Consider the following 144,179-nt stretch of genomic DNA (forward strand, 5'->3'; position numbering starts at 1 on the left):
ATACAGTAGCTGATTGCGTAACGTGGCTGTGTTCCAGACAGAGCTGCCGCTCTCTCTCGGTGTGTGTGTGTGTGTGTGTGTGTGTGTGTGTGTGTGTGTGTGTGTGTGTGTGTGTGTGTGTGTGTGTGTGTGTGTGTGTGTGTGTGTGTGTGTGTGTGTGTGTGTCTACATATTTGTTTTCCTACCTTATCAGGACCTCAATGTCATAACAATTCACCCAAATGTCCTAACGAGGTAGTACAGTACGTGTCAACTTTTTAGAAAAGTTTATGTCCTGAAATTGTTCAAATGCTATTTTAAACCTAATGTTTTGGCGTTTGAGTTGAGGTTTTAGGGGTTAGGGTTTGGGAAAATACATATTTTTCTTCTCCTGAAAGTTCACAAAAATAAAGCTGCGGGGGGGGGGGGGGGTGGGGGGGAGCCCTGGTTGACAGGACCTGTCAGTGCCATTTTGACACCGGAGACAAAATAAACGGTAAATAATGGAATCCACCAACATTTCACCCAGTGTGGTGGAACAGAGCTACAAAACCCAGCCAGATGGCAGGTCACTGTGATATTACAGCAGTACAACTATTCTACGCCAGCGGTAGGAGCTCTCTGTTCTCACAGAAACATGCCAACCGAAGACAATATCATGCCTTTATCCAAAGGGACACGTTCTTCTAATCTACTGTATGTGTGTAGATTTTAGTATGTGTATGTGATCGCTGGGGGAATTGAACCTACAGCCCTGGCATTGCCAGCACCACACCGGAAAAACCTCATGATGTCCAGTTGTTGTCTACGCTCCTCGTTCGACACGTAGCTGCCTGCTATCATCAGTCTGTCCCTGTGGTTGCTCTTCCCACAATTCGACCAACCTCTCTGAAGAAGACGAGTGAAGGCCCTCCTGCTCCACAGGGCACCAGTGCGTCGTGGGGGTTTCCCTTCAGCCGTCAGCACGTGCTACTGTTTAATCGGGCCAGCATCAGCACCGAGACCCCTCACACACTCCAGGGTACCCTTCACACACTTCTCCCGTCCTTCCCTCCACGCTCACACCAGCCCTTCCCCTCACACTCTTCAGCCGCGGAGAGGAACAACCGCAGGAGGAAATGAAACGAAACACGGACTGATCAGTGATGGTATGTGGTTTCGAGGTGGTGCTCAAGGAATGTTCTACTGTAGTCCGGGCACCAGTCTGTTAAGCTAACATGCCACTCCCTTGTACTCCGTGTCGTGTTTAGCTGGACAGGAGTGGCAAGGAGTGTAATGAAATCTCACCAGACTGGTAACCAGACGAGTTCTACGTAGGAGCTGGGTTGAGGTTGGAGTTGTTAGCTTTCTGTCAGGCTCGTTGTCTGTCTTTTTTTGTTGTTGTTTTTTGTCCCGGTTATCACCTTGCTTCTCAGGCATCGCGTCGGGCTGAGTAGTCCGATAACCACACACAGCTAACCCACATCAGACAGACAGCCTACAGTTTATAGTAGTCACGCCTACTCTGCGGTGCGTCTCTGTAGCAATTAGATTCTTCTCTTGGGAGTCAATGTGCCGTAACCATTGGTCATGTATGGCTGATGTCCTAATTGATATGGCCAGTAACTCACTGCTGTTACTGTCCCAGAGAAATGGCACCGTAAGTAAGACCATATCAAAGCCCAAAATCTATTTTAATCTGCTTCCGTTGGAAACACACAAGTTTAGTAGAGGCCTTCACTCTGAGACCGTTGTTGGCCTCATGCATATAGAAACACTACTTCTCTCGTTCTCTCTGTCTCTCTCTCTCTCTCTCAGCTCTGTTTTCTCTATTTTCCAGAACTGAAACTATGAGAGAGAAAACATGCTTTTAGCTTAGTCCATGAGAATGTAATCGTCAGTCTGCTCCAGTCCCCCTGAGCTACACAGGCAGTCAATGATGAATTAACGATAAACCTTCTCCTAATGTTGTTGTGTGTCTGACTTGGGGTGCGTTCCAAATGGCACCTTATTCACTTGGGCTCTGATCAAAATGGTGCATTAGGTAGGGAATAGGGTGCCATTTGGGATGCAGACTAGGCTTGGACTTGTTCGGACCGGGTGTGTGGAGACATGGAGGAATCTTTTTGCATTGCTGTTTTGTTCGTTCATTTCTCTGTTTGGTTTCCCCTTAATGTGGATCCGAATGCTGTGTGTGCAGGAATAGAAGAACGACTTGTTCTTTCCCAGCAGTCCTCTGTTTGAAAGGCTTAGTGTGCATGCAGGCAGACAGACAGGTTGGGGTTTGAAACGGCTTAATGTGCAGACAGACAGGTTGGGGTTTGAAAAGGCTTAGTGTGCAGACAGACAGGTTGGGATTTGAAACGGCTTAGTGTGCAGACAGACAGGTTGGGGTTTGGAGTGTTTGAGCGTCACGTCCTCAGGTGACCTGGAGGAGAGGAGATCCATTGGCTCTCAGCTTTCAAGACAACACTATTCATAGTAACAGCAATCTTTGGCAAAATGTCCCGGACTGAGAGGGACTGTGGGTAAGATCCATTCATGTGACTAGAGGATTATTAAGGTCAAATGTTTACGGTAGTAATCGCTAACGACCTTTTTCCCCCCGTTTGAATTCATATCAACGACGGGAGGCTCTGGCCTACCTAGACAGTTCTACCGACGCATAGCTAGTGCCCATATTAAGATGCTCTCTCTCTCTCTCTGTGGTATTTCTCTCTCGTGATAATTGGCTTCCTGGAAAACCCCCAAGGAGACACTCTGTTGTTTATAGACAATATATTTAATGGAGCTTAATTAGAATGAAGCCGTGTTGCAGAGCAGCTGTGTACACACCGAGGGAATCTGCGAGGGGAAACCATTCAACACAATGGCAGACTTAAGAGCGAGAAATGCAGTGAGAACGACGAATCTGACTCTATAATGGCCGATTGAGGCGGAATGTCTCCAGTGTTGGAGCGCAATGTTTTTTGTTTTTTTTAACTCAGATGTACTTCGTTATACTGTGTGTGTGTCTCGTTCACAGACAGAATATTACCATTTGGCTCTGGGTTCTGAGATAAGTATGTGTGTTGGACTGGGACCACGAGGCCCTCACTGATCAACAGGCTCTACATTGATGATCCAACAACCCATGGAGGTTTGGTGACTTGAGCCCATCTAGCCTGGTACTACGCTCATTGCTTGACAATAACAACAGCCATAGGAGATGGCAAGACAGCACAAACACAGCTGGGAGCACCAGGCTAAGCTACACATCACAATCACAACGAATAGGATTATAGCCACTTAGCGCCTGTTTGGGGGGGGAACCAACTCACCAGTCACCACTGCCTTCCTCGTCACTACCGAGAAGGCTTACCACACCCTTGACAGTCAGGCGGTAAAAATATGATTTGTGTGATGATTAATGTGGGTCTATCCCACCTTGTTTGGTCTGTGGGGTGGTACCAATGATGATTGGGTGGTACGGAGGTTGGCTGGCTGACTGGGTAATGATGAAGTGAAAGATGTGACAGAAATCGGTTGCCATTTGTAGTTTGGTTCATCATTGTATCTCTACATCTCTTACTTTTTACAATGTTCGCCAGCAAAGGAGCCCTCCTTTTGCCAAACAAATGACTGTCAGGTTGAAAGTGTGCACATTCGGGTAAATGAAGAGCAATATTGTGATGAGTCCTACTTTCGTCTCTCTCCAGGTCTGGTGGAGATTCTGCTGATGCACCCTCTAGATGTGGTGAAGACCAGGTACGTCGCCCTATAAAACACACACACTTTTAACCTAAATCCAATGGCTGGATGGCGGCATTCGCACAAAACTGAAAGCGCGATCCACCGCATTTAACCATGGAAAGAGTTCTGGAAATATGGCTGAATATAAACAGTGTAGTTATTCCCTCCGCAAGGCAATAAAACAAGCGAAATCCCAGTACAGGGACAAGGTGGAGTCGCAATTCAACGGCTAAGACACGAGACGTATCTGGCAGGGTCTACAAGAAATCCCTACAAAAAGAAAACCAGTCACGTCACGGACACCGACGTCACGCTTCCAGACAAACTAAACACCTTCTTTGCCCGCATTGACGATAATACAGTGCCACCATCGCGGCTCACTAACAAAGACTGCGCCCCCCCCCCCTCCTCTTCTCCGTGGCCGACGGAGTAAAATATTTAAACGTGTTTACCCTCGCAAGGCTGCTGGCCCAGACGGCATCCCTAGCCGTGTCCTCAGAGCATGCGCAGACCAGCTGGCTGGTGTATTTACGGATATATTTAATCGCTCACTATCCCAGTCTGTTGTCCCCACATACTTCAAGATGGCCACCATTGTTCCTGTACCCAAGAAGGCAAAGATAACTAAATCACTACCACCCCGTAGCACTCACTTCTGTCACCATGAAGTGCTTTGAGAGGCTAGTTAAGGATTAAATCACCTCAACCTTACCTGTTACCCTAGACCCACTTCAATTTGCTTACCGTCCCAATAGATCCACAGACAATGCAATCACACTGCACACTGCCCTGTCCCATCTGGAAAAAAGCTATGTAAGAATGCTGTTCATTGACTACAGCTCAGCATTCAACACCATAGTACCCTCCAAGCTCATCATCAAGCTAGAGGCCCTGGGTCTGAACCCTGCACTGTGCAACTGGGTCCTGGACTTTCTGACGGGCCGCCCCCAGGTGGCGAAGGTAGGAAACAACATCTCCACTCCGCTGATCCTCAACACTGGGGCCCTACAAGGGTGCGTTCTCAGCCCCCTCCTGTACTCCCTGTTCACCCACGACTGCCAGGCCAAGCACGCCTCCAACTCAATCATCAAGTTTGCAGACGACACAACAGTAGTAGGCTTGATTACCAACGATGACGAGGCAGCCTACAGGGAGGAAGTGAGGACCCTGGGAGTATTGTGTCAGGAAAATAACCTCTCACCCAATGTCAACAAAACAAAGAAGATGATCGTGGACTTCAGGAAACAGCAGAGGGAGCAGCCTCCCATCCACATAGACGGGACAGCAGTGGAGAAGGTTGAAAGTTTTAAGTTCCTGGGCGTACACATCACAGCCAAACTGAAATGGTCCACCCACACAGACAGTGTGGTGAAGAAGGCGCAACAGCGCCTCTTCAACCTCAGGAGGCTGAAGTAATTTGGCTTGTCACCCAAAACCCTGACAAAGTTCTACAGATGCACAATCGAGAGCCTCCTGTCGGACTGTATCACCGCCTGGTACGGCAACTGCTCCGCCCACAACCGTAAGGCTCTCCAGAGGGTGGTGCGGTCTGCACAACGCATAACCGGGGGCAAACTACCTGCCCTCCAGGACACCTACAGCACCCGATGTCACAGGAAGGCCAAAAAGATCATCAAGGACAACAACCACCCGAGCCACTGCCTGTTCACCTCGCTATCATCCAGAAGGCGAAGTCAATACAGGTGCATTGAAGCTGGGACCGAGAGACTGAAAAACAGCTTCTATCTTAAGGCCATCAGACTGCTAAATAGCAATCACTAACTCAGAGAGGCTGCCGCCTACACTGAGACCCAATCACAGGCCACTTTAATCAATAGATCACTAGTCACTTTATACAATGCCACTTTAAATAATGCCACTTTAATAATGTTTACATATCTTACATTACTCATCTCATATGTATATACTGTATCTTATATCATCTATTGCATCTTGCCTATGCCGCTCGGCCATCGCTCATCCATATATTTATATGTACATATTCTTATTCCATCCCTTTAGATTTGTGTGTATTAGGTATTTCGTTTTTGGGGAATTGTTAGAATACTTGTTAGATATTACTGCACTGTCGGAACTAGAAGCACAAGCATTTCGCTACACTCGCATTAACATCTGCTAACCAGGTGTATGTGACCAATACAGTTTGATTTGATGACAGGGTGACATTTTTTTGGTTGAATTCACGTTAGTTGACTACTTCAACCAAATGTCAATAAAAACTAGACGTTGAAGTGATGTCTGCGCCCAGTGGGTTGGGCCTATATTCTGGAGTGTTTCTCATACCAGGGCTTTCCCCCCGCTGCTTAGCTCAGTGGGGCTGGATCTGGCCCGCACTGTATTCTCCCAGTGGTGGGCAGCATCCCATGCCAAAGCCCTAAACCATTTTGTGGAAAATGAAATGCATCATTTACCCATTCCACCCCACAATGTTTAAGTAATACGTTTTTATGTTTTGCAAATCGCTTAAATTTTTTACCTCATTATTTAATTTGATCCCATCCTTTTTTTCATGGCCTCTGGGTCGCTGCTGAAAAAGAACCAAACAGAGAAAATAAATCTGAGTGCAGAGTTTTGGGGTTGTTGTTTTTTTCCCTCCCTCCCTCCCTCCCTCCCTCCCTCCCTCCCTCCCTCCCTCCCTCCCTCTCTCCACCCCCTCCCTCCCTCCCTCCCTCCCTCCCTCCCTCCCTCCCTCCCTCCCTCCCTCCCTCTCTCCCTCCCTCTCTCTCTCTCTCTCTCCACCCCCTCCCTCCCTCCCTCCCTCCCTCTCTCTTTCTCTCTTTCTCCCTCCCTCCCTCTCTCTTTCTCTCTCTCTCTTTCTCCCTCCCTCCCTATCTCTTTCTCCCTCTCTCTTTCTCCCTCCCTCACTCTCTCTTTCTTTCTCCCTCCCTCTCTCTTTCTTTCTCCCTCCCTCTCTCTTTCTCCCTCCCTCTCTCTCTCTCTCTCTCTCTCTCTCTCTCTCTCTCTCTCTCTCTCTCTCTCTCTCTCTCTCTCTCTCTCTCTTTTTCTCCCCTCTCTTTCTCCCTTCTCTCTCTTTTTCCCTCCCTTCTCTCTTTTTCTCCCTTCTCTTTCTCTCTTTTTCTCCCTTCTCTTTCTCTCTTTTTCTCCCTTCTCTTTCTCCCTTCTCTCTCTTTCTCCCCTCTCTTTCTCCCTTCTCTTTCTCTCTGCCTCTCTCTCTTGTTCTCTCTCCCTCTCTCTCTTTTTCTCTCTCTTTCTTTCCTGTCCCCCCTCTCCCTCTCATGTAACGGTGGCAGTGCTGTGAGGGTAGAGGGGTAGGAGGGTGATCAGGACCCTCACACCACAGCCACTCAGCCATCCATCCATAAACAGGTCGTGGGCTGCTACTTACGCTTTATAGTCTTTCACAGGCCCAGCAAGACCGCTGGCAAGGCCTCAACCCCCCCTGCCCTACCCCTCCACCCTTCCCTCTGCCCTTTTCTCTCCTCCCCTCCACACCCCAGCGCCTTCCCCTCCACCCGTCCCCTCTGCTGCCGCCCTCCAAAACCCTCCCCTCCACCCGCCCTCTGTAAATTCTGCTGCTTCTCTGTCATTTACAGCAGTAGTTTCTTGGTAAATAAACTTTCGAAGGCTTGCCTTTTAAAAAGTGAAGGTGGAATGGAGGCCACGACCAGAGGAGAAGAGCGAGGAGGAGTGGAAAGGCAGGAGGGATAAAAGGAGAAGGTTGTTGGAGGAATACACTCAGACACACAAACACCTCACAGACACACGGAGACTGGCCGGGCAGTGTCGTATTAGTAGATATCTGATACTCTCAAGCCTGTTGTGTGATTTACAGCCCTGTGTAGAGGTTATAGAGGGTTTATTACAGGTAAGGGCTGACCACAGCCTGTCTGTCCTCACACACAGGGGTCAGGGTTAAAAGTGCAAGAGCTATTTTCTTTGTAATGCCCTTCTTTAAAGAGCGCTAAAAGCACCCGTAAAAAACGACAGCTTTATTGAGATGTTATTGATCTGTTTTGCGCCTGTGTGTGTCCCTGTCTCTGCCTGGCCCATCAATGGGGGGGGGTGTGTGTGTGTGTGTCTCTGCCTGCCCAATCAATCAGTAGCTCTTTGGGGATCCATGTATCCATCTATGTGTTTGTCTTGTTTTCAAAGGGATTTCCCTTTTTGTCATCAGGACATTGCACTCGATGTCCCACTCGATGTCCTTATTCCAGAGGTCTCTGAATGCAGTCTTCTTTAACAGATGGAATAAACAGACAACTCTTTCTATTTTGGAACTGGAACTCCGAGCCAAGGCCAGAAATATGGAAAGTTTATTGAATCTGCCTCTTTAAACTTCAAGAGGTTTCTGGCTGCTGAAGGACAAGCTACACACACACACACACACATACACACACACCCACACACACACATGCTTATACACTCACACTCTCAGTTTCTCTCTTTCCCTCTCTGTTTCACACACACATTCAGAACATCTACACATTAGATTATACACACAGCAGAATGTACACACACACACTAGCTAGCTAATTGGGACCGAGAAGCAGGAGCTGAAAGCTATTAGCAGGTGGGAGGCTTGGAGCTGGCCAGGCTGACTGGTAGCTGATGAGGCCTTCAGACACACACACCTCCACTGGGTCGGTCTCTTTCTTTCTTTCTCTCTCTCTCTCTCTCTCTCTCTCGTCAGCTCGCTCGCACTCTCAGCTCTCAATCTCTCTCAGCTCACTCTCTCAGCTCGCTCTCTCTCAGCTCGCTCTCTCTCTCTCAGCTCGCTCTCTCTCAGCTCGCACTCTCTCAGCTCTCTCTCTCTCAGCTCTCTCTCTCTCAGCTCGCTCTCTCTCAGCTCGCTCTCTCTCAGCTCGCTCTCTCTCAGCTCGCTCTCTCTCAGCTCGCTCTCTCTCAGCTCTCTCTCTCTCAGCTCGCTCTCTCTCAGCTCTCTCTCTCTCAGCTCGCTCTCTCTCAGCTCGCTCTCTCTCAGCTCTCTCTCTCTCAGCTCTCTCTCTCTCAGCTCGCTCTCTCTCAGCTCGCTCTCTCAGCTCGCTCTATTTTCTTTCTTGCTCTCTCTCTCAGCTCGCTCTCTCTCAGCTCGCTCTCACTCAGCTCGCTCTCTCTCAGCTCGCTCTCTCTCAGCTCGCTCTCTCTCAGCTCGCTCTCTCTCAGCTCGCTCTCTCTCAGCTCGCTCTCACTCAGCTCGCTCTCTCTCAGCTCGCTCTCTCTCAGCTCGCTCTCTCTCAGCTCGCACTCTCTCAGCTCGCTCTCTCTCAGCTCGCTCTCTCTCAGCTCTCTCTCTCTCAGCTCGCTCTCTCTCAGCTCGCTCTCTCTCAGCTCGCACTCTCTCAGCTCGCTCTCTCTCAGCTCGCTCTCTCTCAGCTCGCACTCTCTCAGCTCGCACTCTCTCAGCTCGCACTCTCTCAGCTCGCTCTCTCTCAGCTCGCTCTCTCTCAGCTCGCTCTCTCAGCTCGCTCTCTCTCAGCTCGCTCTCTCTCTCTCAGCTCGCTCTCTCTCAGCTCGCTCTCTCTCTCTCAGCTCGCTCTCTCTCAGCTCGCTCTCTCTCAGCTCGCACTCTCTCAGCTCGCTCTCTCTCAGCTCGCTCTCTCTCAGCTCGCTCTCTCTCAGCTCGCTCTATTTTCTTTCTTGCTCTCTCTCTCAGCCAGGCCAGGCATGGCTCTTATTAGGGCCTGGCTGGTTAGCTCCTGCTCCTGTCTTTAATGTCCACTGGCCCAAATTGGACTTCAGGCGACTGGAGTAAATTAAGTTTTTTCCACCGAGCCGCCAAACATGAAAAATCAAAGGGATTTTTAATGGACTTTCTCTTCTGAAGGGGGGAAACCTGACTAAATATGTACCTGAAAATTCATGTTTACTCATTTTCCCAAAATGAGGGCCCACTCCCATCTAGTTTGAAAGCAGAGGGAGAATGAAGTAGAGCGGGGGGGTTGAATCTTGAGCAGTAGCAAAGTTGAGACTAGTTTGCGTCCCAAGTGGAACCCTTTCCCCTATATGTCAGATATTTGATTAATTATCATTTTAGAATTTTTTAGGATTGAATAATGAACACTCTTATGATGACACAAGTACTAAGTGTCTGGTATATGACCATATATCTTTAACATGCACAGTGACTCAAATAATAGGCCTTTCTGTCTCCCGTAGACAAGCCTTTCCCATTCAACAAGATTTGAGCAATGAGCTTTTCAGGACAGAAATTAAGTAGTGATCACTCAGTCAGAATAATTTATTTATTTTTATCTATTTATTTTCCCTTCGATAAAGAAAGATAAGAGATGAGAGCAATGTGTTGTGGAACTCAAGGCTGGCTGTTAGCAGATGCTGCTGCCTGTGTCCTGTGTTGTTTTAGTTGGACTCCCTGGGGTTTTTACTGGCTAGCCCTAGTTCTGACCCCTGTTACACACACACGCTCTCTCTCTTTCTTGCTCAGCTCTCTCTCTGCTCTTTCTCAGCTCTTTGTCTCAGCTCTTTCTCTCAGCTCTTTATCAGCTCTCTCTCTCTCTCTCTCTCTCTCTCTCTCTCTCTCTCTCTCTCTCTCAGCTCTCTCTCTCTCTCAGCTCTCTCTCTCGCTCTCTCTCAGCTCTCTCTCTCTCTCTCTCTCAGTTCGCTCTCTCTCAGCTCTCTCTCTCAGCTCTCGCTCTCTCAGCTCTATCTCTTCTCTCTCTCTGCTCTCTCAGCTCTCTTTTTCTCTCTCAGCTCTCTCTCAGCTCTTTCTCTCAGCTCTCTTTTTCTCTCTCAGCTCTCTCTCAGCTCTTTCTCTCAGCTCTCTCTCTTTCTCTCTCAGCTCTCGCTCTCAGCTCTCTTGTTCTCTCTCAGCTCTTTCTCAGCTTTTTCTCTCAGCTCTCTCTCAGCTCTCTCTAGCTCTGACCCTCGTATTACTCACTTCCAGTAATTACCGTCTACGTGTCTCACATCTGAGTGAGTGTTGCAGTTGCACAGATAGTAAACTGTGGATTACCCCTGTCCCGAACCCTCCCGCCACTCCTCCTGAACTCAGTATCCGTAGGACGAGGAATGTGGCCATTGTCGGCGTGTTCGTGTGTATGGGCATACGCCACAGAGACAGTGGTTGTGCCGTTACAGCCCCCCATTAACCTGGAAAGCACCTAGTTACATGGTTCATGGGCTGGTCTCAGCTCACTTGGAGGTAACAAAGGGTGTCGGGCGGCGCTCTGGGCAGGGGGGGGGGGGTTTGGGGGGTGCAGTGTGCTCCGGGGCTGGGCCATCTGACTCTGATCAGGCAGGTCGCTAGGCTGGCCGGCCCGACGCTGGGACCCTGGGCCGCTGCTCCCTCATTAGAGAGGACTAAACACATACACACAGAGGGAGAGAGACACGCATGTATGTACACACTCACACAAGCACATTAGAGAGGACTAAAGAGCCGACAGCTCCCTTCATGTTAGGATCCTGTTGCATTGTAGGTCCCACCCTCTGCATACACACTACCAGTCAAAAGTTTGGACACCTACTCATTCAAGGGGTTTTCTTTATATTTTACTATTTTCTACATTGTAGAATAATAGTGAAGACATCAATAATAGTGAAGACATCAAAGAGATCAATAATATCAAAGACATCAATAATAGTGATGTTAGTCTGGGGATGTTGGCCATCATTGAGTTCCCACATATGCTGAGCACTTGTTGGCTGCTTTTCCTTCACTCTGCAGTCCAACTCATCTCAAACCATCTCAATTGGGTTGAGGTCGGGTGATTGTGGAGGCCAGGTCATCTGATGCAGCACTATATCACTCTCCTTCTTGGTCAAATAGCCCATACACAACCTGGAGGTGTGTTGGGTCATTGTCCTGTTGAAAAACAAATGATAGTCCCACTAAGCGCAAACCAGATGGGATGGCGTATCGCTGCAGAATGCCGTGGTAACCATGCTGGTTAAGTGTAACTTGAATTCTAAATAAATCACTGACAGTGTCACCATCAAAGCACCCCCACACCATCACACCTCCTCCTCCATGCTTCACGGTGGGAACCACACATGCGGAGATCATCCGGTCACCTACTCTGTGTCTCACAAAGACACGACGGTTGGAATCAAAAATCTCACATTTTTACTCATCAGACGGAAGGACAGATTTCCACCGGTCTAATGTCGATTGCTTGTGTTTCTTGGCCCAAGCAAGTCTCTTCTTCTTATTGGTGTCCTTTAGTAGTGGTTTCTTTGCAGCAATTTGACCGTGAAGGCCTGATTCACACAGTCTCCTCTGAACATGTCACGCCCTGACCTTAGTTATCTTTGTTTTCTTTATTATTTTGGTTAGGTCAGGGTGTGACGAGGGTGGTTAGTTTAGTTTTTGTATTGTCTAGGGGTTTTTGTATTGTCTAGGGGTTTTTGTAAGTCTAGGTGTTTATATGTCTATGGTTGCCTAGATTGGTTCTCAATCAGAGGCAGCTGTTTATCGTTGTCTCTGATTGGGGACCATATTTAGGTAGCCATATTCCTTGGGTAGTTTGTGGGTTCTTATTCTATGTTTAGTTGCCTGTCTGCACTTCTCATATATGCTTCACGGTTCGTCCTTATATACCCCTCTCCCTGTTTATATACCCCTCTCCCTGTCCTTATATACAGGGGCAGCAGGTAGCCTAGTGGTTAGAGCGTTGGGCCAGTAACCAAAAGGTTGCTAGATCAAATCCCCGAACTGACAAGGTAAAAATCTGTCGTTCTGCCCCTGAACATGGCAGGGGCACTGGTCCTAGGCCGTCATTGTAAATAAGAATTTGCTATTGACTTGCTTAGTAAAATAAAGGTTAAAGAAAAAATATATATACCCCTGTGACATAAGTATGGAAGTAAAAACCCTCTAAGTATATCTTTCTTAGATTCTTAGGAGTCTGGATAGTTACGCTTCACTCACCATGAGTAACAAATACACACACACACACTCTCTCACCAGTCCAGCAGAGACACAACTCTGGTCCCTGATTAGAAAAACCTGGGGTTACCCCTTGCCTCACGACGGTATCCATGACAACTCAGCCTCCATTTGATCCCAGCATGGATGCAAGTATGTCTCTGCTAGAAGGCTAGTGGATAACAATCTTTGACGAGGGCCTTTGACAGATGACGTCCTGTCCTGTAAGTAACGTGTGTGTGTCTGCACGTATATAGACACAGCCTGGGGCTTATTCTCTCCTCCCCCTCTCACCCCCGACTGCTGTGTGAACCCTGCTGCCCTCCTGGAGGAATCCCTGACACGGTGCTCAAACAACAGGCCACAAAAGCTCTGAGGGGCCGATAGCTGATCCTTCCTTGTAAAGGAACACGCAGGTCAGCAGCAGTCAAGTCTCCTCCTAAACCTCTATACCCTGAAAGACTCCTCAAAGAGAGTCCCCTCTGACGGTGTGGAAAACTCCGTCTCGAGCCCCCTTCACCCACGTCGTGGAGTCAATACGGACCATATAGAGTAGGGAGAAGGCGTTGCTACTTACAGTATCTTATCCTTTGTGTGTGTGTGTGTGTGTGTGTGTGTGTGTGTGTGTGTGTGTGTGTGTGTGTGTGTGTGTGTGTGTGTGTGTGTGTGTGTGTGTGTGTGTGTGTGTGTGTGTGTGTGTGTGTGTGTGTGTGAGAAATGTACTTCCTCTCTCCTCGTGTTCAATGCCCCTGCACTGCGACTCATCCCTGCCTCTGCCACTCTTCCCCTCCTAACCCAACGGACCGCCCAGTAAGCTCACTACATAACACCTGCCTCTTCCTCCATCTGTGGACCATATCCACTCTTGTCTGGCGTGATCTGATCATATATCCGACCTGTTATTTCAAGAGAATCGCCGGTTGCATTTCTTACTTGCGTCCTAGTTGGATTGACTGTCTTTGCCTATGAAGTAGCATCCACTAGGCCTATGTTTAAGGAAGGTAACTGGATGGATAGCTACTGTCATCCTCATCCGATCCTCTCCTTGCTGCAGCACTGCAGGCCAGTCCTGTCTCTCCCATGGATCTCCCACTAGCTCTACTTACTTCCCTGTTGCTGCTCCTGCCACTACACATGATGACACGGGTGTTTAACAGGACCGCTACCTAGGAGGTGTCAGAGTTACAAACACCGCAACGCATTATGTTACAAAGATTGAATTGTTTAAATACTACAACTGCGTCTGAAATGAGCCGTTTTAGAGAGGCAGTACGGGACTTGATGAAAACTCATTTGTTCCAGCGTCTCGGGGACACCTGGTGGCATCTGGAACCTTCTTCACATTTCTCCTCTCTCTCTCTCTCTCTCTCTCTCTCACACACTCACACTCACACAAAGCGCTGGGCCTTGGGAGGCAGGGGAGCGAGGAGGAGAGGAGAAGAAGGGATAGTCATCGGCAGTAATATAGAGGCTCGGGTTTCGCCAAGGACCAAGGAAACGCGTAGGAAAGTTGTCTTCTTTTCCGGAGAGCGTGTGCGTCTGTGTGCGCGGGCGTGCGTGCGTTCTAGCCAAGTCACCCCCACTGTCGGAGAAGTCTCCAAAACCACGCAACGTTTCCTCACTTCAAAGTGGTGCTTACTTTCCTGTCCTTTGAGCTGGGGCTAGTATGTACTGTGCTATCTCTAGAGATCCTGGCTTGTGCTCGGCACTTATTCTCTTGCTTTGATCTCCTCTCGCTCAACCTGTACCTTCCACATATTTTCAAGAAGTTCAGTACTTACTATGACTGTGATATGTGGTTAAGATAGCTAGGTGGTTGTCTCACTCACGTAGCTATCTTAAGTGCGACTTAAATGTGAGTCGCCCCTGGATAAGAGCGTCTGCTGAATGGTTAGAATGTAAATGTCAAATGTTCAGCATGGTAGGCGAATCATCATCAGCATGGTGGGTTTTGAGCTCGGATATTCGTTTTCTGCTCTTTCTGTTGACATTGGTTCAAAAAGGGATGTTCACGGACACCACTGAAGCTCTTTATTGTCCTATTCCTCTACTACTACTAGTTGACCCTTCTATCACCCATCTTCGGGTCTTTCGTCAGCTAGTTTTATGCCGTACTTCCTGCCCAGAAGTCTGATCACCACAGTGTGATCCAAGGGCCGAGGGGTCACAGTACATGAGGAGAAGACATCTGGGTCCCAGGGAGAGAGAGAGAGAGGTAGCTTCACCAGCCTGATCACTAGAAGTAGACTTCGATTTAGGACGTTTGGAAAAGGTCAACGCAACGTCGATATATGCCTTCCTCGGCACTCACAAAAACAAAGAGAAACGGTTGCCCAGGACTGGGCGTGAACACTGTGATGCCCGGAGCACGCAGACTAGGCCACTGCGCCACCACAGTTCACAATTATCTAGCAAGCCGTAACAATACCTGATGATAGTAGACGGAAACAACGCTTTGTTTTTAATTATTTTGTTTTAAGCCTTCACCAAACCATAGCCTGAAACTTCACCACTCAGAATGAATGACTAAACTGTTAAACATTTGAGTTGTTTCTGTTTCAACCCTGTGACCACGAGGAATGAATGCGTCTCGAAAAGATGTTTATCCAAAATACGTTGAATTTCGAAGGGAAATGATGAGATCATGTTGAGCTTGCCGGTGAAGAACCACAGGAGTCATGTTTATCTGAACTCACACACACACATTCACACACACATACAGTATATATACACACACACACACACACACACACACACACACACACACACACACACACACACACACACACACTCACAGTATATGAGTAGACATCTGGGTCCCAGCCATGGACTGAGGTAGCATCTCAGTGGGGATCCAGACCAGTCAAGTTTATCTGTGTGAGAAGTAAAGAGAAGAAGCCCCAGTACGAGACAGGGTTAGGGCCAGTAAGAGACAGGGTTAGGGCCAGTAGGAGACAGGGTTAGGGCCAGTAGGAGACAGGGTTAGGGCCAGTAGGAGACAGGGCCAGTAGGAGACAGGGCCAGTAGGAGACAGGGTTAGGGCCAGTAGGAGACAGGGCCAGTAGGAGACAGGGCCAGTAGGAGACAGGGCCAGTAGGAGACAGGGTTAGGGCCAGTAGGAGACAGGGTTAGGGCCAGTAGGAGACAGGGCCAGTAGGAGACAGGGCCAGTAGGAGACAGGGCCAGTAGGAGACAGGGCCAGTAGGAGACAGGGCCAGTAGGAGACAGGGCCAGTAGGAGACAGGGTTAGGGCCAGTAGGAGACAGGGTTAGTAGGAGACAGGGTTAGTAGGAGACAGGGTTAGGGCCAGTAGGAGACAGGGTTAGGGCCAGTAGGAGACAGGGCCAGTAGGAGACAGGGCCAGTAGGAGACAGGGCCAGTAGGAGACAGGGTTAGGGCCAGTAGGAGACAGGGTTAGGGCCAGTAGGAGACAGGGTTAGTAGGAGACAGGGTTAAGGCCAGTAGGAGACAGGGCCAGTAGGAGACAGGGTTAGTAGGAGACAGGGTTAGGGCCAGTAGGAGACAGGGTTAGGGCCAGTAGGAGACAGGGTTAAGGCCAGTAGGAGACAGGGTTAAGGCCAGTATGAGACAGGGTTAGGGCCAGTAGGAGACAGGGTTAGGGCCAGTAGGAGACAGGGTTAAGGCCAGTAGGAGACAGGGTTAGGGCCAGTAGGAGACAGGGTTAGGGCCAGTAGGAGACAGGGTTAGGGCCAGTAGGAGACAGGGTTAAGGCCAGTAGGAGACAGGGTTAAGGCCAGTAGGAGACAGGGTTAGTAGGAGACAGGGTTAAGGCCAGTAGGAGACAGGGTTAGGGCCAGTAGGAGACAGGGTTAGGGCCAGTAGGAGACAGGGTTAGGGCCAGTAGGAGACAGGGTTAAGGCCAGTAGGAGACAGGGTTAGGGCCAGTAGGAGACAGGGTTAGGGCCAGTAGGAGACAGGGTTAAGGCCAGTAGGAGACAGGGTTAAGGCCAGTAGGAGACAGGGTTAGGGCCAGTAGGAGACAGGGTTAGGGCCAGTAGGAGACAGGGCCAGTAGGAGACAGGGCCAGTAGGAGACAGGGCCAGTAGGAGACAGGGTTAGTAGGAGACAGGGTTAGGGCCAGTAGGAGACAGGGTTAGTAGGAGACAGGGCCAGTAGGAGACAGGGTTAGTAGGAGACAGGGTTAGGGCCAGTAGGAGACAGGGCCAGTAGGAGACAGGGCCAGTAGGAGACAGGGCCAGTAGGAGACAGGGTTAGTAGGAGACAGGGTTAGGGCCAGTAGGAGACAGGGTTAGTAGGAGACAGGGTTAAGGCCAGTAGGAGACAGGGCCAGTAGGAGACAGGGCCAGTAGGAGACAGGGTTAGTAGGAGACAGGGTTAGGGCCAGTAGGAGACAGGGCCAGTAGGAGACAGGGTTAGTAGGAGACAGGGTTAGGGCCAGTAGGAGACAGGGTTAGTAGGAGACAGGGTTAGGGCCAGTAGGAGACAGGGTTAGGGCCAGTAGGAGACAGGGTTAGGGCCAGTAGGAGACAGGGTTAGGGCCAGTGGGAGACAGGGTTAGTAGGAGACAGGGTTAGGGCCAGTAGGAGACAGGGTTAGGGCCAGTAGGAGACAGGGTTAGGGCCAGTAGGAGACAGGGTTAGGGCCAGTAGGAGACAGGGGCAGTAGGAGACAGGGTTAGGGGCAGTAGGAGACAGGGTTAGTAGGAGACAGGGTTAGTAGGAGACAGGGCCAGTAGGAGACAGGGTTAGGGGCAGTAGGAGACAGGGTTAGTAGGAGACAGGGTTAGTAGGAGACAGGGCCAGTAGGAGACAGGGTTAGGGGCAGTAGGAGACAGGGTTAGTAGGAGACAGGGTTAGTAGGAGACAGGGTTAGTAGGAGACAGGGTTAGTAGGAGACAGGGTTAGGGCCAGTAGGAGACAGGGTTAGGGCCAGTAGGAGACAGGGTTAGGGCCAATAGGAGACAGGGTTAGTAGGAGACAGGGTTAGGGCCAGTAGGAGACAGGGTTAGGGCCAGTAGGAGACAGGGCCAGTAGGAGACAGGGTTAATAGGAGACAGGGTTAGTAGGAGACAGGGTTAGGGCCAGTAGGAGACAGGGCCAGTAGGAGACAGGGTTAGTAGGAGACAGGGTTAGTAGGAGACAGGGTTAGGGCCAGTAGGAGACAGGGTTAGGGCCAATAGGAGACAGGGTTAGTAGGAGACAGGGTTAGGGCCAGTAGGAGACAGGGCCAGTAGGAGACAGGGTTAGGGCCAGTAGGAGACAGGGTTAGGGCCAGTAGGAGACAGGGTTAGGGCCAGTAGGAGACAGGGTTAGTAGGAGACAGGGTTAGGGCCAGTAGGAGACAGGGTTAGGGCCAATAGGAGACAGGGTTAGGGCCAGTAGGAGACAGGGTTAGGGCCAGTAGGAGACAGGGTTAGGGCCAGTAGGAGACAGGGTTAGGGCCAGTAGGAGACAGGGTTAGGGCCAGTAGGAGACAGGGTTAGGGCCAGTAGGAGACAGGGCCAGTAGGAGACAGGGCCAGTAGGAGACAGGGTTAGGGCCAGTAGGAGACAGGGTTAGGGCCAGTAGGAGACAGGGTTAGGGCCAGTAGGAGACAGGGTTAGGGCCAGTAGGAGACAGGGTTAGGGCCAGTAGGAGACAGGGTTAGTAGGAGACAGGGTTAAGGCCAGTAGGAGACAGGGCCAGTAGGAGACAGGGTTAAGGCCAGTAGGAGACAGGGCCAGTAGGAGACAGGGCCAGTAGGAGACAGGGCCAGTAGGAGACAGGGCCAGTAGGAGACAGGGCCAGTAGGAGACAGGGTTAGGGCCAGTAGGAGACAGGGTTAGGGCCAGTAGGAGACAGGGTTAGGGCCAGTAGGAGACAGGGTTAGGGCCAGTAGGAGACAGTGTAAAGGCTTTAGCATGCTTACGTTCAGTTAGCTGAAGTTGTCTAGGCAAACCAAACGAGTGTGCTCACATACTCCCTTAAAAGACCTTCGCTTGACAAACAAGCAAACAGTGGCAATTGTACTGTTTGTCCATTTGAGACACTGTATACACTTCCTCAAAAAGATAATCTGTCATAAATATTTACATTTTTGCCTAGGATTTCTCATTGAGAACATGTCCATGAATACGAGTCGTCTGTCGTTAAATGACAACAAAGACTTTATTGAAGAATCCCTACTGTTGACCAATCACCGACGAAGGGGCGTAGACTTCGGCTTGCCGCAAGACATTTTTTGTGTGCCCGAACAACGGAGAGAGAAAAACTTACCGAAGTCTTAAATGAACTAAAACGTCACAAAATGACGTCGTAATATATGCACAAACTCTTCGGAACGGTTTCGGCTGGGAAGCACGCGGACACCTTTAGTAGGAAAAAGGGTTAGGGTTAGGGGCAGTGGGAGGCAGCGGTAGTAGTCATGTCATGGAGATGTCATGGCTGTGAATATGTGAACAACTGTAACAGCCACCCTCCCTACCTCCCGTATAACGTGGACGCCAACATGACCTGGGTTACGTCCACACACGTGGTCACGCATGTAGGCTCGCACACGTACAATATACGCTTTCTGTCTGCGACACACTCTCTCTCTCTCTTTCTCTCTTACCTCTCTCTCTCTCTCTCTCTCTCTCTACCTTTCTCTCTACCTCTCTACCTCTCTCTCTCTCTCTCTCTACCTCTCTTACCTCTCTTACCTCTCTCTCTCTCTACCTCTCTCTACCTCTCTCTCTCTCTCTCTCTCTCCCTACCTTTCTCTCTACCTCTCTAGTCTCTCTCTCTCTCTCTACCTTTCTCTCTACCTCTCTACCTCTCTCTCTATATATATATCTCTCTCGCTCTCTCGCTCTCTCTCTCTCTCTCGCTCTCTGGTCCAGTGGGCCTGTGGTGCAGGTGAAACCCAACCTGGTCCAGACAAAACCCTGGAGTCCGGCCGGGGTCACAAGTGCCATGACTTTATCACTTCCTTTCTCTTCTCTTCTCTCCTCTCCTACTCTCATCTCTCATCTTCCCCCTCTTCTTCTTTATCTCTTTCCCACCAAAGGATCGGCTTTATTGGCCTCCTCTTTCTTTACCCCCCCCCCCCCTCTTCCTCTCTCTCTCTCTCTCTCCACTAGCAGTTTGTCAAGGAAATAACGACTTTTATTCCCGAATGGGATTTACAGTAGTCTTATTACTTTTCCTTGTTGTTGACTTTTTAAAATCTATCACTTTAAAGTGTGCACGTCTCCTGGAATTATCATCTAACTTTATGAGCACTGTGAAGAAGATAAGGCCGTAATCCATTGCTATATAGCGGACATCCTGTAAAGATGTCACTATATCTGCATGTATTCACGTCGTTAACTAGCTCTACACTAAGCAATTTGGTCAGTACAGTAACATCGTGATTTATCCAGGCAATCTCTCAGCGGATGTTAGAGGAACCATTTTGTTTTGGTCTCTCCCTTCCTGCTCTGACGAGCGATTGGTCCTCCCTACCCGGGGCTCTGATTGGATGCTGCCCCACCCTCTGTGTTCCATGTTGTATCATTTTAGGTTAGAAAGCTGATCTGCCCTTAACCTCATGTACCGATGCTATGGACTTGTGCCGTCTTTATGATCTCCCTCATTAAAATTAACTGTCTGGCTGTAAAAAAATGATTTCCTTTTAATGCTGCCTTCTGGATTCTCTTATGCACTTCAGATCTCAGATGATGGATAACCAACAGTGACTCTCTTTGGGTCTCTGTCTTCTCTCTCTCTCGCCCTCTCTTTCTCTCTCTCTCTCTCGCCCTCTCTTTCTCTCTCTCTCTCTCTCCCTCTCTTTCTGCCTCTCTCTCCCTCTCTCTCTCTCTGCCTCTCTCTCTCTCTCTCTCTCTCTCTCTCTCTCTGCCTCTCTCTCTTTCTGACTCTCTCTTTCTGCCTCTCTTTCTCTCTCTGCCTCTCTCTCTCTCTCCCTCTCTTTCTCTCTCTGCCTCTCTCTCTCTCTCTCTCTCTCTGCCTCTCTCTTTCTGCCTCTCTCTCTTTCTGCCTCTCTTTCTCTCTCTGCCTCTCTCTCTCTCCCTCTCTTTCTCTCTCTGCCTCTCTCTCTCTCTCCCTCTCTTTCTCTCTCTGCCTCTCTCTCTCTCTCTCTCTCTCTCTCTGCCTCTCTCTTTCTGCCTCTCTCTCTCTCTCTGACTTTCTCTCTCTTTCTGCCTCTCTCTCTCTTTCTGCCTCTCTCTCTCACCCAATTTTTCTCCACCACTCATTTACTCTTTACACTCTGTCGTGCACGAAGGTGTAAGCTAACAGACCAGGAATGGGACTCTGGGACTGGCTCTATAGCGAACTGTCCACATAGATACCAACAAACAACGACGCTAAGCTATTAAAACATTTACGATGGAGAACATGACGTATTTTCTAATCTTAGATGTAATAAATATAGGGCTCTGGAACTATTTACATCATAAAACCATCGTATTTATTATTTTCAATGAATATTTTGGATAGAAGGGTTTTGAAGTGCTAAATGTCATTTATGGGAGAGACTGAGAGCCCCCTCTCCTCCTCCCCTCCTCTCCTCCTCTCCTCCCCTCCTCTCCTCCTCCCCTCCTCTCCTCCCCTCCTCCCCTCCTCTCCTCCTCTCCTCCCCTCCTCTTCCCCTCCTCTCCTCCTCTCCTCCTCTCCTCCCCTCCTCTCCTCCTCTCATCCCCTCCTCTCCTCCTCTCCTCCCCTCCTCTCCTCTCGCCCCTCCCCTCCCCTCCTCTCCTCCCCTCCTCCCCTCCTCTCCTCCTCTCCTCCCCTCCTCTCCTCCTCTCATCCCCTCCTCTCCTCCTCTCATCCCCTCCTCTCCTCCTCTCCTCCCCTCCTCTCCTCTCGACCCTCCCCTCCTCTCCACTCTCCTCCCCTCCTCTCCTCTCTCCTCACCTCCTCTCTCCTCACCTCCTCTCTTCTATCCTCCCCTCCTCTCCTCTCTCCTCCCCTCCTCTCCTCTCTACTCACCTATCCTCCCCTCCTCTCCTCTCTCCTCCCCTCCTCTCCTCTCTCCTCTCCTTCTCTCCTCACCTCCTCTCTCCTCACCTATCCTCACCTCCTCTCCTCTCTCCTCACCTCCTCTCCTCTCACCTCACCTCCTCTCCTCTCACCTCCTCTCCTATCTCCTCACCTATCCTCCCCTTCTCTCCTCTCCTCTCTCCTCATCTCCTCTCCTCTCTCCTCACCTATCCTCACCTCCTCTCTCCTCACCTATCCTCCCCTCCTCTCTCCTCACCTATCCTCCCCTCCTCTCCTCTCTCTTCCCCTCCTCTCCTCACCTCCTCTCCTTCTCTCCTCACCTCCTCTCCTCCTCTCCTCTCTCCTCACCTATCCTCCCCTCCTCTCTCCTCACCTATCCTCCCCTCCTCTCTCCTCACCTATCCTCCCCTCCTCTCCTCTCTCCTCACCTATCCTCCCCTCCTCTCCTCACCTCCTCTCCTTCTCTCCTCACCTCCTCTCCTCCTCTCCTCTCTCCTCACCTATCCTCCCCTCCTCTCCTCTCTCCTCACCTATCCCCCCTCCTCTCCTCTCTCCTCACCTATCCTCCCCTCCTCTCCTCACCTATCCTCCCCTCCTCTCCTCACCTATCCTCCCCTCCTCTCCTCACCTATCCTCTCCTCACCTCCTCTCCTCCTCACCTCCTCACCTCCTCTCCTCTCTCCTCACCTATCCTACCCTCCTCACCTCCTCTCCTCCTCTCCTCTCTCCTCACCTATCCTCCCCTCCTCTCCTCTCCTCACCTATCCTCCACCCCCTCTCCTCTCTCCTCTCCTCTCTCCTCACCTATCCTCCCTCCTCCCCTCCCCTCCTCTCCTCTCTCCTCACCTCCTCTCCTCTCTCCTCACCTATCCTACCCTCCTCACCTCCTCTCCTCCTCTCCTCTCTCCTCACCTATCCTCCCCTCCTCTCCTCTCTCCTCACCTATCCTCCCCTCCTCTCCTCTCCTCACCTATCCTCCACCCCCTCTCCTCCCTCCTCTCCTCTCTCCTCACCTATCCTCCCTCCTCCCCTCCCCTCCTCTCCTCTCTCCTCACCGCCTCACCTATCCTCCTCTCCTCTCTCCTCACCTCCTCTCCTCACCTATCCTACCCTCCTCTCACCTCCTCTCCTCTCTCCTCACCTATCCTCCCCTCCTCTCTCCTCACATATCCTCCCCTCCTCTCCTCTCTCCTCATCTATCCTCACCTATCCTCCTCTCTCCTCACCTATCCTCCCCTCTTCTCCTCTCTCCTCACCTCCTCTCCTCTCTCCTCACCTATCCTCCCCTCCTCTCCTCACCTATCCTCCCCTCCTCTCCTCTTTCCTCACCTATCCTCTCCTCTCCTCTCTCCTCACCTATCCTCCCCTCCTCTCCTCTCTCCTCACCTATCCTCTCCTTCTCTCTACCTGACTCCTCATCTAATCTCCTCTCTCCTCACCTATCCTCCCCTCCTCTCCTCTCTCCTCACCTATCCTCCTCTCCTCACCTATCCACCCCTTCTCTCTACCTGACTCCTCATCTAATCTCCTCTCTCCTCACCTATCCTCTCATCTAATCTCCTCTCTCCTCACCTATCCTCTCATCTAATCTCCTCTCTCCTCACCTATCCTCCCCTCCTCTCCTCTCTCCTCACCTATCCTCCTCTCCTCACCTATCTTCCCCTTCTCTCTACCTGACTCCTCATCTAAACTCCTCTCCTCTCTCCTCACATATCCTCTCCTCTCTCCTCACCTATCCTCCCCTCCTCTCCTCTCTCCTCACCTATCCTCCTCTCCTCTCTCCTCACCTATCCACCCCTTCTCTCTACCTGACTCCTCATCTAAACTCCTCTCCTCTCTCCTCACCTATCCTCTTCTCCTCTCTCCTCACCTATCCTCTTCTCCTCTCTCCTCACCTATCCTCTCCTTCTCTCTACCCGACTCCTCATCTAAACTCCTCTCCTCTCTCCTCACCTATCCTCTCCTTCTCTCTACCCGACTCCTCATCTAAACTCCTCTCCTCTCTCCTCACCTATCCTCTCCTTCTCTCTACCCGACTCCTCATCTAAACTCCTCTCCTCTCTCCTCACCTATCCTCTCCTTCTCTCTACCCGACTCCTCATCTAAACTCCTCTCCTCTCTCCTCACCTATCCTCTCCTTCTCTCTACCCGACTCCTCATCTAAACTCCTCTCCTCTCTCCTCACCTATCCTCTCCTTCTCTCTGCCCGACTCCTCATCTAAACTCCTCTCCTCTCTCCTCACCTATCCTCTTCAAGCCTTGACCCTGGACTCATATGCCTTTAATTAAGCTCGATCCTCTCCTCTCTCCTCATCTATCCTCCCCACCTCTCCTCTCTCCTCACCTATCCTCCTCTCCTCTCTCCTCACCTATCCTCACCTCCTCACCTATCCTCCCCTCCTCACCTATCCTCCCCTCCTCACCTATCCTCCCCTCCTCTCACCTCCTTTCTCCTCACCTATCCTCCCCTCCTCTCCTCTCCTCACCTATCCTCCTCTCCTCTTTCCTCACCTATCCTCTCCTCCTCTCCTCTCCTCTCTCCTCACCTATCCTCCCCTCCTCTCCTCTCCTCACCTATCCTCCTCTCCTCTCTCCTCACCTAGCCTCTCCTTCTCTCTACCTGACTCCTCATCTAATCTCCTCTCTCCTCACCTATCCTCTCATCTAATCTCCTCTCTCCTCACCTATCCTCCCCTCTTCTCCTCTCTCCTCACCTATCCTCTCCTCTCTCCTCACCTATCCTCTCCTTCTCTCTACCCGACTCCTCATCTAAACTCCTCTCCTCTCTCCTCACCTATCCTCTCCTTCTCTCTACCCGACTCCTCATCTAAACTCCTCTCCTCTCTCCTCACCTATCCTCTCCTTCTCTCTACCCGACTCCTCATCTAAACTCCTCTCCTCTCTCCTCACCTATCCTCTCCTTCTCTCTACCCGACTCCTCATCTAAACTCCTCTCCTCTCTCCTCACCTATCCTCTTCAAGCCTTGACCCTGGACTCATATGCCTTTAATTAAGCTCGATCCTCTCCTCTCTCCTCATCTATCCTCCCCACCTCTCCTCTCTCCTCACCTATCCTCCTCTCCTCTCTCCTCACCTATCCTCACCTCCTCACCTATCCTCCCCTCCTCACCTATCCTCCCCTCCTCACCTATCCTTCCCTCCTCTCCTCTCTCCTCACCTCCTTTCTCCTCACCTATCCTCCCCTCCTCTCCTCTCCTCACCTATCCTCCTCTCCTCTTTCCTCACCTATCCTCTCCTCCTCTCCTCTCCTCTCTCCTCACCTATCCTCCCCTCCTCTCCTCTCCTCACCTATCCTCCTCTCCTCTCTCCTCACCTAGCCTCTCCTTCTCTCTACCTGACTCCTCATCTAATCTCCTATCTCCTCACCAATCCTCTCCTTCTCTCTACCTGACTCCTCATCTAAACTCCTCTCCTCTCTCCTCACCTCCTATCCTCCCCTCCTCTCTCCTCTCCTCACCTATCCTCCCCTCCTTTCTCCTCACCTATCCTCCCCTCCTCTCCTCTCTCCTCACCTATCCTCTCCTCCTCTCCTCTCTCCTCACCTATCCTCCCCTCCTCTCCTCTCTCCTCACCTATCCTCTCCTTCTCTCTACCTGACTCCTCATCTAATCTCCTCTCTCCTCACCTATCCTCTCATCTAATCTCCTCTCTCTTCACCTATCCTCCCCTCCTCTCCTCTCTCCTCACCTATCCTCTCCTTCTCTCTACCTGACTCCTCATCTAATCTCCTCTCTCCTCACCTATCCTCTCATCTAATCTCCTCTCTCCTCACCTATCCTCCCCTCCTCTCTCCTCACCTATCCTCCCCTTCTCTCTACCTGACTCCTCATCTAAACTCCTCTCCTCTCTCCTCACCTATCCTCCCCTCCTCTCCTCTCTCCTCACCTATCCACCCCTTCTCTCTACCTGACTCCTCATCTAATCTCCTCTCTCCTCACCTATCCTCTCATCTAATCTCCTCTCTCCTCACCTATCCTCCCTTCCTCTCCTCTCTCCTCACCTTTCCTCCTCTCCTCACCTATCCTCCCCTTCTCTCTACCTGACTCCTCATCTAAACTCCTCTCCTCTCTCCTCACATATCCTCTCCTCTCTCCTCACCTATCCACCCCTTCTCTCTACCTGACTCCTCATCTAAACTCCTCTCCTCTCTCCTCACCTATCCTCCTCTCTCCTCACCTATCCTCTCCTTCTCTCTACCCGACTCCTCATCTAATCTTCTCCCCTCTCTTGTTCCCTACCCCCCCTTCCCTCTCCTCTTCTCTCGTCCCCTACTCCCCCCTCCCCTCTCCTCTCCTCCCCACCCCTTTCTCCTCTCCTCTCGCATAGGGAATACCCAACACAATTTAACAAGGCCAAATTTAAAAGACTCATTTTAAAAGAGCGGCCTGCCCTTTTAAAATCAGGCCCATCAAACCTCTTGCCTTTTGATCAACCCAATAACCCCTGCCCCTTCCCATCGGCAGTTATTTTAAATCATTATGTGTGTGTGTGTGTGTGTGTGTGTGTGTGCTTGCTTGCGTGCGTGTGCTTGCTTGCTTGCGTGTGTGTGTTTGCTTGCGTGTGTGTGTTTTTGCTTGCGTGTGTGTGTGTGTGCTTGCGCGTGTGTGTGCTTGCGCGTGTGTGTGTGTGTGTGTGCTTGGATTTCTGATGCGATGTATGCCAATGAGAGGCTTTGTAGCCACCGGTCGGCCATATTGGCACTCCTCAGAAGAAGCAATCCGCCACAGGAATGAATGGAATTCTACAGTATTTCAATAAAATATTTCAAGGACAAAATGACACGTGTCTAAGTAGTTTTGTTGTTGTAGTGGGGACAGTAACATTAGAACTTATACAATAAGAATTTTTTGGGTTATTTTTTGTTTTGTTTGTTTAGCATAATACAATTTAAAAGTATGCAGGTGTCTGCAATAGAATAAATGTGGCAAAAACAAATGTAGACATTAATAAATGCATTTTTATAGCTTCTAAAATCTTTTTTAGAATGGTGGGGGAGTGTCAAGATGGAAGTGCAGTGACTTCAAAACAGCGGCACCTGTCAGTCATCTAGTGTATATATAAATTAATTGGTTGGTCCCCAAGCCCCGGTTTCCCATTACCTCTGGGGTATGTTGGGGGACACGGCCCCTGGTCCATGTTGCCCTGTTTGGCCCTGAAACACTGCTGCTTCTGCCTATATAGGCCCCGATGGGCTCTGGTCAAAACTAGTGCACTGTAAAGGGACTAGGGTGACAAATGAGACGCAGCCTAGGATCTGTGTCTTTTATAGGGAGGTTGGGGTCAGGTGGTTGGGGTGGAGAGGTGACGGGGTGGAGGATTATTTAACCCTGAATGCTATTCTCCAGTCTATAGGCTCACAGAAGCACCAATCTGCCCTGGCCTTCACCCCCTTACCCCCTCAACCTGGCCAGTCTCATGGTGAAGCTCCCAGAGCTTGTAAAACTGGGCCAGAAAGAGTGGAGAGGGTAGTAGGGGAGAGGAGGGGAGTAGAGAGGGGAAGTGACTGTTGATGAACTCCCACATCTCATCACCTCTGAGTACATCTCGTCCGGTTCTGGCCCGGGAAGAGAGGGAGGGAGAGAGGGACGCTGGGAGTGTGATGTTTTAAAGAAGCCCCTGGGCTTTCCTCTGGTTCCTGTTCTGTCTGTCTGTCTGTCTGCTGAGTTTACGACGCCAAGACGGCTGCTCCTGGCTCCAAGGATCCAAGGCCGAGAGGATCCGCCAGAGCAGAGTCACTCACTGACGCCAGCTTATCTCTCTCTTTACCAGTCAACCAAGCCACTCAGCGCTCAGCGTTTCGTCTGGCTCACATTAACACTGGAAGCTCCTTGTCTACTTCAGAAAGCTGCTTATCTACTCTGCAGAACCCGTGCCTTGTCAAACTCGATATTCTCCTGCAGGGCAAATGACGATCGTCATGATCAGTGTTAGTCATTTCAGCACTTCTTCACATTGATTGTGAAAGGCAAGGCAACGCTAGTAGTCACACCCTCCCACACGAAGACCACTGAGGCCTGAGGTTGCCTATTCCTCCGGGCCCACAGGCCTCCTCTCCTCTGGTTCCTATTTCTGTGGTCCTCCCCATTATCTCTCCTCCTCTCTACTCGAGGCTTCTTTCTCCTCCAGGGCCATGGCCTCCTCTCTCTGGTCATCCTCCCCATTATCTCTCCTACTTCCTCTCCTATTGAGGCTTGTAGCTTCCTCCCCATTATCTCTCCCTCCCTGAGCCTAGCTCTTTGGTCCTGGTTTTATGGCAGGGTAGAGAAGGGCCATGAGGAAATGAGCTGACCCCAGGGTCAGGTGTGGAGTCAGGGGGCTGAGACCGGACCATGGCCCTACCACCTCCACCTCTACTCTGCTCTCTCCATCTCTGTCTCCGATCCACCTCTGTGTCTCTCTCTCTCAGTCCACCTCTCCCCCAACCCCCCCGACCCGAACCCCCCGACCCGAACTGGCCCTGAGAGAGAGATAGGAGAGAGCGAGGCAAGAGGGATCGGGGGTTACTAAGGGACAGGACCCCTTCAAGCCTTGACCCTGGACTCATATGCCTTTAATTAAGCTCGATTTGAATTTGTTTACAAGCCCCACTGGTCTTAAATCTTCTGGGTATGCCCCCACCCTACGGCACCCCAATTCCCCCGTACACCCCTCCAACACCGCCATCCTTTCTTCCATAGTTCCCCTTTTCTTCCACTCCTTTTCTTCTTATCTTTAATATGGTGTTGGACGTCTCTTTATTACTGTGTTTTAACCTAGGCTCAGCCACGGGTTACAAGCTATTGGGGAATCCACCAAATAGGATTTTGGGGACACTCCCTGTAAGAGTGTGGCGATATGAGGTCTGCTCACCCCACTAAACCTCACCCGTCCTCCCTCTTCTCCAACCTCCTCTTCCTCCCCTGCCCCGTCCCTCCCCTGTCATCGCCCCTACTCCTCTCCCTCTCCTCCCCCCTCCTCCTCCCCCCTTCTCTCCTCTGCCCCTATTTACTCTTTTCCCCCTCCTCACCCATCCTCCCCTGTTAGGACCCGTGGCCCTTTATGGCTCCATCAGGCACCCGCCTGGACGACTTACTGCTGACCTCATGACCTACCATTGAGGGCCGTACGAGGAGAGGATCTTTCTCTCCTTCCTCCCAGACTCCTCTCCACTATGTCTCCGTCACTGAGCCCTTTTCTGTCTCTCGTTGTCTTTCTCTCCTTCCTCCCAGACTCCTCTCCACTATGTCTCCGTCACTGAGCCCTCTTCTGTCTCTCGCTGTCTTTCTCTCCTTCCTCCCAGACTCCTCTCCACTATGTCTCCGTCACTGAGCCCTCTTCTGTCTCTCGTTGTCTTTCTCTCCTTCCTCCCAGACTCCTCTCCACTATGTCTCCGTCACTGAGCCCTCTTCTGTCTCTCGCTGTCTTTCTCTCCTTCCTCCCAGACTCCTCTCCACTATGTCTCCGTCACTGAGCCCTCTTCTGTCTCTCGCTGTCTTTCTCTCCTTCCTCCCAGACTCCTCTCCACTATGTCTCCGTCACTGAGCCCTCTTCTGTCTCTCGCTGTCTTTCTCTCCTTCCTCCCAGACTCCTCTCCACTATGTCTCCGTCACTGAGCCCTCTTCTGTCTCTCGCTGTCTTTCTCTCCTTCCTCCCAGACTCCTCTCCACTATGTCTCCGTCACTGAGCCCTCTTCTGTCTCTCGCTGTCTTTCTCTCCTTCCTCCCAGACTCCTCTCCACTATGTCTCCGTCACTGAGCCCTCTTCTGTCTCTCGCTGTCTTTCTCTCCTTCCTCCCAGACTCCTCTCCACTATGTCTCTGTCACTGAGCCCTCTTCTGTCTCTCGCTGTCTTTCTCTCCTTCCTCCCAGACTCCTCTCCACTATGTCTCCGTCACTGAGCCCTCTTCTGTCTCTCGCTGTCTTTCTCTCCTTCCTCCCAGACTCCTCTCCACTATGTCTCCGTCACTGAGCCCTCTTCTGTCTCTCGCTGTCTTTCTCTCCTTCCTCCCAGACTCCTCTCCACTATGTCTCCGTCACTGAGCCCTCTTCTGTCTCTCGCTGTCTTTCTCTCCTTCCTCCCAGACTCCTCTCCACTATGTCTCCGTCACTGAGCCCTCTTCTGTCTCTCGCTGTCTTTCTCTCCTTCCTCCCAGACTCCTCTCCACTATGTCTCTGTCACTGAGCCCTCTTCTGTCTCTCGTTGTCTTTCTCTCCCTCCTCCCAGACTCCTCTCCACTATGTCTCTGTCACTGAGCCCTCTTCTGTCTCTCGTTGTCTTTCTCTCTCTCTGTCTTCCAGTTGTTTGTCATGACAATTGTAATGTTCAGGGGGTGCTTTTGTGACGTCAATGTGCTGATTTGTGATTCTGTTCGCTGTGCCATCCTTTCATTGGTCGAGGAGTCGTGTCCAGAGAGCCAAAGGGCCTTCAGCAGTGAAAAGAAAATCATTTCAAGGCATCCCAACCTTCTCTTCCCCAAATATATAACGTATAACCCTTCCTAACCATCCTCTTAACAATACCCCAGCCTTGATGGCCTCCAACCTACCCCTGTTTACAGCTCTCACGCCCCCAGTCTCGCCAATGCTCTGCAGCCCTCAGCCATCCCCTCACCATCCCCTCACCAAAACCCCAGCCCTACCGCCCACCTCTCTGTATCCCCGCACTTCCAGCGGTTGTATCATGTAAAAGATTTACACGGAGCTCAGACGTCTTTATTAGGGGGTTTAGCAGCATGTTTAGTACAACACAAAATCCCATCGACTGCTTCTATCATATTAAAACGTTTACACGTAACCCAGGAGCTGTTACAATGCTTCTTACTAGCGTGTTAGCAGAATTCAGCGCTAGCTACGTAAAGGTTGGTCCCGGTCCTGAGGAGTTGAGGGGCTAATTGGATATAGGCTGGGTTAAGTAAATGTTTGACTTCTCCTCTGGGCTGCAGGGACCTGTGGTTAGGAGTGGAGGGAGGGGAGGGAGGAGAGTAAATGGATAAGTGTGGACATTTACATGATAATTCGGACGATGATGTCCCTTTGAAATCAATCTATGACACGCACGTAATCAATATTCCAAGATGAGAGTTTCTCAAAGAACAGCCCCTCTCACGTATCCAACTAAGCTGTTCCCGATATTGGCTGTACTCGGTGCGTATTGCATTTGTTCTGATGCGATGTCGTTCCGTCAGGTTTCAGATCCAGAGAGGCACCAGTGATCCACACAACTACAAGAGCCTCGTCGACTGCTTCAGAACCATCTTCCACAACGAAGGGTAAGTGTACTGGCAGCCAGTAGACATGCTGGCCTTGTTTTAACCTTAATCGCACACGGTACAGCTACTCTTCCTGTACCTCGGCACAGTTGAGGCATTCAATGAATACCCTCATGTTTCCCTCTAAAAACAGGTGTGTGTTCCCATGTTATTTAGTGTGTAGACAAATAACATGGCAAGATGCACCTGGTAGGAGTTTAACTGAAACGATGGTGACCTCTACTATAAATGATCGTTATTGTTTTTTTTGGGCTGTTTTTTTGTCTGTATTTCCCTGTTCATTAGCAGGTTAGCATTTTTCGCCATGAATGTTGTTCTGGAGGCAGCTCTGCAGAGTGGTCACTAGCTGGCACAGCCACAAAGTCATACCATCTGGTTTTAAAACTAACCTTAACCACACTGCTAACCGTAATGCCTAACCCTAACCTTGAATACATTTTAGTTTTCATGATTTTTTTCAATATAGACAATGTTGACTTTGCAGCTGGCCATCAGTGCATTCGGAAAGTATTCAGACCCCTTGACTTTTTCCACATTTTGTTACGTTACAGCCTTATTCTAAAATTGATCGAATTGTTTTTTTCACTCATTAATCTACACACAATACCCCATAATGACAAAGCAAAAACTGTTTTTTAGAAATGTTTGCAAAAAAAAGATTTAAAAATACTACTTAAATTTCACATTTTATGTAAGTATTCAGACCCTTTACTCAGTACTTTGTTGAAGCACCTTTGGCAGCGATTACAGCCTCGAGTCTTCTTGGGTATGACACTACAAGCTTGGCACACCTGTATTTGGGGAGTTTCTCCCATTCTTCTCTGCAGATCCTCTCAAGCTCTGTCAGGTTGGATGGGGAGCGTCGCTGCACAGCTATTTTCAGGTCTCTCCAGAGATGGTCGATCGGGTTCAAGTCCGGGCTCTGGCTTGGCCAGTCAAGGACATTCAGAGACTTGTCCCGAAGCCACTCCTGCGTTGTCTTGGCTGTGTGCTCAGGGTCGTTGTCCTGTTGGAAGGTAAACCTTCGCCCCAGTCTGAGGTCCTGAGCGCTCTGGAGCAAGTTTTCATCATGGATCTCTCATCAGACCAGAGAATCTTGTTTCTCATGGTCTGAGAGTCCTTTAGGTGCCTTTTGGCAAATTCCAAGCGGGCTGTAATGTGCCTTTTACTGAGGAGTGGCTTCCTTATGGCCGCTCTACAATAAAGCCCTGATTGGTGGAGTGCTGCAGAGATGGTCGCACCTGAGCTCAATTTCAAGTCTCATAGCAAAGGGTCTGAATACTTATGTAAATAAGGTATTTCTGTTATTATTTGTAATACATTTGCAAAAATGTCTAAACCTGTTTTCACTTGGTCGTTATGGGGTATTGTGTGTAGATTGCTGACGAAAACAAGTGATTGAATCAATTTTAGAATAAGTGTAACAGGGTTTTATTGGTGATTCCCCTTGCCACTTTATTGTTAAGCCAATGGGTTTTTGGTTTTAGTTTTGTCTTGCCGTCACCTACTCAACATGGCATCTTATTGGCTGGTTTGCGTAGCTTGCTTACGAGGGAGGATGTTTCATTAGAATCGTCCCAGTGAACAAGCACCAAACCAGCGGTAAGTTGTTGGTTGCAAAGCACTGTACATCAAAAGTGATTTTTATACTCCCAAGTGATGATTTAAGTGTACAATTTATATACATTTGTTTGTAAATGTTATTCGAACATCACACATAAGATGCAATGTTTTTTGGAGAATATTGGTTGTGCATTTTGGTTGTAAAGAATTCCCGCCAGTACTAGCTAGCAACTTACTGTGTCTGGTGGGGGGGGTTCATATATTTTGTACAGTGCGTGAGTGCAGAGTTGGATGGTGAGCCGTGCATTGCATGACGTGCAATTTTGTGCTGTTCCTACCAGGTACATTGTTAAAGATATTATATTGTATATTGTAATTGTATTATTTTGGTAACTACATGGCCCAGTGAACAAGCACCAAACCAGCGTGCGTGAGTGCAGAGTTGGATGGTGAGCCGTGCATTGCATGACGTGCAATTTTGTGCTGTTCCTACCAGGTACATTGTTAAAGAATAAATCTCCATGACTGGTGCTACATGTTGGAATTCGTCTCGAGGATTGATTGTACACAACGCAAGAAGAGTACTGTTACAGTGGTGCCGTGACCGTTCTTCTGGATCGGATCATCCTTCGCTGGATTTCCATCTCAGAACTTCGCCGTGGTTGCCGTTGAAGAACCAGATAAGACGTTGCTGGTGCAGTATAGTGCGATATCGCATTTCGCCACAAGAGGGCGCCATCAACGTTTTATTATCGAAATTGATGATTTCTCTGGCTGAGACACTTCACAGATAAACGATATAACTTTTGTGTTACTTGTTTATTTGCAATTCTAATGTATATCTGATATAAGTAGGGTGAGTTTTACCTGTGTACTAGATATAGGTTCGATTTTGACGTGACGTTAAAGAAAGAAATATATATATGCATTTTTTTGCTAGTTACATTTTTATTAGTGTGTTGATTTCCCATTGTTAAAATGGAAGGTGTTGGGAGAGGTAGGGGTTTCCTGTCATTTAATCTGTCACCATCTGTTGGTAGGGGTTCAGGCAAAATTCCAGTTGCTTCTACACCTATGCCTAAACTGGAGGGTTTTGGGAGTTTTGATGATAGTGTACCCATGGAAACGCCCAAGGATGTGTATGACAGAGTTTTGCCAAATACAGGGAGTGGGGAGGTCTCCATGGATTTCATAGCAGACATAGTACAGCAGATTGGTCATTCCATTGGGGAGAACATTGCCTCCTGTTTGGAGTCAAAGGCAATTGTTGGACATGTTGGGGACAATGTTATGGGGAATGCATGCAGCTCTAGGGGTTTGGATGTGTCGGGCCTGAACCTGGTATTGAAGTCTGATATCAGGGAACCGGTGTACTTTCGGGGGGATGGCTCTGAAAAGTGCACAGTGCATGAGTGGGAGGATATGGTCATGGTTTACATGCGTAAGAGGGATGTATCTGTGATGGACCAAGCTGTTGAGGTTATGGGTAGGCTTATGGGAAGGGCCCGCGATGTTGTTAAAGTTGGCATACGCAGCAATCCCTCCGTTGATTTATCTAAAGGCCCGAGTCCCATCTTTGACATACTGAAACAACATTTTAGTGACACTGCTTTTTCAAGCATGCCCCTCGCTGACTTTTATGCCACATTACCTCTGACTGATGAACAACCATTTGAATATTGGCTCAGACTGAACAGGGCTATGGAGGTTGCTGAAGATTGTCTAAAGAGACAGAAAAAGAGTGTTGAAGACCCATCTCGTGAGCTCACAGTCATGTTCATCAGACATTGCCCTAACGCTGAACTGTCCCTTATCTTTAAGTGCAAGCCATTACAGCAGTGGACTGCTGCAGATGTTCATGAGAGGCTGGATGAATACAGGAGGGAGCAGAGGTACTCTCACTTATCTAAGGTGACCCCAGCCATCACAACAATGAAGCAGGAAGTTGGTGCTGTCATGCCGATCACCATGCCTGCTGTGAGGCCCCACATGGAAGTACCCAATACGTTGCCTTACCCAGCCCAGACAATTCAGGGCTCAGCTGAGCCGATGGAACGTATCCTTGCAATGCTGGAGCGTGTGCTGGAGCAGAGACCACAACAGTCTGACCATAGGTTCCAGAAAGGGAATAGGAGCAAAGTGAAGTCTAATGGGCCATGTAACGTGTGCGGGGATGCTGGACATGATACTTACTTTCACTGCAGGGCCAATCACCTCTGCTTTCTTTGTCATGTAGCTGGCCACGCACGCTCTCAGTGCCCCAAGGCCGCAGCTCTGAGCACAGCTGGTGGAGTCCCTACAGTAACCACTGCTCAGCTCCCGGAAAACTAGTAGGCCTGCATGTAGAAGGGGAGAGTGTTGGGCCTTTTGTAGAGTCCCCATCGGTGAGAGCTGTTGATTTGGAGTCTGTATATAAAAGTGTTTGTGACGAAATGGAGACTGAGAAGAGTATCATAATGCAGAACACACAGAGGCTTTCCGCACATGATGATTTATTTTATGCCAAGGTGTTAATAGGAGGAGAAGTGGAAATGAGAGCTATGCTTGACAGTGGATCCATGGCTTGTACCTTGAGCTCTAGGGTCTTACCTGAACTGTTGCGTGCAGGAGTGTTGAAAAGTCCATCATTGAGTCCTACAGAGGTAGTCTTGGTTGGTTGTGGTGGGTTGAAGACGAAGCCTTTGGGAGTATGTGAGCTGGAGATGGAGGTGTACGGATGTGTAGTTGCCGTGCCTACACTGGTGGTTGAAGGCCAGAGTGATGACCTCATCTTGGGCAGCAATCTCCTAAAGCACTTGATTCGCCACCTGAAGACGGATGGAGATCTCTGGAAGAGGGCTTATACTCCTGGGTGTGACGGGGGTGAGGAGAGCAAGCTAATCAATATGATGGCTAATGTGGAGAGATGGAGAGACAGTGAAGTACCTGACAAAGTTGGAACTGTGAGACTAAAAGGGGCGGTGACTCTAGAGCCTATGCAGGAGCACTTAGTCTGGGGCAGACTACGAAACACTCAGAATCTATCAGCGGGCAGTGCTGTTCTCATTGAGCCCAGCAGTTCAAGGTCAACACCAAGGTCAATACTAGTAGGGAGGACAGTAGCTCTATTGCGGGGGGATGGGTGGCTCCCTGTTAGAGTGATAAACCCTTCTCAGAAGACCGTGACATTGAGACGAAACGCCACTCTAGCCGATGTCTTTCCTTGCATGGCTCTAGAGGACTTTGACTGTTCGTGTGTGAATGATGATTCATCAGCAGCTTTGCAGCAGCAAGTGCAGAGAACGGCTGATATACTCACTGACTGCCAAGATGACTTGACACTGACTGATGACGGTTCCAGCCAACTTCACGATACTGACGGACCTGACAGTTCAAGCGAACCTGAGGTCTTACGTGACTTAGGTTTGACTGATATTGATGTCAACTCCTGTCAAGCGTCTCCTGCTGGTAAGAAGAAACTCATCCAGCTCATAGCTGAGTACCAGTCTATTTTTTCCAGGCACAAGTTGGATTGTGGAAAAGCTTCCGGATGTCTTCACCGCATTCAACTGAGTGATGAGAAACCCTTTCGGATGCCCTACCGACGCCTTTCACCAAATCATTATGAGAAACTCAAACAAGCATTGAATGAGATGGAAGAACGTGAAATCATAAGGAAGTCTAGTAGTGAGTTCGCCTCTCCCCTTGTCCTTGTATGGAAGAAGTCTGGAGACCTGAGACTCTGTACTGATTTTCGTTTGCTCAATGCTCGCACCATCAAAGACGCCCACCCACTCCCTCACCAGGCTGACGCACTGGCTGCTTTAGGTGGAAATGCCTTTTTCTCGACAATGGACCTTACCTCTGGCTACTACAATGTGGAAGTGCATGAGGATGACCGGAGATTCACAGCTTTTACGTCGCCATTTGGATTGTACGAATACAATCGTATGCCACAGGGGTTATGTAATAGTCCTGCAACCTTTATGAGGATGATGCTAAACATCTTTGGAGATCAGAACTTTCTTAGCCTGCTGTGTTACCTTGACGATGTCTTGGTCTATGCGCCCACTGAAGATCTGGCTTTACAGCGCCTGGAAATGGTTTTTGAGCGTCTCAAGGCTCACAACCTGAAGTTGGCGCCAAAAAAATGTAACTTTCTGCAGAGGTCTGTGAAGTTTCTGGGGCATATCATTAGTGCGGATGGTGTAGCTACAGACCCTGAGAAGGTGAGGGCCATTACAGGAGTAACAGAAGCTGATCTAATGGAAGATGGCACTGACATTCCATCTCAGAAGAAATTGAGGTCATTCCTTGGGATGGTGGTGTATTATCAACAGTTCATTGAAGGTTGCTCGACCATTGCAAAGCCTCTCTTTGGATTGACTACTGGACACAAGGCTCCACGCTGGAAAAAGAAGCGACGCTCACCTGTCAGGAAGTTGACGGCTGCCGACTGGACAACAGAATGCAGACAGGCCTTATTCCAGCTAAAGCAAGCCTTACTGGACCAGGTTTTGTTGGCCCACCCCAACTTCGAAAAACCCTTTCTACTCTCGGTGGATGCGTCCAGCAATGGCTTAGGTGCTGTGCTGTCCCAGGTGCAGGAACAGGGAGCTACAGCGAGACCTATAGCCTTCGCGAGCAAGTCCCTCAGTTATGCGCAGTCGAGGTATCCTGCACACAGGCTCGAGTTCTTTGCCATGAAATGGGCTATCTGTGACAAGTTCCACCACTGGCTACGGGGACAGCAGTTCACGGTATGGACAGATAATAATCCCTTGACATACATTCTGACCAAAGCAAAGCTTGATGCTTGTGAACAGAGATGGGTCGCCAAGCTGGCACCGTACGAGTTTGACATCAAGTACATCCCTGGAAAAATAAATGTTGTTGCAGATGCTTTGAGCAGAGAGCCCTTCGTACGACCCAGTGCACTCCATCGCCTGACAAGGGTCCCGTACGAGACCTTACTAGCTGAAGCCGACGCTGTGCGCACAGACAGAGTGCAAGATGTGTTTCGCTGGTCCAGCCACCCCTTTGACAAAGCCTCTGACTCCAACGAAGTGGTCATTAGCTGTCAGGCTACTGTTGACCCATCTGGTGCTTTATCAAGACATGAAGTTGCAGCTGTTCTTCATTCACACAGGTGCTGGGGGGATGAAGTGGGCTCACATGCACTGCTGTTGCCACAGCTTCCACAGGCTGTTATGCCATCAGAGCAGACCGATGTCGATGTTCTGCCACACGACCGACTGATGAGTAAGCAGCGTGATGACAACGTGATCAGCAGAGTGATCTTCTTTGTGGAGAGGGGGAGAAGACCATCCCGGAGAGAGCGTTCCCATGAGACTGTTGAGGTTTTGTGTCTTCTCAGAAGTTGGGACAAGTTGACCATGAAGATGGGTGTACTGTATCGTGTTTCAAGGAATGTGGTTACAAAGAGGAAAACGTATCTGTATGTGGTTCCAGCCTCCATGAAAGCAATGGTGTTGAAGGGTGTCCATGATGAAGCTGGTCACCAGGGCCAACAGAGAACAGTCTACCTGACAAGACAGAGGTTCTTCTGGCATGGCCTGGAGAGGGAGGTAAAAGCATATGTGAAGTGCTGCAGGAGATGCGTCGTGAGCAAGACTCCTGAACCGGAAGCGAGAGCTCCTCTTGAGAGCATAATAACAACTGAGCCTCTTGAACTAGTGTGCATAGACTTCTGGTCTGCAGAAGATTCTTCAAACAAGTCCTTGGATGTGCTCGTTGTTACTGACCACTTTACCAAATTGGCTCATGCCTTCTTGTGTCCGAACCAGTCTGCTAAGTCAGTAGCTCATCAGTTGTGGAACAACTATTTCTGTGTCTACGGGATGCCTCGCCGTATACATTCAGACCAGGGAGCCAACTTCGAGAGCGCTTTAATAGCCGAACTGTTGAGTGTTGCAGGTGTTCAGAAGTCTCACACCACGCCGTACCATCCGATGGGGAACGGGTCCTGCGAAAGGATGAATAGGACGTTGGGAAACATGATCCGGGCCCTGCCAAAGAGAGCAAAGCACAGATGGCCTCAGGCGCTGAAGTCCATCACGTTTGCGTACAATTGTACAATCCACGAGACCACAGGCTTTGCCCCTTTCCTGCTAATGTTTGGGAGGACGCCAAGACTGCCTGTTGACATAGTCTTTGGCTCAGTCATAGAGAACCCAGAAGTTGTCGACTATGACCAGTTTGTTCAGTCTTTGAGGAGAGATCTGAAAGAAGCCATGAATACAGCACAGGCATCTGCAGCGAAGCAGTTGAAGAGGCATGCTGACCTTTATGACAGAAGAGTCAGAGGAGCACCAGTGGAGATTGGTGATCGAGTGTTGCTGGCTAACAAGGTGGAGCGGGGAAAGCGGAAGCTCGCTGACCGTTGGGAGGATACTGTCTACCTTGTCACTGGGTTGAATGCTGACAGCCACACTTTTAAGATTCAGAACAGCTCCACTGGACGGGAGAAGACGGTACATCGCAACCTGATAATGCCAGTCAACTTCCTTCCTCTTCCCCATGCTGCCGTTGATGAGGGAACAGACATGTCTGGATTAACAGAGTCTGAGGGCATGAATGACAGCCTTATGGTCTCAGCTGCCATGGACACTGCAGTGGATGATGATGCTGAGTACAGAACGAGAGTGTGGGTGTCAGAATTGCCTTCTGAAGGAACAGGTGACACAAGCCTGGAGGGTGATGTGCGATCCTTGGATGCTCAGGATATTCCACCTTTGGATTCTGTGGAAGATATACTGCAGCTGGAAGTTCTGCCTCGGTCAGAGAGTCTTCAAGAATCTGACCGAGACCGTAACAGTGTAGTGAGTGAGCTAATTGACCAGTCTACTTACGATATCCGTACTGACCTACCAAACTCGGACCATTCCTTACCTGATCAGTTACAGACGGACTGTGTTGACAGTCCCACTATTGCAACAGTACACAACACTGTTACCCCTTATGCAGTTGAAGGTAGTCGGGGTCGTATTAGGTCAAGGGCAGGAAGACTATTTAAACCAGTGTCAAGACTGATTGAGATTATGAATCAGCAGACAGTTAGCTCTTGAAGGTTTAATATGTGAATAGAGGGTCAATGGTATTGGCATCTTTTATTTGTTTTGCTTTTACATCATTGTGACCATGATTAGAGGTTGCAAGATGGTAATGTGACGGATATGATCAACTCTCTTATGGTAGTTTATTTTATTACTTGGATGTTTTAAAGTCACTGAGTGTACTTAACATGTAACAGGCATGTTTACCTATGAGGGCTAAGGGGATTGATCAACCGCTTTTCACTCTAATTCTCAAGGAGAATAGTCTAATGACTGGAATATTTAGTGACTGATTTAAAGCAGGGTCTGCATCCTTGATATACACAGCTTTACCTTTTAGTTTCTCTATTAGGTAGTATAAAAATATATCAAATTTTTTTTCCTCTGAGTTATTCTGTACATATGTTGAGTGTCTCTGTATCTGGTATGTTTGCACAGTGCCGTTTTGTATTTTTTTATTTTTTTTCTTTGCAAGTGGAATTCAGTAGGGGGGAGTGTAACAGGGTTTTATTGGTGATTCCCCTTGCCACTTTATTGTTAAGCCAATGGGTTTTTGGTTTTAGTTTTGTCTTGCCGTCACCTACTCAACATGGCATCTTATTGGCTGGTTTGCGTAGCTTGCTTACGAGGGAGGATGTTTCATTAGAATCGTCCCAGTGAACAAGCACCAAACCAGCGGTAAGTTGTTGGTTGCAAAGCACTGTACATCAAAAGTGATTTTTATACTCCCAAGTGATGATTTAAGTGTACAATTTATATACATTTGTTTGTAAATGTTATTCGAACATCACACATAAGATGCAATGTTTTTTGGAGAATATTGGTTGTGCATTTTGGTTGTAAAGAATTCCCGCCAGTACTAGCTAGCAACTTACTGTGTCTGGTGGGGGGGGTTCATATATTTTGTACAGTGCGTGAGTGCAGAGTTGGATGGTGAGCCGTGCATTGCATGACGTGCAATTTTGTGCTGTTCCTACCAGGTACATTGTTAAAGATATTATATTGTATATTGTAATTGTATTATTTTGGTAACTACATGGCCCAGTGAACAAGCACCAAACCAGCGTGCGTGAGTGCAGAGTTGGATGGTGAGCCGTGCATTGCATGACGTGCAATTTTGTGCTGTTCCTACCAGGTACATTGTTAAAGAATAAATCTCCATGACTGGTGCTACATGTTGGAATTCGTGTCGAGGATTGATTGTACACAACGCAAGAAGAGTACTGTTACATAAGGCTGTAACGTAACAAAATGTGGAAAAAGTCAAGGGGTCTGAATCCTTTCAGAAGGCACTGTATCTAAGGGGAAATCCCTCAGTTCTGCCTCCGGGACAAGACTCGTGGCAATAAATGCCAACCTGCTGTTCATTAGGGAAGTTATCCAACAATTAGCTCAATTTCTAACGGAGAGATAAGTCCATGCTCGGTATCGAGTGCCATTTTGCTACATTTTCAGTAGGAGGAACTCACTCAATCTAGCTGAAGAGAAATAGTACAACACATGGGGCCTTCCTTCTTCCTCTCACTCGCCATCCCTCTGGTAAAAGTGTCTCTCTCGCTCTTTCTCTCTTTCTCTGGTGAAAGTGTTTTTCTCCCTCCCCTCTGTTCCTGTGACAGGGCAGTGAGACAGAGACAGTGTACAGAGCCAGGTGAAAGTGTGTGCCACTCAGCCTGTTTATGGACAGACGACAGCTTTATAGTGGATATAAAATTGATGTGTGAGCGTGTGTGTGCTGAGCGGCTGCCTGGTGACAGTTGGGGAACTTCTTTGCTGGATAACAGCCCACAAACCCTGCTACTGTTGGTTTGTGTGTGTGTGTGTGTGTGTGTGTCAAATCAAATAAATTTGAATCAAATTGTATTTGTCACATGCGCCAAATACAACAGGTGTAGACCTGACAATGAAATGTTTACTTACGAGCCCTTAACCAACAGTGCAATTTTAAGAAAAATAAGAGTTAAGAAAATATTAGCTAAATATACTCAAGTTTAAAAAGTAACACAATAAAATAACATTAACGAGGCTATATACAGGGGGTACCGAGTCAATGTGCGGGGTTACAGGTTAGTTGAGGTAATTGAGGTGATATGTACACAGACGTACGGGAGAAGTGACTGTGCATAGATAATAAACAGCAAGTAGCGGCAGTCAATACAAAATAGTCCGGGTTTAGTCCCAGGCTCTTTAGCTTAGTGATGAGCTTTGAGGCCACTCTGGTGTGTGCGCTCGCGCTCGTGTGCCTGCATGTGTGTGGGTGAATTTGTCTGAGTATGTGTCTGTATTACTATTTATTTATACCTCTCACTTTATCTACTTGTAAATAACCATTTGATGACATAGCACAGTACATAGTACATACCGTTACTGCTAGTTTTACTCCTACTTTTAAATATGTGTTTACCACTTACCTTATTGTGTTACTGTTGTTACTTGTGTGCTCTGTGTTTTGATATTTCACTGTTGAGAGGTCGCTTGCAGGTAGGCATGTCATTATATTCCACCATTTACACCCCCACTGTATCCTGTGTCGAGGTTTTATGAACTTGGATTAGATGTCATTTTGATTTGATTTGATTTTACAGTAAGGATGCTTGGCATCTCAGGAGACGCGGGTGTAAAAAGGGAATGCACCAGGGCTATGTCTCCGGATATACTCAGCCAGGAGGGCTGTACTGTTCAGAAATGGCACCCCAGCAAGCAGGGCACATCTGCTGGGCAACAGGGGATACAGTTCAGCCTTTACAGGAAAAAGGCCCATCAAGTTGGTGGTTGAAAATATTACTGGTATGCTGGGTATTTGGTGGCATTGATGCAGAGAGAATCTGCCTCTCAGGCAGCTAGGGGTGACGCTAAAAAACATACAATTAAGATGACTTTCTGCCAGCATCCAGTCCACACCCCTACCCCGTCAGTCAGCCTGCTGTCCTCCGCTCCTGTACATGCTACTCCACCACGTGGGCCTCTGTCCTCCCCACCTGTGGTCTGATGTCCCTCAGTCACCCTGCTGTCCTCTGCTCCTTACAGGCTTGGCATTCTGGGTCTATTCTGATGGAACCAGAGATCAGTCTATCTGCATTTTCAGCTAATTACAGTTGAAGTCGGAAGTTTACATACACCTTAGCCAAATACATTTAAACTCAGTTTTTCCACAATTCCTGACATTTAATCCTTGTAAGAATTCCCTGTCTTAGGTCAGTTAGGATCACCACTTTATTTTAAGAATGTGACATGTCAGAATAATAGTAGAGAGAATTATTTATTTCAGCTTTAATTTCTTTCATCACATTCCCAGTGGGTCAGAAGTTTACATACACTCAATTAGTATTTGGTAGCATTGCCTTTAAATTGTTTAACTTGGGTCAAATGTTTCGGGTAGCCTTCCACAAGCTCCCCACAATAAGTTGGGTGAATTTTGGCCCATTCCTCCTGACAGAGCTGGTGTAACTGAGTCAGGTTTGTAGACCTCCTTGTTGACTCAGTTACACCAACTCTGTCAGGAGGAATGGGCCAAAATTCACCCAACTTATTGTGGGAAGCTTGTGGAAGGCTACCCGAAACGTTTGACCCAAGTTAAACAATTTAAAGGCCCTCCTGCAGCAAAGCACCCCCACAATATGATGCTGCACCCCTGTGCTTCACGGTTGGGATGGTGTTCTTAGGCTTGCAAGCCTCCCCCTTTTTCCTCCAAACATAACGATGGTCATTATGGCCAAACAGTTCTATTTTTGTTTCACCAGACCAGAGGACATTTCTCCAAAAAGTACGATCTTTGTCCCCTTGTGCAGTTTCAAACCGTAGTCTGGCTTTTATATGGCGGTTTTGGAGCAGTGGCTTCTTGCTTGCTGAGCGGCCTTTCAGGTTATGTCGATATAACACTCATTTTACTGTGGATATAGATACTTTTGTACCTGTTTCCTCCAGCATCTTCACAAGGTCCTTTGCTGTTGTTCTGGGATTGATTTGCACTTTTCGCACCAAAGTACGTTCATCTCTAGGAGACAGAATGCGTCTCCTTCCTGAGCGGTTTGATGACTGCATGGTCTCATGGTGTTTATACTTGCATACTATTGTTTGTACAGATGAACGTGGTACCTTCAGGCGTTTGGAAATTGCTCCCAAGGATAAATCAGACTTGTGGAGGTCTACAATTCTTTGGCTGATTTCTTTTGATTGTCCCATGATGTCAAGCAAAGAGTCAGTGAGTTTGAAGGTAGGCCTTGAAATACATCCACAGGTACACCTCTAATTGACTCAAATGATGTCAATTAGCCTAACAGAAGCTTCTAAAGCCATGACGTAATTTTCTGGAATTTTCCAAGGTGTTTAAAGGCACAGTCAACTTAGTGTATGTAAACTTCTGACCCACTGGAATTGTGATACAGTGAATTATAAGTGAAATAATCTCTCTGTAAACAATTGTTGGAAAAATAACCTGTGTCATGCACAAAGTAGATGTCCTGTATCTATGAGGAAATTTGTGGAGTGGTTGAAAAACGAGTTTTAATGACTCCAACCTAATGTAAACTTCCGACTTCAACTGTATATATAATTGTAATTATTTGTGTTTAATTGTTTCTCCCTCTGTGGTGTTTAACTGTATTACTCTTTTTCAAGCTTATACAGCCTCATTTTTCATTGACCGCAGTAGCGGTGTGCGTGTGTAAAATCACTGGGGAAGCCAAGCCTGAAAAAAGATTCCATATTACAACCTATGTGTTGTGATAATTGCGTTGTTTGTTTTATAACATGTTAGTTCATATGCCTTGACACTGTGATATATAGGCCTAACACCGTACACAAGCCGTCCGCACGCCATCATGCGCAAATTGATATTGTCCCCCCACACCAAATGTGATCACGACACGCAGGTTAATATATCAAAACAAACTGAACCAATTCTATTAATTTCTGGACAGGTCGAAAGTATTAAACATTTATGGCAATTTAGCTAGCTAACTTGCAGTTGCTAGCTAATTTGTCCTATTTAGCTAGCTTGCTGTTGCTAGCTAATTTGTCCTGGGATATAAACGTTGAGTTGTTATTTTACCTGAAATACACAAGGTCCTCTACTCCGACAATTAATCCACACATAAAACGGTCAACCGAACCGTTTCTAGTCATTTCTCCTCCTTCCAGGCTTTTTCTTCTTTGGACTTTAAATGGCGATTGGCATCTAACTTTCATAGTTACCATGACGACCGACCAAACTCAGTTCATATTTCAATCACCAACATGGGTATAACCAATGAGGAGATGGCACGTGGGTATCTGCTTCTATAAACCAATGAGGAGATGCAGGACTTGCATCGTGTTCAGAGTCACAAATAGGAGTGACTTCTATTTTAGCCCTTGGCAACGCAGATGCTCATTGGCGCACGCGAGCAGTGTGGGTGCAATAATTGAATAACATGTATGTTTAAATTTATTTTGCAACGCTCGCATTGTGGTCAGCAGGGAAGGCAGAATAAATTCAACCACACCTTTATTTCATCACTAAAAGATACCAAAAACGATTTAGTCCAATCAACGTGAACTAAATATGTGGCTGTCCATGGTACTGATTTCTGTAGGTGGGTGCAAGTATAAAAAACATGTTGACTCACCCTGCTTGTAGAGAAATGCCAATGCCATCCTGCTCTCTTTCATGTTGAGGAAACGGTCTATGACTCTGTCATACACGCTTTTAGTTTTTGTTGTCCTGGGCTACTTGGCTAAAATGCTTGCTCGCTAGCCTAACTTCCTTTTATGGGCAACGATGCACCAGGCCAGCTAGATAAATTTAGCCTTCTACATCTAGCTACTTATTGAACTTCCATCCTCTCAGGCCAGTATGAATTTATGATTGGATCATAATCGCCGTTATAATCATTTACTAAGAATTAAGTAAAACCACAAGCTAACTAGCCACCGGAGGACAACGACACAACAATGACGTTTGGCTTCTAAGGTGATGTGATTGGTGTGAAGCCAAATCCAAACTGGCTTCCCTTGACACTTTTTTTTATTGGTGCACCAGGACCAATGTTACCTCAAATTGTTTTCGGCACTGAGCAAATTTCAGGTCTGCTGAGCGCAAACTTGAACGTGCAACTTTCAGCGCACGTTTACTGTGAACACTGAGGCTGTACCCACTTTAAGTTACAGTTTTAACATTGGCAAAGTAGGCTACTGTGGCTATTTGATCCTAATGTAGGCCTACTAGAGTGGCCTACCATTAAAAACAATGGAGAAAATGCGTCCCATAACATTTTAACATGGAAATAGCTGTTCTGTCATTCCGCCTACAGTAGCAGCCAATGTGTGCTGTTCAATGTAGAACTACATTCCATGAGACTTAAAAAAAAAAACATGCAGGTCTTGACATTAACCTGTTTATCCACTTGTCCTTCAGACAAGGAGGTGACTGAAAATGTTGTGTTGTTTGATGCAAGAGACCACTTTACAAAATAAAATGCATTATTATTCCAATACCATTACTACAGAGAATCAGACAAATTATGCTACTCTCTGCCTATTGGCTACTTAGCTTATTCAAGCCTGTCTTAAAATACAACACTGCCCCTTTAAGACAAAAAAAAGCTCTTTACCTGACTCGTTTTTAAAATATGTCTAGAAATGTACACGTTTTGTGCTCTTGTAGGAAGCAGTCACTCCCCCATTACTGACTACAAATTATCTATAACTGGGCTAACAACTCACTAACTAGCAAAGGATATGAACAAAAATGTGCAAACGTGGCTACATGCAGCTCTCACTTTGATCTCAAAACAAACGCATCTACTCACAACCACTCATGCTGTTAACACAGTCCAGTTCAAAGTAAACGGCACAGATCCAAATGGTCTATTTGCATATAGGCCTACTGCATCTCTGATTGTTGCACCTGTCTGTACATTTTCTGAGTCAAGATCACTTTCTGAGTCAAAATGCAAAATTTACCGATCACATTTTTTTTTTCACTCGACTTAAAAAATGTAAAGTCTATGCAACATTAACCTATTAAAAACAGTTCTGTATCTATGAGGTTTATGCAGTAAGCCCAAATTTTACTGAGCTGCGCCTGATGGTTAGTCTCAGGGAGGGAGAGAGCAGCAGACTGAGGGTCCACCTCTCAACATCCCTCCGCTGAGGGGCCGCCTGTCAAAATCCCTCCACTCTCCCTTTCCTCCACTAATACTGACCAAAAAGGGACACTGTCTTCCAGCTGATGCACAAATTCATGTTGTTACTCCTATGAACAGAGAAAGTGTAAAGACCCAAGCCTCTAATGATAACAACGCAAGCCTATAGATACACTTTCCTACTCATTCATTACTGCTGCAAAAGTGTTGAATACAAAGTGTTGACAGTGCTGAGTAAGAACTTAAACATGAACTCACTCATAAAACCAGCATCTCTTTGCTGTATTCTTTGACAGTCTCTCCCTATTCATGGTTGTAAACGTTTAGAAATCTCACAGTATCAACTTGGCTGCAGCTCCCTTTTATGCCTGTTTACTGCAGACACGGTAATCTTAGCCATCCGATTGGCCAGCGGTAGGCCTATAGTGCACTTGATTTCCTCTTCGGGTCCACCGGGAAGGCAGAGTTTGTACCTTCAGACACATGAAATGGTTCCAAATGGCAACAGTTTGCCGACCCGGCGCGCAGGGTTTCTGAATCAGCTCCCGTCAACAGCCCGAGATGAATAAAAAAACAGGAACACATGGCTTTATGGGTTGGGTTTATTACAGAAATGTTTGACGATCAACTAGGAATGCCTTGGATGTCGACCAGTCGCTTGCGATCGACCAGTTGGTGACCACTGCTCTAGAAATTCAATCTCGTGCTTCTCTCTGTGGGCTGATATTTCTTCTGCATGTCAGTCCCAGGGAGCTGCATGGGGGGAGCTGCACGGTAGTATCGGCTACCGCACGTGTGCAGTTTAGAGGGAACATTGGCCAGGACCATTCACAGCTGATCTCGCTCACTTCAGTTCAACGCTGATTTGGGTATTATTTTATCAATTTTATCAAGAGAAGCCAAATGCTCGCGGGCTTTCCTTGCATTCAATGCTACAGGAAGCAACAATGTCATACTCTTTTTAACCAGACAGCGTAGATGGGCTACACATACAGAGACAGGGGGGCGCTGTTTCGTTCGCTTGGATGCTTTCTCCGGTGAGATACATTCAGCCTCTTGTGAATTGAAAGACATTTATGAAACACTGCGAGACAAAATATATTCATTATTTTGTATGTTTTTTTTTTCTTGGTCATTATTTGGGGAAGCCTGGCTTCCCTTGGCAACCATGAATACATGCCACTGGATGTATGCTATTAGTCAAGAGTATTCTTCCCTTCCTCTTAATTCACTCTGAGTACAAAAACCCTTAGCTGAATGCTCTAAGTACATTTTGATGAAATTTATGTCAGTATTTGAATGCTCCCTTGTATAAACTATTTTGTTTTCATGTGTCCTGTGTGTATATTTAAAATTCGTGTTGGGTCCACTGATTTCAAACAGTTGGAGTATATTTCTGGTTCTTCCTCCAATTCTCTGTCTTCTTAGCTAACGTTACTGTTTCAATTTAAACCTGATCTTATATCAATAGATTAAGCCCTTCCTCTTAATTGGGACAAACAAAAATGTAACTCCTGTGGTGTATTGGTTCACACATTTACCCTTCTAAGTTTAAATCCTGACATGGGTGAGGGGTTTGACAAAAAGAGACAGGTTTTTATATTAAAAGTGATGGGTGATGATGACAGATTTACAGGGTGAGAGGAGTGAGGGTAGTCGGAAGAAGCCTGATGGTTTTCTGCGATCAGATTTTGACGGTAAAAACATTTGAAGCTAAATACAGCAGCCCGTGTCATGATTGGATGTCGGCGAGTCTGACATTTTTGGTAGAAAATGACCCCCCGAGTTCTCTACAATTATGAATTATCGGTTGCGCAACCTCGACCGATGAGCTATAGCTTTAGCCTAGTGGTTAGCGCTTTGGGCCAGTAACCCGAAAGGTCGCTAGGTCGAATCCCCGAGCCGGCAAGGTGAAAAATCTGCCCACGTGCCCTTGAGCATGGCACTTACCCATAATTGCTCTAGGGTCGCAATTGATAATAACAGACCCTAGCCGTGAACACACTCTCCACACTCTACCTCAGGGAGATATGCAACAACAAAAACATTTCCAATTCATACGTGTATTAATACACTTGTGCATGTGTGAAATAGGATAAATATAAGCACCAACCAAATGATTATCTCTTTTTTTGGGGCCTCCTTTTTCTCTTTTCTTTGACAGCAGCTTTTCTCTCTTCTCTATGGGAAATTAGTCTGTGGGGTCTTCAATAAAACTCTGTAATTGTTATAGTATTTCTAAACGGTATATTACAGTATTTCATGTGCTTATCTTCAGCAGCCGCATATTATCCCCACGGAAAGCAGCTCTTCTCCCTCTTCTCTATAGACCAATTATCAGTGTTAGTATATGTTAGCTGAGTCTGTAATCACTCTCCAGTAGCTAGTACCAAGATCACCTCCAGGCCTAACCACTTAGTTATAATTTATACAAATACTACCAGGGCTCCACTGTTGTGGAATTATTATTAAAAATAAACGTCTCTTGTCGGTTCAGGCCAGGACTGAGCTAACACCGAGTTAACACTCTGTCTCTCTGTCTGTCGGTCTCAGGCCGTGGAGGAGTAACTTGAAACCCTCAGCACCAGCTTGGCAATTAAGCTAAAAGGGAAAGCAAAGAAATGAAAATCTTCCCATCTGTAACTCAGTTCCTAAAACACTTCCTTGGTTTTGATAATGGAGGAATAAAGGATGTTGTGCAGAGAAAGGGGAAGTCGCACGTTACAGGTATTACTTTTAGCATAGAAATACTGTATCTACATTTACTAAATGATTACTGTGTTAAATATGTAAAAATGATGAAGTGATAGTCCGTTTCCGTAAAAATGTTTATCTGTTCCCTGTGAGTGTGTGTGTATCTGTATATGCAAGTGGTTGTGACTTGTACGGCTGTGTGAAATGCCTCAGCGGCACTCATCTTGCTGCGTTGTGTGGCGCCACGTCGTTCGGCTGAGTGCGGGAGCAGGGAGCATGCTTCATTCATCTGCTAAGTGGTTGTGTCTGGAGCCGAACAACAAAAAAACCCAGCCAGTATATTTTCAGCCTTCACATTATAACAGCCTCTCTCTCTCTCTCGGACAGTATATTCTCAGCCTTCCGATTCAAACAGCCTTTCAACCAGCCAGCCAGTATATTCTCAGCCCGCCCCTCTCTCCGTTAGCCACTATATTATCAGCCCTCAGCTAGATTCATGGCTGTGTCACCCTGCATGAGGGGCTTTTTAAAGTCCTGTGGGTTAACCACCTCCAGAAGCTCTGATATCCTTCTCCTACTCACTCCCCTCAGGTTGCCCGGCAGTACCAAATCACCTTCCTGCTTCTCTGTTCTACTTCCTCCTCTTCTTCATTTACTTTAGTTGGGCTTGATTGAGCTCGCCTGGCGCAATCAACCCCCCAAAATATTCCCACATTTATTTAATTTTTTATTTCACCTTTATTTAACCAGGTAGGCAAGTTGAGAACAAGTTCTCATTTACAATTGCGACCTGGCCAAGGTAAAGCAAAGCAGTTCAACACAATACAACAACACAGAGTTACACATGGAGTAAAACAAACATACAGTCAATAATACAGTAGAAAAATAAGTCTATATACAATGTGAGCAAATGAGGTGAGATATGGGAGGTAAATGCAAAAAAAAAGCCATGGTGGCGAAATAAATACAATATAGCAAGTAAAAACACTGGAATGGTAGATTTGCAGTGGAAGAATGTGCAAAGTAGAAATGGAAATAATGGGGTGCAAAGGAGCAAAATAAATAAATACAGTAGGGGAAGAGGTAGTTGTTTGGGCTAAATCATGTAAACCGCACGCATCTGGGGCACTCCAGGCAGTCTCAAACCAAACACTCCAAACCAAACAGTATTTGTAAGATCTCAAATAGTATTTGAACCCAGGTCTATGCAATTCAGTGGTTTCATATGAACAGTTGGTGGGTTTATTGGTTGTGTCCGATTTTAGTTGTTGATGACCTCTAGAAGAACCGTGTTTTTGTGATGTAACCTGACCAGTGTGCCTCGAGTCCTATTTGTGCTCCCTTGGGTTTCTCTTCCAGGCAATGTCAAGGTTAAAACGGTCACTGGGGAAACAGCAATATTTTGCAGATGAAGCATGCAGGTTGTTTACTGGTTGTTGAAGAGGGAGAGAATGTCTTGCTTGTGACCCTTCCTATTTCTCATGGTACAGCAGGTGTGAGACCGAACCAGGGCAACATTAGCCTATTCAACACATTATTCAAGGGCTTCTCAACCACAAATACTGGTCGTTGTCGACAAGATTTATCGCATTGCCACAATTTATTAGCACTCTTGTCATCTTACAAGCTCCATTACCTGATTTGACTTGTTTCTCGCTTTGCGTTGTCATTTTGAACATTTAAAAACAGACGGATGCTATGAGTTTAGGAAGGTTAAGTTTTATGAAAATCTAAGACAAACCACTGACTATGTACGCTCTCTGTCACACACACACACACACACTGGCCAGCTGGGCCCACAGTAGCCGCCGTAGCCGTGGGAGAGAATTTGTTTAGGGAAGCCAAAAAGGGACTTAGTGTGTATTTTACATTTAAAATCAAATCAGGATTCAAATGAACCTCGGTCACGTGAGCTCTGAGTTTGTCTGTAACAAATGTCAGTCCTCCTTTCTCACCTGGTGGCTATGTCGACTGACCACACCCGGGAAATCTGTGGTGGACATTTGCATGGACGAACAAGACACAGACCAGGATCTTCCGTCCTTCTGTCTATGTGAAACAATTGGTAACATTTTACTACGGATGACAAGTGTAACCCTTTATTATGGGCTTGCAAGGCTTTGTGAGACTTGTCATGAGCGTGTCTTCCTCCCTTGTAAATGTCGTATTGTCATCTCATAACGATCCTGACTAAATAACCGCCATTTTGAGCTGTTACAAAAGTTATTAAGCTTTATACCTGTCGGTTTTAAGTGTTGCCAAACAACCCTACTAAACAGCCATCCATTTTGAGCCCAATTATAAGAGGGAGAGGATATGGCCTACAGAATGTCTTAGAGTGTATCGATATAGAACACATGTATGTGTGTGGACAGGGAGGACAGGACGGTGTAGCCGGCGTGACTGGTGGTATAGGAACCCCTGCTTCTCTATTGTGGAAACACGCCTCGGGAAGACAACACACAGAGATGTTATCGGCTGTTTGGCTACAGGTGTCAATATTATGGTTTCAGAAACTAGAGATTTAGTGATAGTACCCCTAGAGCAGAACAGGGCCGTCTACTTTGTCTGCCACACTGAGCCACAGCTCATTCTGAAAACACACATTCAAATGAGGGGGGGGGGACTCTATTCCATCAACACCTGAGGTTTTTATTAAAGACTATCCAGCCTAGTAATCAGTCAGTATCATAGAGGTCATAACATCGGGGTTGTTACAGGTGGCAGTAACTGTACTTCCTCTAGTTGTTTATGCAGGTTTCACACCAACTACCATCCCGTGCATAATGATCATACATGCCTTACAGCTATTAAAAGACAATGGCCGTCATTTAGCAATGCAAATGTGCACATGGTTTATCAATTTCAAGTAATCAGGCGGGCAAATGTGGCTGACCGTCACAAAAGGATTCCAGAACTTGATATCTTCTGTGGAGCTTTCATTTCCATTCCGAGAAACAAATTTCACTGCAAACCTCAGATAGGATTAATGTTACAATAGTGAGCCTTGAGTAGAGTGTCTGTTTGAATGAATAGGGTTATCATCCCAGCAATTAAATAGGTAAGATTGGCTTCCAGTGCAGCGTTGTGACAAAGACTGGTGTCAGGTTCACGTTTATATAACTCGATCGCACAGTTTATTTGCTTATCAGACAACTGACTGAGGTCACTTTTAGCGTACCTAAACCAGCACTTCGTTTTAGGAAGCAACTCTACATATTGTTATCCCTAAAGAGGACAATAATACTATATTTCAGTTAAAAAGCCAATCGGCTGTTGAAACTATAACACAACTGGTGAAAAGCTGAGGGATGGGCATGGAGAAATGTAACCACTCTCAAATTCATAAACTGAGCGATGGATGCAAGGACTGAACATTCATGATATCAAAATTATCTTTTTAGCTGTGTTTTGAGGCTAAACAGTGTTTGTTTACATTTACAATGTTTACAGACATTGGAGTAAAACGAGCTTCTATTTTGGGTTCTGATGTGACAGTTGAACTAAGCTCATGAGGCATTTATAAGGTATATTCTTCAAAAATCAATGTATATATATCATTCATTTATAAGTCAAAAAATGGACTCCAGATGTCCCTTTTTAAGGTTGATTTGAGAAAATAATGTACTTTTTTTGGTTTGTTTTATTGAACAATAACACAACACAATAAAAGTAACTATACAGACAAGAGTACATAAACTTAAAAAGAAAATCTACATTTGTCAACAAGTATTGTATTTTGGTACCTATACTACTTCTTTGTTTTCACATTTACTGATGATTTCCACAGAAAAATGTTCAGTTGTAAATTAAATAGGGGTTTGTTCTCCACCCACTTCATCTTATGAATAAAGAAACTTCCAAGAAAAATAATCGAATTAACTATGAAAATGTAATTGGGGTCCATATCTGTTGGTTCAAAATATCAGAATATTCCAAATAAACATGAAGGGATTAAGGGATTTCCCTTAAAGTGGAACTGACCGCGTTTTAGCAACATGATATCTTAATAAAATCTGGTTCGTATACACCCCCAGACAGAATATGACACCTACTTTTACATTTTCTGAGAACACTTAGATATGGTTGATTTCACGTTTGCATAAATTCATAGAATGTTGGGAATGACGTATAGTAGCCAGTAGCTAGCTAGCTAACATTAGGTTATGTGTTTTTAGCTTGCCAAATAACTAACTACAAAAATGGATACGCTAGCCCAGGGGTGTCAAACTCAGTCAGCGCATGCGCATTATTGAAAGAACAATGAATTCGCCGTCAGACATGGTTTTATAAAAGAAAACTGCAACTGCGACCCAAACTGGGCATTGTTTTATTTGAAAAAATGTGGCCCTTTATAATGTCCAATTATGTACATGTATATAGTATTTGAACATTACAACAAAATAAGAGATAAATCAGATTTGTCAAGCCTTTGCTGCTATGCTTGCAGATGTGCATAATATGCTGCGACCCTAATCAAAAAATATTTAACAACTCCAAATAACAAGTTTTAAGGTTTAAACTTATAACATGTTTTTCATTTTTTTGCACTGCGTGGATCACTGGTGCGGTTGAATGCACCATTCCTGTGTGATGCGCTCAAAATGTCTTGTAGTTGAGTAGCCAGCCAAGGCTACTGCTCAAATACTGCTTTATTAGGCCTACACGTTTCTCCTTTGCATGGTGTTTTGTTGCAGGTTTTGTTTTTTTGGTTATTCATTGTCAAGCTTTAAAAACCGAAGCCGGACTGCAACATTTTAGTATTCTAGCTAGGACAGTTGCATGTGTCTGTACACTTTCCCTCCACTGCGCGGTAAACGGGACACGCAAAAGCAGCGCAATTTGAAGTTGAATTCCCCAATGCAAGCGCATCAGGCAGTAATTTCAGAAATGAGATGACTCAACTGTTGACTCGTTTGTACTCGCTTGTGTGTCCTATTCGGCCCGCGGGCTTATTCGCTACGTTATGACTGACTTGTGATCATTTGATTGTATTTTGTTTAATTGTATTTACATACCCAGCCTTATTTACAGTCATCTATTTTTGTTCTAAATATTGAGTCAAACTGAAACAGTGCAGTCCCGAATGGGTGGAGTCAGCAAACAATGTACCAGGCCAGTTGTGATTTACAACCTGATAGCAATATTTTTGGGACTACCAAGAAATGTATCGGTGAATTATATTAATCATGCATTTAAATGTATCCATCTTTTCTGCCAACAATGCCTTACCATATGTCATGGAATTTTGAGTCAAAAAGAACCTATTTTTAGTCTGTTTCATATCTGCAAAATAGTTAAAACGCTGTTAGTTCCACTCTAAAATAAAGTATTCTAAATCCATCCAAAATCTTCTGATTTGAGAAAAGTTTATTTTCCAGGTGAGATGAGGGCAGTGGAAAGGTAGGATCCTAAATGGCAGGTAATCCAAGAACGGATACAAGGAGACAGCCAGTGCTTCAATAAGTATCAGATATTCAACTTGATACCAGAGGTCTCTTGGAATAATCTAAACCTGTCCCCTAAATGCAAGCAGGTGGGGACCATGTTTACTGTTATACTTAGGAATAAAGATTTAGACCTGTTCTACCTGTCTTGATTTGTTTGAGGCAGTCGGTCAATTTGGAGTGAAAGGGAAGGGCCAGTGGGGTGCTTGTGGAGGTTTATACAGTGTTACCTACAGAGTAACCAACACATACCTGGGTTCAAATACTATTTGAAATCTTTCAAATACTTTGAGTGTTTGCTTTGGAATGCCAGGTGGGTAGTGGTTGCACTTTTGGGATGTTTCTATTGGTTATATTTCATTAGGCAAGCTTAATCAAGCACAGGCAGTTTTAGAAATGATTTCGAATGGTATTTTAACCTAGGTCTGAACCAGTGACCTAAAAGGATGTGGTATACGTTCAGGATGTGATATACATTCTGTGTGCAGTATGTTGTCACATAAGGACAGCTGTGGAGGAACTGCTAATTCATACAGTTCTGAAATGTGCATATGTAACTGATGTGAAATGGCTAGCTAGTTAGCGGAGTGCACGCTAATAGCGTTTCAATCGTTGACGTCACTCGCTCTGAGACCTTGAAGTAGTTGTTCCCCTTGCTCTGCAAGGGCCGCGGCTTTTGTGGCGTGATGGGGTAATGATGCTTCGAGGGTGGCTGTTGTCGATGTGTGCAGAGGGTCCCTGGTTCGAGCCCAGGTAGTGGCGAGGAGAGGGACGGAAGCAATACTGTTACACATACAACACCTTTTTGTGCTTTCTTTGCAGAAATAGATAACATACGAGTCATTCCATGTCATTTTAGAAGGCCACTTCACACAGATTGTTCTGAAATTGTTTATGTAGGTAGAAACAGCTAAGATTAGCATGCCTGAAACATTATTTTGTTGAAAGTTAATATGATCTCTGAGATATTAAGCTAATTTGATTGCACCCAAATTAGCCATTTTTATTGAAAGTATTTTTTTATCGGATTCCTCATGTCTTACTCATTATTAGGAAGAATGATGGTCCAAATCGGATATTAAATATTGAAGATTTTATGAATCCTATAAATTGAAATAGACCATTTGGGTGCAATCAATTAGCTTAATTTGTCAGAGATCAAATTATATTTCAACAAAATAATGTTTCAGGAATGCTACTCTTATCTGTTTCTAACTTGGGAAACGACTTCAGAACATTCTGAGATGGTGGGTGTCCATACTCTTTCTTGTGCTTTTTAGGTGGAGAAGGTTTCCCATATACAGTACATAGGCATGATTGACAGCAGGGTAACATAAGCACAGTTTGGACCACTATCAACCAGTATATTCCACGTAAAGAGCAATACTAGTTCCCATCCTGACAGACACCTCGTTAAGTTTGCTGATGACACTGCCTTCCTTGATCAGCCTGTTGCATGTTGACGAGGACAAACATGGCCCGGTCCTAAATGACTTTGTAGAGCCGGTGTGACGATTCACACCTGGTCCTCAATACCAACAAGACCAACGAGATGTGCGTCAACATTAGGAAGCGTACAACACCTACCTCTGCAACATCTGTCAGAGGTCAGAATATAGAGATTGTAGTGGAATACAAATACCTGGGTGTCCTCTTGGACAATAAGCTTCAGTTGAGTAAATGTACAGACCTGATCTACAAAAAGAGTCAACAGAGATTGTACTTTCTCAAAAAGCTGGGATCTTTTAATGTTAATATACTGTACTATACTGACTCTGTTTTACAAATCTTTCACTGAGAGTATTTCAACTTTTTGTATTGTTTGTTGGTTTGGCAATGCCACTGTCAGCCAGAGAAATATGCTGAGAAATATTATCACCACAGCAAGCAAGGTACTTGGAGTCAAACAGACAAGCCTGGATGAGATCTTAAAGGTCAGGGCCCTCCGCAATGCTCACAAAATCATTTTAGACCCAAGTCACCCCCTGTAGCCGGACTTTGAACCAATCCCCTCTGGGCACAGGTATAGGGCACTCCTCAGCAGGAAAAACACAACTACACAATCATTTGTGCCAGGTGTGTTATCCCTCCTAAACAGCTCAGGCTAATGTTCCTATCGACCTAGTAAGGCCAGAAGGCTAGTCTCTTTTTATTGGTATGTAACTGTTATGAAAGTTGTATTGTCAATTTGTACTAGTTGTCATGTTGTGTCATGTCTAATGCTCAATATATTTTTATCTCGACAGTATATATGGCTTCTATAAGGGGATCCTCCCTCCAATCCTGGCTGAGACCCCAAAGAGAGCAGTTAAGGTAAGGCACAGGAAGTGCGACGCTATTCGCCACATGCATGGTCAACGCGTCAGGTGGCGTCACCCCTACGCAATGCTCGTCACTCAGTGCAGGTGGAATCGCCGCGCTCTCTGACGTAAGACAACGCAACACATGCCCACTAGAGCTGTGGGTGAATCACCTGTGTGACAACCCAGTAGGTTGTGTTCGTTAGGGCCCATCATAGCAAAACATTTTGCAATGGACCACCAAAATGAGGGCTTGTTATTGGACAAGTTCAAATAGTAGCTCCCTGTTTCACTCCATTTCCGAGTGTTTTCTTCCATTTCATGCTGAACACACCCCGGCTGGAGTTCCACACTTCTACTGTGTGAAAATCTTCCCCAAGCGTGCTCGCTACTGCTGACAACCAGGGAACACAGCACACACAACCTCCTCTGGGTCACTAGTTCTGGTATCTGCTGCTGCGTTTGCCTCTGGGAATAGTAAAGTGTTGTGATGGTGAGACACATGCACACAAACACACACAGCAGCGCCTCTCTCTGTTAGTGCCAGGGTACAGAACGTGCCATGGTTGTGTTCATTAGGCACCAAATGGAAGAAAACGGATGAAACCGGGAGGGACTACACCTGAATTTGTCCAATAAGAAATAAAAAAGATTGTTTTCCGAGGCAAAGCATTTCCCCTACCTCCCCCTCCTTTTGTAATGAGGTGTGTGCGTGCATGCGTGCGTGCGTGCATAAATACTCTCATCGAGGAGACGGACGAATCACTTGCCGAGCTAGAGCTGGCTGTGCGATTGTAGGGGGAAATTCAAGTGAATTATAGGGAAGATTCACCCATTTTTTTTTATGTTATATTGTTTTTGTACATCTCATATGTACAAAACTCATCATACCGGCTGTATATCTGCCTGCTTGAACAGCGAATAGCTCAGATACACATAAAACAAAACAAGTGACCCCGGGAATAGATAGAACATCAAAAACAATATAACATTCCAACATGGGTCAATCGTTCCTTTAAACAGCAGATGTAATGACCTCTGCAGGGCTTTTTGCTCTGAGCTCAGATAAACACATCTACTGATTTGTCGCCAGGCTGATGCTCCTATTTCATTGCACATGAAATACAGGAAGGAGATAGGAAGTTATGCTTTTTGTGCCTCTAATTGAGGCCTTGAGCATCACAACCCACAAATCACTGTCCTTAGGGACGGTATTAATATAGAGCAACCCCATGGACTGCCTGTTATTGGTTCAAAGCTTGTTCAAAAGTATACAGCGCCTTCAGAAAAGTATTCACACCCCTTGACTTTTCCCACATTTTGTTGTGTTACAGCCTGAATTTTAAATGGATTAAATATAGATTTTTTTTTGTGTCACTGGCCTACACAAAATACCCTATCATGTCAAAGTGGAATTGTGTTTTTCAAAAAATGTTTTACAAATTTAATAGAAAATGAAAAGCTGAAATATCTTGATGTCAATAAGTATCCTAACCCCTTTGCTATGGCAAGCCTAAATGCGTTCAGGAGTAAAGATTTGCTGAACAAGTCCCATAACAAGTTGCATGGACTCTGTGTGCAGTAATAGTGTTTAACGTGATGCTTGAATGACTACCTCATCTCTGTACCCCACACATACAATTATCTGTAAGGCTCCTCGGTCGAGCAGTGAATTTCAAACACAGATTCAACCACAAAGACCAGGGAGGTTTTCCAATGCCTCGTAAAGAAGGGATGGGTAAAGATAAATGAATAGTGAATATCCCTTTGAGCATGGTGAAGTTATTAATTACACTTTGGATGGTGTATCAATACACCCAGTCACTACAAAGATACAGGCGTCCTTCTTAACTCAGTTACCGGAGAGGAAGGAAACCCCTCAATTGTGACTTTAAAACAGCTACAGAGTTTAATGGCTGTTATAGGAGAACTGAGTATGGATCAACAACATTGTAGTTACTACACAATACTAACCTAATTCACAGAGTGAAAAGAAGGAAGCCTGTACAGAATACAAATATTCCAAAACATGCATCCTGTTTGTAACAAGGCACTAAAGTAATACATTACAAAATGTGGCAAAGCAATTCACTTTTTGTCCTGAATACAAAGTTTTATGTTTGGGGCAAATCCAATACGACACATTACTGAGTACCACTCTCCATATTTTCAAGCATAGTGGTGGTTGCATCATGTTATGGGTATGCTTGTAATTATTAAGGTTTGGGAGTTTTTCAGGATAAAAAAGAAACGGAATAGAGCTAAGCACAGGCAAAATCCTAGAGGAAAACCTGGTTCAGTCTACTTTCCACCAGACACTGGGAGATTAGTTATCTTTTCAGCAGGACAATAACCTAAAACACAAGGCCAAATCTACACTGGAGTTGCTTACCAAGAAGACAGTGAACGTCCTGAGTGGCCGAGTTAGTTTTTAATTAAATCTACGGCAATAGCTGAAAATGGTTGTCTAGCAGTGATCAACAACAAATTTGTTGATCATTTTGAAAATAATAACGGGCAAATGTTGCACAACCCAGGTGTGGAAAGCTCTTAGAGACTTACCCAGAAAGAGTCACAGCTGTAATCGCTGCCAATGGTGCTTCTACAAAGTATTGACTCAGGGGTGTGAATACTTATGTAAATGAGATAGTGTATTTTCAATACATTTGCAAAAATGTCAAAAAATATGTTCTTACTTTGTCATTATGGGGTTGGATGTGGTAATGAATCCATTTTGAATTCAGACTGTAACCCAACAAAATGCGTAATAAGTCAAGGGGTATGAATACTTTCTGAAGGCACTGTATGTGTGCATCATAGTGGGCATACATGTAAGTGCAAGTTTTCCCACCATTGTGTGACTGTGTGTGTCTTTATGTAATGAGTCTGTCTATAACTTCCTCCTCCTGGCTTGGACACCTCATTTGTTTTCATCTCTTCTCTCCATAGTTCTTTACCTTCGAACAGTACAAGAAGCTGCTGAGTCTCACCGGTCTGTCCGCTGGTCTAGTAAGTTACACAAACACATACACACACTCAGACAACTTTGTGCCGGGCTTTTTCACTTCAGATTTTCCACGCACAAAACAAAAGCACCCAAGTATATCTAACCCCATCACTCAAGCCCCGGTAGATGGATAGCTGGATACCCACTGACTGACCGTCAACATTCTTACCTTGACTAAGATTTTTCTTCTGGCTGACTGTGTGAGTCAGATGTGTAACTGAGACAGAGTCACCTCTACAAGGAATGACCCCGCCTCCACACCCAGCATCCATTCGGCTGACAGATGTGTGTCAGGTGTGATTTCTGTGTGATGGATGGCCTACCTGTGCTAGCCTGTACCTGTACACACTTCACAATGACTAGCCTAGCTGTACCTGATCTGGCACTGTGTAACTACCGCAGCTTGTTTGCATAGCCATCCACGGAGAAATGTTTACCTGTCCCATCAATCACTCCCCCCCCCCCCCCCTCCACCCCCTTCAGTCTCCCTAAGCGGCCTCCACCTCTCCTCCCTACCTCCCCCTCCTCTCTAAGCCTCCCACAACCAACCCCACCCTCCCCTCAGGCACTGTCTGTGTGGTTATGTAATGTAACGTCATTCGTAGTGAATTAGTGGGTGGGTGGGTGAGGGACGTGTGTGTGGGATGGGGGGGGTGTTTGTGTGCTCGCCCCAGGTCAGGACCCATCCTCACAGACAGACAGACGGACAGACTCAGCCACTTCTTCCTCACTACCTTCTTATTGCTGTTATTCCTCCCTCCTTCATCATCAATCACACTGAGGCTGTTCAGCTGCATACCCTGAACAGGATGACACACACCCACACACACGCACACACCCGCATGCTCACACACACATACAGTACAAAACACACACACAGGTACAGGGGCACGTAACAGACAGACAGACAGGAGGACAAAGCAAGAGAGTAATGACCTGCAGACTTGTTCCTGACGTTTTCCCATTACGCCTGTCGCAGAGCACGCACACGCATGCAGTACAAGCCACACACACATCGTGCACACACACACACACACATGCATACACACACCTGGACCTGCACCTGGACAAGAGGAATACCTATGTCAGAATGGTGTTCATCGAGTACAGTTCTGCTTTCAATACTATAGTGCCCTCCAAGCTTGTCACTGAGCTCAGGGCCCTGGGTCTGAACCCCTCTCTGTGCAACTGGGTCCTAGACTTCCTGACGGACTGAAGCCAGCTGGTGAGGATAGGCAACATCTCTGCCACGCTGATCATCAGCACGGGGGTCCCACAGGGTTGTGTGCTCTTCCCCCTCCTGTACTCCCTGTTCCCCCACGACTACCTGGCTACGCACAATCTCAATCATCTGACGACATGATAGTGGTAGGCCTGATTACCAACAACGACAAGACAGCCTACAGGTTAGATCCCTGGCGGAAAATAGCCTCTCCCTCAACGTCAAAACAAAGGAGCTGATCGTTCACTACAGGAGACGGAAGAGGGAGCACGCCCCCATCCACATAGACATGTCCGCAGTGGAGAGGGTCAAAAGCTTCATGTTCCTTGGCGTGCACATCACCGAGGACCTGAAATAGTCCCATCATACTGACACCGTGGTGAAGAATGCACAACAGCGTCTCTTCAACCTCAGGCGGCTGAAGAAATTCTGCATGGCCCGTAAGTCCAGGCTGTATCACAACCGACTATGATTCGGAGTCCCATAGGGTGGCGCACAATTGGCCCAGCGTCATCATTGTAAATAATAATTTGTTCTTAACTGACTCACCTAGTTAAATGAAGGTTAAAAAAAAAAGACCTTAAACTCCCAACAGATGCACCATTGAGAGCATTCTGTCGGGCTGCATCCCCGCCTGGTACGGCGATTGCACCAGAGGGTGGTGCGGTCAGCCCAACGCATCGCCAGAGGCACACAGTCTGCCCTCCAGGACAGTTACAGCATGCGGTGTCAAAGGAAGGCCAAGAAGATCATTAAGGACCTCAGCCAGCCGAGCCACAGTTCACTCTACTACCATCTAGTAGACCGAGACAGTACAGGGCCGATAGACTGAGAAACAGCTAATATCACCAGGCCATCAAACTGTTAAACAGCCATCACTAGCCGGCTACCTGCCTGGTACTCAGCTCTGCACCTTGAGACTAGTGTTCCATCTATATAAAGTCGTTGAACACTGGTCACCTCATATTCTGTTTATGTACTGTTGTTTACTCACTGTGTATGTGCAGTTGAAGTCGGAAGTTTACATACACTTAGGTTGCTGTCATTAAAACTCGTTTTTCAACCACTCCACAAATTTCTTGTTAAACTATAGTTTTGGCAAGTCGGTTAGGACATCTACTTTGTACATGACACAAGTCATTTTTCCAACAATTGTTTACAGACAGATTATTTCACTTATAATTCCAGTGGGTCAGAAGTTTACATACACTAAGTTGACTGTGCCTTTAAACAGCTTGGAAAATTCCAGAAAATGATGTCATGGCTTTAGAAGCTTCTGATTGGCTAATTGACATAATTTGAGTCAATTGGAGGTGTACCTGTGGATGTATTTCAAGGCATACCTTCAAACTCACTGCCTCTTTGCTTGACATCATGGGAAAATCAAAAGAAATCAGCCAAGACCTCAGAAAACAATTGTAGACCTCCACAAGTCTGGTTCATTCTTGGGAGCAATTTCCAAACGCCTGAAGGTACCACGTTCATCTGTACAAACAATAGTACGCAAGTATAAACACCATGGGACCACTCAGCCATCATACCGCTCAGGAATTAGACGCGTTCTGTCTCCTAGAGATGAACGTACTTTGGTGCGAAAAGTGCAAATCAATCCCAGAACAACAGCAAAGGACCTTGTGAAGATGCTGGAGGAAACAAGTACAAAAGTATCTATATCCACATTAAAACGAGTCCTATAGCGACATAACCTGAAAGTCCGCTCAGCAAGGAAGAAGCCAGTGCTCCAGAACCACCATAAAAAAGCCAGACTACGGTTTGCAATAGCTCATCCTAATATACCCGGCCGCCCGGGTGGCGCAGTGGTCTAGGGCACTGCATCGCAGTGCTAGCTGCGCCACCAGAGTCTCTGGGTTCGCGCCCAGGCTGGGCTGGGTTCGCGCCCAGGCTCTGTCGCAGCCGGCCGCAACCGGGAGGTCCGTGGGGCGACGCACAATTGGCATAGCGTCGTCCGGGTTAGGGAGGGTTTGGCCGGTAGGGATATCCTTGTCTCAGTATGTAAAATGTAATAAAATGTATGCACTCTACTGTAAGTCGCTCTGGATAAGAGCGTCTGCTAAATGACTAAAATGTCAAATGTAAATATACCTAATACTGTACATGCACTACATGGCCAAGTATGTGGACACTCCTTCAAATTAGTGGATTCGGCTATTTCAGCCACACCCGTTGCTGACAGGTGTATAAAATTGAGCACACCGCCATGCAATCTCCATAGACAAACATTGGCAGTAGAATGGCCTGTACTGAAGAGCTCAGTGACTTTCAATGTGGCACCGTCATAGGATGCAACCTTTCCAACAAGTCAGTTCTTCAAATGTTTTCCCTGCACCAATCAACTGTAAGTGGTGTTATTGTGAAATGTAAATGTCTAGGAGGAACAACTACTCAGCCGCGAAGTGGTAGGCCACACAAGCTCACAGAATGGGACGGCCGTGGGCTGAAGTATGTACCGCGTAAAGATCGTCTGTCCTCGGTTGCAACACTCACGACCGAGTTCCAAACTGCCTCTGGAAGCAACGTCAGCACAATAACTGTTTGTCGGGAGCTTCATGAAATGGGTTTCCATGCCGAGCAGCCGCACACAAGCCTAAGATGCGCAATGACAAGCGTCGGCTGGAGTGATGTAAAGCTCGGCATTGGACTCTGGAGCAGTGGAAACGTGTTCTCTGGAGTGATGAATCACGCTTCACCATCTGTCAGTCCGACAGACGAATCTGGGTTAGGCGGATGCCAGGAGAACGCTACCTGCCCCAATGCATAGCCCCAACTGTAAACTTTGGTGGAGGAATAATGGTCCGGGGCTGTTTTTCATGGTTCGGGCTAGGCTCCTTAGTTCCAGTGAAGGGAAATCTTAATGCTACAGCATAGAATGACATTCTGGACGATTCTGTGCTGGCAACCGTTTGGAGAAGGCCCTTTCCTGTTTCAGCATGACATTGAGATGTGTAGAAGAACTTGACTGGCCTGCACAGAGCCCTGACCTCAACCCCGCTACACTCCTTTGGGATGAATTGGAATGCCGACTGTGAGCCAGGCCTAATCGCCCAACATCAGTGCCCGACCTCACTAATCCTCTTGTGGCTGAATGGAAGAAAGTCCCCGCAGTAATGTTCCAACATCTTCCCAGAAGAGTGGAGGCTGTTATAGTAGCAAAGGGGGCACCACCTCCATATTAATGCCCATGATTTTGGAATGAGATGTTCGACGAGCAGGTGTCCACATACTTAAAAAAATAAAATCTTAACAAATTATATACTGTCTATACACACCATGTATTTATATTCTTGATTCTCACACATGCTCACTCTAATACAGTGCCTTCAGAAAGTATTCAGACCCCTTGACTTATTCCACGTTTTGTTGTGTTACAGCCTGAATTCAAAATGTATTAAATATTGTATTTTTTTACCCATCTACACACAATACCCCATAATGACAAAGTAAAAACATGGTTTAAGGAATTTGAGCAAATTGATTGAAAATGAAATACAGAAATATCTCATTTACATAAGTATTCACACCCATGAGTCAATAATTTGTAGAAGCACCTTTGGCAAAGATTTCAGCTGTGACACTTTCTTGGTACGTCTCTTAAGAGCTTTCAACACCTGGATTGTGCAACATTTGCCCATTATTCTTTAAAGAAAATGTGTAACGAATGTCGTCGGGAGAAGGAGAAGAGGACCAAGGTGCAGTGTGGTAAGTGTTCATATTACACTCGACAAAACAACAAAAACGACAAACGAACAGTCCTGTAAGGTGAACACACAAAACAGAAAACAAGGACAACATAGAACACCAGACATAGAATGCCCACCCAAACTCACGCCCTTACCAACCAAAATAGAGACATAAAAAGGATCTCTACGGTCAGGGCGTGACAGTACCCCCCCCCCCCCCCCCCCCCAAAGATGCGGACTCCGGCCGCAAAACCTGAACCTATAGGGGAGGGTCTGGGTGGGCATTTCACCGCGGTGGCGGCTCTGGTGCGGGACGTGGACCCCGCTCCACCTTAGTCTTGGCCCACTTAGGTGGCGCCTCTGGAGCGGGGACCCTTACCGCCGACCCCGGACCGGGGACCCTCGCGGCAGGCCCCGGACAGGGGGGCGACTCTGGCTGCTCCGGACAGGAGGGAGACTCTGGCTGCTCCGGACAGGAGGGAGACTCTGGCTGCTCCGGACAGGAGGGAGACTCTGGCTGCTCCGGACAGGAGGGAGACTCCGGCTGCTCCGGACAGGAGGGAGACTCCGGCTGCTCCGGACAGGAGGGAGACTCCGGCTGCTCCGGACAGGAGGGAGACTCCGGCTGCTCCGGACAGGAGGGAGACTCCGGCTGCTCCGGACAGGAGGGAGACTCCGGCTGCTCCGGACAGGAGGGAGACTCCGGCTGCTCCGGACAGGAGGGAGACTCCGGCTGCTCCTGACTGAAGCCCGTCGCTGGAGGCTCCGGACTAGAGGGCGGCGCTGGAGGCTCCGGACTAGAGGGCGACGCTGGAGGCTCCGGACTAGAGGGCGACGCTGGAGGCTCCGGACTAGCTTCCTTCGTTGGAGGCCTCGTGCCATAACTCCTCACTGGAGGTTTCGTGCCATGGATCCTCACTGGAGGCTTCTTGCCATGGATCATCACTGGAGGCTTCGTGCCATGGATCATCACAGGAGGCTTCGTGCCATGGATCATCACTGGAGGCTTCGTGCCATGGATCATCACTGGAGGCTTCGTGCCATGGATCATCACTGGAGGCTTCGTGCCATGGATCATCACTGGAGGCTTCGTGCCATGGATCATCACTGGATGTTTCTTGCCATGGATCATCACTGGAGGCCTCTTGCCATGGATCATCACAGGAGGCCTGGCTCTGGGAGAAGGCACAGGACTCACCAGGCTGGGGAGACATGCAGGAGGGTTAGAGCTTAGCACAGGCACAGGACTCACCAGGCTGGGGAGACATGCAGGAGTCCTTGGCCGAGGCACCGGATACACTGGACCGTGGAGGCGCACTGGAGGTCTCGAGCAAAAAGCCTGCACAACCCGTCCTGGCTGTATGGTGACTTTGGCCCTGCACGTGCGGGGCGCAGGCACAGGACGCATTGGGCTGTGCAGACGCACTGGAGACACAGTGCGCAAAGCTGGCGCAGGATAACACGGGCCGAGGAGACGCACTGGAGACCAGATGCGCTGAGCCGGCATCATCCCTCCTGGCTCGATGCCCACTCTAGCCCAGCCGATTCGAGGAGCTGCGATGTAGCGCACCGGGCTATGCGTGCGCACTGGGGACACCGTGCGCTTCACCGCATAACACGGTGCCTGCCCAGTCACTCTCTCGCCGCGGTAAGCACGGGAAGTTGGCTCAGGTCTCCTACCTGAGTCCGCCAATCTCCCCGTGTGCACCCCCCCCCCCCAAAAGATTCTGGGGCTGCCTCTCGTGCCCGTTACCTTGCGCCAATTCCTCGTAGTGTCGCCGCTCCGCTCTAGCTGCCTCCAGCTCCTACTTCGGACGGCGAAACTCCCCCGGCTGTGCCCAGGGTCCCTTACCATCCAAAATTTCACACAAAACACAAAACAAGGACAACATAGAACACCAGACATAGAATGCCCACCCAAACTCATGCCCTGACCAACCAAAATAGAGACATAAAAAGGATCTCTACGGTCAGGGCGTGACAAAATGTCAAGCTCTGTCAAATTGGTTGTTGACTATTGCTTAGATAACCATTTTCAGGTCTTGCCATTATATTTTCAAGTAGATTTAAGTCTAAACTGTAACTCGGCCACATTCATCGTCTTCTTGGTACGCAACTCCAATGTAGATTTGGCCTTGTGTTTTAGGTTATTGTCCTGCTGAAAGGTGAATTAATCTTCCAGTGTCTGGTGGAAAGCAGACTGAACCAGGTTTTCCTCTAGGATTTTGCCTGTGCTTAGCTCCATTCTGTTTATTTTTTATCCTGAAAAACTCCACAGTACTTAATGATTACAAGCATAACCATAACGTGATGCAGCCACCACTATGCTTGAAAATATGGAGAGTGTTACTCTGTAATGATTGTATTAGATTTTCCCCCAAAATAACACTTTGTCTTCAAGACAAAAAGTTAATTGCTTGCAACATTTTTTGCAATATTACTTCAGTGCCTTGTTGCAAACAAGATGCATGTTTTGGAATATTTGTATTCTGTACAGGCTTCCTTCTTTTCACTCTGTCAATTAGGCTAGTATTGTGGAGTAACTATAATGTTGTTGATCTATCCTCAGTTTTGTCCTATCACAGCCATTAAACTCTGTAACTGGTATAAAGTCACCATTGGCCTCGTGGTGAAATCCCTGAGCAGTTTCCTTCCTCTCCGGCAACTGAGTTAGGAAGGACACCTGTATCTTTGTAGTGACTGGGCGTATTAATACACCATCCAAAGTGTAATTAAAGAACTTTACCATGCTCAAAGGAATATTCAATGTCTGGTTTTTTTAACCCATCTACCAATAGGTGCCCTTCGTTGCAAGACATTTGAAAACCTCCCTGGTTTTTGTGATTGAATCTGTGTTTGAAATTCACTGCTTGAGTGAGGGACCTTACCTGTATGTGTGGGGTACAGAGTGTGGCGGTTCTAGCTAAAACTATATAAATATAAAAATATATACAAAAATAAGACTCATAAATATCATAAAGAAGTAACAAAGACAAATAGAAACAAATTTGTGTTGATTTGGCACTCGAGCATCAATACATTACCCATCCACCAACACTGTCAACCAAGAGTCGAGACTAAACCAATTCACCTTGGTGGTGTGCAGACTGGTTTAATATTATTCTTAAAGATTTCACACAAACCAGAAAAAAATACAAAAATATGTCTGTGAAACTATATATTCACAGTATTATGAATGAATTGTGGTTTATTTGGTAGCATTTCGTAGTGTGACTGATTTTACTAATTGCATTAATACTGTACAAAGTTAAAGGTGCGCTATTTGATAGATTCCCCCGCTCCCCCGACCTCGGGCTTCCAGTGGGGAGAACTGAGGTCAACCTACCCCCGCTCCCCTCCCCATCTCGTACTTCTGAGTGGGAGACCTTCCCAGGCAGTAGCCTGCCTAGCTCACAAACTAGAATCAGGGCGCCCACTCCGACAAGGTTAATTGACCCACAGTCCCACACGGTGACATCATATCATTGACGTGACGTTCAAATGAGCGATAGAAAACCGATCGTACAAATGTCACCATTCCAACATTTTTGGTGCAGGTGCCCTGTGCCGCCCTGGGCAGCTGCCCATGTCGCCTATACCTAAATCCGCCACTGGGCACAGAGATGAGATAGTCATTACAAAATCATGTTAAACACTATTACTGCACACAGAGTAAGTCCATGCAGTGTATTATGTGACTTGTTAAGCAAATCTTTACTCCTGAACTCATTTAGGCTTGCCAGAACTAAGGGGTTAAATACTTATTGACTCAAGACATTTAATCTTTTCATTTTTTATTCATTTGTACAAAATAAAATAAAAAAAATATGCCACTTTCATGTTATTGGGTATTGTGCCAGTCACCAAAAATCTAAATGTAATCCATTTGAAATTCAGGCTGTAACACAGCAAAATGTGGAATAAGTCAAGGGTGTGAATACTTTCTGAAGACTTGATTTCTTGATTCTTGTTTAGATTTTTTAGATTATTTTGTATTGAGAGTTATTTGTATTGTATTTGCGAGACATTCTACTGCACTGTTGGTAACATAAGCATTTCTGCACCTGCCGTAACACCTGCAAATATGTGTACGTGGCCAAGAAACGTTGATATGATGCATGCACACACACACGTATGCATGCACACACACACACACACACACATCATACGCTGGTCTTTTCCCCTCACACATGCTCAACACACATTGACCACCCTTCGCTGTACGTCAAACACACACTTAAGTACTTCATGCTAAATGTCCATTCGATTGGACTGTTTTACTTTTCTGGAGAAACGATCGCTTCACCCCTCTTCCACCAGTCGTCTTGGGCTTTTCCCCTTGTTTTTGAAAGCGACAACTTCCTCCACCAGTCCAACAGTTCTCTTACAAGAACAGATCCGCCTTTGCGTCCTCCTCATCCGTCTTCGACGTTTATGACATCCGCCTCTCCTTTCTCTCACTCGCTCTTTCATTCAGCCCCTTCTCTCCCTCTGCTCCCTCTATCCACCGCTTTGTTAGCTCTTTACATTTGTAGACATGCAACAATGGCTGTCACAGCATGACTGAGACTGATGTCCTATGTCCGTGTGTGAGAGAGACTGGTTTCTGTCAAAGCCATATGCCCTGTATGCCATGAAGCTTTCAGTTGTACTGTTGTCTTAAACACACTACTGTGCTCACAATGTAAACCCATATAATCCATCTTATACTATATATCTTATGTATGTACACCTTATAAACAAATACGCCCTGTACCTTTCCCTGTGGCTACCTGCCCTTCTCTGTTTCTCTCTTCCCTCTGTCCTTTTCCCTCCCTGTTGATGTCGAACTTTAATCTTGTATTTCACTCCTGTACGTCTCCCTCTTTAACCATCTCCCTCTTTCTCTCCTGCTTTCCCCCTCCCTTCCTCTCTCCCCAGGCTCTGTCAGTAGCAGGTCTAGGGTGCGGTCTGACCGAGGCATTGGTGGTCAACCCATTTGAAGTGGTCAAAGTCGGCCTGCAGGCCAACAGAGATTCTTTCCAAGTGGTGAGATTCAAAAGCACTGTTTAATAGGAACTTAATACACTGCAATATCTCACTGTTGTCACTTACGATGGCCCGAATCCTAACTTGAGATCTGCATTCTTAACTTGCCCTTTACCATTGATGTTTATCTTGACAGTAACCATTGACACCGATGCTTGGTTTTGCGATAGTCGAGTTAAGGATTCCGCCCTTATAGTGGATCTTTGCTCTTCTCAGTCACTGACGCGTGCTCCCATACGGCATGCAGCCTTCCATGTGTTCTTGAGGTCATTTTCTTAACTGTTTATTTTACTCTCATAAAGTAGAACTATTTTATTCTCCGTCATTGACATTGTGCTCTTTTCTTCTCTTCCTGACCTTGCCCCTATACAGCAGCCCTCCACGTTTGCCCAAGCACGGCACATCATCAACGCAGACGGCTTTGGCCTGCGAGGGCTGAATAAAGGGTTAACGTCGACCCTGGGGCGCCACGGCGTCTTTAACATGATCTACTTTGGATTCTACTTCAACGTCAAGGACGCCATTCCTGCCAGCCAGGTATCAGGAGATTAGATTGAATGTGCCTGTCTGTGTTGTTGCTGTCCTGGCCTGTATCTCTGTTGGTTTTTTCCATAGACTTTCCGTTTTTACACCAAACAGACCAAGGACTTTTGACTTTCCTTTACATTAGATCAGTTGGATGTAACTGTATGTGTACAGTGTTTTTTTGTGTGTTAAGTTGTATTGTAGGTCATAGACTATATATTCCTAAACCAAACTGCCCAGCCACCAAGTGACTTTCCCTTACAGTAGATCTAATTGTTATGTCCTGTCCATAGACAAAGCCAGGCCTATTAATCACTTTGAGAGCCTTTCAAACAGCCTCTCAGTCTAATATACTGGATAAGTGGCTCTCAGCCACTTAGCAACAGGCCTGTGAAAATACCAATTTTATGGCAGTTGGATTGGTTAGCCATGCTCTAGGTACTACAGTTGGATTGGTTAGCCATGCTCTAGGTACTACAGTTGGATTGGTTAGCCATGCTCTAGGTACTACAGTTGGATTGGTTAGCCATGCTCTAGGTACTACAGTTGGATTGGTTAGCCATGCTCTAGGTACTACAGTTGGATTGGTTAGCCATGCTCTAGGTACTACAGTTGGATTGGTTAGCCATGCTCTAGGTACTACAGTTGGATTGGTTAGCCATGCTCTAGGTACTACAGTTGGATTGGTTAGCCATGCTCTAGGTACTACAGTTGGATTGGTTAGCCATGCTCTATGTACTACAGTTGGATTGGTTAGCCATGCTCTAGGTACTACAGTTGGATTGGTTAGCCATGCTCTAGGTACTACAGTTGGATTGGTTAGCCATGCTCTAGGTACTACAGTTGGATTGGTTAGCCATGCTCTATGTACTACAGTTGGATTGGTTAGCCATGCTCTAGGTACTACAGTTGGATTGGTTAGCCATGCTCTAGGTACTACAGTTGGATTGGTTAGCCATGCTCTAGGTACTACAGTTGGATTGGTTAGCCATGCTCTAGGTACTACAGTTGGATTGGTTAGCCATGCTCTATGTACTACAGTTGGATTGGTTAGCCATGCTCTAGGTACTACAGTTGGATTGGTTAGCCATGCTCTAGGTACTACAGTTGGATTGGTTAGCCATGCTCTAGGTACTACAGTTGGATTGGTTAGCCATGCTCTAGGTACTACAGTTGGATTGGTTAGCCATGCTCTAGGTACTACAGTTGGATTGGTTAGCCATGCTCTAGGTACTACAGTTGGATTGGTTAGCCATGCTCTAGGTACTACAGTTGGATTGGTTAGCCATGCTCTAGGTACTACAGTTGGATTGGTTAGCCATGCTCTAGGTACTACAGTTGGATTGGTTAGCCATGCTCTAGGTACTACAGTTGGATTGGTTAGCCATGCTCTATGTACTACAGTTGGATTGGTTAGCCATGCTCTAGGTACTACAGTTGGATTGGTTAGCCATGCTCTAGGTACTACAGTTGGATTGGTTAGCCATGCTCTAGGTACTACAGTTGGATTGGTTAGCCATGCTCTATGTACTACAGTTGGATTGGTTAGCCATGCTCTAGGTACTACAGTTGGATTGGTTAGCCATGCTCTAGGTACTACAGTTGGATTGGTTAGCCATGCTCTAGGTACTACAGTTGGATTGGTTAGCCATGCTCTAGGTACTACAGTTGGATTGGTTAGCCATGCTCTATGTACTACAGTTGGATTGGTTAGCCATGCTCTAGGTACTACAGTTGGATTGGTTAGCCATGCTCTAGGTACTACAGTTGGATTGGTTAGCCATGCTCTAGGTACTACAGTTGGATTGGTTAGCCATGCTCTAGGTACTACAGTTGGATTGGTTAGCCATGCTCTATGTACTACAGTTGGATTGGTTAGCCATGCTCTAGGTACTACAGTTGGATTGGTTAGCCATGCTCTAGGTACTACAGTTGGATTGGTTAGCCATGCTCTAGGTACTACAGTTGGATTGGTTAGCCATGCTCTAGGTACTACAGTTGGATTGGTTAGCCATGCTCTAAGTACTACAGTTGGATTGGTTAGCCATGCTCTAGGTACTACAGTTGGATTGGTTAGCCATGCTCTAGGTACTACAGTTGGATTGGTTAGCCATGCTCTAGGTACTACAGTTGGATTGGTTAGCCATGCTCTAGGTACTACAGTTGGATTGGTTAGCCATGCTCTAGGTACTACAGTTGGATTGGTTAGCCATGCTCTAGGTACTACAGTTGGATTGGTTAGCCATGCTCTAGGTACTACAGTTGGATTGGTTAGCCATGCTCTAGGTACTACAGTTGGATTGGTTAGCCATGCTCTAGGTACTACAGTTGGATTGGTTAGCCATGCTCTAGGTACTACAGTTGGATTGGTTAGCCATGCTCTAGGTACTACAGTTGGATTGGTTAGCCATGCTCTAGGTACTACAGTTGGATTGGTTAGCCATGCTCTAGGTACTACAGTTGGATTGGTTAGCCATGCTCTAGGTACTACAGTTGGATTGGTTAGCCATGCTCTAGGTACTACAGTTGGATTGGTTAGCCATGCTCTAGGTACTACAGTTGGATTGGTTAGCCATGCTCTAAGTACTACAGTTGGATTGGTTAGCCATGCTCTAGGTACTACAGTTGGATTGGTTAGCCATGCTCTAGGTACTACAGTTGGATTGGTTAGCCATGCTCTAGGTACTACAGTTGGATTGGTTAGCCATGCTCTATGTACTACAGTTGGATTGGTTAGCCATGCTCTATGTACTACAGTTGGATTGGTTAGCCATGCTCTAGGTACTACAGTTGGATTGGTTAGCCATGCTCTAGGTACTACAGTTGGATTGGTTAGCCATGCTCTAGGTACTACAGTTGGATTGGTTAGCCATGCTCTAGGTACTACAGTTGGATTGGTTAGCCATGCTCTAGGTACTACAGTTGGATTGGTTAGCCATGCTCTAGGTACTACAGTTGGATTGGTTAGCCATGCTCTAGGTACTACAGTTGGATTGGTTAGCCATGCTCTAGGTACTACAGTTGGATTGGTTAGCCATGCTCTAGGTACTACAGTTGGATTGGTTAGCCATGCTCTAGGTACTACAGTTGGATTGGTTAGCCATGCTCTAGGTACTACAGTTGGATTGGTTAGCCATGCTCTAGGTACTACAGTTGGATTGGTTAGCCATGCTCTAGGTACTACAGTTGGATTGGTTAGCCATGCTCTAGGTACTACAGTTGGATTGGTTAGCCATGCTCTAAGTACTACAGTTGGATTGGTTAGCCATGCTCTAGGTACTACAGTTGGATTGGTTAGCCATGCTCTAGGTACTACAGTTGGATTGGTTAGCCATGCTCTAGGTACTACAGTTGGATTGGTTAGCCATGCTCTATGTACTACAGTTGGATTGGTTAGCCATGCTCTATGTACTACAGTTGGATTGGTTAGCCATGCTCTAGGTACTACAGTTGGATTGGTTAGCCATGCTCTAGGTACTACAGTTGGATTGGTTAGCCATGCTCTAGGTACTACAGTTGGATTGGTTAGCCATGCTCTAGGTACTACAGTTGGATTGGTTAGCCATGCTCTATGTACTACAGTTGGATTGGTTAGCCATGCTCTAGGTACTACAGTTGGATTGGTTAGCCATGCTCTAGGTACTACAGTTGGATTGGTTAGCCATGCTCTAGGTACTACAGTTGGATTGGTTAGCCATGCTCTAGGTACTACAGTTGGATTGGTTAGCCATGCTCTAGGTACTACAGTTGGATTGGTTAGCCATGCTCTAGGTACTACAGTTGGATTGGTTAGCCATGCTCTAGATACTACAGTTGGATTGGTTAGCCATGCTCTAGGTACTACAGTTGGATTGGTTAGCCATGCTCTATGTACTACAGTTGGATTGGTTAGCCATGCTCTAGGTACTACAGTTGGATTGGTTAGCCATGCTCTATGTACTACAGTTGGATTGGTTAGCCATGCTCTAGGTACTACAGTTGGATTGGTTAGCCATGCTCTATGTACTACAGTTGGATTGGTTAGCCATGCTCTATGTACTACAGTTGGATTGGTTAGCCATGCTCTAGGTACTACAGTTGGATTGGTTAGCCATGCTCTAGGTACTACAGTTGGATTGGTTAGCCATGCTCTAGGTACTACAGTTGGATTGGTTAGCCATGCTCTAGGTACTACAGTTGGATTGGTTAGCCATGCTCTATGTACTACAGTTGGATTGGTTAGCCATGCTCTAGGTACTACAGTTGGATTGGTTAGCCATGCTCTATGTACTACAGTTGGATTGGTTAGCCATGCTCTAGGTACTACAGTTGGATTGGTTAGCCATGCTCTAGGTACTACAGTTGGATTGGTTAGCCATGCTCTAGGTACTACAGTTGGATTGGTTAGCCATGCTCTAGGTACTACAGTTGGATTGGTTAGCCATGCTCTAGGTACTACAGTTGGATTGGTTAGCCATGCTCTAGGTACTACAGTTGGATTGGTTAGCCATGCTCTATGTACTACAGTTGGATTGGTTAGCCATGCTCTAGGTACTACAGTTGGATTGGTTAGCCATGCTCTATGTACTACAGTTAGATTGGTTAGCCATGCTCAAATTACACGAGTTGGATTGGTTAGCCATGCTCTAGGTACTACAGTTGGATTGGTTAGCCATGCTCTATGTACTACAGTTGGATTGGTTAACCATGCTCAAATTACAAGAGTTGAATTGGTTAGCCATGCTCTAGGTACTAAGTTGGATTGGTTAGCCATGCTCTATGTACTACAGTTGGATTGGTTAGCCATGCTCAAATTACACGAGTTGGATTGGTTAGCCATGCTCAAATTACAAGAGTTGAATTGGTTAGCCATGCTCTAGGTACTAAGTTGGATTGGTTAGCCATGCTCTAGCTACTACAGTTGGATTGGTTAGCCATGCTCTATGTACTACAGTTGGATTGGTTAGCCATGCTCTAGCTACTACAGTTGGATTGGTTAGCCATGCTCTATGTACTACAGTTGGGTTGGTTAGCCATGCTCTAGGTACTACAGTTGGATTGGTTAGCCATGCTCTATGTACTACAGTTGGATTGGTTAGCCATGCTCTAGGTACTACAGTTGGATTGGTTAGCCATGCTCTAGGTACTACAGTTGGATTGGTTAGCCATGCTCTAGGTACTACAGTTGGATTGGTTAGCCATGCTCTAGGTACTACAGTTGGATTGGTTAGCCATGCTCTAGGTACTACAGTTGGATTGGTTAGCCATGCTCAAATTACACGAGTTGGATTGGTTAGCCATGCTCTATGTACTACAGTTGGATTGGTTAGCCATGCTCTAGGTACTACAGTTGGATTGGTTAGCCATGCTCTAGGTACTACAGTTGGATTGGTTAGCCATGCTCTATGTACTACAGTTGGATTGGTTAGCCATGCTCTAGGTACTACAGTTGGATTGGTTAGCCATGCTCTAAGTACTACAGTTGGATTGGTTAGCCATGCTCTAGGTACTACAGTTGGATTGGTTAGCCATGCTCTAGGTACTACAGTTGGATTGGTTAGCCATGCTCTAGGTACTACAGTTGGATTGGTTAGCCATGCTCTAGGTACTACAGTTGGATTGGTTAGCCATGCTCTAGGTACTACAGTTGGATTGGTTAGCCATGCTCTAGGTACTACAGTTGGATTGGTTAGCCATGCTCTAAGTACTACAGTTGGATTGGTTAGCCATGCTCTAGGTACTACAGTTGGATTGGTTAGCCATGCTCTAGGTACTACAGTTGGATTGGTTAGCCATGCTCTATGTACTACAGTTGGATTGGTTAGCCATGCTCTAGGTACTACAGTTGGATTGGTTAGCCATGCTCTAGGTACTACAGTTGGATTGGTTAGCCATGCTCTAGGTACTACAGTTGGATTGGTTAGCCATGCTCTAGGTACTACAGTTGGATTGGTTAGCCATGCTCTAGGTACTACAGTTGGATTGGTTAGCCATGCTCTAGGTACTACAGTTGGATTGGTTAGCCATGCTCTAGGTACTACAGTTGGATTGGTTAGCCATGCTCTAAGTACTACAGTTGGATTGGTTAGCCATGCTCTAGGTACTACAGTTGGATTGGTTAGCCATGCTCTAGGTACTACAGTTGGATTGGTTAGCCATGCTCTATGTACTACAGTTGGATTGGTTAGCCATGCTCTAGGTACTACAGTTGGATTGGTTAGCCATGCTCTAGGTACTACAGTTGGATTGGTTAGCCATGCTCTAGGTACTACAGTTGGATTGGTTAGCCATGCTCTAGGTACTACAGTTGGATTGGTTAGCCATGCTCTAGGTACTACAGTTGGATTGGTTGGCCATGCTCTAGGTACTACAGTTGGATTGGTTAGCCATGCTCTAGATACTACAGTTGGATTGGTTAGCCATGCTCTAGGTACTACAGTTGGATTGGTTAGCCATGCTCTAGGTACTACAGTTGGATTGGTTAGCCATGCTCTAGGTACTACAGTTGGATTGGTTAGCCATGCTCTAGGTACTACAGTTGGATTGGTTAGCCTAAGTACTGCAGTCAGTGAGGCAACTGAGAGGAAGGGAAATCAGAGAGGAGTTGGGTAGAGTGCCGCTAATACCTCGTCTGTTTGCTCTCTACAACATCCTCAGAGGTTCACGTTACACATCCGGCATAGAGGGCCTGATTCCCAAACAAAAGTACATTTTGTTGAATGGAAACGTTACCATACGCCAGCCTGTTCACCGTGTATAAACTGGAGACGGCATTAGGGCCTGCGTCCCAAATGTCACCCTACTCCAGATACTGTGCACTACTTTTGACCAGAGCCCTATGGGCCCTGGTCAAAAGTAGTGCACTACATCTGGAATAGGATGCCATTTGGGATGCATCCTAGATGAACTTCCATGGACTAATTGAAAGCAGACAGTGTGTTATTATTTCAGGAGGAAGTTAGTTCTACAGTGGGGTAGATGTGGAAGCCGTATTTTTATTGGGTGAATTCACCCCTGGTCTGCATGATTCTGGCATTTATGGATGGCGCTTATGGATAGTTATTATCATGCGTGAACTGTATTAAAGTGATCATAGAGGGAAAATGACCACTTCTTAGGCTTGGTTATCTTAGCTTCTGAGAGCGATCCTTTGGGGAAAACCAGTCATATCTCTCTATGCAGGAATTTTCCTACTGACTCAGAATGGCTGGTATTTAGACGGTATCATTATGAGATGGAAAAAGGGGGTCATATAAGTCTAACTATGCATTATAACTGCATCATAATGCATTATACCTACCTGCAGGCTTGGCTGGAGTTGAGCCTGTTTTAGGTGAAGCTCAGCCCGTTGTGTAGTTACAGGACAGATATAAGTTGCTCCAGCAGAGACAGGCTGGGCTGATTATTGAACCCCTTCAAAGGCTTTTGTTAGCAGGGTGAGCAATGAGCATCGCAACTCAGTCGTGTCGGCAGTCAAATTCACCGTGCCACGTTCATGTGCATTTGAATGGGCTGTTCCGAACACAGTGCTTTCAGAAGTGAATGTGTGAGTTGGTGCTTATTGTAAGTACATGTTGGTGTACAGAGGCCAGACTAAAATGTAACCTCCTCGGTAACTAAAACGTCACCTCCTGCTTGAGTACCCCAACTCTTTTATGAGTACCGGTACTGTAAAACTAAAACGAGTACCGGAAATTTTTATTCCACTTCAAGCAGTTCCGTACTCCACATTCTACTTAAAAAAAAACAACAACTCTAAGATGATCTGTTATTTAACTCAGCAGCACTCAGTGTCCAGATCTTTGACAAGATACAGGTCCAGGATCTGCGTTTCTATAGGCTTCTGTCATTTGTATAAAAAATATATATATCCTGACCAATTAACCTTCAGAGTTCTCTGGGCCGACCGGGACTTCTCTGTCTTTCTTTGGTACAGTAATACACACACACACACACACACACACACACACACACACACACACACACACAGTAATACCCCTGTGCTGCAGAGAGAGTCAATGCCCAATTAGACTAAATTGTCCCCATATGCCTCCGCCAGTCTGCCTGCATGAACCCTGTTTATAAATCCTCTCTCTCTCTAGCAAGCGCACGAACAGACATGTGCTTCAGCCAATCAGAGAGGTGGAAACTGCAGTCAGGAAGCGCTAATTTGCCCCCTTGCTACCATAAAATGATCAGGGTTTTCATGCCAGCTTTGCTTTGCAATCATATGCATGAGTCAGAGTCATTGCTCTCTCTCTCTAACCCCTCCTCGCACACACATCGTCCTTACATCTATCCTGTTGGGTTGGATTTAATCACTACACCATCGAGATATATACAGTTGAAGTCAGAAGTTTACATACAACTTCACAAAATACATTTAAACTCAGTTTTTCACAATTCCTGACATGTAATCCTAGTAATAATCCCCTGTCTTAGGTCAGTTAGGATCACCACTTTATTTTAAGAATGTGAAATGTCAGAATAATAGAGAGAATGATTTATTTCAGCTTTTATTTCTTTCATCACAGAAGTTTACATGCACTCAATTAGTATTTGGTAGCATTGCCTTTAAATTGTTTAACTTGGGTCAAATGTTTTCTGGTAGCCTAACACAAGCTTCCCACAATAAGTTGGGTGAATTGTGTCCCATTCCTCCTGACAGAGCTGGTGTAACTGAGTCAGGTTTGTAGGCCTCCTTCCTCGCACACGCTTTTTCAGTTCTGCCCACAAATTTTATACAGGATTGAGGTCAGGGCTTTGTGATGGCCACTCCAATACCTTGACTTTGTTGTCCTTAAGCCATAACTTTGTAAGTATGCTTGGGGTCATTGTCCATTTGGAAGACCCATTTGCGACTAAGCTTTAACTTCCTGACTGATGTCTTGAGATGTTGCTTCAATATATCCACATAATTTTCTTTCCTCATGATGCCATCTATTTTGTCAAGTGCACCAGTCCCTCCTGCAGCAAAGCACCTCCACAACATGATGCTGCCAAACATAACGATGGTCATGATGGCCAAACAGTTCTATTTTTGTTTCATAAGACCAGAGGACAATTCTCCAAAATGTACGATCTTTGTACCCATGTGCAGTTTCAAACCGTAGTCTGGCATTTTTATGGTCGTTTCGGAGCAGTTGCTTCTTCCTTGCTGAGTGGCCTTTCAGGTTATGTCGATATAGGACTCGTTTTACTGTGGATATAGATACTTTTGTACCCGTTTCCTCCAGCATCTTCACAGGGTCCTTTGCTGTTGTTCTGGGATTGATTTGCACTTTTCGCACCAAAGTACGTTCATCTCTAGGAGACAGAACGCGTCTCCTTCCTGAGCGGGATGACGGCTACGTGGTCCCATGGTGTTTATACTTGCGTACTATTGTTTGTACAGATGAACGTCATACCTTCAGGCGTTTGGAAATTGCTCCCAAGGATGAACCAGACTTGTGGAGGTATACAATTGTTTTTCTGAGGTCTTGGCTGATTTCTTTTGATTTTCCCATGATGTCAAGCAAAGAGGCAGTGAGTTTGAAGGTAGGCCTTGAAATACATCCACAGGTACACCTCCAATTAACTCAAATGATGTCAATTAGCCAATCAGAAGCTTCTAAAGCCATGACATCATTTTCTGGAATTTTCCAAGTTGTTTAAAGGCACAGTCAACTTAGTGTATGTAAACTTCTGACCCACTGGAATTGTGATACAGTGAATTATAAGTGAAATAATCTGTCTGTAAACAATTGCTGGAAAAGTTACTTGTGTCATGTACAAAGTAGATGTCCTAAGCGACTTGCCAAAACTATAGTTTGTTAGAAAGATATTTGTTGAGTGGTTGAAAAACAAGTTTTAATGACTCCAACCTAAGTGTATGTAAACTTCCGACTTCAACTGTAGATATCACTATCTCTTTCTTTCATATAAAAGGCAGATTATAAAATAGAAAAGGATGTCCAGGCAGATAAATGAGAGAGGGACATCCATGGATACAGCTGCAGCACAGACCTCTGTCTCTTTAGTGAACATCTCTCTCCCTCCCCCTATCTCTCTCCCATCTCTCGCTCTTCTATGTCTCGCTTCTTTGTCCCTGTCTCACTCTCTCTTCTTTGTCCCTGTCTCTCTCTGTTCTATGTCCCTGTCTCTCCCTTTTCCCCTGGCAGGACCCAACCCTGGAGTTCCTGAGGAAGTTTGCTATTGGCCTGGCCTCAGGAACCATCTCTTCCTGTGTCAACATTCCTTTCGACGTGGCCAAAAGCCGCATCCAGGCTCCCCAGCCCATACCGGGAGAGGTCAAGTACCGGACCTGCTTCCAGACCATGGGCCTGGTCTACCGGGAGGAGGGGTACGTATGGAGCGCTGAAGTCAGGGAGGTTGCCTCAGCCTGGACTCCAACCCGGGTCCAGCGACTCAACCCCTTAGCCATTACGCCAAGAGATCTGAACCTCTTGATGTGGTTCCTAGGTGTTGTTGGGTCGACTAGTGTATTGTCTGGGGCCTAGGGGGGGGCTGATGCTGCTGTAGGAGTGGCACTGACTCACTGCTGCCTTTTCAAGGGGGAGGGAGAGAGAGAGAGAGGTCTACTCTCAGCCCACTCCGTCCAGTCCCCATGCTCTAACACAACACAGTCGCAGCTAATTAGTGGTCCCTATGGGGGACGTCGTTAAGGCCGTCCTAACGAGCCGCGCGGCGCTCCGTGGGTCAATCTAATCAGACAGAGGGGCAGGGAGGAAGTGGGTCGAGCCTTATTAACGCCATCAGTGGCGGGGGTAGGGGAGCAGGAGCTGTAGTGTGGGACGGGACGGGGGAGGGAGGGGTGACGGGTAGGGGAGCAGGAGGCGGCCAGCGCCGGCCAGGAACACTGATCACCTTGAAAACATTAGGGTTAGGGCAGATAGTAGGTATACCCTTAAGTTACACTACACTAAACACCAATGGCTATTAGTGTTCTTTCTCTCTCGCTACCTGACCTGCGAGGGAGACAGAAACCGGGCAGGCAGCCGCATCTGCTAATCCCAATAATGCCAACACTCGTAATTACACACAAGTTCATTCATGCACACGCATATACACTCACACACACTGTACAGGGATTTAGAATAAAATGGATCCCAGTATTATTTATTTTTAAAAAGTAATGTTACGTTTTTTTCTTAGGATATGAAAGTACTAAGACGTCATGCTACTGCCTCTCTCCAGATGTAATATTATATTATTATTTCTCCAGATACTTGGCGCTGTACAAAGGACTGATCCCCAAGATCATGAGACTCGGACCAGGTGACGTTGCTACAACTATTCAATTCACTTTCTTCCCAAACGTTTGGTCATGACGGACTGAGAAATGATAATATGGCATTTTTATCAGAGGAGCAATGTTTTTGGTAAAGAGAAGTATGCTATTTGTTACAGGGCATCTTGAATGTTATGGCTAATTTAAGATGTAGCCTACGTCTTTCATCATATTACTAAATGAGAAGTTGATTATACACTGCTCAAAAAAATAAAGGGAACACTTAAACAACACAATGTAACTTCTGTGAAATCAAACTGTCCACTTAGGAAGCAACACTGATTGACAATACATTTCACATGCTGTTGTGCAAATGGAATAGACAAAAGGTGGAAATTATAGGCAATTAGCAAGACACCCCCAATAAAGGAGTGGTTCTGCAGGTGGTGACCACAGACCACTTCTCAGTTCCTATGCTTCGGAACTGAACTACGGCCTCCTCCACGTCTCCTGATGTACTGGCCTGTCTCCTGGTAGCGCCTCCATGCTCTGGACACTACGCTGACAGACACAGCAAACCTTCTTGCCACAGCTCGCATTGATGTGCCATCCTGGATGAGCTGCACTACCTGAGCCACTTGTGTGGGTTGTAGACTCCGTCTCATGCTACCACTAGAGTGAAAGCACCGCCAGCATTCAAAAGTGACCAAAACATCAGCCAGGAAGCATAGGAACTGAGAAGTGGTCTGTGGTCACCACCTGCAGAACCACTCCTTTATTGGGGGTATCTTGCTAATTGCCTATAATTTCCACCTTTTGTCTATTCCATTTGCACAACAGCATGTGAAATGTATTGTCAATCAGTGTTGCTTCCTAAGTGGACAGTTTGATTTCACAGAAGTGTGATTGACTTGGAGTTACATTGTGTTGTTTAAGTGTTCCCTTTATTTTTTTGAGCAGTGTACTATATTATAGATCTTTTTTTATCTAGATGTGGTCTTTGCTACTGATAGCCTAACCCTTATCTTGGTATAATAGTTATTACACAGCATGTCCTTCTAAAAATCAGTCTGGACACTCCATATGGCTGGGCGGAATACAGTATTTTACAATTTACCGGTATTGATGCACGAACCGGTTTGGGTTTTTACTTTACCCTCTACACTGAAAAATATATATAAACGCAACATGCCATAATTTCAAATACTTTATTTTTCACATGACTGGGAATACAGATATGCATCTGTTGGTCAACAGATATCTTAAAGAAGAAGGTAGGGGCGTGGATCAGAAAACCAGTCTATCTGGTGTGACCACCATTTGCCAAATGCAGCGCGACACATCTCCTTCGCATAGAGTTGATCAGGCTGTTGATTGTGGCCTGTGGAATGTTTTCCCACTCCTTTTCAATGGCTGTGCCTAGTTGCTGGATATGGGTGACATGTCTGGTGAGTGTGCAGGCCATGGAAGAACTGGGACATTTTCAGCTTCCAGAAATTGTGTACAGATCCTTGCGACATGGGTCCGTGCATTATCATGCTGAAACATGAGGTGATGGCGGCGGATAAATGGCACGACAATGAGCCTCAGGATCTCATCACGGTATATCTGTGCATTCAAATTTCCATTGAAAATAGAATTGTGTTCATTGTCCGTAGCTTATGCCTGTCCATACCATAACGCCACCACCAACATGAGACACTGTTCACAACGTTGACATCGGCAAACCGCTCGCCCACATGACGCCATCTGCCCGGTACAGTTGAAACCGGGATTCATCCATGAAGAGCACAGTTTTACAGCGTGCCAGTGGCCATCGAAGGTGAGCATTTGCCCACTGAAGTCTGTTACGATGCTGAACTGCAGTCAGGTCAAGACCCTGGTGAGGACGATAAGCATGCAGATGTGCTTCCCTGAGACTGTTTCTGACAGTTTGTGCAGAAATTCTTTGGTTGTGCAAACCCACAGTTTCATCAGCTGTCTGGGTGGCTGGTCTCAGACTATCCCGCAGGTGAAGAAGCCGGATGTGGAGGTCCTGGGCTGGCGTGGTTACACATAGTCTGCGGTTGTGAGGCCGGTTGGACGTACTGCCAAAGTCTCTAAAATGACGTTGTTCAAGAAATGAACATTAAATTCTCTGGCAACAGCTCTGGTGGACATTCCTGCAGTCAGCATGCCAATTGCACGCTCCCTCAAAACTTGAGACATCTGTGGCATTGTGTTGTGTGACCTTTTATTGTCCCAAGCACAAGGTGCACCTGTGTAATGATCATGCTGTTAAATCAGTTTCTTGATATGCCACACCTGTCAGGTGGATGGATTATCTTGGCGAAAGAGAAATGCTCACTAACAGGGATGTAAACAAATGTTTGCAGAAAATTTGATAGAAAGAAGCTTTTTGTGCATATGAAACATTTCTGGGAACTTTTATTTCAGCTCATGAAACACGGGACCAAAACCTTACATGTTGCGTTTAGATTTTTGTTCGGTGTATAGCGGTATTTGAATGTTTCGTTTGTTAAATGTGATACGCCGTGTGTAACGTCCATTTTCATAGTTTACTTCGCTACTTGAGCCATCTCTCATCTCTCTAACCCCGCCCCCGTCACTCAAGTAGCTAATTTGTTGCTCCTTGACCACGAGACACTTGTGTTCAGTCTGCATGATCAATGCAGCACATGCAACAATGTTGATGACAACGATGCCGTTTTCACTTCGCTTCTTAATATTAATCCACTAGCGTTCTATAATTAGACTTAGTTTGTGTTTCTTACATCTGCAAACAGCTTGTTTGTCTTTTCTTAGCAAGTTGGGCCTAAATCTTTTTAGACACTAATGCTAATTGCTAGTTACTTGTGTATGTTACATTAAAACTTGAAACTAAAACAGCATGCTGTTTGTGCAACAGTATCTTCTAAATCAAAGAGGAATACGCAAAGCATGAATATGTTAGCTACATGAAGAAAACATTCAATTTAGCCAAAGATTATAGGGTCCCCAAGGAAGCACTTATCAACACTTTGGTTCCTACCCTGTCACAATAACTTCTCCCTGGCGTTTTCATTCGTTGTCATGTCAAACAACACTGTATTTAAAGTTGCCACTATTATATTCTAACTATAGAATTAGAATAATCATTCTATTTCCATGATTCAAAAGTTCACCTAAATGTTTTGCTCCAAATCACAATTGCAACTTTTGGTTATAAATAAGGCCTAGATTGTTTGTCCATATCGTGCAGCCCTACATGGCAGTGTGTAAATGATATCAAATGAGTTCAGGAAATGCAGAAATTGATAAAAAATTGTGAGCATTTTTTGGGGGTTGAAATTTAATCGAACTGTATAAAATAATGGATAAAGTCCCATTGAAATCACTTAGAATGTACAGTCCCTTTGGAAAGTATTCAGACTCCTTAACATTTTCCCTTTTTTTTACATCACAGCCTTATTCTAAAATGGATTAAATAAAAAAAATCCTTATCAATCTACACACAATACCACATAATGACAAAGAAAAAACTGGTTTTTAGAAATGTTTGCAAATGTATTTAAAATAAAAAACAAATACCTTATTTACATAAGTATTCAGACCCTTTGCTATGAGACTTGAAATTGAGCTCAGGTGCATCCTGTTTCCATTGATCGTCCTTGAGATGTTTCTACAACTTGATCGGAGTCCACTTGTGGTAAATTCAATTGATTGTACGTGATTTGGTAAGGCACACACCTTTCTATATAAGGTCCCACAGTTGACAGTGATTGTCAGAGCAAAAACCAAGCCATGAGGTCGAAGGAATTGTACGTAGAGCTTAGAGACAGGATTATGTCGAGACACAGATCTGGGGAAGGGTACCACAAAATGTCTGCAGCATTGAAGGTCCCCAAGAACACAGTGGCATCCATCATTCTTAAATGGAAGAAGTTTGGAACCACCAAGACACTTCCTACAGCTGGCTGCCCGGCCAAACTGAGCAATCAGGGGGAGAAGGGCCTTGGACAGGGAGGTGACCAAGACCCGATGATCACTCTGACAGAGCTACATAGTTCCTCTGTGGAGATGGGAGAACCTTCCAAAAGAACAACCATCTCTGCAGCACTCCACCAATCAGGCTTTTATGGTAGAGTGGCCAGACGGAAGCAGTCTTCAGTAAAAGGCACATGACAGCCCGCTTGGAGTTTGTCAAAAGGCACCTAAAGACTCTCAGACCATGAGAAACAAGATTCTCTGCTCTGATAAAACCAAGATTGAACTCTTTGGCCTGAATGCCAAGCATCATGTCTGGCGGAAACCTGGCACCATCCCTACGGTGAAGCATGGTGGTGGCAGCATCATTCTGCGGGGATGTTTTTCAGCGGCAGGGACCTCGAGACTAGTCAGGATTGAGGGAAAGATGAATGGAGCAAAGTACAGAGTGATTCTTGATGAAAATCTGCCCCAGAGGTCTCAGGAACTCAGACTGAGGTGAAGGTTCACCTTCCAACGGGACAATGGCCCTAAACACACAGCCAAGACAACGCAGGAGTGGCTTCGGGATAAGTCTCTTAATATCCTTGAGTGACCCAGTCAGAGCCCGGACTTGAACCCAATCTAACATCTCTGGAGAGACCTGAAAATAGCTGTGCAGCAACGCTCCCCATCCAACCTGACAGAGCTTGAGAGGATCTGCAGAGAAGAATGGGAGAAACTCCCCAAATACAGGTGTGCCAAGCTTGTAGCGTCATACCCAAGAAGAGTCGAGGCTGTAATTGCTGCCAAAGGTGCTTCAACAAAGTACTGAGTAAAGGTTCTGAATATTTCTGTAAATGTGATATTTCCATTTTGTATTATTCATACATTTGCAAAACTTTCTAAAAAACAGTTTTTGCTTCGTCATTATGGGGTATTGTGTGCAGATTGATGAGGGAAAAAACGATTTAATGCATTTAAGAATAAGGCGGTAACGTAACGAAATGTGGGAAAAGTCAAGGGGTCTGAATACTTTTCGAATGCACTGTTTGTGTTGCAACCATAGGGTCACTACTCATAAAGCAAAATGAGACCTTTTATTAATCAAAAACATAAAATAATGTTAAATACCGTCATACCGTCCAATTATTTTTAATACCATGATATGATATTTTGGCCATGTCGCCCAGCCCTACAACTCCACACATGGAATTAGATTACATTATTAGTATTATAATTTGTAGTATTGTATTCATGCCCCGTTGTCTTCTCCTCCTCCTCCTAGGTGGAGCTGTGATGCTGCTGGTGTATGAATACGTATCTGGATGGTTAAATAAGAACTGGTGATGAGAAGAAGCCCACCAGCATGCCTTAAGGTTCCCACCAGGCAGCCTATTAGGATGCCCACCAGGCAGTTTACTGAAGCGCACCAGGCAGCTGCCTTAAGGGGCCTGCTGTCTCAGGTTCCAACATCCACAGGCTAAACCCTGTGACCTCCAATAGACTGTTCCAGCTAGTGCCCGTCCCATACATACAACCAAAGTATGACCAGAGTGTAACCATTGTACAACCAGAATGCAACCATAGTATAACCAGAAGACAACCATAGTACAACCAGAATACAACCGTAGTATAACCGGACTAGAACCATATCGCAAAACACTGATCTGTTATCCATATTACGTCTTCCATTACAATCAATAATAATCCACCTCGACAAATCAAGGCCCTGCCTCATTTAATACACAAACATTATTGGGAACAACTTACACATCTAATACAATAGCCATGCATGCCATTACATACTGTGTGCATAGATGAGTCCTATATTGTATCTCGCTGCCATACTAATGTAAACCTATTTAACATACAGGGGATTTAGTGTCCACTACAAACTATTACACACACACAGCCACGGTGTTCCAAGCCCAAATGTCCAGATTACACACACACACACACACACACACACACGCTCCACCCACAGTGCATTCATTCAAAGACGACTTCACATAAACGGAATCAGGCACAGGATGAAGCCTCCTCTAAAATTCTGCCATTTTTGTACACATTGAATAGAAATGACAAAATCATCATAGAAGACAATAGAGACTCGCATTGATATCTTGAAATAGTTTGTGATTTTAATGTATTCTGTCATAGCATATCTTTTTCAAAGTCCCTATGAAGCTGCCTACTTGTATGTGACAGATTAAAACGCATCAAACTTGAAGTGTGTGTGTGTGTGTTTGTGTGTGGGAGAGAGAGAGAGAGAGAGAGAGAGAGAGAGAGAGAGACGTGTGTGCGTGCATGAGTGTGTGTTCCTGTCAGCCATAGAAGCTGTTAGCCAAGACTGTGCCTTCATATCAGTCTCCTCTCTGGGTCTGTGGGGCTAACTGAATCACTGGTGCAGCATAGCTTACAACAAACTAAAGTTACCTTGTAACCTCGAGATATTCAAATATTTGAGCAGAGAATGGAGTCTACAACACACTCTCTCATTCTGCTCTATATCTCCTGTTGGCACTCTCTCTCTCACACACACACACACACACACACACACACCTGTGGCTTAGCCTGGCTCTTTCTCTACCCCCCCCCCCCTCCCTCTCCTGGCAGCAGTCAGCAGTAGGCTATGTTGAGTCAGGTTGCTATTTGACACTCATCATTAATGTGTGAGCTGCTCTCTGCCAAAATGGAAAGGCTCCCGGTTCTTTGCCCCGAGGCCCAACTGTACGGTCGGTGATAGACTAACAGCTGAAGGTTGTGGATGGATGGAACTGTAAATGCTTAACCTGTTCTCTTCGTAATGGAGTGTCGAATGCCTGCGTTTGTTCGCGTCTCGACTTCTTGCAACGTGTGTTCGGTACGTGCACTGGAGTAACGTAGCATCGCAGTACACTCCTCCCTCACACACGCATACAGGCATGCAAACGGTAACGCCTTCCCCCTTACTGAACATATACCGCCACGCTCGACCCCGGCCTCGCCGTTCTCCGTTCCTCACTCCCCCACCTGTGTAGGAATTCCTTGCTCTCTCTTGTCTGTCTCCAATGCTGACAGGTCTTCCTCAGAATGGCCTGTCTCTGTCTCCTCTTTGACAGCCGTGCAATCAGGGGAAAACATACAGTAGTCTTGTCACAGCTTAAATGAAGTATCAGCTTGTTTTTTCCCTACCAGACCACAGTGGATATAGAGGGAAGTAAAAGATGAAAATACTACAGTATTTGTAGGCAGTGTTGGGGTGTAGTGAACTATATGTAGTTCAACTGCATTTTGAAGTAGCTTGGTGGTAGTTTAGCGTCGTAGCTAACTACTGTAACTACACAATACTTATTTTGCATAAGGAAAAGACAATGCAATCATGTCCTTTCTTTTTCGGCATCAAACCTGCCTCATTATCACTTGAAACATTTGTTTTTTGTGTGTTTAATAGGCAAAATGACATTGTGTTAACATACAGTATGACCCCAAAGTGATTTGTTCTTGTAATTTGTAGTTTGACATTTCAGATTGAAATATGATGATTTATCAATAAGTAGTTTAGCTGTAGTGAAACTGCTTTTTCAAAGTAACTTCAGTTAAGTAAACTATATATATTTTTTAAGCGTAACTTTAGTGTATTTTCACATTTTTCAGTGTGAAGTAATTGGTAGCTTGGTACACTGTATTTTCAAAGTAGCTTCCCCAATACTGTGTGTAGGATCCACACTTTGAGTTTTACGGTAGTGTTCTGTGCTGACATGGTTAAAAATGGAAGGTACACCTATCCTAGTCTCTGTTAAAGCATCATGACACACACACACACACACACACACACACACACACACCAGATGTGCAGTGGTTTGGCTCCCCAGAACGGATCTGCTCATTTATAGTTTTTACTCACCTGTGTGTTTAAACATGCTGTTTTTAAGACACATAGAAAACAATCTGTCTATTGTCACCTTCTTTTTCAAAAGTCCAATGAACAAGAGGGCACCTAACCCCATGTATTTCTGTAGTTGTGTGTGTAGCACCCTGCTTAGTGTTACTTTAGTAGACTGTGTGTGTGTGTATGTGTGTGTAGCATCCTGCTTAGTGTTACTTTAGTAGACTGTGTGTGTGTGTGTGTGTGTGTGTGTGTGTGTGTGTGTGTGTGTGTGTAGCATCCTGCTTAGTGTTACTTTAGTAGACTGTGTGTGTGTGTATGTGTGTGTAGCATCCTGCTTAGTGTTACTTTAGTAGACTGTGTGTGTGTGTGTGTGTGTGTGTGTGTGTGTGTGTGTGTGTGTGTGTGTGTGTGTGTGTGTGTGTGTGTAGCATCCTGCTTAGTGTTACTTTAGTAGACTGTGTGTGTGTGTGTAGCACCCTGCTTAGTGTTACTTTAGTAGACTGTTTGTGTGTGTGTGTGTGTGTGTGTGTGTGTGTGTGTGTGTGTGTGTGTGTGTGTGTGTAGCACCCTGCTTAGTGTTACTTTAGTACACTGTGTGTGTGCGTGCGTGCGTGCATTAAATGCGCTCTTAACCCATGTATTCCGGTAGTAGTGTGTGTGTAGCACACTTTACATGGAGCTTGTCTTGTTTCTGATTGCGTGTAGTGGAGTAAAGATAACCATATGACATTTGGAGGCAGACTCAACATCATTAATTAACAACATGTGTTTTCCCCCCCCCCTTCATTCTTAAAACGACAGTTTCCCTATTAGACCTCACTTCCATAACGTTTGACCTACATTATCCTGAAGAGTGCCCAGATTAGACTAAAGAGTACCCATAGTTTTACATCAAACTAGTTATGGTTGTTTACAAACATTTGGATCAGAGATTTTCTGGCTGTTACTCTGGAATTGTTTTAATAGTTTTTTTGTTCTACTATTGAAAAGCGTTATGTAAGTCCCATGTATTATTATTCGATAAAAAAAAAAAAAAAAAGCATTGGCTTAATTTAACGTGGTTACATTTTTTTTGTTTCGTTTCTATGAGCCAAAAGAAATGGACTTTGTCCAAGAGTGATGTGCGTTTTAGTTGTTAAAGAAAACCGTGCTTCTCTTGTTTTAGTTGATTTGTCAGTGTACATCAAACCCATACTGTGTAGTACAGCCAATCTTTTCCCACCTCTCATGTCTTAAGGTTGAACGTCGTGACTGGGTTGTTCTCCCTGTAGTTTGATGATGGGTGGAGGGAATCTAAGTAGGGCTGGTACAGTGTATGTTTATCTCACTAACAACACTACGATCCCAGAGTAGTAGTGCTGATCTAGGATCCCGTCCGTCCGTCCGTCCGTCCGTGCAATCTGTCATTGGGATCTAAAAGGCTAAACTGATCCTAAATCAGCACTCATACTGCGAGACACTTTATATATACGGCTCCTGATCATCTCACTGCAGCTCTGTGATGTGGCTCACGTACGGTCAAAAACAACACTGGGATCCCTGATGCAACGGTCCGTGACCACTGGATGCGGGGGAGAGTGCTTTCCAAGTCAAATAAGCACCGGCCTGCAAAGGACAGAGGAATGTTTACACTGTCGCACAAACAGAGGGACTGTTTATGCTGTAACACTGGCGGGCTAGGCTGGTGGGGACTTGGGCACCCATCCCCTTTTCCTTTGTGGCGCATATATAATATGTTAATGTGAAATAGCTCCCGAGCTCCATCAGGCTTCACACACTTCTCTCTCTCTCTCACACACACACACACACACACACACATGTGTATATATATATATATATATATATATATATATATATATACACACACACCTCTGAAACCTACATCTTTGCCTATGTAATATATTAATGAAGTATACTTTGTAAAAGAGCTGCCATGTTTCATCAAGCTCACACAGACACACACAAACACGTACACACCTCTCTGCAGCACAACCTCAGCCTGGTGCTGCAGGCCTGCTGTTTGCTAAGGACTTAATGAGTGTACACACTCTAGGTCAGGTGGCTGGTGACCTCACAGACCACAGGCAAAACAGTATGTCTTTTGTCGGTACTAGTCTCCGAGTTGGAGTGGAGGTCGGTTTGCTACTCCAACATGCATACATACATACACTCTCTCTCCTCCTCCCTCCATCAGCCCCTTGATCAGACAGACACAATGCCATTAGAGGCACAAAGGCTTTTACTTATACCTAGATGACGAAAACAGGTACCAAAACAGTGGCCTTGTGGTTACAGTGCTTTACCCAGTCCATGGTTGAATGGACCTTCTGAACATCATCTGTCTTTCATGTCAAACATTTCTTGAGACATTCATTGAATCACTCTCAATATTTTCAGATCCATTAAGAGACTGAAAAAAAGTATTATTAAAAACAAATTGATACATTTCTAATGTGTGTCTTAGAAAAAAATGTATTTAAAACTACAAACAAATAAATGTTATCTACGCCAAAAGCTGTGCATTTTAATATGGGTAAAGAAATGATCGGTAGGAGAAGAAGGTTACAATGGTCAAAATGAATTCAACACATGCGTAATTGGAATGCGGCCTACCTATTCGAAGTCAAAATGCCATAAAGGGGAAAAGGAGAAAGAACGAGATGTATTCTCTCTGGATTACGAAGTTGGAGAGCACCCGTCGGCAACCTTCCAACGTTTTGCCTCTCCCAAATTCCAAGTGAATCAATTTTATATGAGACAGCCGACGTATACCACTCTGCCATGACATCACTACGCCCGATGCACTTTTGGAGTCACGCACGCAACATTCGGTCCTTCTCGCCTCATGGCAAGCGAACATTAGGTTGGCAAAAGAAAGTAGCAACACACAGAAAATGTTTCGAGAAGTTATTGTAAATGATGTCGATTTTCAGCCATTTTGAACCTCGAGTCGTAGCCAACAAATAGCCTAATATCACTGACAAGTTTTAACGATTTTATGACCATCAAAAATCTTTCATGTAGACCTAAGCGCTTGCTTAAAATGTATCAAATGATTGCATATATTTATACAACACGGTTCATTTAGTACAAAGACGCGTGTGACTTTTAAAAGTGGGTAGAATATTATTTCACGCAGAAGGTATTTTTTTTGATAGTCCTTCTAACACATGAGTTTTTGAAATGTCTTTGAAACAACTGCTACAATTCAGGAAGAATCGGGTCAAATCCAAACAATTTCCTTTAATTAAGACACATTCAATTTCATTGTGGATAGATTAGACCTGTGCAGCTGTACTGTTTTATCACAGTGTAGTTTCAAACATTACGCAGAAGACTAATGCCAAATGCTGTCAAAGTGTGTTGGGAACATCCATATAGGCCTATACTGTTTCCACCGTGGCCTTCTGATGTAATAATTCTACTTCGTTCAACCCTAGTACCTTTTAGTCAGTCTAATAAATAAACATGAAGATAACTTCTCCGAAGCTTTGGCGTACATTTAAGTCGAGAAGTGAAAAAACAATGTTCAATATTAAGATTGTAACTTGTCCAAAATAATAAACCAAAAAATACAAATACAAACATCCAAAACAATACCAATTGATATCACCCCTGAAACACTTAAATGCAGACGTTGTTTTCCTCATGGTTGTGATTGTCATACAATACTTTAACTCCCTGTCCCTAGTAACATTTGCAGAGAAGTGTGCAGAAATGGGTTTAAGAGGCAAGTTCTTGATGAGAATGGCACAATTTCCGCCATGGAAGTATGAGAAACAGCCAGTCAGTCCTTCAATACACCTGTCCTGCCAGCTTTCTGCGGGGCCACAGACCAGTGTCATGTCTGTAGATAGTGTGGAACGTGTGGCATGGTTTCCCTTCCATGTCCTTTCTTGAACTGCGTGTTAACTTGAGTTCTCCACACCGTGTCTTTGGTATGGAGGAGAATGTTGTGATGGATATGGGGCCTAGGTGAGGTCACCATATAAATACAGAAGAGGTGATTGTAATGAGCTGGCACCAGACCCATGGTAAAGGAGGACTTGTCTCTCCATTTCTCCTTCTGTCCTGCTACTTATCTCCTTCCTTCCTTCCTCCCTCCCTCCTCTTTTATCTCCATCCGCCCGTCCGTCTGTCCTGCTCCCCCTCTTCTTCCCTCCGTCTCTCCGTCCGACCGGCCCGTCTGTCTGTGTTCTACAGTGCTGAGGCGGGGATGGGGTGGGCATGGTGGTGGATGACGTCACGGTGGTGGGCTGTCATACCCTTGAAGGCCAGCGGAGCGGCGATGTTGTCACAGCTGTGGTGATAGAGAGCACTGCCACTGTGCGGCTGCCATGTGGGACCGGTCACATAGGCCGACGTGGTGGCGCTGTACCCCATGTAGGGCGACACTGGGGTGGGAGGGTGGTAGGCTGGGATGCTGGGCGCTGTGACATAACTGTTCACTGTGGGCAAGCCACTCTGCGTCTGTCAGGGAGAGGAGAGAGAGAGAGGATGGTGAGACCATTGAAGTAGAATGTCATTCTAGTTCTGTGAGTGAGACGCAGGTAAGAGCGGTAGGTGGAGAGACATAACTGTTCACTGTGCACGTGCAGGCCGCTCTGGGTCTGTTAGAGGGAGAGAGAGGAGAGAGAAACACAAGGTTAGACAGAGGTAGAAGGTGAGACATGGGGAGGAGGAGAGGCACAAGGGAAATGTGATATTGTATGGCAGTGAGGGAAGTGGAGAGAGAGAGAGAGGGAGAAGTGAGAGTTGGTGAGGGTTAGGGTTGAGTTAGAATTTGGGTGAAGAGTACAGTGGTAAGGTATACAACATGTGAAATGGGACAAGAGAGTGAATGGGGGCTGAATACCATAGGGGTTGGGAGAAGTTGAGGGTTTATTGAGAGAGGAGATTTGGAATGACAGAAATGAAGAAGGGAAAGGGGAAAGAAAAGTACAGGGTTAAGCATGAGTAACATTTGGCACCATGACAAAACATAACTTGAAGAATTCACACAATTGTTTCAACATTATATGCATGGGTGGTCTATTCTATGACTAGTGAGAATAAGAATGGTTTCTGCAGAAGTGAGCATACTTCTCGTTCCTGTCTAGTATTTGTCCAGGATCTCCTCAACCTAAACACTCATTGCATATTGTTTTTCTTTCGACTGAAATCCACAGCCATGACGGGGCACGTGCAATACTCCAATTCTAATCGCTTCCCGTTTTTAAGGAGGCTATATATTTAACTGATATGTTATATTTCACTACGCAAAATGCTATGGGCCAACTTACATAATGGCATTTTAGTTTGAGGTTAAATGATCTACTTTTTCTACCGAGTATTTCCGTAGGCCTACTGCTTTTAATTTATGTTTAGTTTTTTCAAGATATTTCAATTTGTGAAAACTGAAACTAGTTCAGGAAGAAGACTTGCCTAGCCCATGTTGCCCATATCTTAATTTGATACAATGTTTTTTTCCCCCGTTATTGGATATTGATAAATAATGAAATACACACATCACACACATACAGGTTTATTGGAATAGGCTAGATTCAGTCGATCAAATCATGATGTTCTACACGACTTGCTTTTCGCATAGGCCTAATTTTTGTTTGTTTCGCCACTTTATTTGTCAATATTCAATGTTAAGTCATACTTTTAAAAAAAATACAGTCCTTGGCTTGCCTGTTGTGCTCTATTAAAGTCTATCGATTCTTCAGTCAATTCTGGCAAACGGAAAAGACAGGCTTACCAATTCATTTTTTAAATTTCGTTACATAATTCGCAGTATTTTTGATGATCGTTTCCATGCAGTGTATTCTTTTCTAACGCACAAGCATCTAACGAACCAGATGCCTGAGAATAATCAGTGTTGACGGATAAAAGCAGTTCAAATTACAATTGAATGGGCAGCCACTGAACTGATATAAGAGAACGCTGCCCAAGGCAGTCTTTAGCCCGATAAGAAATATGTTCTCATATTTAATAGAATCCAACATCTCGAGATATTTAGGCTACAGAAGCCTTGAACTGCATTCAATGCTGTAATAATCAATAATAGCTGAACTGTAGGGAAAAATGCTGTCGTATCCAAAATGTCAGTCAAAACCAGTGATTTGTCATTAGCGTGAAACCTAATGGTATATGTTATGTCTGATTAAAAAAACTGTCCTCTAGACTCTAGAGTTCCGGAGCGGAAGAAAGGCATTTAAACATCACATCCGAGCCGTGGGCACTGTTTATGTATGTGCGTGTCATTACCTTAAATCGAAAGTTAATGATTCAATTCTTCTTCCAAAGAGTGACATGATAGCTCACCCTCAGCCCCGTAGGCGCAGGACTGGGACTCCTCAAGTACAGTTAAGAGAACATCAGGTACTACATGTAGGCCTACTGTAGGCCCATAGAACCCGAAGTTACGATGTATTTATTTGATTCCGGGCTAGGATACATCTTGAATTATTATTTTTTTATGCTTACGTGTGTGTTGGATTAAAAAAATACATTTCGTCTTTATTCATCTGTTAACGCTTTTGTTGACCTGTCATTGGGAACTAGTTTTTTATTTTTCATTCTTATCAGTAAATAGCTGTGCCGTTTCAGCTGCGTAGGCTACATGCGCTGTTCGCTGACACTCGAAAGATTGAGAAAAATAATCCTTGTTTTAGCAAAGTCTTTGAATTTGTACATAATCAATATACAGCAATTGACACTCATCTTTTTGAGAGAAAAAAACACTTCTTACTTCAGGCGCCACAAGACTACTCGAGTTGTATTATAAGGAGGGAGAGACTGTGGGTGTGCATGAGGTGAGGGCGGACGAGTAGTGTGTTCGAAAGTGCGTGCAGACTGCAGTATGTGTGTTGTGCTTTGAAATATGGACCTATAGGATAGCATATGCACCATTTTGAAAGGATTTAGTACATCAGCAAGTTATCGTCTACAAATAAAGTTCCATTGACAAGTATAGGCCTATAGCAGCCTGTGGCACGCAGAGAAAGTAATACGTTACAAACTACTATCAAAATAGTTGAAAATTAATCGAATTATAAGTATTTCTTATATTGTGATGATTGCTTTAGATCAGACTTTGACATATACAAAATATAAAGTATGTAGAAGTAAAAATACACACTTGACCTATGGCTGATTATGCAATTTATAGGCCTACTGATCATATAGGCATTGGGCTACGTTTTTTTTTCTTCATATTTTTATCCCAGGGAGTTATATCACCGGCGCCGCATGTGCTATTCTGCATCATTTGTCTCCATTGATGCATCAAACCGTAGCCTATTGAATATATTGAGGTTACCATGCATAACACGAGATAGATCGCGTGGCTCCGACGATATATCATACCAATTATGTATGCCTCCCCCTCTCACTTTCTTACACATACTATATCCCTCATGCACGCTCTCGCTCACACTCCCTGTCCTCTCCCTTGTCCCTCTACCTCACACGTTGTTTGCACCGTTTGCAGTCGATATATTATTTTGCAACATAAAATGCACCATATTTTCTCACACAAGACTATCCCGAGTCTAGTGAGACGTTCTTCATTAAACCTTTGGAATGAAACAAAGTTTATACACACTAAAATATAATGTGTTTTTCGACTATATGCCTATTAGTGCATGGGAAAAGTTTCGATGGAATGAACCCACAATTTCAGCAATGCTTTTCAACTTCTATTAGATCAGCGTGCAAATCATTATTGGGGGTTAAATAGGCCTAGATGTAGTCTACTGGTCAAAATATTTAAATGTGTCATTACTTTTGAATTATTTAAACTTCAGTCTTATTTTTCATTTACATTAGGCCTAATATTAGTTATTTTAGCACATTGGCTAAGACAATATGGAAATGTAATGCAATTAGGAAGTCCTAATGATCCTTGTAAGCATAACATATACAATCATAACACTCACATTTGAATTTAAACATTTAAATAATCTTTCTCCAACGGCTAGTCTTTTATTATTAATTTATGAGTCGGCCTGTCTCCGTTTCGTGCTTACGGATTTTCTCTTCTCGCAACAAAAAATTAACCGTAGAAACTTGTCCAATGACGTAAATCAACGACCTGATTCCTCGTGCCACGTTCACTGGTCGAAAATATGAGGACTTGAGAAGTCTATACAAAATGTTTTTTTCTTCGTTCATATCCCTAAAGTCTAAACCTTGTAAGACAAAGACAAGTGGCTGCAAAATACAAAGTTAAAAAAAAAAAAAAACGATTTTCAAAAACAAAAAATACAACATCATTTCTCAAATATATTATGCCTACAGCGTTTGGCCATGCAACGTTTGGCTATATCGACAAAATCTGTTCAATTTCAATCTAAATTTGGCGTGCTACGCTAATGACAGCCACTGAGCTTCTCAGTACATGCCCATTTTTCAACATGCTATCACATGCAAGGAAATTGATGAGTCATGGGGTCCCAGGTACATGGTTAATTTGTCACAGAACGGAATCAATCATATGCCAATGATGGTTACAAAACTACAACACGTAATAGTAATGTAATTGCACAGTAGACCTAATGTAGCCGTAAGACCAACCCTTAGCCTAGGCCCAAAACACTCTGCGGTGCGGTGTCTTGTCTGGGGGCATTACCGCCCACACCCAGCGGAGAGAGCGTGTCAATATGACTGAAAGCACCGAGAAAGCATACTCTACGTTGATTATACAATAAGTGTGTGCCAAAAATTGAAGGGTATCATATTGTACTACACCGTTGTTGAGATTAACACACATTAGGTTAGAGATGGGCGAGGATGCAATTTTATTGATCAAGGATGTGTTTCCTTTTACCTGTTTGTATTTTGCTTCAGGTTCTATAGAATGCGGTGGTTTATCCTGCACGCCATTGACTAGTGGAGAGCTTGCCGACGATGGAAAATGTGTCCTGTTTATAACGCTCCATTCTTCTAGTTTGGCACTGGGAAAGGGCGAACTGTCACTAACTGCATGGGGCAAAACAGACAGAGGAGAGGAAAGTCAGAGGAGATGAACCGAAGAGACTTCACGCTACCACTCCCACCTACCATTCTAGGCATTCATATCACCTCACCCCCTACAGATTTTTAGCAAAACCCTCAACATGAAGTTATCCAGCAAGACACGAAAAAAAAATGAAATAGCAACGATCATCATTTGCGATTTTATGCATAGACATTCCTATGCTTAAAAAAGCTTTTTGGCATGTCAAATCTGAATTAATTCTAGGTCAATTTATATTTTATACAGAGGGCGCCTAGAACCCGTGTTTGTGTGTGTGTGTGTGTGTGTGTGTGTGTGTGTGTGTGTATTTGCCTTAGCCTACTGATCAAACCGGAACAGCTCATTGCTGTAATGGTCAGTAACATTTAACCAAACCAGTGACAAATTAGATGTACTTTAACCGTTTCCTCTTTGTACATGATGGATTTGATATTATACACGGGTGCTAACGTTTAGAATTGGAAAAGCAAGCCCACCAGTGTTGTAACTTGAGAAGACCATTGGGTCGATCATTTTTTTCTCGACCCCCTTTTCTTTCTTTCTTTCTTTCTTTCTTTCTTTCTTTCTTTCTTTCTTTCTTTCTTTCAACAAAGCAGGTTTTACTTGGAGTTGTGTATTTTGTGCATAGACATTTGTTTAAATATTTTTGTCGGTCTAAAATGTTTGGGTCTCTTGCTATTTCCTAAATAATCATTCTTAGGTTAATTCGAGGAAGGTACATGCATGGTACTTTATTTTCCTTTCTTGATGGAATGGTAGGCCTGGCCGATAAAAAAAGGTGGGTGTGTGTGTGTGTGTGTGTGTGTGTGTGTGTGTGTGTGTGTGTGTGTGTGTGTGTGTGTGTGTGTGTGTGTGTGTGTGTGTGTGTGTGTGTGTGTGTGTGTGTGTGTGTGTGAGCGAGCGAGAGAGTGCCATTTGATGACCAACGCCTTTGGAAATATCGCCATAATTCAAATGCAATTATGATGATTTACGCATCTTTACGCATGACGGCGATATTCGCCACATGCGTCAACGCTCTTCGTCTTAGAATAGGTCTACTGTATTCATCCACTGTTGTAGTGTAAACCCAATAGCAGTTCGATGTCATAGTAAGGGATTTGTTTTAAGAAAACCTGAGTCTCGAGGCTGGCGAAGTGATCGTGGCGCTAAAAGGCCTCACGTCATTCAGTGTACATGACACTTATTTCGGCTTTCAAAACCTGCAGCAAACATCTGCTAATAATTTGGAAATGCATAAGTTGTTTATAAAGGCATCCTTTGAGAACACATTCCTCTCCGTGAATTCTTGTTCGGCTCGAAGATCTGCGATGCCTTTGAGGGGCGATGCCTTGTTGTTTAGATTGTCGGAGTTAAGTTAGTACATGGAATGGCCGAGGCCTCGCGGATCTAATGAGTACTATACAAGCACTAAGGAGAAGGGCATGTTTATATCCACAAGGCGGTGAGACTTGAGGCCGTTCTAACTTCTGACAGAAGCACGGGTATCACAAGCGTATAGGTGGTCGACTGACATCTAACACTCTGCTAACACAAGAAACGTTGTCACTAAAAATGGTATTCACAACAACCGTAATGTATCGTGATTGACGGAGGTCAGATTTGCTTTACAATGTTTCCAAAACAGACTTGTGTTTGTGGTAGCACACTAGTGAAAACGAACTGTCCAAACATGTCTGTAAGTAACAAAAACAAGTTCTCTAAACTCGGATAGGGCCTTTAGGGAACAACACGGGTATAGTAGCCTAGTTCAATGTAGCCTATTGGAGCAGCCTGGTAGACTAAAAGCATGTGGAACTGCATTTCAGGGGAGTGTATTTTGAAGCAAGGCATTTTGAAGCAAAGCAAGAACAAAATGTCTGGCTGTAAGACATGGCATGGCAAAGCTTTGAACACCTCATTTTGATTTGAGTTCATCTCCTCGTGCACCGCTGCGCCTTCCCTTCATTATCCCACTAATATTCCACATCCGCCCCTTAATTATTAGTGCAAGCCTTCCTTTAACCATCTGTTTTAATGCAACCTTTGAACTAGGAACTACATTTTACTCATGTAGGCACTCACCAATACTGGCAAAATAACACATAATTAACTTAGCCAATTTATTTTTTGCAGTTCGTTCCGGAATAGTCACTCTTTTATCTGTTATTAGTAAGTAATATCGTGCATATACAGACCGGTATGTGCATTGGCCATATTTTTTTAAACTGCATACCTCCAAATTAATAAAGTTACACATCTTGCCACTAGGCTCACTACACACACACACATACCCTAACCCATGCGTTTTCCTATTAATTTTAACCATTTACTACAGCAATTGGTTTGCCCATGTACCAAAGTAAAAATCATGCTTACTTTGTTGCTCTGTTATCGACCGAATCCCCAGAATATCTGTTACCGAGTGGGAGGAGGGCCATATCCTGTGCATAGCCATGTGTCCTGGGAGGGAGTGCATGCCCGGGGGGGTTGGTACTTTGGTCCCGGAGGCTCCGATGGGGGTCGGATACGAGTATATGTGGTTGTAGGGTAGCGTTGGTTGTGGTGGTTGGTGAGACGACTGCTTGCTGGACTCATAGTGGCTCTGCTGGGACAGATTCCCAATCTTGTTGCGGAGGATCCTACTGATGGAGCTCACAGATGGTAGATTGAACTTGTCACAAACTCCGTCAGCCAGTAGCCTGTCCCGGATCTCCCAGGCGAAGATACCCGGGTCCCTCTGCTTGTATGTCCGTATGTGCTTGACCACTGTAGGCGTGGTGACCCGTGGTTTGCTGCCCCCGATCGCTCCCGGGAGTATAGAGCCGGTCTCGTTGTACCGGGCCAGTATCTTGCTGACGCAGCCGTGGGAGACCCGGAGCTGTCTGCTGATGTCGCAAGGCCTGATGCCCAGCTGGGCGAGCTCTACAATCCGCAGCCGGATTGCGTTGGGAAGTGGTCTGCCGTTGACAAAAACCCCGCCGAGCTGGTTCACCTCTCCAAAGGCTGGCTCTGGTATCATGGAAACATACACAGAGGCAACACAATGAAACACAAATCTTAAATTAGACGACTTGTAGCTGTAGTAGCCTGTAAAGGCCCTTTAGGACTAGTGTTGTTAATCGTGCTTCCCCTTCCTGAGTCCTTAGTCGACATACTGCGGTCTGCAACGTCGTTTTCAACCCGTTAAGGACAAATTAAATGCTTATTTATAGCATATGAAATTGTCTTAAATGTATTGGGATATATATATTTAATGCACTCAAAACAGATGCGTAAGAATCGAATCAGTAAGCGTGTGATGAAAATAAAAACATGTCCCACCTTTAGGCTGCCCGTGCAAATAAAAACCCCGCACATTTTCAGTTTGTGCATAACATACTGCTCCATTGTTATAGCGTTGTATTTGAATTTCAGTAAAAATATGTTTTACGCATAGCTATGCTATAGTTTTACTAATTGGCTATTAATACTGGCCACTGGAAAATCCCATAATAAAACCAACTGGAGCTCAAAACTGTTCGGCCTTTATTTGTAGCCATACCATCGCTATACAAGCCATAGGCCTACAATCATAATTGATTCATTAGAATGTAGGTATAATTCGTTCCTTGAAAGATGTAGTAATATCCGGTCGAGTGACTGCTATAGACTAACTCCATCATCGGCCACACAATATTTCCATATAAACTTACCCATTGCGTTTAGTCCACAAATTATTATTGGGATCTCGGAGTTACGCCTTCCGTCCAGTTCCGAGTCCAGTTTCGCTGGTGTCCGGAAACCTGTCTAGGGGAGCACAAATCCTCGCTCTCCTCCGGCCACGGGTACTGTGTTAACCGAACTAACGATAGTAGTGAGAAGGACAAATTCGCGATGTGTTTCCTGATAGCAGGAGAGACAGGCTTACATCTCAATCCAGACAAATCATGGGCCGGACTTCCAAAACTTTTCTTCTATGTGAGGCTAGGTCCGCCAATGGAAGTTTGAGTTTATAGAGAGAAGCTTTCCTATTGGTCTGAAAGTTTGTGCTCGTGCAGCAAGGCAGCCTCCTCTCTTCCGGAACTACAGTCAGTGTTAACCTAACACCATGAATTGCAATTGTGAATTGCACTCTACTGGAATGGTAAGTTACATATAAGTAAGTAAAATTATATGAATATTGTGATTATGAATCATAACAATGAACTACACTACAGGATAAATCACCAATGCAATAATCCCAATATAATAGTCAGTGGCAATCCAAGTGTTTGGATTTTGTTTGCCTATATTGTCAGTGAGGAATTAATGTGGTATGAAAGTAAAATTGGTAGGCTACATATTGATATTCCCTCAGTTCAACTGGATAGCTTAACGAATCGTTTGATTTGGTATGTATCGGTAGCCTACAGAACACATCTGCTGTCTGAGTTGGGCTTTGGGTCTTACTGTAACTCATTCCATATAGGCTACTAATACACGTTTGGTTCAATGTTGTTGTGTATAATCCTTATTATTTCTAAAATTGAGATACAAAAAAAAAGTATATTTCGACATATAGCCGTGGTTGTATATTGACATTCAACTGAGTGTTTAAAACAAAGTTACAACGCGCCAATAATTTGTATATTCGACAAAATTAATTTATACAAATAAGCAGCATATTTATAGCATATTTCAAATACATTCTCCGTTATTACGAAATATTGTATTACAAGGAAGTGGATATGAAACAAAAAGGATACGGATGTTTGCTGTTATGTCATGTTTATTTATTCAATTTATAAACTACCCTACATACCATGAATGTGCTGACTACCCCTGCACCTATATTTCACCCATCTGACAGGCAATACAGGACGCCTTTACACACGCAGGTAATCGGACGCTTCGTTTCCTGTTTACACGAGAAACCTTAGCTCTTGAAGCTCTCGATGGTTGACCTGTGCTCACGGTTTTCTCTTTCTCTTATTGCTAAGGGTCACTTCACAACAGTAAGCTTCGTTTGCTCCCCATCTTAGAAATAGATTTCAGTAGATCAACACTAGCCTTTATATAGGCCTATGCTACACGCAGATACGTGCTCTAACTTATTCTGCACTTGATTTGTCAAGATTGGCGTAGACTCTAACCATCTTCTTACTGTCCGTGTCTTCCAGGGCCCTCGTCTGTTATAGCAGCGAGAGATTCCAGATGACTGATCACTGAACTCTGAATGTCTAGCTCGTTTTCCAGCTGCTCTATGGGTGTTCCTGGTGTATTTGTTCCGGCATGGCCGATTCCCCTGGACCCCGCTCGCTCATGGCAGTCACTAATGCGTTAAGGATAATGTTTACCATTGGAAAACGTGCTCAACTTGTTTCCATTGAGGTGCTTCCGATGACTGAAATAACAAAGGGTCACGTCCGAGGGATCAGAGGTCTCCGCTCAACAATTAGTAGGCTATTGTAGATACTTGCAGAAGTGAATGGTATTTGAAAAGCATTTTGGTGTACTAATATTATTCTAATATTATTCAGCCCCATTCGGACCATGTATGGTGCAATGTTGATCACGATTTGAAGTAGCGTCTTTATGATTTATAAAACTAGCCTTTAAATCATGAGCAAACCAGCTTCAAGTGCGAATTCCCCAGGGGCGCGAGTGCATTGGGGCCAACTCAAAGCCTCAAGGGAATTTGCGTGCCATCCATTCCATCTCATTAACATTCTAATAAGAATAGCTGAGTGTCTTGTGATGGAACTTCAAGTCCCTTGTCTGTTTAGCTCTGTTCTTTCTGTTCACACGTTTTGTCCAACTTAATCTTATGGCAGTGAGACATATATCTGAAGGGTTAATTGGGCATTGACAGATGAGTGTTAACAAGGTGTGTAGAGGAATGTGAAATAGATACACGTACGGATCTTTTCGAGGTCTTTAGACTGCCTACAGAGATAATAATTATCGTGTTTCATCAGCGAGATTTAGGCTAAAACGTATTACAGCCCAAGCGATATTAGGACTAGGCCTATATCAGATTAGGCTATTGTTGTTGTTATTGGTTGTATTTTTATTGTTATAGGTAGGCAATAAAATATGTATTTTTATATATTTTTGCCTACCTGTGGATTTCTTCCTGTAGCCTATATTGTTAATACATTATTTATAATATTGTTATAGCCAACCATATGGTAGGAATTCACCATATGAAATTACACGTTGTGTGTTCCATGTGTAAGCAAATAGGCTACAGTATCCTACAGCATCCTATGTATAACTGTATAATCTCTATCCTATTAATTCTAACCGATTTTTTTTTCTTTACACTATGCGTTGCAATCCACCGAAATAGTTGGATTTATAATTTCATGACTACGGTATAAAATGACCTACCACTGAGGAGATTAAAGGTGACGAGCGATTTATCGATGACAGTCACAGTAATTCCCATGGCACATCATGTAATCTATTAGATCAGCAGGAATCTTTTGATGTCCGTGTTGCCACGATTTCTATTCTTTCATCAGATATTTTCCAATATATTAGGCTATAAACTTGACTCAAATAGTCAGTCGCTAAATAATTATAGGCTATGTTTTGCGGCATTCTTAACGGCATGACTAAAAATGAATTCAACTCTGCTCTCCATGCATGTCCTTCGTTCAGGACAATGTCCCGCGCGCACGGTATAGGGTAAAGCCTTGCGGTGCCCATCTTATTTGAAGTAGGCCTAACGGTATTTAAGGCATGTATCATAGCTGACTAAAACAGAATTAACCGTGTCGAATGGTCCTGACCGCAAGTCAACGTATCGTATCCTTCCTGATCCGTTAAACACGACTATCTTGTTTTAGGGCATGTGTGAGACCGACAGGACAGCTGACGGAATAACCCAGTTTCAATATTTTCGTTTCTGTCTGTTGATCTCGCTTGTAACCCATGCGGGAATCCTTAATTTTATGCTCAAAAAAATAATTTCTTCTTCGCGCACCAAATCTAGAATCAGGAGCAAAAGGACACGTACTTTTTTAGGCTAAGATAATACATCCATTAAATTATCAACATTGGCACTTAGCATACCTCTGTTCTAGGCATATTCATTTTTGAAAGATAACCATGCATGCTTCTTATCATATGGCATGCGTGCTGATATTTTGGCTGCATGGTGATATCATTCTGTTTCAATACTAATTTAGACAATTAAGGCATATGTTTAGATCAGTATTTGCAAATAAACATGTTTGAGTGCATCAGATAGCCTAAGGATGTTTTTTTATTATAGGACTATGCCTCGTTTTAATTGCACTGTGTAATCAATACCTAGATACGCAGATATTTCGACAACTATGAAATCAAAAACGTTGCAACCAGTGGGGTTAGTTGTGCCAAACAACACAGGGCGCATTGGATAGGTCTTGGAGTAGCTTAATGTGCCCTTATAAGGAGAAGACTAATGTGCCTTCAACTCGGTAGGTACTGAATCTAAATAGTGCAGGAGGATGTACCAGATCCGGGATGCAGAGGATCATATGTCGTCTTCCCAGGCGTCTTCCATTCCCATAGAGGTAGGTTAACACACCTTCGACCATTATGTTATTGTATAAGTAGGCCTATACGCGTTATTATAATGTGATATTATATGGCAGACTAAAGTGGCCCTCTCGGTGAATATAAACAGCGCGTGCAGGATGTTCCCGGGGTGGCTCGTGCCATTCTTTTATGCAAAGAGGAAAGGGGTTAATGTACCCCTCGACCAGGGTCGATTCCAGGCATAAGCGACATAAGTGGTTGCTTATGGCTCCAGCCGCTAGGGCACAGGTGTCAAACTCATTCCACGGGGGGCCGAGTGTCTGCGGGTTTTCGCTCCTCCCTTGTACTTGATTGATGAATTAACATCACTAATTAGTTAGGAACTCCCCACACCTGGTTGTCTAGGGCTTTATTGAAAGGAAAAACCAAAAACCTGCAGACACTAGGCCCTCCGTGGAATGAGTTTGACACCCCTGCGCTAGGGAGTTTAGGAACTCAGTCTGATCTTAATTTACTATTAAGAATAATAGTAGTAGAATACACGGGTGCAAATTCCAAATTTAGTTGTCCATCAACAGTTTTTCTCTTATGTCAGTCACTGAGAGTCACTAAATTAGCCATGTCCGCTAACAATTTTTAGATTGGTAGTCTAGCCAGCTATCTAAATGTGCCCTGGAGCCCTGACTTCTAGGGGGCCCCCATTTTAATTTTGGTAGTCATTCTCACTCAGATATCATATTAACATGGCATAAATAAATAATTACAAAATTGGTAGAATTGCAGGAAACTTGCTTTAAAAGGTCCAATGCAGCCGTTTTTATCTCAATATCAAATCATTTTTGGGTAACAATTAACTACCTTACAGTGATTTGTTTTCAGTTAAAATTGTAAAAAAGTAAACAAATTGCTTCTTGGCAAAGAGTAATTTCTCAAGCATGAATTTTGCTAGGACTGTCTGGGAGTGGTCTGAGTGGGGAGGGGGAAACTGAAAGTTAGCTGTTATTGGCAGAGAGGTTTGGAACTCTCTTTCTTATTGGTCCATTAATTAATTTTGACGTCACCATTGGAAGGCAAAACTCCATTCCACCAAAACAGGCAGACATTTTAGGCGGTCTTTTCAAACAGCTCTTACACTAAAAAGGGCATTATCCACATGTTTACTATTTCACAACCTCATAGTGTAAATAAATATAAAGCACAGGTAAAAGTTTTTGACCGGACTGGGCCTTTAAAACTGCAACATTTCCTCTACTCCCCATGGCAAAATGTGTAGAATTGAAGGAAATGAACTTTAAAACGTAACATTTTCTCTCCACCATCAAGAGGGGGGCCACTGAAATGTTTTGCTGCGAGGTGGGGGGCTACCAACCAAATCTGGTTTAGGGCCCCCAAAAGGCTACAGCCATGCCCTGTTCTAGGCCATTCTGAATTTTAGAAGAGGAAACGCCTCCTATGTGTGTGTTCATGCTAGTCCCAGCATGATATCATGTTGGTTATTCCACTGTATTTTATATTGCATTGTCACCAGATCAGCCTTATAGTTTAAACATTTCCTGCACGACATGACTATAGGCCAATATTGAGGTTTGCCGAACTGGGCCAACGCGATACTTTTCTGTTCCCAACACCCATGTTTAGATTTGGTCGAGCTATTTTCTCAAATATTATAGAAAAATATCTGTTACTGAATTTTATACATTGTAATGTGTTGTTGTTGTATAAGGCAAAGCCATTGTGGAAAATTGGTAAACGAGGGTTTGCTTGGTTTTAGGCTACATTTGTTTTGGGAGAGAGGTCCAGCAGAATCAGTATAGCGCCCTCCACCAGACCAGACTGGGTATCTCAAGTGTTTCTTTGCACATTTTAACCCACCTTGAATTTTAAATATATTTTAAATATTTGAATACCATTGTGTTTGCACCGCATCGATATTCTCAACATATGAATACATCGATATGGAATGATTGCGCTTGACCAGTAGGCTACTCCCTTGACTGGAATAAAGTAAATCACCCCATCCTGCCAAATGATGGATGAATTTCGAGGAATATTAGCGGTTATGGGGCGGCAGATAGCCTAGTGGTTAGCGCGTTGGGCCTGTAACCGAAGGTTAGGTTAGGTTGCTAGATCGAATCCCCAAGATGACAAGGTAAACACCCACTAGGCCGTCATTGAAAATAAGAATTTGTTCCTAACTGACTTGCCTAGTTAAGTAAAGGTCACTTTTTTTTTTACTTCATCTGTTTTGTGTTTCCCCTATCTCTTATTGACTCCCTCTAATCATATTGGCCTATATCCTTTATTTACATATATTATGATATTATACACGGTAATATACACAAGCTATATCGTGCACGATTTCCATGCAGACATTGCCCGTTTATCATTTATAACCTATTCCCTGCCTATATGAAACTCAGACAATATATGTTTAAGTAACAGACAAATTCTCAGTATTGTATTTATGCTGACATTTCCCGCTACAGGCTACACAGCGTTCCTACTGTCCTATTAGTTCATAACTCTCTCAAGTATCTTGTCTGCCTATCAAGCAGTGGGATCCGTCTCATATAATATCATATCACATAATCCGCTATCAGGAGAATCTAACGCTTTCCCAGCGGCGCTTTGGCAGTCGCTGTGAAGTCTCTATTGACGTAAGATGTGCAAAGCAAGCGACATGTGTCCAGGTTACACTGTTCCAAAAAAGAAGGCGCTTACATTACGTCCATGGTGATTAGCACTAAAACAACGTTGCCACCACGTCTTAGAGGTTGCGCTAGGACACATACTGCCTCAATCAGTCTGCTGTTTGTATAATTATATTTAGAAATCAAATCTATGTGTATTTGTCACATGCTCCGAATACAACTGGTGTTGTGAAATGCTTGCTTACGAGCCCTTCCCAACAATGCAGTTTTAAAAAAAGAATAAAAATAAAAATAGTATTACACAAGAATGGAGCTATATATAGGCCTACAGGGAGTACCAGTACTAGATCAATGTGCAGGGGTATGAGGTATTTGAGCTAGATATATAGGCCTACAGGGAGTACCAGTACTAGATCAATGTGCAGGGGTATGAGGTATTTGAGCTAGATATATAGGCCTACAGGGAGTACCAGTACTAGATCAATGTGCAGGGGTATGAGGTATTTGAGCTAGATATATAGGCCTACAGGGAGTACCAGTACTAGATCAATGTGCAGGGGTATGAGGTAGATATATAGGCCTACAGGGAGTACCAGTACCAGATCAATGTGCAGGGGTATGAGGTATTTGAGCTAGATATATAGGCCTACAGGGAGTACCAGTACCAGATCAATGTGCAGGGGTATGAGGTATTTGAGGTAGATATATACGCCTACAGGGAGTACCAGTACTAGATCAATGTGCAGGGGTATTAGGTATTTGAGGTAGATATATAGGCCTACAGGGAGTACCAGTACTAGATCAATGTGCAGGGGTATGAGGTAATTGAGGTAGATATGTACGCCTACATGAAGGCAGGGTAAAGTGACTAGGCGTCAGGATAGATAATAATAAGAGTAAAATAAAGAACAGAGTAGCAGCAGCATATGAGTGTAAAAGGTGTGTGTGTGTGTGTGTGTGTGTGTGTGTGTGTGTGTGTGTGTGTGTGTGTGTGTGTGTGTGTGTGTGTGTGTGTGTGTGTGTGTGTGTGTGTGTGTGTGTGTGTGTGTGTATGTACTGTATGTGAATATAACCAATATAGCCTGTGCCTAATAGTATATGCTAATCATTTATATTGATAATAAATATAATAACTCGACCAATTTCTTAACTTCGAATTGTCGTTTCTTATTTATTCCCTATTTTGTAGTCTAATGAAACAGACTACGTCATTCCTGGTTATTGAATTACACTTTCAACACTAAATATGCATCTTAAGAGGTCGTTTTATAATATTATAGCATCCAGAATTATAGCAGGGTGGGTGGATATTAAGGACAGACAGAACGCGTAATAACTTGATGACCAGCAGGCCCAATCAACTTCCCATGACAGTGGCAACGTTTTGTCGAAATGTAAGCCTTTTGACCGTTTTCTATCACCTTTGTGTCTTGCCTATTCACGGCGTGACCATGTTTTGAACTAGACTACATTTGGTGATCTTGTATTGAATAGAAATGTATGTAGGGAATGGAATCTTCATTTGATACAGTATATGCCCACTTTGTTTAAGAATAACAATCCCTCAACTAAATGTGAACTAAATGTGAATCCCTCAACTAAATGTGAACCAGAGGATGAGTGCACATGCGCTCACTTTAATTCCGCTGAGACTGATCGAAAGAATGTCTGAGAAGTTAATGGTGTGTACCAAGGATTTTCCTCCTAACAGCCACATTATTAATCTATCTGCGATTGCTTTCGGGGTACTGTATAAATAATCCAACAAATTAGGATTCTCTTCATTTTTCCTTTAGCCTATGATCGTTGTTAAATGGATAAGACCCGGATTCTAATTGTGTCGCTTAGCCCAATCAAACTATCGTAATTGAAATCGTGTGGCAGTCATTATTACAGTACATCTAAGGAACGGTCCGACTGCAATCAAGATCTTACTGTATAAGAGAGATGGAAGTTTGAGATGGCAAGGTTATTGGACAGACACGAGAAGAGTAATGCCCATTTCTGCTGTAAACTGACTCCGTTCACCTTATAAAGCCTTATTGATAGGCTAAGAGACAACAAATAGCCTATACATAGGCCTAATGATAATTTTACATGAAAGCATGACGAACTTGAAGTGGCAATATGATTTAAAGAGAATTTGTAAACGTTGCAAATAGCCCACATAAAACTAGTGTAGCCAAAAAATATGTATTTTATCCATACTGCTCGATAGAGAGCGCAAATGTTAATATGCAAAGCAATACCTTGATATCAACGAATGATTAGGCTATTATCGCTCATTTTCAGATGATGCAATATAGTAGCAAATCACCTTCACCGATAAACGTTTTAACGTTAAAGATTGTAGCGAGAAGACAATTACGGTCAAATATGTATGTTTATTATTGTGGTTATTATCATTATTGCGGTTATTATATTATTCTTATAAATTATTAAGATAATAGGCTAAGTATTACAGTGAGCCTATTATCCGTTGGTAGTTATTATTATTTGACATAACTATTGCCACTACTAAGAACAATAATATATTATTGCATGCTATCATTGATGCTATCACGAGTTATTCATTTGAATATTTGTGATGTTCACAGCAAGGTAGGCCTAATGGTTATCCCTGTGTATGCTTCTTGTTTGTAGTTTAAGTCTCAGAACCAGAGGCTAACCATGTTCAATGTCACACTGCAATGTAGTGGGCTACATCAGACGATCTAGGCCTGCCTATACTAATGTATTTAAGCCAACGACTAACTATATATTGCACGAAAAATGTACTCAAACGTTTACTCGGACTGGACCGCTTTGGTCCTTATTTTGCCACTGATTTCGCGAATATACATCATGGTGTTCTCCAAAATTAAATGAGTTTTAGGTCGTTAGCAGTGTGAAGTATATTTCCTGGTTCTTAAGATTCTGACAAATCTACAAAAATGGCAAATGAGTTAGTGATGATTACAGACCTACTCCATTACAGTTCCCCACTTGCTATAATGGATGAACAGTACATTTGGAAAGTACTCAGACCCCTTCCCTTTTTCCACATTTTGTTACGTTACAGCCTTATTCTAAAATTGATTAAATAAAAAACGTTCCTCATCAATCTACACACGATACCCTACAATGACAAAGTGAAAACAGGTTTTTGGACATGTATTAAAAATAAAAAACAGATACCTTATTTAGAGTACCAGTCAAAAGTTTGGACACACCTACTCATTCAAGTGTTTTTATTTATTTTTACTATTTTATACATTGTAGAATAATAGTGAAGACATAAAAATGATGAAATAACACATATGGAATCAGGTAGTAACCTAAAAAGTTTTAAATAAATAAAAATATATTTTATATTTGAGATTCTACAAATAGCCACCCTTTGCCTTGATGACAGCTTTGCACACTCTTGGCATTCTCTCAACCAGCTTTGAGGTAGTCACCTGGAATGTATTTCAATTAACAGGGGTGCCTTCTTAAAAGTTAATTTGTGGAATTTCTTTCCTTCTTAACGTGTTTGAGCCAATCAATTGTGTTGTGACAAGGTAAGGGTGGTATGCAGAAGATAGCCCTATTTGGTAAAAGACCAAGTCCATATTATGACAAGAACGGCTCAAATAAGCAAAGAGAAATGACAGCCCATCATTACTTTAAGAGATGAAGGTCAGTCAATACGGAAATGTCAAGAACTTTGAAAGTTTCTTCAAGTGCAGTCTCAAAAACCATCAAACGCTATGAGGAAACTGGCTCTCATGAGGACGGCCACAGGAATGGAAGACCTAGAGTTACCTCTGCTGCAGAGGATAAGTTCATTAGAGTTACCAGCCTCAGAAATTGCAGCCCAAATAAATGCTTCACAGAGTTCAAGTAACAGACATCTCAACATCAACTGTTCAGAGGAGACTGCGTGAATCAGGCCTTCATGGTCAAATTGCTGCAAAGAAACCACAACTAAAGGACACCAACAAGAAAAAGATACTTGCTTGGACCAAGAAACACGAGCAATGGACATTAGACCGGTGGAAATCTGTCCTTTTCAAATTTGAGATTCTTGGTTCCAACCGCCGTGTCTTTGTAAGACACATGCTTTGCTGGTGACACCTTCTGTGATTCATTTAGAATTCAAGGCACACTTAACCAGCATGGCTACCACAGCATTCTGCAGCGATACACCATCCCATCTGGTTTATGCTTAGTGGGACTTTTATTTGTTTTTCAACAGGATATTAACCAACGCACCTCCAGGCTGTGTAAGGGCTATTTGACCCATGAAGTGATGGAGTGCTGCATCAGATGACCTGGCCTCCACAATAACCCCACAATCATGGTTTGGGACAAGTTGGACTGCAAAGTGAAGGAAAAGCGTCCAACAAGTGCTCAGCATATGTGGGAACTCCTTCAAGACTGTTGGAAAAGCATTCCAGGTGAAGCTGGTTGAGAGAAGGCCAAGAGTGTGCAAAGCTGTCATCACGGGCAAAGGGTGGGTACTTTGAAGAATCTAAAATCTAAAATAAAATTTGATTTGTTTGACATGTTTGCTTACTACATAATTCCATATGTGTTATTTCATAGTCTTGATGTCCTCACTATTATTCTACAATGTAGAAAATAGTAAAAATTCAGACAAAACCCTTGAATGAGTAAGTGTGTCCAAACCTTTGACTGGTACTGTACATAAGTATTCAGACCCTTTGCTATGAGACTTGAAATTGAGCTCAGGTGCATCCTGTTTCCATTGAACGTCCTTGAGATGTTTCTACAACTTGATTAAAGTCCACTTGTGGTAAATTCAATTGATTGTACATGACCTAGAAAGGCAAACGCCTGTCTATATAAGGTCCCACGCTTGACAGTGCATGTCAGAGCCAAAACCAAGCCATGAGGTCGAAGGAATTGTCCGTAGGTAGAGCTCCGAGACAGGATTGTGTCGAGACACAGATCTGGGGAAGGGTACCCAAAGAAATTCTGCAGCATTGAAGGTCCCCAAGAACACAGTGGCCTCCATCATTCTTAAATGGAAGACATGTGCAACCAGCAAGACTCTTCCTACAGCTGGTCACCCTGCCAAACTGAGCAATTGGGGGAGAAGGGCCTTGGTCAGGGAGGTGACCAAGAACCCGATGGTCACTCTGACAGAGCTCCAGAGTTCCTCTGTGGAGATGGGAGAACCTTCCAGAAGGACAACCATCTCTGCAGCACTCCACCAATCAGGCCTTTATGGTAGAGTGGCCAGACGGAAGCCACTCCTCAGTAAAAGGCACATGACAGATCGCTTGGAGATGCCAAAAGGCACCTAAAGGACTCTCAGAACATAGGAAACAAGATTCTCAAAGTTGAACTCTTTGGCCTCAATGCCAAGCGTCAAGTCTGGGGGAAACCTGGCACCATCCCTACGGTGAAGCATGGTGGTGGCCACATCCAGCTGTGGGTATGTTTTTCAAAGGAAGGGAATGGGAGACTTGTCAGGATCGAGGGAAAGATTAACAGAGAAAAGTACTGAGATATCCTTGATGAAAACCTCGGGGCGAAGGCTCACCTTCCAACAGGTTAATGACCCTAAGCACACAGCCAAGACAACTCAGGAGTGGCTTCGGGACAAGTCTCTGAATGTCCTTGAGGGGCCCAGCCAGAGCCCGGACTTGAACCCGATCAAACATCTCTGGAGAGACCTGAAAATAGCTGTGCAGTAACACTCCACCCAACCTGACAAAGTTTGAGAGGATCTGCAGAGAAGAATGGGAGAAACTTCCCAAATACAGTATGCCAAGCTTGTAGCGTTATACCCAGTACTTGAGGCTGTACTCGCTGCCAAATGTGCTTCAATAAAGTACTGAGTGAAGTGTCTGAATAATTATGTAAATGGAATATTTCCGTTTTTATATTTTCATTTTTTTTTTTTTATAAAACCTTTTTTTTTGCTTTGTCATTATGGGGTATTGTATGTCTATTGATGAGGTAAACAAAAAAGGCTGTAAGGTAACAAAATGTGGAACATGTCAAGTGTTCTGAATACCTTCCGAATGCACTGTATGGACTCCATTGTGTCCGTTGTGTCCATTGTGTCTCCATTGCTTTCAACCCTAAATAGGCTATAGGATAGTGTTTCTGAGTTGTTAGGAACGTTTTGGAGATAATAACATTAGTTTCTAACTCATTTCAATTTCACAGATGTGTTATGTGTGAGTTATATTCTATTATTAATTCCCTTTTTGTCTTTGGGGAGGGGGATCTCTTCTTTGATTAAGCAAATGTCTAATCGCTGTTTGGGACTTTTTTTTAAGCGCCCCATTGATGACTCTAACCTCTCTCATCCAAATGGAATTGACACCATTAAAGTAATTTACAGGTTAACACTTCTGAAAGGTTCGGAAGGGTTGAGTGGTCCTGGAACTTTAGTGCGGCCGTAATGAGGATGACCGCAGGTTAACGACGTATGTAGTCGTGTTTCAGAGGGCCATGGCTGGATTTCTCGTGAGAAGGACAAACGAAACAATATTTACGACACTTTTAAGCATCCATCACTTTGACATCTGGTCGTCTAGCACCTGGTCTTCATTAACATTAAATATTACATTCCGGACTAATTTGGAGCAGAGCTCGGCCAATCAAATAGATTGGAAAATCTATTTCGCACAACAGTCAAATATGAAGTGGAAATATGGGTCTTTTGTGTTTGGTAGCTCTTCAAAACGAGTTCATGTAAACAGTACTAATAGTTTTAAGTCAGCAGTGTTGAGGAACGTGTTCATTCGTATTGTTTGTTCATTGGATCTTGCCAATGCCTAAAATGATATCTGTATCTTCGTCATCAGCATCCTCAGCATCGTCATTAGCCTATGTAAAATAATGTAGACTCAACCTAAATCCAAGCCCATAACCTCAACCCAAACCGATATAACCTAAACAACCTAACATTAAGCCTGAACATGTAGTAAAATAGTGTTACAAATATGCGTTATGAAAATGTAATATTGAATAAAACGTTAAAAGTCAACGTTTGTCCAATATATTTAAAGGCCAAAATATTTGTGAAATGACTGTAAACATATCTTTCTTTACATGACGCCATAAAGTATAGGCATATATGATAACTAATACGCCTATTGTGTTGTCATTCCCTCCCAAAGTTGCTTGATGAACACCACAAGGAAAGGACGCACCTGGAAGACGCACCTGACGTAAGCTATATATGGCGGTTGTGCACCGGCAAGATGAACCTAACCGGATAATTTAAAAACGTTTCTGAGGGCGTGTCCATCCCCAAGGCCCTGGAGGAAACTCCCCACTGAATAAACAAGCGCAGGGCCGTTGGAATCTGCACAATAGCACAATGTTGCAGCGGGTTGGTCTGTTGATTGTAGGATACAAAATACAGGCAGTCTGACTATCTCCTCACGTGGGAGCCAGTATTTTTTAAGGATAGCCCCATCATTTTGAGACTGAAACGGGTTCAGTTTGTTGCGAATATGCGCGTTTAAATAAACTAGCCAACTGCGCAGCGAGCGCCCCTGGTTAGGTTGGAGAGTTGCCTTGAACCCGACGTTGAATTGCAATGCATTTCTGGCAGAAATTCGCGTTTGAATCATGTAATGTGAGACAATGTTTCCACAGGAAAGAATAATTACATACAATTTTCAACGCACTGATGACGGGTTGAGATTTCTATCACCTGAACCATGCACACAAGATACAAAAATACATACATGAGTCTCGTGTATACTTGCCTAGCTCGTGCACATGTTTACATGGTTCTGCACATGCTTCAGGTGATATAAATCTGAACGCATGACCAGTGCTTTGAAAAGTGGATGTACTTATGCTTTCCTGTGGATATTTTGTCTCACATTCCTACCACCAAACGACCAACCGTATGGGCAACAGGTAAAGTATGTTAAAACAAAAAAAAATCCCCCAACATTCTGGCTTGGAGAGGTCAGGAGAGAGAACTTTTCTGATTAAAACGCTCATTCCTGCCTGATGTAGAATAGAAGTTGCTACATATGCTGAGCACTTGTTGGCTGCTTTTCCTTCACTCTGCGGTCCAACTCATCCCAAACCATCTCAATTGGGTTGAGGTTGGGTGTTTGTCGAGGACAGGTCATCTGATGCAGCACTCCATCACTCTCCTTCATGGTCAAATAGCCCTTACACAGCCTGGAGGTTTGTTGGGTCATTGTCCTGTTGAAAAACAAATGATAGTCCCACACCATCACACTTACACACACACTTCACGGTGGGAACCACACATGCGGATATCATCCATTCACCTACTCTGCGTCTCACAAAGACACTGCGGTTGGAACCAAATATCTCAAATTTGGACTCATCAGATCAAAGGACAGATTTCCACTGGTCTAATGTGCATTGCTCTTGTTTCTTGGCCCAAGCAAGTCTCTTCTTCGTATTGGTTTCCTTTAGTTGTGGTTTCTTAGCAGCAATTCGACCATGAAGGCCTGTTTCACACAGTGTTCTCTGAACAGTTGACGTTGAGATCTGTCTGTTACTTGAACTCTGTGAAGAATTTATTTGGGCCGCAATTTCTGAGGCTGGTAACTGTAATGAACTTATCCTCTGCAGCATAGGTAACTCTAGGTCTTCCTTTCCTGTGTTGGTCTTCATGAGAGCCAGTTTCATCATAGCGCTTGATGGTTTTTTCACGACTGCACTTGAAGAAACTTTCAAAGTTTCTTGACATTTTTCTGGACTGACTGACCTTCATGTCTTAAAGTAATGATGGACTGTTGTTTCTCTTTGCTTATTTGAGCTGTTTCTTGCCATAATATGGAGTTAGGATCACCACTTTATTTTAATAATGTGAAATGTCAAAATAATAGTAGAGAGAATGATTTATTTCAGCTTTTATTTCTTTCATCACATTCCCAGTGGGTCAGAAGTTTACATACTCTCAATTAGTATTTGGTAGCATTGCCTTTAAATTGTTTAACTTGGGTCAAATGTTTTGGGTAGAGTTCCACAAGCTTCCCACAATAAGTTGGGTGAATTTTGGCCCATTCCTGCTGACAGAGCTGGTGTAACTGAGTCAGGTTTGTAGGCCTCCTTGCTCGCACACACTTTTTCAGTTCTGCCCACAAATTTTCTATAGATTTGAGGTCAGGGCTTTGTGATGGCCACTCCAAAACCTTGACTCTGTTGTCCTTAAGCCATTTTGCCACAACTTTGGAAGTATGCTTGGGGTCATTGTCCATTTGGAAGACCCATTTGCGACCAAGCTTTAACTTCCTGACTGATGTCTTGAGATGTTGCTTCCATATATCCACATCATTTTCTTGCCTGATGATGCCATCTATTTTGTGAAATGCACCAGTCCCTCCTGCAGCAAAACACTTCCACAACATGATGCTGCCACCCCCGTGCTTCACGGTTGGGATGGTGTTCTTCAGCTTGCAAGCCTCCCCCTTTTTCCTCCAAACATAACGATGGTCATTATGGCCAAACAGGTCTCTTTCTGTTTCATCAGACCAGAGGACATTTCTCCAAAAAGTACGATCTTTGTCCCCATGTGCAGTTTCAAACTGTAGTCTGGCTTTTTTTTTATGGCGGTTTTGGAGCAGTGGCTTCTTCCTTGCTGAGCAGCTTTCAGGTTATGTTAATCTAGGACTCGTTTTACTGTGGATCTAGATACTTTTGTACCTGTTTCCTCCAGCATCTTCACAAGGTCCTTTGCTGTTGTTCTGGGATTGATTTGCACTTTTCGCACCAAAGTACGTTAATTTCTAAGAGACAGAACGCGTCTAATTCCTGAGCGGTATGACAGGTGCGTGGTCCCATGGTGTTTATACTAGCGTACTATTGTTTGTACAGATGAACGTGGTACCTTCAGACGTTTGGAAATTTCTCCCAAGGATGAACCAGACTTGTGGAGGTCTCCAATTGTCTTTGAGGTCCTGGCTGATTTCTTTTGATTTTCACATGATGTCAAGCAAAGAGGCACTGAGTTTGAAGGTAGGCCTTGAAATACATCCACAGGTACACCTCCAATTGACTCAAATTATGTCAATTAGCCTATCAGAAGCTTCTAAAGCCATGACATCATTTTCTGGAATTTTCCAAGCTGTTTAAAGGCACAGTCAACTTAGGGTATGTAAACTTCTGACCCACTGGAATTGTGATACAGGGAATTATAAGTGAAATAATCTGTCTGTAAACAATTGTTGGAAAAATCACTTGTGTCATGCACAAAGTAGATGTCCTAACCGACGTGCCAAAACTATAGTTTGTTTACAGGAAATTTGTGGAGTGGTTGAAAAACGAGTTTTAACGACTCCAACCTAAGTCTATGTAAACTTCCGACTTCAACTGTATAAAAATAGGCAAAAAATATATATTTATTTATTTATAAAGAAAAGATATATATATTTTTAATGTATATATATTTTTTGCCTATTTTGCATGTTATTTTGGCATTAATACATGTCACATACCAGTTTGCAAACAATGTAAAAAATAATCATGGAGTTAAGTAAAGTCGCATACAAACATGGTCTCTTTTTTCTTTCTTGAGTTAGGCAGCTCCAAAATGCAGGTGTTTCAGCCAAGTTCAGTGCTTTTTGTGGTGTTGGGGCTGCAAATTTGAAAATACGGCGTGTAGGGGTTGGTAATGTTCTCTAGTTGCGCCGTGATTGGCTCAGTGTTCTATCACTCACGGGGACACTACATCACCGCAAAAACTAAGGGGGGGATGGGGGCTCGAAAATTCAAGCCCCTTGGGTGCTGCCATAGAGTTACATTGAAAGTGCCCATCCAAGAAGGCTCAAGATCATTGGCCACAGATAAAATCACATTATAACTACCACAGCTTTGATTGGACTGATCATATCAACATCATACTTTCAAAATCTTATCTATCAAGCTAGACAAGCGGTCATCATCATGAATCACGTCGGCAATCTTCTGGCAAATCCTTTTCCATCCTTGTCATATGAAGATAAATTATAGATATCGGTGCTCATCGGCCATTGGCCATAAGCATTACACAACAAGTTGGAAATCGCAAATTCAACCATGAGGGGTTTGGAAGGAATCGGGTTAAAGGTTGAATACATTGGCCAGGCTGTCAATCCAGCATGACTTCTGCCACGTTCAAGACAACTGGAAACTCAGAAAAAACGAGAATCGACTGGGAAAATACGTTTTGAACGGTCATCCAACTCGGAATTCCAAAACGGGAACTTAGGCCTTTTTCTAGAGCTCTGACTTGAAGACCATCGACGTCCTGATTCGACCTTGTTTTTTTCCAAGTTCCCAGTTATCTTGAAAGTACCCACAAGGACCGCTGCGCCACCTTCCTGTTCAAGTGAGCACAGAACAACAATGTGAGTCCATAAATTATGTAATATGCCAGGGAGATATGTATACTGTAGCTAAGAAAGTAATACTAAGTGTATGTTGTGGAGTAAGCTGTTAGTAGCTCATGTGCCTCACCCTAATAATTTGGTCCCTTTTCCACTCATAACTTAGCCTACTGTTCTGACTTGGTGGTGTATAGCCTGTTTTAGAGAAATGTAATCATAGAATAATGTAAGAGCTTTAATTGTCTGCTTATATGCACCCTTTATTTATCCTACTGTTCTGATTTGGTGTACAGGGAGAATACTGTAAGAAAGGCCCATGTTCTGAATTCTGTCGTTGTACATTTCAAAGGTGCTGAACTAATAGTTATATTGTCTATGTCCGTCCTAGCTCGCTCATTAATGTCTTGATCGAAATAACAATTACGGATTGCTTCTAATCCGCTCGTCATCCCCTTATGCCATAGTTTGTACATCTCAATTGTCATTAGAAACCATATTTGTTTAAGCAAGTCAGCCATATGAGCTATGTTTTTTTTTTTAAAGGCATTAAAAGAGGCTGAATGAACGTTTCACTGCCAGACAAGGCTCCACTGATAGCCAGGTGTAGCAGTGGTAAGGATTCACTCCCTGGGGCTGAAAAGAAAGCTCTGCTGTTGGGACAGATTTATGTAGGCCCTAACAGTGTGTGAGGACTGTTTGTCACCGTTATAGTGCAATTAATGTGTTGTGTTGTGTTGTGTAGTGTCTTTGCTGGCATGCATCTAAAAAATAAAAAAAATGTTTTTTGCCTGACCAAGATTTACATGCAAAATTCGCCACTGGTTCCAGGTTTTTCCAATTTGTACTGGATAAGATTCAGCTTGGTATAAAACTAAGCTTGACAAAATGTTACAAATACATATGTCAAATATTAGCCTACATTAGATCCTATACATTACCCAAATTAAACATATATCATCGTATGATCATGCCCATTCACAAAACAGCTATAAATAATTTTAGAATTATATCTTGTGAGGTGTTATGGCAGAAAAGAAGCCTAACGATGCACTTTGGCTGCTCTACGAGTAGTGTTGGATCACTCATAGATGTGCAAAGGTTTTTAAGAGTCACATTACTGACAAAGGCTCTGGGCAACACCTTGGCTACTAAAGATAGCATACATCATAAGATGGTTCTAATGATGATCATAATGCTACGCATGCCCTGGGAAACGACGCTCAGATCTTGTGTGTGTATATATATATATATATATATAACTCAGCAAAAAAAGAAACATCCTCTCACTGTCAACTGAAAGCCCTTTGTTTCTAGCCATTTTGAGCCTGTAATCGAACGCACAAATGCTGATGCTCCAGATACTCAACTAGTCTGAAGAAGGCCAGTTTTATTGCTTCTTTAATCAGTACAACAGTTTTCAACTGTGCTAACATAATTACAAAAGGGTTTTCTAATGATCAATTAGCCTTTTAAAATGATATACTTGGATTAGCTAACACAATGTGCCATTGGAACACAGGAGTGATGGTTGCTGATAATGGGCCTCTGTAGGCCTGCGTAGATATTCCATAAAAAAATCTGCCGTTTCCAGCTACAATAGTAATTTACAACATTAACAATGTCTACGCTGTATTTCTGATCAATATCAACCTTAAGCTCATGCAGGAGAATATAACAAACCCATTTCATTTGAGGAAACTCGTGCGCCGTCTTGTGTTTTTGGACCATCACTTGACAAAGGAGATTTTAAGAGACATGGCATGCCCTACACATGGTTTCCCTGCTACAGACTTTCTCAAATCTAGGGAATTCTACACAGGAATTCTATTCCACGATGAAGTGGCGCCACCTTGTGGATATGTAATAGTTTTTACCTGAAGCACTGAACCACCAGGCCACTAACAGTTCTCATGATCCACCTATTTGGGTTACTGTACCACCAACAAAAATTTTCTCCGCCTGAAATACCCTCCCATGTGCAGCTGATCATTAGTCCTATGTTCCTATGAGTCTTCCTAAGTACCCCCTGTGGATAGGCCAGGTACCCCCAGTTTGAGAACCACTGGCCAGTGTACAAAACATTTGGAACACCTGCTTTTTCCATGACATGGACTGCCAGGTGAAAGCTATGATCCCTTATTGATGTCACCTGTTAAATCCACTTCAATCAGGGTAAATGAAGGGGAGGAGACTGGTTAAAGAAGGATTTTTAAGCCATGAGACATTTTTAAGCAATTGAGACATGGATTGTGTATGTGTGCCATTCAGGGGGTGAATGGGCAAGACAAAATATTTAAGTGCCTTTGAACGGGGTATAGTAGTAGGTGCCAGGTGCACCGGTTTGAGTGTTTCAAGAACTGCAATGCTGCTGGGTTTTTCCAGTGTGTATCAAGAATGGTTCACCGCCCAAAGGACATCCAGCCAACTTGACACAACTGTGGGAAGCATTAGGGTCAATATGGGCCAGTATCTCTGTGGAACACTTGTTCTAAGGGCAAAAGGGGGTGTAAGGTGTTCCTAATATTTTGTACACTCAGTGTATATCCAACTACAGTATAACTAACGTCGTAACTTATGTTTTTTTGTCTACTTTTCAAGTAAATGTACTTTTAATAATGTTTTGGGAAACATAGTCATTTAAAAATAGACTAAATTATGTTTGCATTGGTGTTCGGCTATAGGCTGCACACTAAGAAAAAGAGGGTTCCTTAAAACCTCTTTGGGCTAGGGGGCACTATTTTCACGTCCGGGAGAAAAGCGTGCCCAGAGTAAACTGCCTGCTACTCAGGCCCAGAAGCTAGGATATGCATATAATAGATTTGGATAGAAAACACTCTAAAGTTTCTAAAACTGTTAAAATAATGTCTGTGAGTATAACAGAACTTATTTGGCAGGCGAAACCCCGAGGACAAACCATCCAGGATTTATTTTTAATTTTTAGGTGAATGTGTTTTCAATTGGTTTTCTATGGGAATCCAGATTTCTGAGGCATCTGGTTGCAGTTCCTATGGCTTCCACTAATTGTCAACAGTCTTTAGAAATTGATTGATGTTTTTCTTTTGAGTAATGAAAAAGTAACCCTTTCCTTTCTGGGAGTCGAGCCAAGTGGACTCTTTTGTTTGGGTCGCGCGACCTGGCGCTCGCTCCACTTTCATTTTATCCGCTATTGAACACAGTTTATCCCGTCTTAAATTTGATCGATTATTTACCTTTTAAAATACCTAAAGTTGAATTAGGAAAGTTGTTTGAAATGTTTGGACCAAGTTTACAGGTAACCTTTTAGATAATTTGTAGTCATGTTGGGCGAGTTTGAACCGGTGTTTTTCTGAATCAAACGCGCCAAATAAATAGACATTTTGGGGATATAACGACGGAGTTTATCGAACAAAAGGACCATTTGTGATGTTTATGGGACATTTTGGAGTGCCAACAGAAGAAGATCTTCAAAGGTAAGGCATGAATTATATCGTTATTTCTGAGTTTTGTGTCGCGCCTGGCAGGTTGAAATATGATTGTCATGTGTTTGTATGGTGGGGTGCTGTCCTCAGATAATCGCATGGTTTGCTTTTGCCGTAAAGCCTTTTTGAAATCTGACACAGTGGCTGGATTAACAAGAAGATAAACTGTATTTTGGTGTATTGCACTTGTGATTTTATGAAAGTTAAATATTTCGAATAATTTATTTTGAATTTCGCGCTCTGCGATTTCACCGGATGTTGTCGAAACGTTCCACGAACGGAACGTCTAGCCGTAACAGGTTTTAAGGAACCATACTGACCCAAAGAACCCTTTGAGCCCTTACAATGGTTCTTTGCAGTTCAGAAAAGGGTTATTTCCTCTTTTATTGATGATTCAAATGACGGCCGGCGGCTCATTTGAATATTTTGGGGCTTGGTTTGCTCACAGCTCTTTTTGTGCAACCGTGAGTGAGCATGTCGTTCCAGTTTATCTAATGTGTTGTGTTATGCCATTTCGTATCAAAAGTTATTAGGGCCATTGATGGTGTCTTGTAAAAGACTCGTGTATGGCCTTGTGTCAATTGAGAACTGTTGTCCAAATCAGTCGTTCTCAAATCTCTCTCCTTAGGGGCCTCAACTGTTCGAGCTAGCACACCTGATAGGTTTTATTGTTTTGTTAATTTACAAAATCAATGTGCCATATTGTGATGTTCATATCATGTTTTCATAACTGCACACCATTATTGATATTGAATCAGATGTTTCACTCTCTTAATTTCATATAAGGCTTAATTGTTCATTTAGACCTATAGCAAATTAGACCTATATATAATAAGGCCGCACTCTGCGTTCTTGGTCCGGTTGAGTGAAACTATGCCCTCAAGAGGGCAGCGTGGTACCACAGTGGCTTGCAGTCCCTAGGCTGTGTTTGGAGTTCAGTGCTTATGCAGTGTTGGTACAAGCAGAGCTCAATAGGCGTCATGTTAGATACTATAGAAGAAAATACTGGTGTCAGTTTTCTTGCCATTTCATTTGAAATGGTAAGAATCAGATGGCTTGCCCGAGGACACAAAGGGGAAACATGGTAGGCATTTGCACAAAAGCATTTGGTAGGCATTTGTAAATGTGTTGTTTTAAGTAGCCTATGAGGCTCATATAGAGAAATACAAGAAAAAGGGAATATCACAATTTATTCAAACATACACTACATGGCCAAAAGTATGTGGACGTTTGCTCGTCAAACATCTCATTCCAAAATCATTTGCATTCATTTGTAGTTGGTCCACCCTTTTGCTGCGAGAACAGCCTCCACTCTTCTGGTAAGGCTTTCCACTAGATGTTGGAACATTGCTGCAGGGGCTTTATTCTATTCAGCCAACAAGAGCATTAGTGAGGTCGGGCACAGATGTTGGGCGATAGGGCCTGGCTCGCAGTCGGTGTTCCAATTCATCCAAAAGGTGTTCGATGAGGTTGAGGTCAGGGCTCTGTGCAGGCCAGTCAAGTTCTTCAACACTGATCTCGACAAACAATTTCCGTATGGACCTCTCATTGTGCATGGGGGCATTGTCATGCTGAAACAAGAAAGGGCCTTACCCCAAACTGTTGCCACAAAGTTGGAAGCACAGAATCGCCTAGAATTTAATAGTATGCTGTAGCGTTAAGATCTCCCTTCACTGGAACTAAGGGGCCTAGCCCGAACCATGAAAAACAGCCCCAGATCATTATTCCTCCTCCACCAAACTTTACAGTTGGCACTATGCATTCGGGCAGGTAGCGTTCTCCTGACATCCGCCAAACCCAGATTTGTCTGTCGGACTGTCAGATGGTGAAGCGTAATTCCTCACTCCAGAGAACGCGTTTCTGCTTCTCCAGAGTACAATGGCCGCTGGTGTGCGGTTGCTCGGCCATGGAAAGCCATTTTATGAAGTTCCCGACGAACAGTTATTGTGCTGACGTTGCTTCCAGGGGCAGTTTTGAACTCGGTAGTGAGTGTTGCCACCGAGAACAGACGATATTTACGCGCTTCAGCACTTGGTGGTCCCGTTCTGTGAGCTTGTGTGGCCTACCACTTCGCGGCTGAGCTGTTGTTGCTCCTAGACGTTTCCACTTCGAAATAACAGCACTTACAGTTGACCGGGGCAGCTCTAGCAGAGCAGAAATTTTACAAACTGACTTGTTGGAAAGCTGGCATCCTATGATGGGGCCACGTTGAAAGTCACCGAACTCTTCAGTATGGGCAATTCTACTGCCAGTGTTTTCCTATGGAGATTGCATGGCTGTGTGCTCGATTTTATACCTGTCAGCAACGGGTGTGGCTGAAATGTCCAAATCCACTCATTTGAAGGGGTGTCCACATACTTTTAGCCATGTAGTGTATGTGCGATAGATTGTGTTTGCCAGTTAATAAAACACATACACACACAGTACATGCATTTTAAAAACGTGACAGTGATATAAAAAAGTCAGTTATTTCCATTGTGGTCCCTATACAAGTAAATAATAGCCTAATAATAATGTTTTCTAGTTGATAATAATAGCGACCTCAATCCAACTTTCATCTTTCCACAAAAGACCAGAGTGCAGCGCCATCACTTTTCTTTTTCAGCGCCCTGATGCCCTCATGGCAAATGCTCTATTGCCATGGTGCTCTATCCCATTCCATGTATCGAATTAGCCTACTTTATCCTTTTGGTACTTTCTTAATTATGGCCGTGTGTTTTATCATAGTTTTAGAACTATGGCAAAGAGGGCAATCGAAATACGTAAATGTACAGCGTATGAGCGAATGCCAGAGGCAGCCCACTGGGCAGAAACTGGTTGAATCAATGTCGTTTCCGCAGAAAACAATTCTAATAATGTAATGGCGTTGAATCAACGTGGGGAATTGATTGGATTTGCACAAAGTAATCAACGCAAGGGAATTTAGTATCCCCCCCCCCCCCAACTTGTAAACTAAATCCAATAACATGGTGAATTCGTTTGTTGATTTCACGTTGAATTCACGTTAGTTGACAACTCAACCAAATGAAAATAAAAACTAGTCGTTGAACTGACGTCTGTGCCCAGTGGAAGGTGCATTGCCGGGTTTTGGATTTTAATAGCAAATCTCGTTGAAGGTCAATACACACTTTTAACACATGTTGTTTTTGTGGTATTTGTTAGATCCTTAGAATGAAATAGGTTTTGATTACACTCTAAAATTATTGATGAAAAGGGCCAGAGGACAGGTGCAGAGATCAAATATCAGATAGCCTCATCTTTTTAACATAAATTGTTTACCTTTTATTATTACACACATATTACATCATGTTTCTTATAACATTGGCTAAATTAGACATATTAGTTTTAATTTTCTTACCAAATTTGCCTAAAGGACTATACACTTCAAACGGGAAAATCTAAATTTTGTTGAAGATTTAGAACCAGCCGAGAGTCTTACAAGAAAAGTAAATATTTGTCCGTAAAGAACTCTCGGTCCCAGAGTGGCCTCTCCTCTCTGGCTGAATCTGAAGTCTGTGGGTCTAATAGATTAAGGGGCTGGCGAGTTCATTGTGGACAGAATCATCCCCGCTATCTGAACCTGACTTCTCTTTGCCTTACGAAGTTCTGCACTTAAATGAAGAGTCCTCTGCAAATTGACCCACTTGAGCCACCGTATAGGCCTACTTCCATGCAGTAATCCTGGCTGTAGTGTTTGTCAACATTACTTGAGAGGCTCTTCACTAAAGACCTTGTTGCACAGCCTAGATGTGCGTTTTCATGTTTGTTATAGGAGGACTTTATAGGAGGACTATCAGACATGGTTCTAAAAAACAATCCTCCTTCTCTTGCTACTCCAATGTCTCAAGGGTGTGTTGCAGGCCTGCATGAGTCTCCAATGAGCGTTGTCCACGGTGTTTTTATCACTAGACTTGTTTTTCGAGTTTGATTTCAGTGCGTAGACATGCAATCTCCGTCTGAGTAAAGATTAAAGCAAAATGAAAGGCCACTACATTTTATACGCCATATTGTTCGAATCGTCGAGGTCAACTACTGTTTGGGTAGTGGAAATGAAAAGGCGTTTTCATTCGTTTGGAAACGCATAAGTAATATTTCTGCTCACTGCAGGTTTGGCGGGTGTTGGACGTAGAGCAGCAGTAGATTGTAGTAGGCCTACTGCCCGCATCCCATTCAGTCCCATTCAAAACCATGACAACAAGGAACAAGCTCGGATTTATCCTGGAAAGTTAAAGGACATTGTGGCGGGGCGTCAATCACCGTATTATTGAAGGACTGAACAAATGCAAAATCTTGACTGGAACAAATGCTTCCAACGGGTCTGGGACGCGGGGCTACATTTCCCTCCTTTGTTCTCAGCCTCTGGTTGGCATGTATTTGTATTCCCCCTCGGCCGACCACCCAGGACGACTTTGGATGGAAGGCTGAGGCATGTCCACTCTCCTCGCTATAGGGCAGGCTCTGTCTCCAAGGCAAAGCGCGCAAAGCAGAGAGGACTGGAGGCCGTCTAAAGCATGGCATGGGAACTAGATGGAACTCCACGGACCTGCCTGTGCCTCGTGTACGTATCTGAAGTCTGAGACGAGAGACAATATTAGAACTCTTCAGTCTGAAGTACAGTTGAACACACACCCCAAAACGAACGAAAAAAATTGCTTTTCATATGCCACATCTTCCCCCCTCCATAATATGAATGCGTCTGCTGGGGATATGTGATCCCCCTTATCAGCTGCTTCATAATCTCCTATTACTAGGCTGTATGCCTTTTATAAAATGTGTGTTTTGACTGAGGGTGAAGGACACCTGTTCCAACGTAGTCATATAGCGTTTGACCTACAATGTAAAGTGGTTGCCATGAATTTGACAGTAACTTACAGGCAGCTCAGTGGCAAGTAAAAGTCTATATTTTATATTGTAGTACAACTACTGTAATATAAATAATATATCAAAGCAAGTGCTGTGTAATGACAAACAGTGCAATACCGTAAAATATACTGTATTATACTGTAAAAAAAAAAGTTAATGATACCTTCATCGGAAGGGGAGGGGTTTTTATTTCACAGAATTTTACAAGCAAGCAGGTTTGCTGCTAAGTTAAGTGTTTACACATTACAGCATATTAATGAATATTTGGTGTTTTATATCACTTACACTTCTAGAGGCCTTAACAAAGGCCAAAACAGACCAAAAGGACCTGACAAAATGCTCAACCATTTAAGGTTTAAAACTTTTTAACACTCCAAACTATCACGTATTCTATTGAAATTGATGGAGCACTACCACATACCAGTTAAATTGGTACAGGACTCTCACTCATCGGTGCAACATATAGCCTATTACAAGGCACGCCTCAAAATATGTTAACGAGACAGAAACAACAATACCATCACCATTCGAAAAACAGACATTCTTTCCCCGCCCACAACATTTTCCCACAATGCACCATAATTTACTGTATATTGCAGTAAAACGTTTCAGCGCATTTTAATCAATCAATCAATCAAATTTATTTATAAAGCCCTTTTTTCATCAGCAGATGTCACAAAGTGCTATACGGAAACCCAGCCTAAAACCGCAAACAGCAAGCAATACAGATGTAGAAGCACGGTGACTAGGAAAAACTCCCTAGAACGGTATAAACCTAGGAAGAAACCTAGAGAGGAACCAGGCTCTGAGGGGTGGCCAGTCCTCTCTCTTCTGGTCGTGCTGGGTGGAGATTATAAGAGTACATGGCCATTAAGGTCAGATTGTTCTTTAAGATGTTAAAAATACCCCAAATGAATTTATAAATGGCAGTTTTCCGTTACAGTGTCCAAGTAGGACGTGCCAGATTTTGGAATCAGAAAATAGCTTGATTCACTGTTCCAAGGCACTCATGTGATTCACGTGTCGTCTCTAAAATAATACTAATACTAAAATAATAACATATCTGTCTCAATTTATTTCACACTGGATAGCCTCTAAGAATTGACCTGTCTGCCACAAGAGAAATTGCCTTAACACCATTCTTTCTACTCATTAGAAATTGGTCGTTGACTTCTCTCCATTTTGGTTCACATGATCATGGTCATTTTGCAGGAGTGTCACTCTTTGTGAAGCCTATACGGGAAAAATATACATTTTCTTGGGAAATTAAAATGAGATTTATAGCCTAAATGGAAATTATAAATGATACAAAAATAGGTGTTATTGGTGTGTTACTTTTGTGTTATTTGATATTGTTATGTGTTTTTATTTCAGGGACATGACATACAACATTATTCTTCTATGTAATTTCAAAATACCTGTAATGGATAGGGTGCACAGCCCTAAATATATTAGTTAAACCAACTCCGGGGCATCTCACACTAATTGCTCACTTTGTATGCAAATATTGAACATTTTATTTCGGGGGAGGGTGGTTCTGTTGTCACTTGCCACCCAAGACGTGATTCAGCTGCAACAATCACCATTATCTGGTCACCACTTTTCACGATACGGGACGAATCTGTAATGATGACGAGTGTTTCCTTCGGCCATTGTTGAGGCAACGGGGATATTCTTCTGCGGGTTCACACCTACCATCATTGGATAAAGGCACTCGAATCATTCAGGTACTTGGCGTCCTCGAGGAGCATATATAAGCGGCGTGAAGTACTGTTTATACAAACACTGCCTCATGTCCACACACACAGGGTGTTCTAGGTCGACTCTGACAGCGCGCTTCGCCGTTCCTCGAGTGGATAGATATTTTTACTCATATCATCTGTATCCTCTCCTTTGGATAGTTATTACGCACAAGGATTCTGGGTTTTTTTTCCGGACAGAATGGCTGTTGCTGCAAAGTTCAGTTTTTCCGTGAGGAGCATCCTGGATTTGCCTGAGCATGACGCCAAGACAGCGCAGCCTTCCCCCGGTAACTCCTGCTACAGCTCCCCTTACTCCTCCTGGATGGACAGCGACCGGAGCCCTTGTCTCTGTAAGTCCCCCTGATTGAAACCTGAGCATAGAAACAGATAGGCCAAACCACTTCAAATCCATATAAACACATAGGCCTAACTGGATTATATGGGTCCTGCTTAAATTGACACAATTTAATATCATCCACAGCGATTTCCAACATGTCTGTTTTATGAGATCCAGTAAAGTATCCGTCCAATTAACTAAGCATTATGTCATAATTGGATATGCACTTTATAAGGAGATGTGTAGCCTAATTCAAATTGGCGGGAAATAAATCTCTGTAGCTATGTATTTCTGTTGAAATTGTATCTCGTGAGTTGTTTATATGGTTAATTGATCAGTGTAATAACACCATTTTTAATTCCTCAGCTTCAGACGAGGGTAGCCTGGAGATCTCCCCAAACAAGTCCGACGAGTCTTCTCTGGACTCTGAGGCCGAGAAGAAGAAGAAGCGCCGCGTGCTCTTCTCAAAGGCCCAGACCTTCGAGCTTGAGAGACGCTTCCGTCAGCAGCGCTATCTGTCAGCACCAGAGCGGGAGCAGCTCGCCCATCTCCTCAGCCTGACGCCGACGCAGATCAAGATCTGGTTCCAGAACCACAGGTACAAAATGAAGAGGTCGCGAGTAGAGGGAGCGCCACAAGACATAAACCAATCGCCAATGTTGCGAAGAGTAGTGGTACCCATCCTAGTTCGGGATGGCAAGCCTTATCAGACCTGTTTCATTAACACGGAGAAAGGAGGCTGTCTTAGACCGACCACGTCCCCGGGTACACCCTTCAGTTTGGGGTACCAGTCTTTCCAGCTTCCGTCACCGTTCGGTCTACCTTCCCCATACCAGCATTTTGCCAGCCCGGCAGCATCTAGACACACCTTTGCTTGGAGAGACTTTCTGAATGACTCAGCTCAATTCAGTTCTTTTAAGTGACTGAAAACATCAACAAGAGGACAATGCATAGAGGAACACTTAAAACCAAATGTGTTTTCTGAATTCCCTTATTTTTCGAGGTACTTAAGTGTTAAACTCTCACTAATAATGTTATATGAGAAGTAGGCTATTTTGCACATATTTTATTTTTTGGTATTTTATTAAATGTAGCCTATTGAGTGATATTTTCGAATGATTAAAGTCGTCATTAGTTTATTGTAATCTGGTGGTAGGCCTATTGACATTATTCTCCTAGATTAAGTTTTGTTTATCCAATTGGATCATTGTTGTGTTTACTTTGCGTAGGCTTATTTTATCAGTAATTTAAAATTTCTGTCATTTTTATGAATTTTTAATCTACACCAAGATATTTGTCGAGGGAGGTAGGATATAATTACTTTGAAAATTGTGTTTTTCACTTTTGTCTGGAAATGTTATAGAACATAATCGTTTTATTGATTGGTAGGCCTAAATGTTTTGTGTTTTTATAGAATTACGAATAAATCTTGTACATGTTTGCACATATTGTCAATTCTTCAGATGTCCTCATGCATCTAGGCCTACATGTATTCCAACAAAGCTAGGCTATTGAGTATTGAGGGATACGCCATTCTATCCAACAACTTCTGACACTATTTAGGACTATAGCTAAGAGTCTATGACATTGCATCATCCTACCAGTGCTTGTAATTTCTATTTATATTAGAAAGAAGAGAAGGGCTTAGAGGAACCTATAGAAATCAGAAACTAACAGCAATAAATGTTAGCTTTTATCATGTAAACAGTTCAGAACCCTAAAGCTGAGCAAACACCATCACACTCTATAGACTGGATTTCACTGAGCATAACAAAAACCTGGTAAACATTCGACCATACAGCTCATCTCCCTCTCGTTCTATAGGGCACTCTCTTGGTGTGCTTCAAACGTGTAGGCAACGTAAAGCATTCATTTAACCCATACATAACTCGGCAAACTAATTTGTAAATTATTTTTTACAAACCGTTATTTCAGTTTTATCTGCAAGTAACGAGAAAATAATGGACGATGCAACCGAAGTAGTCTTAGTCCTGGGCTGCATGGCGATGGACCTATTTAAATTAGAAAACAATATTGTCATTAATAGTACAAACTATTTATAGTGTATGCCATTTCAGTGTGTTGCGCTCTCCTTTCATCATTGGTTATTGGGAGATTAGCTTGTAGACAAATAAATATATTAGTATCGTCCCTTTAAATGGTCGATTCATTTGGATTTATGCGAGTTGGATCCACACTTTTATTTCTCTATAAAAATATTATTTTAGGAGGGGAAAGGCTTTTACGATTGGACCCATACACTGAAATATCACATTTCAGTTTATTCTATAATCCATATTGTAAGCAGTCAAAGGTCCCTGCCTCTGTGTGGGGTAAAACACTTCACTTCATTCTCCTTCCTCCCTGTCTTATTCCATTGATGGAAGTGAAATATGTCGTAGGGGCTGACTGGAATAGAAGATGCGTTATTCTGTGGCAACATTGGTTCTTTTTCACGCTTTCACGACCCCTATGATGTTGTTTGCTCGTCCTCCGACCCAGTAGCGCATCGTCCCTGTCACCTGGTCTATTGTCCCCGGGGCTCGGGCCACCTTGCATCACATATGGAGGGGACTGACCGAACCCCTCCGCGCGCAGCATCTCCCCTTAAAACACTCTTTTTGTGTGGTTGTCTCCCTCTGAATGGACCATTGTCTGTCCACCAAAAGGGACCTAGACAAAATCCTTAGTGTTTCAATTCTCGTGATGTTTAATCAGTGCCTGCTACAAATTTATGAGGTTTAACCCCACAATGGCGTTTTAGAACATGGTGGGTTTTAAGGCTGACAAAGACTGGCTTTTAGGATGAGGTTGCCATTGGTTGTTAGAGTTAGGTAGACCGACCTCTCTGAATAGGATGCTTGGTTCGATATTCTCCATGGATCCCTCCTTGTCTTCTTCCCCTCTTGACTAGACTTTCAATTTCTGAATGCAAGTTAGTTCCAAATATAAGAACGTTGACATTGGCAAATAAATGTAGCAATCGTGATATGTAACCTAACCATTGAGTTTCTACTTTGAATCGGGGGGTTATTTCATACATCAGGAAAGCACTGGACGTTCGTTTGAAATGATACAAACCCATCATTGAATTGTTGGCAGAATTTCCTGATTCGTTCGATGTTACAAAAAAGCATTTTTCGATCATTAGGGTTTTTCTACAATTTCAAATGTTTTCTATCAACGTTTTTCAGAATGGGTTACAAACTAGATGTTTGTCATGTTTCTCGCTAGCATGGCTCCAATGGGTCTTCTCGTTTTTAGATGTTGATCTTTAGGAATTGTCCACTGTCAGTTATCATTGTGCCAATGTACGAACCTTAACAATGTCGTCAAATGCATCTGAAAATGTAAGATCTCTCGCTATAAGGAGTTCAAGTCAACAGGCCACTCGGGTGGGAGGTGTTGGGTCAGTTGGGTTTCATTTGGGGTTTATTTTCCAATTCATTTCAATTTTTTGTTTTTCTTGTAATGGTGAAAACTATTATCATACCATTTATTGTTGCTTGGTAGGTCTGTGCATTACTATAAATGTACCTTATGTTATTGATTCAAGTCTGTATTATTGAATATCATGTGATATGGACCTGCGCCTACAAAGCATTTACCATTTGTCTAATTAAGCAATAAGGCCCGAAGAGGTGTGGTATATGGCCAATATACCACGGCTAAGGGCTGTTCTTAAGCAAGACGCAACACGGAATGCCTGGACACAGCCCTTAGCCGTGGTATATTGGCCATATATCACATACCCCCGAGGTGCCTTATTGCTATTATAAACTGGTTACCAACGTAATTAGAGCAGTAAAAAGAAATGTTGTGTCATACCCGTGGTATACGGTCTGATATACCACTGCTGTCAGCCAATCAGCATTCAGGGCTCGACCCACCCAGTTCATAATGCTTTTTTATTCTACCCATTGATTGAACAAAAAATAATAATACAAATTTGTGTTTTAGTGCTGGTCATGCAAGGTCCGAATTACAAATGCCAGGAATAGACTTGACATGGTAAAAACTATAGACTATCTATTACAGTACATGAGATAAAAATGTAATTATCAAAAATGTATATTACAGGAATGTAAGATTTACATTCGAATAGGTATTAGGATTGCCATATTATATGACTCCTCATGGAATTCAATTCAGAAACTGGGCCTTGCTGGGCCTTGCTCTATCATGTCTTCTATCACATCAAGCACCCCATCTTCAGGTCAAGGGGTGAACTGACTCAGAATTATGCCCACTGAAATGCATGCAATCATTCGAGTCATCCGTAATCACGTTTCCATCTACAGTTTTTATGCGAGTAAAGTCATACCGAATAAAATGACAGCTGTGATGAAAACAAGAAGTTTCGGTAGAATTTTATAAATGCCGACATAATTTGTTTGTTTGACCTGGTGAGATATTTGTGTCGGTAAAATGTAATTATGCGAGAATGCAAATATAAAAAACATCATATGGAAGTAAACCTGGAGTCACGCGATGATATGATGTGTGGTCCTCCCCCTATGACTTGGGAAACCATGCCATTTATTTGGCTACAGATTAAATCATTTGGTGGTTAAACTGCACATTGATCTTGATGCTCCTTTCCAATACATTTCAAGGGTCTGATTCTGGTGACATAATGATCGATGCTTGACTGCCGTTTAACATATACAAATATTCTCGCTGTTATACATAACAATCTCATTATGTAGACTAGCCTACCTGCACAGCCTTCCCGCGCACTCCAGCCTTTCTGCTTAATGTTGGCTAGGACGCACATGCCAAGACCAGAGTAGGCACATTTGCTACAGTATTTAACTCAACAATTTTTGTGTAGAGTTGAAAATGCGGTAGAGTTAAAAATACTATGGAAACATATTGAACTGTAGATTTTTATTTGGTACATGAAAACTTAAGCGAAAAAAGTTAATGTTGTGTGCGTCATCGTGCACTGATTTTTATCCGCAACTAGTTAGTTTGAGGGAAAGACCGCACTGGTGGGAAAATGCGCATATTTTCTTTATTCGGAGTTTAGAATATTCGAATGAAAATGTGTCACCAATTGGATGGAAACCTAGCTAGTGCCACAGTCACTTATCGTTCTGAAGGTATAGGCCTACAGCTGGAGAGGCTTGTTGATGTGGGTCATTCATACCCCCACTAGATGGCAGGATAACTCATGCTATTGATTTCTCAATCCACCTGATGTTCTCCCTAAACACATGTAGGCCTATGTAGAGTCACAATTTATTTAAAGGCCCATTGCAACTCACAAACGTGATTTTTCTGTGTTTTATATATATTTCCACACCATGAGGTTGGAATAATACTGTGAAATTGTGACGATGATGATGCCATTTTAGTGTAAAAGCTGTTGGTTTTTGCTCCACATCCGGTGTCTGAAATGTCTGCCTGTTTTGGTGGGAAAGAGTTCTAGCCTGCCTGGTGACATCAACAGGTGGTAAATTAGTTAATAGACCAAGAAGAATGAGTTCCAAATCTCTCTGCCAATAACAGCTAGTTTTCAGTTTTTCCCTCCCCACTCAGACCACTCAGTCTTCTTAGCAAAGAGAAATTACTCTTTGCTAAGAAGCTTTTTTTTCTTCTTTTTGACCAGTTTAATTGAAAACAATTACAGTAGAGTACTTAATTGACCCTTCTCTAAGCCCCACTCCAGAATAGCTACACTAGCTACAGTACAACCTTAATTTGACCAGGTTCCCTGTGAAGTAAGTACAGTCCACCACAACATAACCAAGAGTCTCCTGATTAGGAAAGGATAGCCTGTGTTTAATTTCATTGTGTATTAAAAACCCAGTTTGAGATCATTGTGAGGGGATTAGAAGGGGGGAATTGTGCTTCCCGGGAAACTGTTGTTCAAGGTTACAACACTAACCAAGGGGGTCAGAGCTTAGTGAAGGGTAAATTGTTATCCAGAAATTATATTATATTTAGATAAAAACTGATTAAAAAAAATAGGGCATAGAGTTAGACTCTAGGGCCAAAATCCTGTTTTAGCATCGGCAGTGCCATTGAGGACTTTCACCATTTTGAACTAGTCATCTGGGTGGGACTTCCTATGGCAGGGCTGCCCAACCCTCTTCCTGGAGAGCTACTATCCTGTAGGTTTTCAGTCTAACCCTAATTTAGCGGTTCTGATTCAGCTAGTTAAAGTCTTGTTGGGCAGCTAATTAGTAGAATCAGGTGTGTTAAATTAGGGTTGAACTGGACAGTAGATCTCCAGGAAGAGGGTTGGGCAGCCCTGTCCTATGGGTTAAGGAAGGATCACATAATTCCATCCAGGTCACCGGGAAGGATCAGATAATGAATTATACTCCTGAGAAAACATTTCATAACTGCAAACAACACACTCTAGGTGGCAGGGGAGCAACTTTGGTTTTAGAAGTGGGGTGAACATAACCAACCAAGGGGGTCTTGGAGTCCTCCCTCAGAATTTTTTGGGGCATCTAAAGCTAATTTCCTGCATTTCTATTAGGGCTGCACCGCCCCCAAAAAATACATCTTTGTCCACCAAGAGTAGTTGAAATTTGTGGTCGAAATTTTGAAACGTGTATTTTTCCATATATAATACAGTATATATACACTTCCGTTCAAAAGTTTGGGGTCACTTAGAAATTCTCTTGTTTTTGAAACAAAAGCAACATTTTGTCCAATAAATAACACCAAATTGATCAGAAATTCAGTGTAGACATTGTTAATGTGATTTTTTTAAATGGAATATCTACATAGCCGTACAGAGGCTCATTATCAGCAACTCCAGTGTTCCAATGGCACGTTGTGTTAGCAAATCCAAGTTTATCATTTTAAAAGGCTAATTGATCATTAGAAACCCCTTTCTCAATTATGTTAGCACAGCTGAACGCTGTTGTCCTGATTTAAAGAAGCAATACAACTGGCCTTTAGACTAGTTGAGTATCTGGAGCATCAAATCAAATTTTTATTTGTCACATGCGCCGAATACAACAGTCGAATACAACTTACAGTGAAATGCTTACTTACGAGCCCCTAACCAACAATGCAGTTTAAAAAATGGATAAGAATAAGAAATAAAAATAACAAGTAATTAAAGAGCAGCAGTAAAATAACAATAGCGAGGCTATATACAGGGGGGTACCGGTACATAGTCAATGTGCGGGGGCACCGGTTAGTTGAGGTAATATGTACTTGAAGGTAGAGTTAACAACAGCAGAGAGTAGCAGCGGTGTAAAAAGGGGGGGGGGGGGGGCAATGCAAATTGTTTGGGTAGGCATTTGATTAGGTGTTCAGGAGTCTTATGGCTTGGAGGTAGATGCTGCTTAGAAGCCTCTTGGGCCTAGACTTGGTGCTCCGGTACCGCTTGCTGTGCGGTAGCAGAGAGAACAGTCTATGACTAGGGTGCCTGGAGTCTTTCACAATTTTTAGGGCCTTCCTCTGACACCGCCTGGTATAGAGGAGCTGAATGGCAGGAAGCTTGGCCCCAGTGATGTACTGGGCCATCGCACTACCCTCTGTAGGGCCTTGAGGTTGAGCAGTTGCCATACCAGGCAGTGATGCAACCAGTCAGGATGCTCTCGATGGTGCAGCTGTAGAACCTTTTGAGGATCTGACCCATGCCAAATCTTTTCAGTCTCCTGAGGGGGAATAGGTTTTGTCGTGCCCTCTTCACGACTGTCTTGGTGTGCTTGGACCATGTTAGTTTGTTGGTGATGTGGACACCAAGGAACTTGAAGCTCTCAACCTGCTCCACTGCAGCCCCGTTGTTGAGAATGGGGGCTTGCTCGGTCCTCTTTTTCCTGTAGTCCACAATCATCTCCTTTGTCTTGATCACGTTGAGGGAGAGGTTGTTGTCCTGGCACCACACGGCCAGGTCTCTGACCTCCTCCCTATAGGCTGTCTCGTCATTGTCGGTGATCAGGCCTACCACTGTTGTGTCATCGGCAAACTTAATGATGGTGTTTGAGTCGTGCCTGGCCGTGCAGTCATGAGTGAACCTGGAGTACAGGAGGGGACTGAGCACGCACCCCTGAGGGGCCCCTGTGTTGAGGATCAGCGTTGCGGATGTGTTGTTACCTACCCTTACCACCTGGGGACGCCCGTCAGGAAGTCCAGGATCCAGTTGCAGAGGGAGGTGTTTAGTCCCAGGGTCCTTAGCTTAGTGATTAGCTTTGAGGGAACTATGGTGTTGAACGCTGAGCTGTAGTCAATTAATAGCATTCTCACATATGTGAAGGATGGTTTGGTCTCTTTTTAACAAAAATATATGCCTTATAGAAATAGGACATGTTAATCACAAAACATAGCGTGACTGCAGAAAAGCTGTTGTTAATCTAGGGTGTCGACTGTGCTAACCAGAAGGTTGAGACAAGATGGAAAAATGCTGAATAACAAGAAAACAGGAACTGAGGAATGTGTAGCCACCGACAACTCAGCTCAAACTTCACAACAAACACTTCCGGATATCTGGATCCTGTGTGCTGTGAGGCTGGGACCAGCCTGGGCACCACCGATAGGCTAGCAAGTTTAAACCACGCTAAGCCTCTACAGGCCAACTCTAAAGTTGGAACTACCTCTGTCACAGTATAAAAGAAGATGTCTGTACTATTGCAGTCAGTTCTCTGCTTTACCCTGCGTGGTGATACAGTGAACCCGTATATACGAAAATTGTATTTACCATTTATCGCTTATAAAAATACTTAAAGTATATTCGGTGACTCTGAATCACATTTTATCCTGATACCAGATTCGATTGACGCAACCTTTTACACATAGGTGTTCCTTTTGTCCAGGTGGGAAAGGGCAGAGTTCTGTCCTACTATCCAGGTCTGTACCCAAGCAATTTGAACTTCTACTTTTAAAAATCCACCTCTCTAAAAACAAGTCTCTCACCGTTGCCGCCTGCTATAGACCACCCTCTGCCCCCAGCTGTGCTCTGGACACCATATGTGAACTGATTGCCCCCCATCTATCTTCAGAGCTCGTGCTGCTAGGCGACCTAAACTGGAACATGCTTAACACCCCAGCCATCCTACAATCTAAGCTTGATGCCCTCAATCTCACACAAATTATCAATGAACCTACCAGGTACCACCCCAAAGCCGTCAACACGGGCACCCTCATAGATATCATCCTAACCAACTTGCCCTCTAAATACACCTCTGCTGTTTTCAACCAAGATCTCAGCGATCACTGCCTCATTGCCTGCATCCGTAATGGGTCAGCGGTCAAAAGACCTCCGCTCATCACTGTCAAACACTCCCTGAAACACTTCAGCGAGCAGGCCTTTCTAATCGACCTGGCCGGGGTATCCTGGAAGGATATTGATCTCATCCCGTCAGTAGAGGATGCCTGTTTTTTTTTTTTAAATGCCTTCCTCACCATCTTAAATAAGCATGGTCCATTCAAGAAATTTAGAACCAGGAACAGATATAGCCCTTGGTTTTCTCCAGACCTGACTGCCCTTAACCAGCACAAAAATATCCTATGGCATTCTGCATTAGCATCGAACAGCCCCCGTGATATGCAACTTTTCAGGGAAGCTAGAAACCAATATACACAGGCAGTTAGAAAAGCCAAGGCTAGCTTTTTCAAGCAGAAATTAGCTTCCTGCAACACAAACTCAAAAACGTTCTGGGACACTGTAAAGTCCATGGATAATAAGAACACCTCCTCCCAGCTGCCCACTGCGTTGAGGACAGGAAACACTGTCACACCGATAAATCCACTATAATTGAGAATTTCAATAAGCATTTTTCTACGGCTGGCCATGCTTTCCACCTGGCTACCCCTACCCCGGTCAACAGCACTGCACCCCCCACAGCAACTCGCCCAAACCTTCCCCATTTTTCCTTCTCCCAAATCTAGTCAGCTGATGTTCTGAAAGAGCTGCAAAATCTGGACCCCTACAAATCAGCCGGGCTAGACAATCTGGACCCTTTCTTTCTAAAATTATCTGCCAAAATTGTTGCAACCCCTATTACTAGCCTGTTCAACCTCTCTTTCGTGTCGTCTGAGATTCCCAAAGATTGGAAAGCAGCTGCGGTCATCCCCCTCTTCAAAGGGGGGTACACTCTTGACCCAAACTGCTACAGACCTATATCTATCCTACCTATCCTATCCTTTCTAAGGTCTTCGAAAGCCAAGTCAACAAACAGATTACTGACCATTGCGAATCCCACCATACCTTCTTCGCTATGCAATCTGGTTTCAAATCAAATAAAATCAAATTTATTTATATAGCCCTTCTTACATCAGCTGATATCTCAAAGTGCTGTACAGAAATGATTGAACTGGTCATGGGTGCACCTCAGCCAAGGTCCTAAACGATATCCTAACCGCCATCGATAAGAAACAATACTGTGCAGCCGTATTCATTGACCTGGCCAAGGCTTTTGACTCTGTCAATCACCACATCCTCATCGGCAGACTCGATAGCCTTGGTTTCACAAATGATTGCCTCGCCTGGTTCACCAACTACTTCTCTGATAGAGTTCAGTGTGTCAAATCGGAGGGCCTGTTGTCCGGGCCTCTGGCAATCTCTATGGGGGTGCCACAGGGTTCAATTCTTGGACCGACTCTCTTCTCTGTATACATCAATGATGTCGCTCTTACTGCTGGTGAGTCTCTGATCCACCTCTACGCAGACGACACCATTCTGTATACTTCTGGCCCTTCTTTGGACACTGTGTTAACAACCCTCCAGACGAGCTTCAATGCCATACAACTCTCCTTCCGTGGCCTCCAATTGCTCTTAAATACAAGTAAAACTAAATGCATGCTCTTCAACCGATCGCTGCCTGCACCTGCCCGCCCGTCCAACATCACTACTCTGGACGGTTCTGACTTAGAATATGTGGACAACTACAAATACCTAGGTGTCTGGTTAGACTGTAAACTCTCCTTCCAGACTCACATCAAACATCTCCAATCCAAAGTTAAATCTAGAATTGGCTTCCTATTTCGCAACAAAGCATCCTTCACTCATGCTGCCAAACATACCCTTGTAAAACTGACCATCCTACCGATCCTCGACTTCGGCGATGTCATTTACAAAATAGCCTCCAATACCCTACTCAATAAATTGGATGCAGTCTATCACAGTGCCATCCGTTTTGTCACCAAAGCCCCATATACTACCCACCACTGCGACCTGTACGCTCTCGTTGGCTGGCCCTCGCTTCATACTCGTCGCCAAACCCACTGGCTCCAGGTCATCTACAAGACCCTGCTAGGTAAAGTCCCCCCTTATCTCAGCTCGCTGGTCACCATAGCAGCACCCACCTGTAGCACGCGCTCCAGCAGGTATATCTCTCTGGTCACCCCCAAAACCAATTCTTCCTTTGGCCACCTCTCCTTCCAGTTCTCTGCTGCCAATGACTGGAATGAACTACAAAAATCTCTGAAACTGGAAACACTTATCTCCCTCACTAGCTTTAAGCACCAGCTGTCAGAGCAGCTCACAGATTACTGCACCTGTACATAGCCCATTTATAATTTAGCCCAAACAACTACCTCTCCCCCTACTGTATTTATTTATTTATTTATTTTGCTTTATTTATCCTTTGCACCCCATTATTTCTATCTCTACTTTGCACATTGTTCCACTGCAAATCTACTATTCCAGTGTTTTACTTGCTATATTGTATTTACTTCGCCACCATGGCCTTTTTTTTGCCTTTACCTCCCTTATCTCACCTCATTTGCTCACATTGTATATAGACTTATTTTTCTACTGTATTATTGACTGTATGTTTGTTTTACTCCATGTGTAACTCTGTGTTGTTGTATGTGTCGAACTGCTTTGCTTTATCTTGGCCAGGTCACAATTGTAAATGAGAACTTGTTCTCAACTTGCCTACCTGGTTAAATAAAGGTGAAATAAATAAATAAATAAAATCATCTGTGGATCTGTTGGGGCAGTATGCAAATTGGAGTGGGTCTAGGGTTTCTGGGATAATGGTGTTGATGTGAGCTATGACCAGCCTTTCAAAGCACTTCATGGCTACGGTCGGTAGTCATTTAGGCAGGTTACCTTAGTGTTCTTTGGCACAGGCACTATGGTGGTCTGCTTAAAACATGTTGGCATTACAGACTTGGACAGGGAGAGGTGGAAAATGTCAGTGAAGACACTTGCCAGTTGGTCAGCGCATGCTCGCAGTACACGTCCTGGTAATCCGTCTGTTGACCTGTTTAAAGGTCTTACTCACATTGGCTGCGGAGAGAGTGATCACACAGTCTTCCGGAACAGCTGGTGACCTCATGCATGTTTCAGTGTTACTTGCCTCGAAGCGAGCATAGAAGTAGTTTAGCTCGTCTGGTATGCTCGTGTCACTGGGCAGCTCTCGGCTGTGCTTCCCTTTGTAGTCTGTAATGGTTTGCAAGCTCTGCCACATCCGACGAGCGTCAGAGCCGGTGTAGTACGATTCGATCTTAGTCCTATATTGACGCTTTGTCTGTTTCATGGTTCGTCGGAGGGCATAGCGGGATTTCTTATAAGCTTCCGGGTTAGAGTCCCACTCCTTGAAAGTGGCAGCTCTAGCCTTTAGCTCAGTGCGGATGTTGCCTGTAATCCATGGCTTCTGGTTGGGGTATGTACATACGGTCACTGTGGGGATGATGTCATCGATGCACTTATTGATGAAGCCGATGATTGATGTGGTGTACTCCTCAATGCCACCGGAGGAATCCTGGAACATATTCCAGTTTGTGCTAGCAAAACAGTCCTGTAGCTTAGCATCTGCTTCATCTGACCTCTTTTTTTTTATTGATCTAGTCACTGGTGCTTCCTTCTTTAATATTTGCTTGTAGGCAGGAATCAGGAGGATATAATTATGGTCAGATTTGCCAAATGAAGGGTGAGGGAGAGCTTTGTACGTGTCTCTGTGTGTGGAGTAAATGTGATCCAGAGGTTTTTTTCCCTCTGGTTGCACATTTAACATGCTGATAGAAATTTGGTAAAACGGATTTAAGTTTCCCTGCATTAAAGTCCCTGGCTACAAGGAGCGCCGCCTCTGGGTGAGCATTTTCTTGTTTGCTTATGGCGGAATAAGGCTCATTCAATGCTGTCTTAGTACCAGCCTCTGACTGTGCTGATATGTAAACAGCTACAGAAAATACAGATGAAAACTCTCTAGGTAGATAGTGAGGCCTACAGCTTATCATGAGATACTGTACCTCAGGCGAGCAATAGCTCGAGACTTCCTTAGATATCGTGCACCAGCTGTTATTTACAAAAATACATAGTCCCCCGCCCCTTGTCTTACCAGACCCTGCTGTTCTATCCTGCCAGTGCAACGTATAACCAGCTAGCTGTATGTTGATAGTGTCGTCGTTCAGCCACGACTCTGTGAAACATAAGATATTACAGTTTTTAATGTCCCGTTGGTAGTTTAATATTCCGCATAGGCCATCTATTTTATTGTCCAAAGATTGCACGTTTGCTAGCAGAATGGAAGGAAGTAGGGGTTTATTCAATCGTCTACGAATTCTCAGAAGGCAGCCCGCCCTCCGGCCCCTTTTTCTCCGCCTCCTCTTCACGCAAATCACTGGGATCTGGGCCTGTTCCTGAGAAAGCAATATATCGTTCGCATCGGGCTCGTCAGACTTATTAAAGGAAAAAAAGGATTCTGCCAGTCCGTGGTGAGTACTCGCAGTCCTGATGTCCAGGAGTTCTTTTCAGTCATAAGAGATGGTAGCGGCAACATTATGTACAAAATACGTAAAAAAACAAGTTACAAACAACGCAATTGAACAAACAAAAAAACACATTAGACCGGTGGAAATTTGTCCTTTGGTCTGGAGTCCAAATTTGAGATTTTTGGTTCCAGCCCGCAGTGTCTTTGTGAGACGTGGTGTGTGTGAAAGGATGATCTCCACATGTGTATTTCCCACCATAAAG

General features: G+C 44.4%; 3 protein-coding genes across 3 annotated transcripts; 2 read left to right on the plus strand and 1 right to left on the minus strand.

The window, feature by feature from the left end:
- The first annotated feature begins 3,581 nt into the window (after positions 1-3,581).
- slc25a21 (solute carrier family 25 member 21) lies at positions 3,582-87,813 on the plus strand. The gene is made up of 9 exons (XM_039009846.1): positions 3,582-3,705; positions 30,683-30,766; positions 56,893-56,959; positions 59,896-59,955; positions 69,794-69,901; positions 70,274-70,438; positions 80,566-80,747; positions 81,630-81,682; positions 86,869-87,813. The coding sequence occupies exons 1-9, from the start codon at positions 3,677-3,679 to the stop codon at positions 86,928-86,930; spliced, it is 810 nt and encodes a 269-aa protein (XP_038865774.1). The 5' UTR covers positions 3,582-3,676; the 3' UTR covers positions 86,931-87,813.
- Positions 87,814-93,651: 5,838 nt separating this feature from the next.
- On the minus strand, positions 93,652-102,136 carry pax9 (paired box 9). Its single transcript, XM_039009126.1, has 4 exons — positions 102,133-102,136; positions 100,817-101,449; positions 98,270-98,421; positions 93,652-93,924 (listed from the first exon to the last, which is right to left on the minus strand). Exons 1-4 carry the CDS (start codon positions 102,134-102,136, stop codon positions 93,652-93,654), a joined length of 1,062 nt encoding a protein of 353 aa, XP_038865054.1.
- A 27,637-nt stretch (positions 102,137-129,773) lies between these two features.
- nkx2.9 (NK2 transcription factor related, locus 9 (Drosophila)) lies at positions 129,774-131,211 on the plus strand. Its single transcript, XM_039009127.1, has 2 exons — positions 129,774-130,301; positions 130,655-131,211. The coding sequence occupies exons 1-2, from the start codon at positions 130,151-130,153 to the stop codon at positions 131,209-131,211; spliced, it is 708 nt and encodes a 235-aa protein (XP_038865055.1). The 5' UTR covers positions 129,774-130,150.
- Positions 131,212-144,179: the final 12,968 nt, after the last annotated feature.

The sequence above is a fragment of the Salvelinus namaycush genome, chromosome 15 (genome assembly GCF_016432855.1).
Source record: "Salvelinus namaycush isolate Seneca chromosome 15, SaNama_1.0, whole genome shotgun sequence".
Taxonomy (NCBI): Eukaryota; Metazoa; Chordata; class Actinopteri; order Salmoniformes; family Salmonidae; genus Salvelinus; species Salvelinus namaycush.

Bases quoted from the DNA above. Each gene is read 5' to 3' on its own strand.
- nkx2.9 (XM_039009127.1), top strand. From the start codon at position 130,151: ATGGCTGTTGCTGCAAAGTTCAGTTTTTCCGTGAGGAGCATCCTGGAT. The intron at 130,302-130,654 runs GTAAGTCCCCCT...TTAATTCCTCAG, and splicing joins CGACCGGAGCCCTTGTCTCT to CTTCAGACGAGGGTAGCCTG.
- pax9 (XM_039009126.1), bottom strand. The intron at 98,422-100,816 runs GTAAGCATGATT...TGCCCCATGCAG, and splicing joins GTCGATAACAGAGCAACAAA to TTAGTGACAGTTCGCCCTTT. The intron at 93,925-98,269 runs GTAAAAGGAAAC...TCTCCCTGACAG, and splicing joins CTGAAGCAAAATACAAACAG to ACGCAGAGTGGCTTGCCCAC.
- slc25a21 (XM_039009846.1), top strand. From the start codon at position 3,677: ATGCACCCTCTAGATGTGGTGAAGACCAG. The intron at 56,960-59,895 runs GTAAGGCACAGG...TTCTCTCCATAG, and splicing joins CCCCAAAGAGAGCAGTTAAG to TTCTTTACCTTCGAACAGTA. The intron at 59,956-69,793 runs GTAAGTTACACA...CTCTCTCCCCAG, and splicing joins CCGGTCTGTCCGCTGGTCTA to GCTCTGTCAGTAGCAGGTCT.